Source organism: Cyprinus carpio, chromosome B3 (genome assembly GCF_018340385.1).
Source record: "Cyprinus carpio isolate SPL01 chromosome B3, ASM1834038v1, whole genome shotgun sequence".
Classification (NCBI taxonomy): domain Eukaryota; kingdom Metazoa; phylum Chordata; class Actinopteri; order Cypriniformes; family Cyprinidae; genus Cyprinus; species Cyprinus carpio.
Window position 1 is genome coordinate 24,578,887 of NC_056599.1, and position 144,179 is coordinate 24,723,065.

The 144,179-nt window shown below is 37.9% G+C and overlaps 2 protein-coding genes, 1 long non-coding RNA gene and 1 pseudogene across 4 annotated transcripts in view; 1 reads left to right on the forward strand and 3 right to left on the reverse strand.

Annotated features, from left to right (window-relative positions):
- Window positions 1-792: 792 nt before the first annotated feature.
- LOC109088271 lies at window positions 793-61,784 on the reverse strand (annotated as a pseudogene).
- On the reverse strand, window positions 23,342-30,495 carry LOC122136558. Its single transcript, XR_006154224.1, has 3 exons — window positions 28,555-30,495; window positions 26,527-26,700; window positions 23,342-26,322 (listed from the first exon to the last, which is right to left on the reverse strand). It is a non-coding gene; the product is annotated as an uncharacterized LOC122136558 (long non-coding RNA).
- A 30,466-nt stretch (window positions 61,785-92,250) lies between the features above and the next one.
- LOC109107485 lies at window positions 92,251-97,209 on the reverse strand. Its single transcript, XM_042720370.1, has one exon. The coding sequence runs from the start codon at window positions 95,112-95,114 to the stop codon at window positions 93,879-93,881; it is 1,236 nt and encodes a 411-aa protein (XP_042576304.1). The 5' UTR covers window positions 95,115-97,209; the 3' UTR covers window positions 92,251-93,878.
- A 9,199-nt stretch (window positions 97,210-106,408) lies between these two features.
- LOC109054554 (RNA binding protein fox-1 homolog 1-like) overlaps window positions 106,409-144,179 on the forward strand; it is a 257,712-nt gene continuing 219,941 nt past the window's right edge. Inside the window, exon 1 of one of the 2 annotated variants that reach the window (XM_042720376.1) lies at window positions 106,409-106,717. Coding sequence is in view for 1 of the 2 variants with exons in the window: in XM_042720372.1 (XP_042576306.1) it covers window positions 106,508-106,552 (45 nt within the window). In the remaining variant the exon portion in view is untranslated. The remainder of the gene's footprint in view (window positions 106,718-144,179) is intronic. The other variant, XM_042720372.1, reaches the window with a different exon arrangement.

The following is a 144,179-nucleotide window of genomic DNA, read 5'->3' on the forward strand; positions in this document are numbered from 1 at the left end:
CTTTCACAAATAATAAAAACCCAAAAAAGGACAAGAAGAAAACGGATCGGAGGTGAAACGACTGTTGAGGTATGATTAAGGTTTTAAATGCAGAAGGACACCTGTCTAACTGTCGGTCTTCAGTAAAGAGTTTAGGCCATTCTAAAATAATAAGAGATTCCATTTTTAAGTCACTGTACATATAAATATCACAAACATATTATGAACATACACTACTGTTCAGAAGTTTGGAGTCGGTAAGTTTTTGTTTTTTAAGAAGTTCATTTTATTCAGCAAGGATTCATTAAATTGTCCCACTGTGACAGTAAAGACATCTATAATGTCAACAGATTTAGTTTTCTTGAATTTTTTAGATTAAAGAGTTAAAAATAAAAACACTTCCGGACTTCATCAAGCAGCACACCCATTTCCAACTAATAATAAAACTAATAATAATGATAATAAAATAAAAATGTTTCATACCAAATCAGCATATTGGGAAGATTTCTGAAGGATAATATGACACTAAAAACTGGTGTTATGACTTTTGAAAAAAACTCAGCATTGCCATTACAGATTTTCTTTTCTTTTTTTCCTTTTTTTCGTAAATATATTAAAACAAAACATATATTTGATATTTTAATAAGTTTTCGATTGCATTTTGTACAAATTAATGCATCCTTGGTGAGACTAAGACACTTCTTATCATTCATCAAAAAAATGAAAATGTTCCTCCCCCCAAAATTTAGAACGGTAGTGTATAATATTACAGCAATCTCCAATGAAACTAATAGCAGTGGCTCCACATAAATATTGAACGGTGGCAATTTTTTTAATCATAAATCAATGGTGTTTACATGTATAGTAATATTAGTAACAAGGAAATGATGATGATGCCGCTAATACACATTGAGTAAAAAATGTGATGCTGTGATAGAAAATAAGAACACATTATGGATATGTACAATAGCTTTGATAAGCAACAGGGCAAGATGGACTCCTGACGTCCAGTGAAGAGCAGTAAACAGCACAATGTGTACCTTTAAACAGAAAGTTAACTAGGTTAGTGAAAGAAAAACATCCCTACATACAACCGTAAGCTTAACCTGTTACTGTTCAACAAACATCTGTAAGAATCAACTTTCTCTTGTTCCTTTATCCATCTCTGCATTAGAAATGATCAATAGTATTAAATTTCACACCACAACCTTTAAGGTCAAAGGTTATATTTGAAAAAATTCCCGTTATATCAACACACTGGCTATCATCACAGCAGCCATTTATGGATAGCAGTAAGAGACTCTTTAAGGATTTGTTAAGAAAATACCTTCAGCTTCGAAGCAGCTATGGTAACAAAAATATTTGTCTAAAGTTTCTTTTTAACCTCTTTTTTTTTTTTTTACAAAAGTACAGGGAAAGATCATATTTAGCGGTAAAAAAAGGAAGATAAAAGATCAAAAGGAGCACGTCACATTGCTGGTTCAGTGTAAATGTATAGGTGCAGTAACACAGATAGGGATTATGGGATTTTCTCATCCTGTGAGGTGTCAGGCGTGCAGGAACACACACATTTTCCAACATGCCAACCCTCTGTGCCATTCATTCGAAAAAAAAGAGAGAAGAGAGAAAAAAAATAGAGGGAAACCTTCTCTTAGCCAAAACCTGGTTCAATTCTACCCATAATTCATCCCAGATCCCTACCCACAATATAGATTTATTTCAAAAATAGACTCATATATGAAGTTTACACGCCTAAGCGGAAATGTCTTTAGTCAAACGTGTCGATTTTCCATCAATGGCAATCTAGAAGTGAAATGTTCATCTCTCCCATTCTGACTAGGGGTGAGGGACGGGCACACGCTCCATCCCTTTCAAAGGTGACTCTCCGCATCGCTCTTCTCTAGGGTACCGTTCTCCAGGGTCAAAGGTGAAAGTGCCAGTCCATTGGCATTGCTCTCGTTAAGTCTCTTCACCCTGTAGGTCTCATAGTGGATGTTGTGAGTGACGTCCTTTAAATCTTGGAGGTGGGATTGAAAGTAGAGCACAGTAGAGCATAATATCAGTTTTGATGCCACAATAACATCCCCTAAGGGAAATATGCACAGGGTAAAATAAAAGTCATTCTCTTATGTGGAATTGAATTGTTTTCTGACTACATCAGCTTCTTATGATCCCTTTGTGTGATTCGGTTGGTGTTTTCCTGGTGTAATTTGATCTCGGCTTCAGCAGGAGGCTGATCAAAAAGTGTGAAAGGCGATTCAAAAGTGTGGAGAGTTATAACGGTCATCCTTTGTTTCCCATTTCAGCAGGGAATCACTCTCGTACCATCTGTCAACGGGCCGCCATCCAAGAGTTATGGCGAGAGGGCTTTGTGACCTGGCCTCACCCATTCGGACTCTGTAATTAACCTGTCCTTTACTGAGCTCACAGGAAATGATGTACTCTTGCCTTTCCTGTCCTGTTCAGCCCCACTACTCAAAAATACACTTTAGAATGCTGATAACCATTTCAGCTGGTTAAATCTAAAAAGCAAAGGTTCATAAAAGTGATATCATGTGACCAGAACACATACTTTGGTCCCAAATTATAACTACTATGTACTTACATTTAAATTAATAATTTGGTACAATGCACTTATTGTGTACTTATACTGTACTTATATTTTAAAAAATACCTGCATGCAATTACATCTGTAATTACATTTATGATTACACTCTTGACCCTTCCCTTACACCTTAAACCACCCTTAAACCTACCTATACCACCAAACCTGTCCCTAACCTTACCTGCATCCCACCTCAATTGCAGCAAAAGTGTTTTGCAATACAATATGAACACAAGTACATTGTAATTATTTTTTATGTAAGTACATAGTAGTTGAGGCCACTTATAGTGGGACCGTTAGTTATAACTGCATGAAACTCTGACCAATCCGTTCTTTTAAAAAATCTAAAGGAATGCTAATGGTATTTTTTCCATAACTTGGAACCAACCATAAAAATAACCAAATAAAACTATGTAAAAATCAACTAAAGCTGTACAGGATACAATTAAATGAAATAAAGGATATTTCAGAATGCAATGAGAAAACATAAAAGAAAAGAAAAGAAAAGAAAAGAAAAGAAAAGAAAATAAAAGAAAAGAAAAGAAAAGAAAAGAAAAGAAAAGAAAGACAATAAAACAAAAATTAAATAAAATGTTAGCTTTTCCAGTATGTTCTTAATAGAAGATTTTAGTTTTTTCCCCCCAGGTAGGATTGGTTCTAAATTATGATTTGAAATCATTATATGATTATGATATAAATTCAGTTAGCATTCCTTTGGTACTTTTTGTTTATTTATTTATTTATTATTATTATTATTATTATTATTATTATTTATATTTTTATTTATTTTTTTAGTTAATATTGTTTTTATTATAAATATTTTTGTTGGGCAGTACCAATAGTTTTGTATTCTTGAGGAAGTCAGGTTTCTTGACCTCTGGTTGTCCACCTATAGCTGAATATTTGATTTTAAACTAGTATGGGATGCCTTTGATCTTGCAGTTTAAATCATATTCTAAAAACATAAAGTTTTAGAGGTTATCTTGTCAACCATAATGTAAGGGTTATAATCGCCTGTTCCCATTTTACCTCAATAGCAAAATCATATGCTATACAAGTATACTAATGTCATTCTGTTATGATATTTAAAGACTTGATAGTGAAAAAATATGACTTACCTGATAAGAAGATCTCTCAAGAGTGCAAACTCGCAATGCGCAACATTTTCAACTGAAATAAACAAAATACAAAGACATGTTCAAGAATTCATCCAAGGATTTTGTGTCACTGTACTTTCGACATACACCACTTGATGGCAGTGTTGAATAACCTAAATCACAGACTAGCTTGCTTTGTGAAGCCTGTCAGCCATCATTACACAATTAGATCTGAAGATTGTTACAGTTTCCCAGCTGAAAATGGGTTTCCATGGAGATCAACCAACAATCTTTCTGGTGAAACTAGTTAAGAAGCCTGGCGGACACACCAGCATCCAAAACACAAAAACATTACAGGTGACCAGCAATTCATAGTCTTCAGACTCTCACCTTCGATGATCCCCCACTTTGTTTTTCTTCCCAAGACTTTGTTCCCATTCACCTGGTGTTCCTTATCTGTTCCCACCACAGCAAAGGGGATGTTTTCCTGAAAGAAGAATTCACCACACCCTTAAAATTTCATTTAGTACAAAGTACGAATACACTTAAAGCAACTAAAGAAATTGTTCACATAAAAAAATTAATTTGCTAATAATGTACATACCCTCAGGCCATCCAAGATGTGAATTAGTTTGTTTCTTCATCAAAACCTATTTTGAGATACTGAGCATTACAATATTTGCTCACCAATGGACCCTCTGCAGTGAATGGGTGCCGTCAGAATGAGAGTCCAAACAGCTGATAAAAACATCACAATAATCCACAAGCAATGCACTTGTGACTCCAGTCCATCAATTAACATCTTGTGAAGTGATAAGCTGTGCGTTTGTAAGAAACAAATCCATCAAGACATTTTTAACTTAAAACCACTGCTTCCGGCACGAGTCCTCTATCAACAATATTTCTATTCCCAGTGACAACATCATCTTGTCTGAATCAGGAGCAAAATATGGATAGATCAAGCTCTGTTTACAAGCAAAAACAGTTCTAAATAAATATGTAAGTTTTGATGTGAGAGAACAGGGGATGGAGTTTTTCAAGGCTTAATGATGGATTTGTTTCTTCCAAACAGCTTTTTGCTTCACTAGACATCGAGTGATGGACTAGAGCTCAGTGTGGACTCTCATTCTGACGGCACCCATTCACTGCAGAAGATCCATTGCTGAGCAATTGATGTAATGCTAAATTTCTCCAAATCTGTTCAGATGAAGAGACAAATTTATCTACTACAGATGGCCTGAAGATGAGCACATTTTCAAAAAAAATTTCAACCCCAAAAATGATACCTCTGTCCTAATTTTCTAAATCCCTCAAAAGGAATGATCATTTTAGGGTGAACTAACCATCAACACAGCACAGCAATAAATTCTTAAAGTAGTGCCATCATACCCTAATCTTATCGTTGAGTATCCGGTCTTCAGCATCCTCATCATATTCTTTCTGTGGATACACTCTGATCCCATTGGCCTGCAGATCCTGTCTTATCTGCAGAGAGAAGTTTCCAGTTAGATGGATTTACACTGATTTTTACAACCTACCGCACACACACATATACACAAAACCCGCACACTCGCCCTGGGGGGTGAAATATGACAGCAGCTTCTCTCCCTCCAGCTCTTCCCGCTGTATTTTACTAGTCTCAATCTCAACCCTCATGCATTCTTGCACTCAGAGGCCGCAGTAAAGTTCACCAGGATATTCAGTTTTTTTTCTCCCCCTCACAGCCAGAATTTCGGGCCCGAGGTGCAAAGCATTAGACATTTATGCCTTTGCTGCCATGTGTTCGTGTGGGGGAGGATTTTGGAGTACTGCTGTTGTACATGGATATGATATCAGCGATTGATATCTTGAGCACAGTGTGACGTCCGCCCCCGCACGGCGCTCTGCTCGGGCTATTGAGCAGTGAGAGACAGCTCTGGATAATGGGCTGAAATGACAGAGTACATCATTAGGAGTGTTGTTTGGTGTATATTGATAGAAGACACACTGCGTGCGGGGGCCGTTCTGGCCCTGCGGTCCGTGCCGTCGGAGCTGTCCAAAAGCGCTCCGTGGGGAAAACTGATGGCAAGTGGCCCAGGCCCAAGTAGTAGCTATACATCAGTCAGAGGAGAGACCGTCTCCCGATGGAGACGTCGCAGACACTGCTCATAACCTTAGTGTGGCCTATTCATTTTTCCAACCCAGAGCGAGCGGCCGCATGCCAAGAGACCTTTGGATATTTGAATGTGATGATTCTCTCTCGCTCCATTCAGCCACGGTTTTTCAATCTATCTCACTTTTTTTTTTTATCCACACAGCTGAACTGTGAATTTTGAAAATTCCAGCATTTACAGCAGCAGGTCATCCATATTCATGACCTCAATTATGCGAAGGGCTGAATATTTACGTGCGGGTGAGAAATATAGAGGGGTGAATCCGATTTTGCCTGCATATCATAAAATGTGAGTGAAGTTCTGCGCACAGGTGTTGATGACGGACAGCTCACCCTCTGTTTGAACTCTAGCCGCTCCTCCAGAGTAAGTGTGTCTGCTTTGGCGATCACAGGGACGATGCTCACTATCTTCCCCAGTCTCCTCATGAACTCCACATCAATAGGGCGTAACCTGTAGAAGAGCCATTTTACACCGTTTACACATTTAACACCTTTTTGACTTCTGTATTCACTAAATACAAACCATATAGATAATTTACTATATGATAAAAGCATCTTCTACATGAATAAATGAAAATAGAAAATCTAGATCATGTGAAGTTAAAATAGCTGTTAAAATAACTTTTGAAGTAACAAAATAATGTTACACACACCATTTAAAAAGTCTGGGGTCAGTACTTTAAAAAAAAAATTAAAAAAAAATTTGCGAGGATACATTAAATTGATCAAAAAGTGACTGTAAAGACATTTATAAAGTTACAAAAAAATATATTTTTAACTTTCTATCCATCAAATAATCCTGAAAAAATTTATCATGGTTTCTCCAAAAATATTAAGCATCACAAGTTTTTTTGACATTGATGATAACAATAAATGTTTCTTGAGCAGCAAATCAATATATTAGAATGATTTCTGAAGGATCATGTGACACTGAAGTAATGGAGTAGTGACGCTGAAAATTCAGCTTTATCATCACAGGAATAAATTACATTTTAAAACATTAACATATAAAACAGTTATTTTAATTTGTAATAATATTACGTTTTTTACTGTATTTTTTGATCAAATAAATGCAACCTTGGTGATTATAAGAGACTTCTTCAAATACATGATTACTTGACAAAAAAAAATCTTACTGACCCAAACTTTTGACCAGTAGTTCATATTTTCCAAGATGAGATGCATTACAAACATTATATTTCAAAATGTTAAAATGATTTACAAATTATGTCTGTATGTTAAGGTCCACTGCATCAAAAAGACAGCAATTACCTCACAGCTGTCAGACAATTTTCAGTAAGATGCATATGTTTTTCTGCCAAAAGTATGAATTTTCACAAACTCTCACTATTGTAGGTTAATGGGTTAAAATCTCCAAACTAGGACCAGTGAGATTATGCAATGAAGCCATGTCATATTAATTGTGACAGATGCACGACAGCATTTTAACACATATGGCTAGGTGTGAACCACATGATGCGTGCAGGAAGTTGATACACACCAGTGTCCAGTGGCTGGCAGGAAGTAGACACAACAATGAACGCGGGTGTCTGGGATTCTTCTCTTCCTGTTGACATTCAGCTCCTCCTTCAGGTATTTTTCATACTGTTCATTGACATACTTTACAATGGGCTCCCAGCTGAGAAAAAAGACACAGGGAAGGATTATCATCACAATTAACAACATATGCTTATACTTAAAGTTAATGTAGCAGTCAGGCAAAGTCGAACCATAACTTTAGTTGAAAGCTTATGCCAAAATGCTCTCTAATTACTAAAGAATTGATCTCACACAGTTATAGAGCTATCTGAACAGCTACAGTGGAGTCCAAAAGCCTGAGCCTGATCTAGTGAAAATGATATTATCAACATAAATGAAATAAACAGTTGAATCCACAAGAATATCATGATGTCTTTTGGATTTGGTTCTGTGTAAAACCTGATAATCATGTTCTCCAGCATGATTTTATAATGACCCAAAGAGCATGTAATACTTCAGCAGAACATCTGACCTTCTGTACAAAGGTCATAAATGTCAGCCACATATATATATACTTCTAGGTTTTGAATAGTGACCTAGAAATAGTACAGTATCTTAATTTTGAAATGTTATTTTAAAATGATTCATAATTCTAAAACAGTGTTTGTTTTCGAGATTAAATTAGATTTTGAATACCATATTTTAAATGTGCTCTTAAACTTTCAGACTCTACTGCATTTTTAAATAGTTTGAATTCATCTGATAATGTTGCTCTCACCAGTTCTCATTATTGATTTGGTCTCCAAATCCAGGGGTGTCAATTACCGTAAGCTTCATCTTCACCCCTTTCTCCTCAATGACTAGAAAATAACAAGACAAAAGAGTAAGAGAGTGAAAGAGTGGATGCAAAAGGCAAAAACAAAAAACAAATCAAGATGGATCCACAGCAGACTGAATGAAGATTAAGTTGATAAGGATTTAACTTTCATTTTCCAGAAACATCCATTTTTAAGGACTATAATACATAATAATGCTGCAAGAATGCATTGTTTAATATGAAAATCAGCCTGTAAAAAGGTCTAATAAGCTGTCTGGCATTGGTTGATTGACATTTGCTGTTTACTCATCACGTTAATCCTTCTTGATGAGGCAATCACGGAAAATATGACGAGACTGTAACGAGGAAAAAAGAAACTGTCAATGAGTTTCAAAATGCTATAACCCTATCTGACGACGATCAATTTTCTGTTCACAGTGGGCCATTAGCAAAAGAGAGTGCCATTTTTTGGATTGGTGGGCCAATGATTGAAAACCCCCTCATGATCTGCTAATGGAAACACATATGCCTCTCTTGGCATGACTCAGCGACAAAGCAGGGCTTAGTTCTTCCTGTATTCACCCACGTGGAGGGAGCAGAGCTGAATGGTGGCATTGAGCGGCCCGCCACTTCATTTTCTGCTCTGTGTAGTCTTTGAGAGAAGGGGGGATTGTGTAACACTCATCTCCCCTGGCGGTCAGTCTACAGGCCAGCTTTTTTTTTCACGGGCTGTGAGGGCCAGTGGGCAGCTTTGTAGTGTGTGGAGGTGTCAGGCACCCTGAGACTTTGGTACTCTTTGTTTTCCACAGGCCTGTAGTTTAGAAAGACAAAACTGCTGGGGAAGCAAGGGACGGCAAGACATCTGCTAGACAGAATGTCTCAAAACGGAGACTGCAGAGGCAATTTAGTAGTTTAGCAGTAACACAAGGAGTAGTTTTGTCATTTGGATAGAGAATACCAGAACAGGTCTATTGTTCCAGCCTTTTTTAAAGTATTTGCAGAAGGTTATATTTACATTGATGAATACTGGAACAAACTTTAATGAAGAAGCAAAATCTTGCTAGGAAACAAAAAGGCACCATTAATTAGAATCTAGAAAGAAGGTTGTATACTTTTTCTTGTCTAAAAAAGAATATTTATTGCTGTGAGGACTGGAGTAATCACTTATGTTTCAGCTCAAATTTTTGGAGATGAGACAATCGTTACATATACATACACAGCCATTCATTCAGTTTGGGTGCTGTATTAAAGAAATAATAGTTTTAATCAACAAGGATGCATTAAATTGATCAAAAATGACTAAAAATAGTTTCAAACGAATGCTGCTCTTTCTTTCTACTTATTAAAGAATGCTTAAAATGCATCACAGTTTCCAAGTAAACAAACAAACAAACAAATAGAATAATTTCTGAATGATCATGTGACACTGAAAACTAGAGTAATTCAGCTTAGCAATTCAAATTATAATTCAAAATATATTCAAATAGAAAACAGTTATTTTAAATTGTAGTGCTATTTCTATCATGAAAACTCTTGGGGTGATTGGCGTGGTAATGTATGTGACAATGTTAATGTGTTTGGCGGAATAGTTCTGCTACTCTGCTGCTGCTGCAGAGACAGAGAAGTGCTACTTCCAGTACATCCACAACATGCTGCTGTGAGCATGTAAGAAATACTGCTGCTGCACATATAACATATATGAAATAACCCCTTAATATAACCCATGAAATCACCCCGTAGCAGATCAATACAGGTGGAGGGTTTCTGAAGCGCACTTCAACTGCTACAGCAAGCACTAGCCAAGTATTTAAATGTTGAGCAGCAAGCTCATTGGCTGCTGATACAAAAATAAACTAAAAAAAAAAAAAAAAAAAAATCAGCTGCATCATGTGATGATGTCAGTATGTCAGAGTTTGACCTATTGGACTGCACCATCTAGAGTTTCATGACAGAACTTTGGATTTAAGGATATTACTGTTTTTTTTTTACTGTATTTCTGATCATATATGCAGCCTTGGTGAGACTTCCTCCAAAAATGTAACAAAAATAAATAAATTCTTACCAACCCCAAAACTTTGAATGGGAGTGTATGTAACTAATGTAAATTAAAATATTTTAATGTAAGGAGTTCAATGGTATAGAACATTTTCCCCATCAGTAATTGTATAGATAGTGATAAATTCTCACATGAGGACTAATGCAATCGAAACATAAATATTTACATCATGTGTCAAGCTCTACGGACCTGCTTTTCTGAAGGCTAACGTAAAAAAAACGAAGAGGACCAGAACACTCTCATTCACTGTAATGTTTACGTTGTGCTACACTGAGAAGTCAGTGAGGGGTGTCTCCTGAAGCACAGGGATATCTCAAGAAGTCACAAGCTGAACCGACTTATCGTCAATCTTCTTTTGTTAAGAAACAGCACACCCAGTTTCTCCCATTCTTTTCTTCTCATCCACCCTCTCTCCCATTCTGCATGTCAAACATTTATAAACTATTGGGCCATAAGTTTTGAGAGGTCTGTGAGAAATGAGGTTTGGCTATGGCAGGACAGAGATACAACAGATGCTGGATAGAAACCTCTTTCCAGTTGCAATGATACAGATGGGCTAAAAACACTTGTACTTGATCTTATACAGAAAACTACCAAAAGCTTCTAAGATTTTCCACAAAAAGAAATATACTGAAACAGCAACTGTGAAGATTTTGATGCACAGAATTACAGGAAGTTACAGTTTCTAATCTAAAATCAGATTTCTACAATTTGAACTTTGGCTAACTGAAGTGAAAGCTGCAAGGAAGCAAATCTGTTGCAAAAGTGCGACACAGCCTAACGTTTACGTATCTAAAACCTGTCAAGGGGAAGTCAGAAACGGAAGAGAGACCAACAAGCAGATCTAGGTCTAAAACTTTACCTGAAAACAAAATCAAATGACTCATTTTAAAACCAGTAGGAAGCAAACTAAAGGAATAAGAAGACAGGTTTAGCATAGCGGCTACGAAACCTGCACATGGCTGTAGTAACAATTAACACCATAGCGTTGGTGCTAATTCTCCGTAGGGTTTTGTAATTGGATATTTCTGCGCCCATATCCAGACTAGTGTTAAAGTTCAGAAGTCTTCATACATTTCTGCTGTCAGGTAGGAACCATGGGAATTAACATAGCAGGCTACGCTAATGACCCAGCCCAGCAAAGACCTTTGCACAGCAATTGACTGACACTTAAAACTACAAGTGGAGGCATAAGATGCTAACTTGTAGGTCATTCTATTTAAGGGCAGATTTGTGGTTAAACTAGATAACATGGGTAACTCCAAAAACCCAGATGAAAATAGCAGGGCTAATTAGATAACAGTGCAATAGCGTATACATTTTATTAGTTGGTCTACAGTAGTCTAAAGTCCTACTGGCCTTTGCAACCCAGCCAAAGGGAACACAATTTCTTTACTTGTCCTACCGAGCTATTTCTGAATACAAGAGACAGAGGACCACTATCAAATTTTATGTTTGTTAGACCCTTGTCAGACAGTCTAAAATGAGAAATGAAGATGGATAGCTGGGTGCGACTACACTAACTACTGAGGGCAAGCAAACACACACACACACACACACACACACACACACACACACTCAAACAAAACATTCATTTAAAGGACTAGTGAACTTGGATACGGCATCTGCCTTTCACGCCTCTTTCCAATGAAGCATGGTGGCGATGCCAAAAGCAAAATGGAGATTCATTGCTTTCTCATTGCTGTATGTGGGATGTTTGAAAGTACGTGCATCTCTCTGCGTGATATACAGTTCAACTTCCTCTGCTCAGTACAAAATGGAGCAGCAGCACCCTTGCATAGCTGCTAACATGGTCTTGGATATGGTCTATGTAACTGATCTGTTTGTATTATACATGATCATTCCCCATCTTTTTACATTGTTTGCACATTCAATCAAATGGTGTATACTTCAAAAGGCTATGATGTATGCTTATCGTTCATGTCAAAACTCAAGTATACTTTGGGCTTAATGCTCATTCATAGTTTATCTTTAAAAATCACACACACAAAAAAATTAAAGCTGCGATGAAATTGATGGAACATCTGAGCTTTTCTTCTGTATTGTGATGTATTTTCTAGTGTGTATTGCATTCAAAATGCAGATGAACATGAGCATCCAGTTATGACATGTCCATGCTTACTTTAATAACAGTATTAAATGTAGCTAAATCTTTAGCAAATCTCAAAATGAAAATCCATTTCATCCAAATCATACTGTACATTATAATGTTATGATGCCTAAAAGCGCTGTATTTAAATTTAAAATGTAAACCATTCATTTAAATTTGAGAGGTTTTTTTTTATGTTGACCAAATAGTATTGAGATGAAACCACAAGATTAAAACAATTACCAGGTTATCATTACCAGTGCTAAAATGTATTGCCAATTTTATCATGACATTTTTCTCTTAGGAAAAAAATCAAGTATAGGATCCTCAAGTAGAGTCAAGAAAATCAGTAAAACAATTCATATTTTAAACCTTTGAAACAAGCGTTGCTTCATTGTCAAAACAAGCCTAAATGAAACTTAATTCTACACATCTCCACAAAAACACACTTTCCTGTTTGGATAGAAGAACCCAAGCCTCTGTTGATTGTTACTCTGGAGGAAGTATGCAAGACAGAGATGGCACATTGCTCAATCAACCAATTCACTCAGCTGAGCCAGACACCGTGTATAAGTGGTGGCCTCCATTAGAGCAGCAGTCATCTCCTGACCAGTGGGATAAAATACATCCCCTGCGCATTCTTCCTCTGTCATTCTCTCTGAAAGAGAGCTCATAATGACAGCCGTGGCCTGATCTCAACAGCTGAAGTTGTGTGATTGATCTCTCCTAATCCGTCCCCTTTGCAGGCTTTTTAATTTCTTTTTCCTTTCAGAGCACATGCTCCGATCACTCTGGCCCTTTTCCAAGTCAAACCCTACAAAACACTGAGCTGCCTCCAGTTTGTCCTGTCAAAATGTCATTCTTCTTTAATCCCTTCATCCTTTCAGAAATCACTCAGGCCAACACTCTGTAACACGTCATCTTATTGATGTGAAACACCATGTGTGTTTTGTACCAATACCATGAAATAGTGAGAGTCCAAAAAAACTAAACAAAACAAAAAATAAATGCAGTGAGGCATAGTGCACTAAGAGTACACTTCACATTCATACACTACATATCCTTTAAATTGAGGTGGCGGGGGGGGGAAGCAAATTCTAATAAAAACCTGTTCTACTTCTCTTCACATGGTGCATATATATATATATACACTCATTAACATGAACTTCACAGGACTTGAACATACCATGGAATGAATACACTAGACAGCACTGTGTATAGAGGACGTATATCATTTTGGACACATGGCTGTTCAGGACAAAAGCACAATTTTGAAAGACCATCAATGTTCAAAGACGTTTACTGGGTCCAAATGCTGTAGTTATGATATTACCAGCAGGGGCAAACAGGGCTGTGCAAACTAGCAAAACCTTGACCTCTTGGGTGTGACGGGTGTGTGATGTTGTAGCTGTGAAGAAAGAAGCGTTCAATACTCACTGTGGCTGACTGATTGCAGGTGGACAGTTTTCGAGATCTTCTCCTCATAATTAGGAGTGCAGGACTTCCTGCTGACCTTGGACTTGAAGAGTGTGTTTACGAGCGTTGACTTCCCCAGACCGCTCTGACCTGTCAATGAGAATGAGAACAGACTTAATGACTTTTGTTTGTAAACTGCAGTAAAGCACAATTAACTGCATATGTAGCAGACCCCGGGCACGTTTATTTGCAGGACGACCTTTGCTTAGCATTAGCAGGGGGGATAAAACTTTATTACTGCACACAGATAAGATGGCACACATAAAATTGAGGTCATAAAGTATCACATGACCAGGCAGCGTAGGCCTCCAGGGTTTACATAAGCCCTTGATACTGCAAATCATCGGTGATGTAATAGGACCAGGTCAAGCCAAGGCAAAGTGCTTTAGCGTCTTATCTGGTGGGTGTCCAAACACACTGACAACACCACGCCGCCGGGAGCTTTGGGGAGCTTTTCCACTTAATGACTCTTTCACACAAGTCCTCACGGAGATCAGATCAGAGGGAGGAAGCTATTACCAGAGAGGGAGCCTTATCAAGGCCATCTCAATTCACACAAATAAGGGTAAATCTATGGGGCCACCTTCATTGCTTCAAAGGACATGTGCTCTGTTAATGCGAGCCGCTTAGTATTGAGTGCTGATGATGGGCAGTGTGTGTTCGGTCTCGCTCAGAAGGCCCCTCGGGCCCACCAGTCAGCTTCCCATTCGCAGGGCAGGGGTGGGGAATGTGCTAAACGCTCTCGCCACTCCGTTTCTACCTGTTGAGAGTCCTGTCCGCCTCGGGAAGCTGTCAATGGATGAAACGATTTGACAGAGATAGACGACAGAGCCGGGGAGATCTGGCCCCTTCATCATTGCCCACCTCAACAGAGGCTTTGATGGATTTACGCCATGGCCTCTTACCATGGGAGGCAGTTGACATCAAATTTATGAGGAACTGACAACCCACGTTGTGTGTCCTCCTGGGCCTATTTGATTTACCAATTCAGACAATGCCTAAGCAAAACAGGGCTTCCTGAAGATTTCAGTGTAGTAACACAAACAATACCTGTTCTATGGGGATTGGAACAAGAGGTTTTGATTCCTCTACATGTTTCTTATTCTATACCATTTAGGAAAAAATATTTGGAAAAAGAAATGCAAATCCATTGCCAATTTATGATTACATTCTGAATTTTTTTTGTTGAACAACTAGTCAGCAACTACACTGATTTAGGCACTGATTAAGAGTCATATGTGTTTGGAAATCAGACTACGCTGATTGCGCTGCATATTTTTGATTCACGACAAGAACCGACTCATTCATTCATGATTCAGATTTCACCTGTCATGCTGTATATTTTTGATTTGCTAAAAAGATCTGGCTTATAAGACTATTTTATTTTGCAAAAGTACTGCTTTGATCGTGCTTTGCTGCAAGCTGTATATTCAGTAGTGACACTATTTAGAGTATTTTAGTACAGTGTTACATCTGCATCAGTGGAAGAATAATGTATGGGCGAGAGCCATTAACGCAACCGAACATCAAGTGATGACCTCATAAAGGACCCCGTGCCGAGATAATGTAAAAAGAATAAAGGCTAGACCCAGTCATGTGCTTGTTTGAGTCATGCATTGATACACTCGCCCAGAAACGCTGTGTTGTAACAGCTTGTCATTTACCACAACCACATGAAACTCCAACAAATGTAGGTTGCAATTTCACCAGTGTCATATGTGTTTAACTCCAGTTGATTTCTCAAAAGCATTTCAAATGGTGAAAACACATCTCCTCTGAGACACTTTGAAGCACAGTTTGCAAAGCTTTTCTTTGAACACATTATCTACAAAGCCCCCTTGACTTGAGGGCGACAACAAAGCTGAATGTATTGACTGTATTAAAAATGTCACAATATGCTAAGCTCGTATTTAGGAGAAGACTGCTACTTGACTTATGGGAAACTGGGAGACTCGCAGTAGTTTAAGTCCTCAGGCTACAAAAAGGTCCTGACCTTTACAACCGAGGACAAACTACACAGACCAACAGACTCCAAGTGCTTCCATATGTGTGTGCGACTCTCGGATAAGAGCACCCCAGGGCAGGAAAATGTGGACAAGCGAGCATAGCCCACCAAACTCATCCTGTAGAGTTTCCTCCGTTCCTGCAATTTCATCCTGTTGTGTATATCTTGCTTTCGCACAATTCTTCCTCTTCCTGTATCTTGTCAAGTTTGCATTCACTACCATGTCATGCTAGCTAATACATGCTAGCATTCCCAAACACACCCTTGTCAGAACCCCTGCCCTTGTGCTCTGCAATGCGCTGCCAAGGAAACAGCTAAATACAAAAACAGAAGACGTACATAAACCATAAACTGTTTTAAATTCAAACATTCCATGTTCAAAATTAAAATCCTTTGAAAGGGGGAAAACAAATGATCTGTCAATAGCTCTACAGTGCATCAAAAGTGAGCCAAACAGATCTTTCAAGCCCCCTTTTTTACTACTAGCCTTTCCACACCTGTCTCTGCCGGGAAAGGGAGAGAACGGTTCACCTTTGATGCATGTCCAGAGTAGCAGGCATGGAGTGCACCACCATACCTACTACAATACAAACGCTGTAACCTCCACTGTTCACTGAGGCAAGGAAGAAACTCACACAGGCCATATGTTACAGAGCCAGCTTTTTTGGGAGTTAGCACTGGACCAGAGCCGTTTTCGCTCTGCAAAATTCATCACAATACTGATCTGCTTTAACATGCCTTTGATCTGCTCCCTATTAAACAGGTTTCAAGCTGCTCTGGATAGAGAGGAAGAATCCAAATGGGCAAAATGAGAACAGGTGAAGACTGTTATTGTCATATCTCCTCCTAATATCATTCCCACACACTTTGAGTGGATCATATTTGAAGCTGAAGTGGATTTATTGAGTGTTTCAGTCAGTGTTTCTTCAACCTTGGCTACTTTTATCAGGGGTTTATTTAAAAAAAAAAAGAGAGAGAGAGAGAGAGAAGAGAATTTTTATTATTTTCCTTTTGTTAGATAAACATCACATTAAAACTGTTGTTTTGATTGTTTTGCTTGGCCCAAAGCTAGACTTTCAGTGTGTAAATATGAAAATTAATTACATTTGTTTTCATGTTTAAGACTGATTTAAAGGTGCTGTATGTAAGTTTTTGACTCTACTAAAGCATAAAAATACCATAATATGTTTGTAGATATTTAAGAAACATGCTAAGTTAACATATTTGTTTATCTGAAAATCAATCCTACAGTCAGTTATTCTTCTTTGAAAATGTGCTTTCCGGGCCAAATGTTGGTCTTTGTTTTGGTTTGTGAAACCCGCCCACTGCCAGTTTACCCAATTGTATTTCAGCACCCCAGGTTGCCAGTTGGCAGAAAACACAGCATATTTCATTTCATTCTTCGTCAAGTACGCTCGTTCCTGTTGGTGTCGTCAATCTGGCAACCTGCGTGTCCTTTAAGTCTGAGGAGGAGGGGCCGGGTGAAAAAAACCCTCCCCAATATTTTGAATTTGGACTGCAATACCTAGTTCAACCACTAGATCCTACATACAGCACCTTTAAATCATAATTCATAAAGCTGTTTGCACCGCACTCTTTTGTCATACAATATTTTATTTTGGTGCGTCAATCTATTACTTAGCATATGAAACCATGATCTTCACTCACAAAAATGTCTTTTAGTGTTTTATTTTACATTAATCACCAATAGGAAGGAATAAAAAGGCTTTGAGTGGAAATGTTTTGTCCTATTGGTGATTAATGTAAAATAAAACACTAAAATAAGTCTATTTTTGTGAGTGTGGATCATTGTTTCATATACTAAGTCATGATTCATAAGTCATAAGTGTAAAAACAAACAATCAAACAAACCAATGCAGTATTTATTGTGTGAATATGATATTGTTTTTTTAAGTATTTTTTTGGACAAATGTGTGATTTTTTAAATTTTTTATTATGTAGGTCATGTAAAATGAGAAATTAGCCTTAGAAAAGAAAAGAATCAGACATTTTATTAAAAAGTTAAGAATGTCTACAATAAAAACATGCGTTTAATAAAACTCAGCTGTCTATGCAGAGCAAAGGGGGAAAAAAGTGCTACATGAATCCAAAAAAAGGGATGTGGTGTTCTCTTTTGCCAAAAAGATTTGCAACAACCATTATGCTTTGGGCTCGATCCAATTGTCTGTGTGTGGGAATACAGAATTGCAGAAGTGTGATCGATAGTTTAACAGTTAAGCTGTCAAAAGTTCACCAGATACTGTGTTTTGCTGACAAAACAGGTGGCATAGGAAAAGAGTACACATATTTACATGTACTCCTGACATTGTAACAATACAAAGCTGGTTTAAAATCACCAAACTTGTCCTTTCAGATGGAAATGAGACTGCTGTGGGAATTTTCATCACTTAAAGAAGGCCAAATGCTCCTGGGCTGGGTCTACCCAAGTGTCCAAACAATGACAGATGGGAACGGGGTTGCAGGACTGTTTTGGAAGAACAGTTTGGAAAGCTAGTGGTGAACTCAGTGGTGCAGAAACTACACACTTCAGCTTTAATTTGTTTTGCTGACATCGCTGCGGAACAGTGGCTGATACTGGGTTTCTCTGTGAGACTCGCAGCCTTTGAAGGATTTGGCAAAATGTCCTTTCTATTACCACTATGGAGGAGCCACCAAGGGGAAAGAAAGCACAAGCAAGGGAGTGAGGAAAACCTGGCAGCTCTGTTTAAAAAACAGAGGAACGAAAAAAGTGGAAAAGAAGAATGTCTCTCACTGGAGAGCTGCATGGCCTTGAATTTGTGATGCTGCGGCCATCATGAATCCCCTTGGCTGGCCCAGTTGGGGAACACTTTGAGCCACATTCGGCTCCAGCCTGGCCCTGCCTCCCAGCACACAGACAACACAACAATAGCCCTTGCCATTTAATTAGGTAAGGCCCACACTCAGCCAACACCCCCCTCTCTTGCTAGATGCACAGGGGGGTTTGGGGGTTCCAGCGCTCTGATTGGTCAGGCTTGAATAAGGTGGCCAGTTTGAATCAGGCAGATGTCCAGAAACTGCCCAGGACAGTTAATACCAGCAAGCTCTACTGAGCCAGCAGAGTACAGCCCTAGCAGGTAACCTGGCATAAAATCTGTGACTTATAAAAAAGATTTATAATAAAATACAGTATTCTCATGAAATTCACACACACATATATACATATAAAATATAAACTATTTTCCTTTAATGACATTTTAAGATTTCTGTATATCAGTTTTTTTTTTTTGTGGAAATCATGATTGTTTTTTTCATGAATAAAAAGAACAGCTTTTGTTTGAAATAGAAATTGTTGTAACAATACAAGTATTTGTCAGTTTGCTCAATTTAATGCATTCATGCAAACATATCATGTAATGTGATTTTGTTGCTTAGAAATAAAATGATCTTTGGTTAAATGATGGTCTCATGTCAGAGACACCACATACATATTATATATATTGAAAAATATTGCAATATAATTTGACTATATCACCCATACTATTTATTACCTATGTAATGTTTGGTTGCAACAAGATCTTTCATGGCAGACAGAAGCCGCCTTCAACAAATACACTATTTTACCAAGTGAATAACAGTCTCTGAAAAGAGAAGAGTTTTAAACATTTCCCTTAACAGGCAATGGCACCATTTCCTCTTCACCTGTCTGCGTTTCCTGTTAGAGGCTGAACAGTCTTCCTGTCCCCTTCATAGTCAACCATACTCAACGTTTGATGCTTGTGACTTTTTACCTGATTTGACACCCCAAGTCTGTTCTATTTTCATCTCTGCAGACTTGGCTAAGTCGTCCCCATCTCAACTAAGCTCATGAGACAAAACGAGTTAAAGGTCACACTTTGAGCATAGAGAAAACAAGAGGTGTGAAGTCATTTAGACTCAGCCGTTATGCATGTCGTTTGAAATTCAAAGTTTCAATGTACTATTCTGAACCAGCTTTGAGGGCTTTGTATTTTTCCTTTTTTCTGTATAAGTACAAACTGCACATGCTTAAAAAAAACTGTTCACAATGCAATTTAAGTCAGAGCAATGCTCCACTTACCAACCACCATGATGTTAAATTCAAAGCCAGCCTTCATGGTTTTGCGTCTCATCTGGTCCAGCACTGCCTCAATGCCGACATATCCAAAAGATCTCTGCCCTTGATAATGCCTTGTGTGTCAGATTCACTGAGGCATGGCAGAGGATGTTCTATCTCCACCACTCTCTCCTCCATCACCTCCATCTCCTCCTCCATCCGGACAGGTGGCTCCAGATCCAGGCCCTGCTCCTGTGCTGTGTCTGCCGAGAGAGAGAAAGAGAGACCCATAAGTTAACATACAGAAACCTCTCAGGAAGCCCTTAAACAAATATTAGACTACACATGGAGTTTTTTTTTTTTTTAGAAAAATCTCTGTCCCAAATGAGTCCTTGCAGTTTGCATCAGAAAGGCTTTGGCAATATAATTCTTCATATCAAGGGGACCCTTCTGAAACCTAAAAATTACAAACAAGAACGGCATTAAATGAATCTAGTGTTAAAAATATATATAATAATTATAATAATAATAAATTAATAATATTATTAAATCATAATTTAATTGCTATAGTATTATTATGAGCTATTTAGTATATATATATTTAATATATATATAATAATTATATTTATATATATATTAGGGCTGTCAAATGATTAACTCACGATTAATCACATCCAAAATAAAAGTTTTGTTTACCATAATATATGTGTGTATACTGTGTATATTTATTATGTATATATAAATACACACACATGCATGTATATATTTAAGAAGAATATGTTATGTTTATATATTAAAATATATTTATATATAATATAAAATATAAGAATATAAATATATAAATGTATATACATGTAAATATTTTCTAAATATATAATTTATGTGTGTGTATTTATATTATACATAATAATATACCCTGTACACATACATATATTATGTAAACAAAACTTTTATTTTGGATGTGATTAATCGTGATTAATCATTTGACAGCCCTAATATATATATATATATATATATATTTGGGCTGTAAAATTATTTATCACGATTAATCACATCCAAAATAAAAGTTTTGTTTACATAATATATGTGTGTATACTGTGTATATTTATTATGTTTATATAAATACACACACATGCATGTATATATTTAAGAAGAATATGTTATGTTTATATATTAAATATATTTATATATATATAAAATATAAGAATATAAATATATAAATGTATATACATGTAATATTTTTCTAAATATATAATTAGGTGTGTGTATTATATATACATAATAAATATACCCTGTACACATACATATATTATGTAAACAAAACTTTTATTTGGATGTGATTAATCGTGATTAATCATTTGACAGCCCCCTAATATATATATATAATATATATATATATTTGACAGCCCTAATATATATATATAAATATTATTTATTCAATTTATTTGATATAATTAATTTTAGTTAAAATTGTAGTACTTTTGTTGTTGTATTTGCCATTTTTGTTGTTTCTATTTAGCATTATTTTTATTTCAGATTTGAGTTCTAATCTAATATTTACATTTTATTTTAAGAGAAAAATTATTGGATGGAGAAGCAGAAAAAAGCCCTGGACCTGGTAAGGTTAGTTTCCTTCAAGCATTTTTACATTGACATTCTATTTCACAGACATTTATCTAGCGCCCACGTTTCCTGACATGTTATGTGCTAGCATAATGCACAATTCACTGCTGCAATTAATTTGAGGAAAAGATGTTCATTTTTGCCGAGCTTGTTTATGAGCCAGAGAGCTGTGCCGCTGTGAGCATGCTCAGAGCATGCAGGTGGAGATTAATACACATTATGATGACTGACAGGAGGGAAGTGTAGGTGAGGCACAGATGGATTCAGATGGGGAATTGAAATAATGAGGACGAAGAATTGAGAACTGTCCATAATTGTGCTTCCATCCTAGGCTGAAATGAGACATTAGATTAATTTGTTAACGCTTGATATGTGGGTCAGGAAGAGGTTGATTTTATCTTAAGGTTTACTCTGCATTCACAAAATGGAAATGGATATGTAAAGTACCCCCAATGTGCATTGAACTTCATGCAACATAGTGTCAGCAGCGAAAAAACAGTAACCCAGAGCAGAAATGGGTTTGCTGCCGGAGCGTCAGTTTGTTCGGCTCAATTGAGTTCACTCGCGAGAGCGGCCAACACAGAGACAGCAGTTCACACGGCACTGGTTAACTACTGAGGCACGGACACCTGTCAGCTGGCTCGGCCGGAGGATGCCCCATCTGACTTAGTGAGCACAGCAGCAGCAGGGGGTGGATAGTGCTACTGGGCTAATGTTTTTTTTCTTCTTATCAATGTACTGTAGTTTGTACCATTACCATCTTGAGGCAGCTCTGTTTTATAAGAGGATTAACAACCCCCCTTATAAATAATGAATGAAGTTTTGTTGGTAGAGATTATACTGTAGTAACAAATATTCTTTAGTAATCATCCAAAGACACAAATACAAAGAAAAGCACTTGAATTATTCTGCATGCTTTTTATTCTTTCTACAGGTTATCTTAAGGGGTTTTCCCATTGTTTTCATTTTAGTTTTAGTATAACATTATAATAGCATGCATATTTGTACTTTTTTTATTTAAAGAAGAAACCAAACCAATACATTTGAGGCATAAGGCTATAAGCAATAAAAGATTTTCTGAATGTGTTTTTAGCTTGTTTATTTTCATATAAAATAGTTGCTTCAAACAATTGTATAAAACTATTTAAAACATCAGCAATGTTAGGGGCTATGCATTACAAGTAACACAAGTTACATAATCAGATTACTTTTTCAAGTAACTAGTAAAGTAACACATTACTTTTTAATTTACAAGAAAATATGTTACTTTTTCAAATAAGTAACTCCAGTTACGTTTTTCCCCACTTAATGATTGACAGCTCTCCTGTCCACATGTTGCGAGAAAATCAAGAGTAAGATGTTACTTCATCTTAGTTCTACAATGAATGTGAACATGCATTAATTCATCTCACTCACAAAAAACAGATTCAGTATTCCTCAAAATGAATAAAAACAGTGAAACGCAACTCAGAATATGACGCAAACCTCAATAATTAAATGTTAAATAACACAAATATCCTATATGTATTTAATCCCATTTTATTAACCAATGTTTTTTCTTCTGGCCTTCGATGATCCAGTTCAACCATACTAATAAGCAAAAATTACTCTACATACACATTTGTGCTTCTTTTTTTATTGCTTAAGTGTGTTGAACATTCTTTTTCTGTGTTCTACTTCTGTTCAACCTGAGGTTTATTCTTTTCACTTTGGTGTGAAAGGGCTTTTACATTTGCCAAAAATAAAACTTTTTATATTAAAAACAAACAAGCAAGCCCTGTCCAGATTTAAAAAGTAATGCAAAAGTAACGTAACACATTACTTTAGTAAAAAGTAACTAAGTAACGCAATACTGTAATGCATTAATTTTAAAAGTAACTTTCCCCAACACTGAACAGCACTGTAAATGGTAATAATCGCAATTAATCATTTCAAGGGAGTAAACGACATTTATGATCGACAATTATATAATTATGCACCCACAATACGAGAAGATCTAGAATATAACAAAGGAACTCAAATATGAGAAGACAAGCTGTATAACTCTGCCAACACCACAGCTGCTTTCACACAAAGTGTGCATTTGTGTGTGTTAAAATTAGCTGATTTGTGTATGAAAACATGGGACTGTAAAATGATCCCCAGGAAATGCCAAGTCTACTATCCTTTATTATGCATTGTTAATGGCAGTGACTGTGAGCTGCACCCAACATACACATGAGTGTGTCCCATTAACAGGTCAACTAAATGTCATTAACACAAGTATGCAAAGTACACCATAACAATAGAATTTATCTTCAAGGGATAGTTCACCCCCAAATGTTGTCAAATCACCTTCATGTTGCTCCAAGTTTGTATAACTTTCTTTTTTTCTGAGGAACACAAGAATAGGTAATAGGTAAAAAAAAGAATGTATCAACCGTTTTTGCCACAATGCTGGCAGAATTGTAATTTTTGGGCTGAACTATCCTTTCAAGACAAGCTACACCATGAGTTGTTTACAACTAATATAATTATATAATCGTCCACCTCAGGCACAAATCGATGCCTTCTTAAGTTTCTTGGTATTAGTATTTCTTAAAAGAAGAACATTAAGAAAGTGTTGATGTGTTTTTGCTAGAGGCTGCAAAGATGTTATTCACATCAATATGGTTTTCTCACGACTTCTAAAGACTTTCTCATGCTGTGACTTCGGCCTGGCCACAACCCTGAGTCTTGCTGAGTCACACTGTCCAATTATATTGGCTTAAGAATTGAAACATTGCAGGGCACATGCAGAAACTGATTAATGTTCATTTTAGGGAGTCAAGAACTACGTGTATGTAATCAGCATGCAGCCTGTGCTGCGTTTGATCAACTGAGACAACCTTTGTGAACTGAGGATCCCGTCTGCTGGTCCAGAAGACTTAATCAGCTATAAATATACCTAACATCCTCCATCCACCAAAACGGTACTAATCCTAGGCTTCTTATTCCCTAACTAACACTACATTCAAGCGATCCTTCCAGCACCCGAAGATCTACACAAGACTGCATTGACTTAAGGTGAAGCAAGTAAATTTCTGATTTTGAACTTTGTGTGATTTGAAAAGTACGTGTTGTTACTGTTGAATAGACAAAGTTTGAAGTAAGAAAGCAAAACTTATGCAAAAGGGAGAGGAGACAGCCAGACTGTGGATTGGCAGATTTATTTATTTGATGCTGTCTGAAACTGCCTGCACTCTAACAGAAGCTGACAAATAAAGCCATGCTTGGAGAAAGAGAGGGGAGACACAATGTCGTCCAAAGGCTTGAGAAAAGCAAACAGACTGAGAGAAAAGGGCTGGAAAGTAGGAAAGAAGTTGGAACTTTTTAATAAAAACCTTGCATATTGGGTTTAAATAAAAGCAGATCTGTCCGCAGGTTTGCTCAGTGTCTGTTCTTGCTCTTTAATAAAACTGTTCACAGATGTGGCCCATCTTCATTTGACACGACCAAGAAACACAGCAGCACACAGCGAGAAAACACAAATCACTCTTACTTAGTACAAAGCACCTCAGATATAAAAAAAGTTAGTTTCTCAAACCTTTTTGCACTTTTCTTTCTCCTCATAACCCCATCAGTAAGGCACAAGTATTCATTTATTGGCACCAAACCATAAATGAGTTTATTTGAACTCTCATACTTCATTGAAATAATAAAAATCTGTTCAATATTGGTTTGATTAGCTGAGTCAGAGACTTGGTCATGTACAACTAGATGTGTCACATTGAACTTACAAATTTTACAAACTACTAAAAGCAATTTTGAGATGTTGTTTAAGGCCTATATATGAAGCAAGAAAAAAAATGGTAAATGTCAAGATGATCTACAACTATATCTGTGGTGTAAACATACCAATGCCCAGTGTGGCCATGAACAGACCTATGACAGGAAATTGACACACAAAAACACATCTAATTTTAAAATAATGTCACATTTCCCCCTGAGAATTAAAAAGACCCAAAGAGCCATAAAAGTAATAATATAGAGCTAAACGATTACCTATTTTACACTTTAAAGATGTTCAGATCTGTTGTGCTAACTGCTAAATGCTAACATCTGATCTATAGCTCAAAATAACGGATGTTACATGCCATAGTTTTGTCTCATAACCTCTTCCCATATGGGAAATATCATCACAATATAAATCTGAATGGCTTTAAACCACAGCAATATCTCTAAAAATACAATGTAGGTCTATTTGGCAGATACTGAAAGAGAGAAAGAGAACTATCAATAGTGTGTTCTAATATAAAGCATTGATAATTGCTGTAAAAGTTTCCGAGGCCTGTGTTGTATTTTATGTGGTTCTATACAGATTTTGCTTAATTTTGCCACAGCTTTCTCTAGCTAGCAATAGAGAACACCGTTTACTCCCATACACAAGCTGATAGCTAATTTCATGCCAATTACAATGTTACTCAACAGCAATCTAGTTAAAATGCAGGAAAACCTCAAGAAAAAATGCTAAAAGATTGACAAAATGCTAAAACTAATCAGTCCCAGGACCACGTAAAACACATTTTATCCATGCTAGTCAACAATACCACAAAAATACCTTACATCTGAACCTCATCATGGCACCATTTTGGACTCTTAGGCTCTCTGTGTCAACTTCCTGTTTATTTTCATCACAAATTAGTAAAACTTCAAAATTATACCTCTAAAATGTTGCAGCACACAAGAGGAAATGACTCAAAGGGTTTCATATGAGAGTGAGCATTTGATTATACTTGCTGCAAATGGCAAACACGCCTGTTGCATCTTGAAATGGGGTAACCAATAACCATAACCAAGCTTCAAACATCAAAGCGTGGCAACCCTCAATTCCTTCCTGCCTGAATATGTCTGAAATGACAAAAATAGAGCAAAACAAGCCAACTTTGAAGACATCATTTTAGAAAAAAGTGTCCTCTCGGGCAGCCATGAGACTCTCCCTTCCCCCTTTTGGCACTGTTGAAGTGCTCCATTGCTCTTGGTTCCATTGTTATCAGAGGGGCAGTGAAGCTGAGACACACGCAAAGCCCATGGGATAAAAAAAGAGATTCTTACCTTCTCTCATTCACAAAGCTCTGTCCACTCCGCTCTGTCCACTAAAGATCCAGCGGCCCACACCAGACAGTCCGCAACTGTGATGTACCTCAAGACTCGTCCCTAAACTTCTGCTTTGTGCTCTGTGTAACTGCCCATGCACTTCTCCCCCTCTCTCAGTGTCTCTCTCCCTCACTATGGAGAAAGAGTGCAGGGGTAACGGCTAAAGCTGCTCACACTCATTCACATGCAGATCGCCAAGAAGCTTCCACTAATCCAAAAGAGGACTTCTCCCATCCACCCCTCCTCCTCCTCCTCCCCTGTATCTCTCTACTGCCTCTCTCAAACTCATTTGCACACGAGTGAGGCTGCTGTCAGTCAGCCGGCCCAGGCTCCCCTGCTGACCACACAATGAGGGAAATACGTAATTGACCCATAAAATTAATTAGGGGAAATTTTATTGCTTCTTTGAATACTTGGCATCCACAGATTCGCTCATCTGAGAGAAAAAGAAAAGCAAATCGCAGTTACTAGTTCAGTGCTGGTAATAATAAGTGGCGCCTGTGCTGTCACGCTGGGCTGTGGATTGCTGTTAAAAGACGTGGTAATGGTCAATCAGACGGGAGTGGTTTTTATACTGACAAAGAGCTTGTAGTTCACCATTTACAGAAAAGCAGCACTAGAGTTTAAGTGCATGGATACGTATTATTAGTGCACAGCAAGCCAGATATCACTGGATAAAAACATTGGTATGTTTTCATGCGAACAGTTATAATTTTAGCTGTTCTTCAAAACTATACACAGGTTTAATAAAATGGATTTAATTGAAATCTAAGTGTGAATTTAAAGGGACAGTTCACTCAAAAATAAAGATTCTGTCATAATACTAACCTTTATGTTATTTCAAAAGCGTACAATTTCTTTCATCAATCATAAAAGTAGTCTATATGAGCCTTGCGGTATATTCAAGTCTTCTTCAAGTCTTCACTTCAACCTGATCGTTGCATCAGTGGGAAGGATTTGAGAAGTTTGAAAATTATGCAATAAATGAATAATTTAGGCCAAATGGCAACTGAAGCAAATGATTCACTGAAAAGATGACTCAAAAGAATGATTCGTTTATCCCAACTTCTCGGTTCTAGGGCATATGGGAAGATTTTCAGTTAATGACTAAAATTCTAGTCTTTTGCCTCACACCAAACTATCTTATAGCTTGGAATGTAGTGCTTACTTTTATGGTGCTTTTTTTTTTTTTAGCTTGACAGCCTTAGTCCCCATTCACTATACTGAAAAGAGTGGCCAGGATATTCTTAAAAAAAATAATCTTCACATTTGAATGAAGAAAGTGTCACACAGGTTTGAAACGACATGAGCAAATAATGACAGAATTGACTTTTTTGGGTGAACTATCTCTTTAAAGACTCCCCTCAGGATCTGTTTAAACATGAGAAGGTGAAGCATCTCTGCACAGTTTCACGGAGGAAGTGTGTTTTTCTCACTCTCAAACTGTCATTCTGACTTATCACACAATCTAAGTGTTTAGTCTTTATGCTCTCCATAAAATGAAGTCCACCTCATATAAATTAAAGTCAAGGAGACCGCTGAATACATCCATGTAAGGATGGGCCTTTTATAAAAACAGCTAGCCATGGTAGAGTGTGAAAATGCCTGTGAGTGAAAGAGAGTATGTGTGCGTGTGTGTGTGCGTGTGTGTGTGTGTGCGTGCGTGCAGGTCAAGCCCATGCTGAGACGCTGTAAGGATGGTTTCATGTTTGAATCACAATGATGTTCCTTTGTTTGAAACTCAATAGATGGCCGATGTATCATAGTGAGGCCCCAAAACAACACACTCACACTTCCACTCATAACACACCAGCCGACGACAAAACCACAACATGTTTCTACAGCTCAATACAACAGACAAATAGGCATATTGCAAACCACAACCAGTTGCGCTCAAATGACAGCCAGTTGGCAGATTACGCAAACTAGAAACATTCCAGCAGAGACATTGGTATAGTAAAATATTAACAGAAATCAGTCCTTTACCTTAGCAGATAAGTGGGATCCTGGAGCAGCTGCCAGGCCCCATGTGCTGTCAGAGAGTGAATTGCGAACTGTTCAGGATGTCAGTTACGAGAATGTGTGACTCTAATGCGCCTGTGTGTGTGTGTGAGGGTGTGTCGTAGCCTAACCACAGACAGCACTCCGAGGGTGATGCATTTCCTTGCCTTTGGGCCTCTCTCTTCCTGGTTGTATTTTAACTAGTTTTATGCCACACAAAAGAAAAGCAGTTCCTTCAGCTCTGTTATCGCCATGGTTACCTAACTAAGAGTGTTTCTCAAGAGTGGGATGGATGTTTATCCTTTTTCCTTATGTCATCAGCGCAAGTCTCTGTTAAAATCCCACCCTTGAGATACGAGGAAATGTCTTTCACAATCCCAGACAGGTAAAATAGAAAAATGGAAATGCAATCCTTGTGAATATAATACAATCTGCTGGGATGCGTGAATGGAAATCCGGTACAAAATGAACTAAGAGAAGCCATGGAAGCTTCCAGAAAGAGCAAATTCCCATCCTACAGTGTCTAACCTCACACACACATATATACACTTGTGCCTGCAGCATATCACCACACGGCGCATCTCTGCTGTTTGGGGAATTCTCTCTTCACCACTGACAGGAAAAAGCATTTTGATTAATGTGGCAATCGGAAAATGACCTTTGCATGCGGCGAGAGCTGTCTATTTTACATTCAATATTTAATCATTTGATAAAGTATAGAACAAGCCCAATGACAGCAATTCATCACTTTCATCTAAAAGCCTTTCGCAAAGCTCCGAGCCACATGCAGGGTCTGTATGCTCTGCTGCGTCTACAGCTAATTAACTGACTGAGGTTTGTTAATGGAGTTTCCTACAAAGTGCTCTTCACTGCAACATTGTTCTGGTCATTCCAGGTCATTTTCTGATGACTAATGCATCTTCTCCTCTTCGAATCCACACACTCTGGAAATCTATGCATGATAAGATACACTTACAATAATTCTTGGCCACTGCATGACGAGGATTGCTTACTGGGATAGTTCACCCAAAACTATTTACTCACCCTCGTATCATTCCAAACCTGTATGATTTCCATTCCTCTGAGCTTTTTTGAAGATATTTTGAAAACTGTTTTTGACTATAGGATATACTGAAAGTTGATAGGGTCCAAAACAACACTGTATGGACAAGGTACAGGTTTGTAACAACATGAGAGTGAGTATTTAATAACAAATTTTATTTTCGACTGAACTATTCCTTTAATTTCATAAACCATTGGTGGGACAAACATAGAGGTTACCTAAACATAGCCGCTGATTTCTACGGATGTTGATATGGTTGAGTAAAAAGGCAAGATAGGAAGAGGAAGAGAGGGGGAGGAAGTATGCGTTTGCTGTGCCACAAGGGACAGTGAATTGCCACTAAATGTCTCTATTACCGCTCCTCTTTAATTAAAAGCACATGTACGCACAGACGCTGTCAGTTCATTCATACTGTTGCCAGGGTAACCTCCCCAAAGAGACTGGAAGTATCGGGTTACTACGAAGATCTGCCACCACACACCGTGAGAAAGCTGCTGGTCTTTACTCCAGCTTTGCTTGTGTGGGATTCAAGGGGTTAATTCAATTAAAGCATCTTAACCTCATCCTAATCCAAGCATACTTGAAAGGACATGGCAGACGGAACAGAAGGATTCCTGAAGTTTGACCCCATCCTCTGGTGCGTCCTCAGTGTCTTCCACACATGGTGGGAGGGACAGGTGAGGACAGAGCGGGAGGACAGTGGCAAACTGCCGGACATCTGTTAGAGCGCCTTCTAAACTGAGCTGATGCACAGCTGGAGTTTCTGCTGAGAATTACCAGAAGAGAAAAGTATTACAGAACAACAAGTTTCTACCAAATGTGAACTAGGTAGAGCATTGGGTTAGCAGTGCAAAAGGTTGTGGGTTCAATTCCCAGGGAACACACATAAAAAAAAAAAAAAAAAAAGAATTCTATATATAATATATATATATATATATATATATATATATATATATATATATATATATATATATATAGCCTTTATGCACTGTTAGTCGCATTGGATAAAAGCATCTGCTAAGTGCATAAATGTAGGGATGTCATGATTAGATTTTTTTTTTTTTTTGTTAGTTGATATTTAAGACAAATTATCAGTTAAATGTGTCCTTTTATTATTGCTTGGGCAAAATGCTGTACATTTCTTTGTGAAATTGAAATATAACTATAATAATATAGTAATATAGCACTTGCATATTTTTGCTCTTTTGTTGGTTTTGATTGCTTCTATTGTCCTCATTTGTAAGTCGCTTTGGATAAAAGTGTCTGCTAAATGACTAAATTTAAATAGAATGTAAATGTAAATACCAAAACTAAATTGAAATTTTAAAACAAGCCCCAAATCAAATGAATAAGTAACACAAATAAAATAAAACTCTTCATATAAACAAAATAAGGCTTTGTCTGTGTTCTTTCCATTTAAAATTAGAGGCAACCACTGCATTTAAATCATGATCCAAACAAAGATGCTGCATACATGAAACATGAGCAGTTTTTAATTTAAATTAGATTGTATAATTTAGAAATTTTGAAGCAAAAACAGAATGGTTTTACTTCAGTTTTGTGAAACTATACATAAAAATATCTGCATGAAACAGCAGACAAGCTGAATGAGACGCAGATTCACTCTCTGCCAGCAGGTTAAAGCATTTCCTTGCTTTCTGCTGTAAACGAAGCAGCGCTGCACTTATGAACTTTAATATGCATTATACAGAGGCAAGATGAAAAGCAAAATACCATCTAAACTTTTCTAAAGACAGTAAGTTCTCCTCAGACATGCATTTATTTAAACTCCTACCCCTACATCAATCGTGATTTGTTTAGCGTCTCAACCAATTTGAATCGCCACATATTTGAATCGATTTTCAACAGGCTCGCGGTTAATCGTTACATCCCTACGTAAATGTAATTAGATGCTTTCCTTGATACTACAAATATATAGTGTAAATTCACTGCAATGTTACATTTAATATAAACTAAACTAAACCTAAATCTAAGCTAGCTCATTGACAAACCAACTAAATACAAACCAACTAACTAAACATCAAACTGACTAGACAACAAACTAAACAACTAACTAACTAACCAGCTACCTAAAAAAACAACTAAGCACAAACCAACTGACTAATTATACAGCCATGGCCAAAAGTTTTGAGAATGACACAAATATTAATTTTCAAAGTCTGCTGCCTCAGTTTTTATGAAGGCAATTTGCATATACTCCAGAATGTTATGAAGAGTGATCAGATGAATTGCAAAGTCCCTTTTTACCCTGAAAATGAACTTAATCCCAAAAACTTTTCCACTGCATTTAAGCCCTGCCACAAAAAGACCAGCTGACATCATGTCAGTGATTCTCTCATTAACACAGGTGAGAGTGTTGACGAGGACAATGCTGGAGATTACTCTGTCATGTTGATTGAGTTAGAATAGCAGACTGGAAGCTTTAAAAGGAGGGTGGTGCTTGAAATCATTGTTCTTCCTCTGTTAACCATGGTTACCTGCAAGGAAACATGTGCAGTCATCATTGCTTTGCACAAAAAGGGATTCACAGGCAAGGATAATGCTGCTAGTAAGATACACCTAAATCAACAATTAATCGTATCATCAAGAACTTCAAAGTGAGAGGTTCAATTGCTGTGAAGAAGGCTTCAGGGCACCCAACAAAGTCCAGCAAGCCCCAGGACCGTATCCTAAAGTTGATTAAGCTGCGGGATCGGGGAACCACCAGTGCAGAGCTTGCTCAGGAATGGCAGCAGGCAGGTATGAGTGCATCTGCACACACAGTAAGGCAAAAACTTTTGGAGGATTGCCTGGTGTCAAGCAGGGCAGCAAATAAGTCACTTCTCTCAGGGACATGAGGGACAGACTGATAATCTGCAAAAGGTACAGGGACTGGGGTAAAGTCTTTTTTCTCTGATGAATCCCCTTTCCGACTGTTTGGTGCATCTGGGAAAAAAGCTACAAAAAGAGATAACTAAGTTCACACTACAAGATTTTAAGCCAGATTTAAGCCCAATTTGCAAGTTGATGAGCTCGCCAACGTGTCGCGCTGTGATTGGGGGAAATCAGCGTGTGATTAGCACTCGCCAATCTTTACATATGAACTACTCAACAACGCATTAAAGAGGCCCGCTGACGTGTCGCCGACAGGTAGTCTTTGTGTCGCGCTGTGGGGGAAATCAAGCATGCTTAATATCTGACAAACCAGCAGCATCGGCCTGCTTTGAGAAGACGTTGGAGACAACTTCTCGCAAATTTTTTTCAGAAACAGATGATCACGCAAACAAACGTGTCCATTTTGGGGGACTTCTTGTTCGTGTCCCAGTTTGTTGGGGGACAAGACGTGGATTGTGTAGAGTTGTTGGGGGACACACCCCCTGCTGTGGATCATTTACGTAGTGTCGCGTAGTGTGAACTCCACAATGACTTCAAGACAGACAATCAAGTTATGTAGTCTGAACAGCACTAAAGCAGCAGACTTTGTGAAAATTAATATTTGTGTCATTCTCAGAACTTTTGGCCACGGCTGTACATCAAACTGACTAACCAACAAACAAAACTACTAAACTAAACTAACAAACTAACTAGCTAACTACCAAAACAAACTAAGTACAAACCAACTGACGAACTAAACATCAAACTGGCTAAACAACAAACTAAACTAACTAGTGCACTTACAAACCAACTAAATATAAACCAACTTAGCATCAAACTGACTAACCAACAAACTAAACAGCTTAACTAACAAACTAACTAGCTAACTAACAAATCAACTAAGTACAAACTAACTGACTAACTAAACATCAAACAGACTAACCAGAATACTAAACTAAACTAACTAGCTCGCTAACCTTCCAACTAACTAAACATCAAACTGACTAACCAACAAACTAAGTAACTCAACTAACAAACTTACTAGCTAGCTAACAAATCAACTAAGTACAAATTAACTGACTAACTAAACATCAAACAGACTAACCAAAATACTAAACTAAACTAAACTAACTAGCTCGCTAACCTACCAACTAACTAAACATCAAACTGACTAACCAACAAACTAAACAAACAACTAAACTAACAAACTAACTAGGCATTTAATATACCAACTGACCAACTTAACATCAAACTGTTTAACCAACTAAACTAAACAAAACAACCTTACTAACTGGTTTAAATCAATAATCAATAAAGGGACTGGACAGACCCCATAATGATCTGTTTTGGACTACTAACTAACTTATTAGAACTAAACTAAACTTAGCTAAGCACATTTGTTTGAATCATGGTTTGGTCATGCATTTTAATAATTTAGCTTGGATTACTAAATACCTAAATACCAACAAACCAACCCACTAACTAAACATCAGACTAACCAACTAATTTAAACTACACAATAAACAAAGCAACTACCTAACTAAATGCTACCTACCAGCCCACTTACATACCAATCATCTATCAGTCTACAGTAAGTAATTTTCTATAAAATAAAGTAAGTAAAATAGTTGTCACAGTGATCAGAATAGAGGCTGTCACTGTCTGTCAGTCTCCTGTTAATCTGAGGTGGTAAATATACACTCTACACCTCCACATCGTACCACTTTGAGGTAAACAAATGCTTCCAAGGAACAGCCGGCGATTAAGCTTAATTAGGATGACAAAGTCAACTTACCATCAACAGTGTCCAAAGAGCTGAGTCGTGTCCTGCCCTGACAGCTGCTGCTCCTGATAGAATACCGTTTTCAAAAAAAACGATTGCATACAGTACAAGCACACCGACGCACACAACCGCCCTCACACACTTCTCTTTTTTTTACTTTCTATTTTGCTTTCTTTGCATTAACTGTTCACTCATGGATTCTTGCCAAGAGGATGTATTTAGGAGAAACACACACACACACTCACACGATCAGCAATCACTTTCATATTCTCTCCCTCTGTATTTGTGTTTGTGTCATGGCCTATAATAGTATTAGTTGTGCTATCATCCTTCAGTCATTATAGCATACCCAATGACATTCAGAAAACCATCAATAAACACAAGGTGTCTCTATAATTATTACCGTCTGCTCCCTTGAGTAACTTAATCACTATGATAATATAATAGCTGCCTCTTTAGCACTGGTTCAAGATGGCACACCATGCTGGTATCACAAGGGCTGAGCATGTTTTCACAACATATGTGGCTCTACTGAGCCTCGTTTCATTTTCAGGGCAGGATGCAGTTGTTCTTAGGGAGGGATGACTCTTCCAGGAAGCCCTGTCATGCGGTCCAAGAGGAAATCACCTTTCCCCTCTCCCCCTCATCCGGGCAGGGGAAAAACTGGGACCAGAAGGCTTAGAACTTTGACCTTCTACACTAGATCTACAACACAATGTTTTAGGCTTCACAGATGAAACATTTGCTGTGTAATTTCGGGTTTTTTAATTATTTAAGGTGATTTTTTGTAACACATAAAGCAACTTAACAGGAAAAATATGTGCCAATCAGTAACCTAATAAAGGCAGTTTTATTTTACACGGAGCAAGCTGCATCATGGGGGTGGCAATGTTGAAATCACATAACCAAATCCTACTCCTTGTGTCTGATTATTTGCTGAGTTATTGGACACTTAACCCTTGTTGAATGAATCACTACCAAATGCAAAAAGTGTTGAAAAAAAAAGCACATTTAATATTTCCATCTACAAATAAGTGTTATTTTATATAAATATCTAGAAACTCTACAAACATGGAAGTGGTTTGAAAAGGGGAAGTGTCACAGACATCCTATTTTTACTAAAGGCTTCATGAGAAATCTGAAATGGAGTGTATTTATCAGTGCTGTTATCGTTAACTATTACAAAAATTCAGTAATTGAAATAAAGCTGATAAAAATATTATACATATACACAAACACACACACACTATAAACAATTAAGTATAAAAAATTAAGCAATAAGATTAAAAATAAAATAAATTCACACATGCACACACATCCTGCCATGTGAACTCTTTTCAAAACCTTGGCTTTTCTTTACTTTTTTTCTGAAGAACAACTAAAACTCTTCATTGGAATCCATGCCAATATAAACCTCAGAGTAATCCAGTTGTGTGTTGAGTTGTCTCGCAAACTGCCTTGGTGTCAAATAGTGTTTTCTTAACATGGCAACTCCAAGAAGGCCTCTGCCAGGAATGCGGAGTCCCATCGTAGCGAGTGTCAACACGTAAACACCCAACAGGTCGGGGCGAGAGATTCAGCACGTCGCTTAGAGCTGAAGGAAAACACTCAGATGGAGACTGCAGCACCACCCCTGCCCAGAGCAAAGGCTGGTTATATAGACATCACAGTAGCAACTAGTAATGCTTTTCCCAATTGGGCCGTACTTCCAGTTGCTTCTGGAATATGTCAACTGGAATATACTTATACAATAACTGTGATTTGTCTAACTGCAACTTGAACATGACCTGAAATCCTGACTGGAAAAACATTTTTCTAAAAACCACAAATGCCACATACTGCATTACATGTATTTTATATATCTGTCACACTGTTGGACCATTTAAATCAACAGATAAATTTTTTTTAATTACAATTAAAATAAATAAAAAAACAATAATAATAATAATAATAATAATAACAAATGAATTATTATTAAGCACCTTAAAATTATAAAAAGAAAACATACGTTCAAAATATGTTATACCTTAATACATGATTTAAATATATAATATAATATAATAACAATATCATATCATATAAATTCAGTGTAGTATAATTACACAAACACAAGCACACATTCCACCCCATCACATCGGAGATAGTAAGTCAAATAAGCAATCGATCATATGCAAGAACCAAAATGTACCCAGATAATCTGAAGAAGAACAGAGCTAGAGTTCCCTAGTACCCTGAGGTGTTCGGCCTTTCCTTTCCACCCTTATCCCCTCTTTTGACCCCCATTAGTGACACAAGGTCTCATTTGTACCCTTAATCTGTGCTTATGTGTAAATTAACCCACTCATTTGCAGGGAGACATAGATGAAGGGAACAGCATTCCAGAAGAGCTGCTTTGCCAGATCAGCATTTCACTATCCCATGATGTGGAGTGGGGTTTGCGTAGGGGTCACTAGAGATCGGGCATCTATAAGGGATCAAAGGAGATTTGACCAACATGGTGCTTAACACCAATGAGAATGAGAACTCCTGTTCATTTCAACCCAGACTCAGTTAGTATGTAGAGAATACACTCATGGCCTGATAAAAATCACACTCTCTCTCTTTTTGCTCCAGGCACTCTGGAATAATTGACTCTTAATTATTGTTTTTATGTGATTAGAGGCTTGTTTAAAGTGAAATAAGAACAAATCAGCATTATACAACCGTATAAATTCCTGCAAAAAAAGAGTGCGCTCTCAAAGCGGTGTGCGTGAAGAGCTGATTACAGCTTTTTGAAAACGTATTAGCATCACTCTTAAAGAATCTGAGAACGCATGTTTTTACTGCAGTGAGTAAATGAATCTTTCAGAATAAAGGATTTCAATCAGCTGGGCTAATCTGACATGAGAACATTGCTACCCCCTAGTGGTTGATCTGATAACTGCTAGATCAAACAAAGGCACTTGAAGTTTCATGGACGGAAGACCGGTATGCCAGAGTGAAAAAAAAGGGAGTGGATGAAAAGGAGAAATTAGAATCCATCCATCAAACTACCAATCTTCTCTTTAAAGCTGCAGTTATTATCCAGAGTGATGTAGGTCAATCTCAATGAGTCTATAGTAAGAGAATGTGATTGTTGCTGTTGTAAAGGACAGGAAGAGCATGACTGGAATTAGAGCGAGAGAGAGAGAGACACGAGAGAGAGAGTTTCACAGACTTTTCAGTTGTATGTCATACTCATACATTAACGTGATGCTTTTTTTCTTTAATTTCTCTCTCCTGTGGCACACCTTCACATTAAAATAAATACTTGCAAGCTGTCAATTTTGCTCATTTTTAGAGAAATTTAAAACTACTGCTAAAATGCAGTACTTATAGAAAATAACTTGAGATTTTTTTGTTTGTTTGTTTGCTTTTTTGTGGAGCTTAAAGATAAAATAGCCAACACAACTTTAGATGATATGAAAAATAAAAAGTTTCAAAGAAAATATAAATCACAGTAAGATTTATTCAGCAAGGACACATTAAATTGATCAAAAGAGACATTTCTGTTATTACATTTTTAATGCTACTAAATGCAAAAAAAAATTATATGATTTTTATTATTTTTTGTGCTGCTGTTTTGAACTTTCTATTTATCAAAGAATGCAGCAAAAGGTCACATTTGCCTCAAAAATATTATGCAGCACAACCACTTTCACCACTGACAATTAAGCAATGTTTCTTGAGCAAATCGGAATATTACAATGATTTCTGAAGCATTATGTGACACTGAAGACTGGAGTAATGACTGTTGAAAATCCAGCTTTGCCATCACAGGAATAAAGTGCATTTTAAAATGTATAAAAATGTCTTGTTGATCAAATAAACAGCCTTGGAGAGAAAACCATTTTAACAATCATACCGCCCCCAAACATTTGAATGGTAGTGTATAATAAAGACTATTATTTCATGCTGTGCATGACTGAAAAATATTTTTTTCATTCAAATCCATTTTTGACAGTAATAATTATGTTTTAGGATCCAAAGAAAAGATTTCATTAATTTTTACATGATGAGTGCTCAACTTGACCCTTCAAGCACTTGTAGAAAATTGCATAAATTAACACAAAGATAACATTTAATCAAAAGATGTCTCCTTTTCATCATCCCAGACATCCTTATTCATCACTGATGCTATATATACACAAATCCCCAAACATGTACACGCAAGCTCACTCACGTACATTTCTACAAACACGTACACGCCGGACCCCACAAATACACCACCATGGAGCACAGCGGTATCCGTTTCCCACTTTTCCTCTCCTCTAGAAAGGTTGGAGACATTTAGAAAGCAGAATTTTGGCACCCCTGGCTACACTGTTTGATCCTGACACGTTGAAAGGAGGGTGTGATTTGTCCTGTAGTCGAGAGCACATCTGCTGTCTGACCCATATTTCCTGTGCTTTACGCAACTGATTGGAAAGACCACAGGGAAACGTGATGAGCAGGCAGCATCATGTTCTCACACAGTCATAGTCAACATATCAGTGAGTCTGTCTGTCTGTGTGTGTGTGTGTGTGTGTGTGGCGGAACGGGGGAGTTCATGTATGTTAATGCGTGTTTGAGCACAAACGCCTGCCTTTCCTTCCAGGTCGGCCAGAAAAGTCATTACATAAAGCCGCTGTCTTTCCACAAGCCATAACTCTGGGTCTTTTGTATCAGCCTTGCCACTATTACAAGTTCAGCCTTGCACTGTTTCCCCAGGGTTTGTTTGTTGGTGGAGCTGAGACAAATTGCCATGCCTACAGGCGCTAAACCGTACTGTGGGAATACTGATGGTCCTGGCCTTTACACAGAGTACTGATTCCAGATCAGACACCGTATCAGGTATCCTGCAGGAAAATCTTATCCAAACTCTGCTTCTAAAAACCTGTCTGCTGCACACGGTTAATTACTCCATCACAGCTGAACACTACAGCACTGAGTCAAGAAGGCAGGCAGAAAAATGGCTGAAATTCTCCCAGGATCAGAGTCCAGCTACTGAAGCTAGGTGCTACCGTGTTTGCATAAGGCGGTGATCTGTTGTATAAGGTCAGACTGGTGGAAAGGGTTGGTGTGAAGCAGTGGTGTGCATACACGCAAACTGTCAAGACCAAAAAGCCTTTAAAAGTTGTAAAAAAAAAATTGTAAAAAACTGCAAAGTTTGAAAGTTATTCACTGCTGTTCAAAAGTGTGATGTTGCTAAGTTTTTTTTAGAATGTTTTGAAAGTGGTATCTTATGCTCTTATGCATTTATTTGACCAAAAATACAGTAAAAGAATAATACTGTGAAAAATTCTTATAATTTAAAAATAACTTTTATATTTGATTATGCTTTAAAATGTCATTTATTCCTGTGATGGCAAAGCTGGATTTCCAGCATCATTACTCCAGTCTTCAGTGTCACATGATCCTACAGAAATACAGAAATCATTGTAATATGCTGATTTGCTGATCAACAAACGTTTATTATTATCATCAATGTTGAAACATCTGTTACTTAAAGGGATACTTCATCCCAAAATTAAAATTTTGTCATTAATCACTTACCCTAATGTCGTTCCAAACCCGTAAAAGCTCCGTTCGTCTCGGAACACAATTTAAGATATTTTGGATGAAAACAGGGAGGCTTGAGACTGTCCCATAGACTGCCAAATAAATAACAGTGTCAAGGTCCAGGAAAGTATGAAATGCATGATTTGGAGAGACACCGAGGAGAGGTATTGTTGAATAAAGTTGTTATTTTTGTTTTCTTCGTGTACAAAAAGTATTCTCGTTGCTTCATAACATTACGGTTGAATCACTGATGGCAGATGGACTATTCTGACGATGCTTTTCATGCTTTCTTGGATCTTGACACCTGTTATTTACTTTGGCAGTCTATGGGACAGTCTCAAGCCTCCCCGTTTTCATCCAAAATATCTTAAATTGTGTCCCAAAGACGAACAAAGCTTTTACGGGTTTGGAACGACATGAGGGTAAGTGATTAATGACAAAATGTTCATTTTGCGGTGGAGTAACCCTTTAATGTTTTTGTGGAAACCATGCTATTTTGTATATAAAGTCAATAAATCTGAACCCAGACTTTTGAACGGCAATGCATGTCTAGAATGAATTGTAGAAGAACACTTAATTTAGTTAATTTCCCATAAGGCTTTCTAAATTCCTCTTCCCTGCCATTCCAAGGAATATTCCAAATCAACTTAGTGTTTGAGCTCATTTTTGTTCAGTTCAATTTTATTTATATAGCACATTTAAAAACAACCATGGTTGACCAAAGTGCGTAACAATGTCCGAGAAAAAACAAACCAAAAAAAAAAAAAAAAAAACACACAAACAAGACAAATCCAGTAAAAACGTCACAATGTCTCAGCTCAGCTCAAAATAAAGGCCAAGGAATACAGGTGTGTCTTAAGTAACAACTTAAAAATTCCAACAGTCTGAGCAGTTCTTATGTGTACAGGTAAAATATTCCACAAATTAGGTCTCACCACTGAAAAAGCTTGGTCACCTTTATTTTTTAACCTGGCTCTTGGAACATCGAGGAGCACCTGATTGGACGACCACAGTGCTTTAACAGGAGTGTGGACATGTAAAAGCTCTGATAAATAAGCAGGCGCCAACCCATTTATAATCTTAAAAGCAAACAATAAAATCTTGAAATCAATCCTGAAGCGGACAGGAAGCCAGTGTAGTGAAGCTAAGACTTTGTAATGTTTGTTTTAATTTATTTTTGTACTGCCAATTGTTTTCCCATCAGATTACATTTTATAGGCACTGGTTCATTTAAAAAAAAATAAAAACAACACTGAAATTTTAATAAACAATTTGAGGGTGTGTGATTATGCTAATAATGACTGACATTTATAATACATCAGAGGGCATCAATCCTATTGTAACAGTTTCCTGCTTGGAGTCGATTTGTCCCCCCAAAGAGCTCAAAACAGCCTCATCCTTATTCCGTTTCCATTCTGCTGGCTATGGAGAGTAACTGGTCAAGGACCTCTGAAGCTGGGGCTTTCCTTTGCAACAATAACAGGATCTCACCACCAGATGCTCTGTGTCTATCTCTCCCTTTCTCGGTAAAGATATCCACTACACTCTCCCAACTTTTCCCCGGTCTCATCACTTTCAGTCCACAAAACAAAAGAGAACAACACCCAAGTCCGGACCATCAACAAGGGCTCCATTCATATCTTATCAAACAAGCCTGAACTCAAAAGACTCAAGGAACCTTTTTCTTTGTGGCGCCCATCCCCCATTTTTCCATGTCCTCCTGGCTTCAGCAGGGTGTCTGTGGCCCTTATCTCCAGACAGAAGGGTGAAGACTCTGTGTAGCCTCAATTAATCTCCCTGTGAAATGAGCATTAGCCTCATCAATTTGCTTAACTTACTTTGAGAGAGCAATCGCTGTAATTGAGTGCTCATCTAATTAGAAATCATTCACACCCACAAAACACGTTTAGCATGTCGGGTTCAGTCCCTTTCAATAAAGCCGTCTTAAATGATTGGAGCTTGTCTGGTCCAGGGTCAGGGATGATCACATGGGTGTGAATGATTTTTATCGGAGATGGCAAACACAGCTTGTAACATTTACTATTCAAATAGATATAAAAGTTGGACTAATCGTAAGGTGTGAGACTAGCCAGTTACCGGTTCTCAGCCAAATGGTTTCTTTGAGTCAGTTCTTGATTGGTTGTTGATATGACAACCCAAGTGAAAAATAAATATACTAAATATACTTATTTCATGCTAAGTATACTACAAATACATTTACATATTTATATGCTTAATAAAAATACTCTGCAATTATACTTTTGGTATGCTAAACTGGTGTACTTAAAGTCTGCTAAATTGGAACAACATTGCTTAAATGGCCTATGTTGCCTAAAATTAAAGTTTTGTTATTTATAAATTGCTAATATGTCATTCCAAACCCGTAAAAGTTCAGTTCGTCTTCGGAACACAGTTTAAGATATTTTGGATGAAAACCGGGAGGCCTGTGACTGTTCCATAGACTTCCAAGTAAATAACAGTGTCAAGGTCCATAAAAGTCGTCGTCAGAATACTCCATCTGCCATCAGACGTGCAATCTGGGTTATAAAAGAACACTTTTTGTAAGCAAAGAAAACTAAAATAACTTTATTCAACAATTCCTTTGTCAACAGTCTCCTCTTTGTCTCTCCATATCACCGTATGCTGTGTATGATCTTCTGTATCATCCGCGCCACAAGGATGCAGTTTCTACGTGTATTTAGCTTTGATTTGAAATAAAACAGCGCATCCTTGTGGCGCAGATGATACAGAAGGGCATACGAAGCATAAGGTGATATGGAATATGGATGTGCGGAAATAGTGGTGAAGTCCAACTAAAGATATACTGAAGTATATTTGATTGTGCAAAAGTGGAACTATTGCAAGTATACTTCTGGTACACTTTAAATATCTTATATTATTCAAGATCATAAAGTCTTCATCCACAGTGACATTAAAAACACATTTTGGCTTAATATTAAGAAATGTGCATTGTGCACATTTAGTACTAAAAGAAAGTTTAAATATAATTTTTATATCAGTAGGTCTCGAGCGATATGTCATTAAATGTTAATTGACGTGAACTGCACTTATAAAAAAAAAAAAAAAAAATTAGATTAATTGTAGACATCAGGCTGTTTGTAAGCCTCACTGTTGCAGGCAGAGGAACGCAAGCCAAAGTTGGCGCACATCTAACTTTTTATAGTAACTGGACGTATTTCAAAGGCGAGCATAAGTATCTTATCTTTCATGTTTACACACTTGGGTGAGTTTATTATGGCTTTCAAATGAGGGAAATGCACAAGTTTAGTTCAGCGCACGGATCTGGCATTTCCTTCCTCGTGAGTAGTTCCCCGTCCTGTCAGAAAAGATAAACACAAAAACAAGCAGCCTCCCATTATGCACAGCTGATGCTGCTCTCCTCCCCAAAACAATATCATCCTTTCAAAGAGAGGACAACAGATGCTTGGAATTAATACGATTAGTTCTGCAGCTTCCCTGCCCAACTACACCAAACTCTCTATGTTTATCTATGAACTGTGGTAGATGGTTATGAATGACAGTACTGTCCTTCTACAGATTCCAAATATTAGCATTATCATCTGGCACTTACAGGCATATCAGGTGCTGGGGAAGTATCTGCTTCAAACAAACGGAGGGTCATTTGGACAAAGAGACAGTTGTTTACCACAAAAGGCATATAAAACCTCCTCTGTGATGTGACTTGAGATTCCTGTTGCCCCCGGGAAATCTTTTTCAATTCGGCACAATAAGATTGTGTGTATTGCGACAGCTGGAGCTATGTGGGAACTGGTGAAATATGTGTTAAAGCTTTCCTGTAATGTGATATAACAGCTTGAATTCACTGAAAGCTCCCGCTTACTCGCTGAAAAAAGGGGAATTTGCTAAGAATGCAGATAGTGACTTTTATCTGTGTTTCAGATTAAAGATTCACTACAGAAATCATGCTAGTCAGATAACACCACAGAAGATTTGTGGATGAGGCACAATCTATAATGAGCCTAATTAATATGCAAATTTCAAACATTTCAATGCATGCATTTGTATGCTAACTTGGAGCTATCAAAACATTGATGGATGTAGCTATAGAATAATTGTTGGATATGACATGACACAATGTTATTAATGTGATGTTACTTTTATTTGTCAAGGATGCTTTTTATTGGTTATATTTCATGTAATTAAAGTGTTCTTTTTTTTTGTCAGTGTTATGTAAAACTATTAATCACAATTAAGCATTGCAACTGCTTCAATATTGATAATCAAAAAAAATGTTTCTCAAGCACAAAGTCAGCATTATGATGTCTGAAGGATCATGTAACACTGAAGACTGGAATCACAGGAATAGAATACACTGTGAAATACATTCAGATAGAAAAGTTATTTTAAATTGTAATAATATTTCACATTATTACTGTTCACTGTTATTTAAAAAAAAGGAATGGTACACCAAGATGAAAAAAAATGTAAATGCTTATTTGAAGTGGAAACATTTTTTATTTAGTAAGAAAACACCTGAAACATTTACCTACAGATGCACACCAAAAAAGTCATGTGACCACATAATTCGCTCATCTGATTGGCTAAAATATTACAGAAACCGAATAATATGCAAAAGTGGCACAACCGTTTAGTGAATTTGCCCCCAAGGCTTTTATAAGTGAGTGTCTCTTTCCCACCTTTTTTAAGACCTATTATTATCAGTTCATTCTTCAGGCAAAGTGATATGTAATGTTTAGAACTGTTTTTGTACATCGGGGCATATATTTAGGGGAGAGACTCACTGTTGCAACTGTCACAAAGAGCACATAACACCCCTCATTACCCATGAGTCACTGTAAAGAATTAGTGAGAAAGAGCACTTCAGAGTTTACCGTTTCCTGTTTATTAAGATATGGTGCCTTGAAGGCTGATACAAACCCTGAGAGAATGTCAAACAGCTTAAAAGATAACAGTTTAAAAAAAAAAAAAAAATCAAGCCTTTCATTTCAGATCAGCAGAATAAACAGTCTGCTCTCAGACTCTAACCCTCGGTCTGTGACTGCCATTTGTTTAGACTTTTACACTAACAGAAATAATTGGCTCTCGGCTTCATCTATCAACTGAAAACCTGACTTTCTTTCCGCAATTGTCAAGATAACCTTCTTCACAAAGGGTATGGAAATGATGCAAAACACCAGCCTGCCAATCACCCAAAAGCCCCCCTGTTGAATGCACCAATCTGAGGTCCTTTAGTATAAAAGGGGGGCTTGGGACTCAACGTGAATAAAGAATGGGATTTTTCTCTCACTTGAAACCAGAGTACCTGCAGGTCTGTTGTTTGACCCATCTATTTCCCACAGCTCTGTAAGAGAAATGGAAACTCAGGCCCAAGAGAAAGATCAATCAATAGCACATGCGAATGGCCTTTTCAGATCAAAGTCGGCCAAATGTGGGCAGAGAAGCTGTCAAAACAATGGACTCCCTCCATAACAAAGTCAGATCAGTCCCTCCAAAAGCACATATTTCACAGATTAAATATAGAAGGCTTCATCAAGCATAACAAACAGTAGATTATTGAAGGTATGAGTGAGTACCGGTGAGTCACGTCTGTAGAATGAAGGTTCGACATGTTACGGCGCGGTGGAGCGGTTGCTGTAAAACTCCAGCAACACTCTGATTACAGTCCCAGGTCTGTGATTATATCCTTGACACCCTACATGACCGACAGTGAAGCCCTAAACCTCTATTTCCGCTCGTGCCAGCGTGATCACCCCCCTATCGGACCTCTGGAGGTACTGTATCAGTCACCCCGCGGAGCAACGGCTCTGATGTTCAGACTTGGATAATCAACAAAGAAATGTTTGGAATGAAGCAACATCTTGGTCTAACAAATACGGGGATTAAGTTGCACTTCTGTTGACAGACTGAATCAATGAACCTTTGAGCCCATGGCTTGATTAAAGAATTCCATATTTCTAAAAAAATAAATATGTTGAGAATTTTTAATTACAGTAAGATGATATCGTTCTGGCTAAAGTTTGTCAAAAGCATCCATTGTTAAGATTCTGCTGGATAACATGCTATGACTGGCCCATAATTGGGCCTTAAATGTACAAAGTTACATTTATTTACATAAAGCTGGTGTGGCTTAAAGGGACAGTTCAGCCAGTAATGTTACATTTATTTACATAATGTTGTTCTACACCTGTAATGACTTACTAATTAAAATAATTTTGAAGAATGTTGGTAACCTAAACAGTTTTGGTTACCATTATTTTCTATTGTATAAAAAAAAACTTCTAATAAAAATAATAAAAAAAAATAAACAAAATATCTTCTTTTTCTTTTGCCTTTTCAGAAACATTTCGAATGACATGATGGTGAAAAAAATGATAGATTTTTTTAATTATTATTTTTGGCTTGGCTGAGCACTCCACTTTTTTTTGAAAATAGGCTTATTTTCCAACTCTCCTAGAGTTCAATAGTTGAGTATTACCGTTTTCGAATTCATTCAGCCGATCTCCGGGTCTGGCGGTACCACTTTTAGCTTTGCTTCGCATAGATCATTGAATCTGATTATGCGCAATGATATTACACTTGAAAATAGTCCCCAGCTAGTTAACTTCCGATAAGCCTATTTTCAGGCGCTGTGTAATATCATGACACCTGCTGCACCCATGGTACAGAAGCAAAGTTCCTTGATTATTACGCCAGAATGAGAGTATAGTTCCTAGCCATATCGGCCTAGAAAATCGCAACTTTTCATTTTCCGTCAATCTCAGTACACGATGTAACTTCAGAAGAGTCAAATTTTAAATAGGAAAAATATTGAAACTCTTTGGTCATTTTTGAGCAAGATGCTAACGGTGTTTGAATTAATCAGATTCAATGATCTATGCTAAGATATTTTTCCTATTTTCAAAAAAAGTAGAGTGTTCCATTAACTATTCCTTTAAGAATACGCTTAAAATTAATGTACTGCACATTGTTTCAAAATTTGTATTATTTTAAAATACTAAGTTTCCAAGGGTTTAAGTAGATCGGCACAAAAATAATAAAAGATAAAGGATTTTGCAATCGAGTAACTGGCTGAAAAATGCATCATTATCTTTCCAGTGAGTTTTTAAACTCTGACCAGTGTCAGAATCACAGAGAGAATTATCTATTTTGGGTGAACTATTACTCTAAGTCTGGCTCAATTATACAGTCTTATGCAACACTATTAAGTCGTGCAGCCTCTCATAAATGAAATCCTTTTAATACAATTAGAATATATATACATAACACAGAAAAATATATTGGACATGGGCCGTCAGATTGTTGATATTGCTTGACTAATTCTAAATCTTTGTCGGTAGAAAGACCTAGGAAGTCTCTGAAGAAAATTCTCAGCAGAAACAGGTTTTTCCCTCATGTAAAATCATAAACTCCAAGCTGATCCCCACTCCTCGCACTCCAGCACCGTGCCTGCTCGCCAGAGGAAAAAAAATTTGATCGAAAACGCCCCAAACAGCTGCCATGCATTACTGCTGGCACTTTCTAAATCAGCAATTCTGTCCAAGGACCTGAATGATGTGCTCACTCCCTGTCACATGTTTGGAATGAGCTGTGTGCACACCCCATTAGTAGATTGGCTGTTTGAGACAATATACCACTCGTTATTAATGGACAACATATATGATATCATATGCAAACAGATATCAAGTTATCAGCTGCTTCAAATGTTGGCTCAAACTGTCAAAAAGAAAGTAAAAAAAAAGAAAACTTCAGTACAAAAGCTGGATTATCCACATAAACTACATGAAACATGTTAGTTTCTGCTCCACTGAGACCTCATTCAAATTATTCATGAATACTGAAACCGCAATTCTATACAGCTGAACAATAATGTCAGTTTAACCGATGCTACTCTTAAGCGCTTGTGGCATTATTTGTTTAGGAAGCAGGCCAGATTTAACAAAGATTTCCCTGTCTAAAGTGTAAAAAACCCTCCCAGAGAACCTTTGCATCCACAATATCAGGTTAATAAAACCCGTCCTGTGTTGTTATCGGCGTATTGTGTTAAACTCAATAAGGCTAGCTCCCCACACAGACTGTCAACACAACTGAATACTGAACTCATGATGTGTGCATACTTCCCTCAGGCTGGAAATATTTTTCCACTAAGAATTAATTAATCCCATCCAATTATCTTTTTTTTTTCCAAAACCTCCTCTTTTCTCTGATCAGCTACAAAGCCCCCTAAGTAGGTGATCTGAACTAATTCACATCAAGACTATCAAGCCATACTCTAAAACAAAAAAAGTCATTTATTTTTGATATCTGAATATCCATCAAAACCCAAACAGGATTCCTGAATTCAAATAATAACAATAATAATAATAATAATAATAATAATAATAATAATAAATCAATTAAATTATAAATTTCAATTAAAGTTAATATTTGTAGGGATAAAAAATTTTTATATTTGTTTGGTGATAAAACTTTGTAGTGAGACATTTATAAAGTATGTCACGGAAATGAAAATGTTGTTTCCTATCAAAATAACAATATATAAAACTGGAAGATATATATATATATATATATATATATATATATATATATATATATATATATATATATATATATATATACACACACACACATATATACACAAAATGAGGGTATTACACTATTAATGGTACAGTAGCTCAAAGCATTATGAAATTAGCCCAAATATTTCATGTAAGGGACACAGGGTGTGTAGAAATTTGTGAATGATGTGCATGTGTATTCTGTGGAGCTTTGTGTGGAATTCTCTGGCAGCACATTCCGTGCAGGTACTCCTGATTTATTCTGTAAAGAATGTCGATCACGCCTGAGTTTAATCTTCATGCCTTGAACAGGAAGACCTGATATCTGAAGCAATTTCTCCTTAAAATAAGGATTTTCCTTCATCTTTGTCCTTTTTTAAATGTAGCTGATGAATGTGAGGCCAAATACTAGATTTAAAAGCTTGTCCTTCAGTTATCAGCATTGACATTGCAGGCTCGGAGGATTAGATGAGGTCAAATGTGACCCAGAGGGGCATATTTTCCTCTCATGGAAATGAGTGCTATCATGTTTAACTCTACTCACAGGCAATACCTTTACACATCAACATTACAGAGCACCTGAAGGTTGCTATGGTAATTTGTAAAAGCTCCACTAGACTTAATACTGAGTTGTTGTGGAATAGCAACACACACAATGCGGCTCAAACCCATAAACGCCTCAGACAGCATGCGCAGGTAATAAATCATCGACGACAGCAAGCTAAATTATGCTAAATAGGGAGAAGACATATCCAAATCTTTCTCAGAAGAGAGCACCAGGTTCACACGTGGATAAATGTCCTGGTAACAGGCAAGTCTATCCCATTACTGACCCACCTCTATGGGCCTAAGATAAGAATACTGCTGCTTGGTAATGTTGTCTTATCTGCTAAGGAAACACATTTCCTTCTCAATACAAAAGAAGCTGTGAAATGACTGGAAATTGCACCAAACATGAGCTTAAAAAAAGCTTAAAAAAAGAAAAGAAAAACACTATATAGAAATATTTTTCTGGATTTAAAAAAAAGACCATACAAAAATTATCTTTTGTCCTCTGAACTGCCTGTATATTTAGAAACACAGAAATCAATGAAGTAACTAAACTGTTAAACTCAAAGAAAGGCGATCAACTTCTTCTACAAAGCAGAGAACTCTCTTGTTCTCTCCCTAAGCTGGAGGGGATAATGGGAGGGTGGCCTTAAACATCTGCTTGCGAAGAATTTATTCCCTAAATCGGTGTCATTAGATCCAGAATAAATTGTGCTGTAAAAGGGAGCAAAAAGCTTTCAGCCTTCATCAGACAAGTGGAGACATGAAGCCAAGACCTAGGAGATGGGGGAAGCAAGGAGAGAGACTTATATGGCAAAAAATCTTTTTCATTTTGACTGGATTTCAATACTGTAAAAATGCAGAAAGCAGCACTTTGAATGATATGAAGAAATAGCAAAGTTAATGGAATTTTACACTCCGGATATGTGAGGAACTTCTAAGGTCATCGTGATGAAAAGAAACGCATCTCATCAGCAGACTCATGCTTTATTTTACCACATAAGTAGCTGAGGCGGTTTCAGAAGAGAAACCGTCATCTGTTCTGGAGGTCTTACTGTATTTATGAGCAGCTTCAAAGATGATTTCACTCTCTCTCTCTGTAAGAGGAAGAGAGCGGAAGAAGACCCTTTGGCTGTTTTTGTTGTCATGTTTTTTTACTAGAAAAACATCTTGGAGCAGAAGGGAGTGATAGCAAAACAATAATTTAAGCAGCTAACATGCATTAGCAGAACATTTTTCATTTTTACAGCCAGTTGTAACACGATGGCTGATTTTACAAGACTTACTTACTATATGTCTACATCAGTATTAGACTTCAAGAAGCATAGAACATGAGTCAATCTGCCTCATCAAGTACTGTACAACTTTTAAAATGGTTTTCAGTCATAAGTAGCCTACTACAAAAAAGCCCTTGAAAAAAAAATGAAAGAGCCCCCTCTCCCCCCTTTTTTTAACACAAAAAAGTGTAAAAACTGTTTCTCTGTGCTGCTTAAACATTGCCCTGTTTGTTTGAGAATTCCGACCAGCCCAGCATAGCAACACTGGCTCAACCAATGATGTGAGTTTGGGTGCAGGGCTATCTTTTTGGTTAGCCAATAGAAGACAGTAGGAATGTTCATTAAAACCAATCATTAGTTTTTTTCAGTTCTTTTTGGTCCTGTGCTATCAAAACACTACTGTTTGTTTAAGAATTTCAACCATACCAGCATAGTAACACCAGCTCAACCAATGATGCGAGTTTGAGGGCGGGTCTATCTGCTTGGGTGGCCAATGGAAGATGACAAGAATGTTCGTTAAAACCATTATTTATGCAATTCAGTTTGGCAATGCTGTAGTGATGCAAAAATTACACACTTCACCTTTAGGCAACTATTAAGAAATCTTTAGCATCTATATTTCACAGATACAAACAGGGTAGAAATATGAATTTGGAATGGCACACTATTACCTACTACCTCCTCTGAAGTGTCCATCTGATGGACACATAACCATCCTGTAATACTGTAGTATCTGGTATGTAAGGATAGTATTCATACTAGACTTTACATAAAAGTCAAAAAAAAACAAAAAACAGAAAATCTCAAAATGTGTTTCAAATCATAAGGATAACCCTACATGATAGCTTACAGTGTTAACATTATAGTCTTTACTGACAGCATAAATGAACTGGGAAGCCCTGTTGTCCCAGGACAGCTATAAACACAGATGGGAGCGTGTCGTGTGTTTGGCCTGCACAGTGAATGATCTTTTCCCTTGTTATCACAGGAAACTGTGCAAAGGGCCTACATATAGTTCAATGATGGGTGGATGACGTAAGGCCTAAATATAATCCCATTTCAAAAAATAAAACAAGTCATAATGCACATGGAACATGATGAAAACATGGGCGGGCATTTCCTATTGGCTTTGTAAAAGGGCTACATCCGTATGCACTGCACCCAGATATTTTGAGGGAAAAATGAAAAGAAAACAAGACACCACAGAACCACTGAAAATACTGCCTGAAGCAGATAGCATGACATAAACAGCACCCACATCCTAGACTTCCACTGATGCAACTACTGCGAAGTCGGTTTCATCCGAACCCATCAGTGCAGCCTTTACAGCTCAACCATCTGACAAACAGCACAGCTCAGCCTGAGGTACAAGCCTGAGGCGGCACCTATTTTGCCGCGCTTACTAACACTGGAAATTATAAATCACTGTGTAAATGAAGTCATGTTTATGTTTCAGAGATGTTTCAGCGTGGGGGCTGGCTGCCTGGGATCAACGCAGATGTCAAGACGCCCACCCTGATGTTAGCTTACTTGTGAGACACACAACCAACACTGCTAGAAAGCTATACAAGAAGGATCTATGTGTCCAAACATAGTTGCAGGCGCCCACTGATTCCCTCCAGTTCAATGCTCTCTCTCTGTTTTCTCAGGTCAGGAAACGCACCCCTCTCCCCTCTGCAACATGACCCCAGGAAGTGAAGATGGAGGGAAAAACACAACAGAATGAGGCAAATATACAACATGTGGAGCTGAAAATTCCCCAACTCATTTCTGGTCAGACAGTATCAAACCCACAGCTTTCCCAACATGTATTTTTGTCTAAAATACGTCAAAATATATTACGGTTTGTGGTACACCACTGTAATATCAAACATATTGCCATTTATGTGGATCCAACATGCACACATGTCACCATTTTAAGGCTTTACCATAGTTTCACAGAGGTGTAGCACACCATAATTATGTCATTAATGTTAGCAACCAACATTTATAGAAACCTAACCCCATCCTCATCATTACTATAACTCATTCAAGATTTTGGATTATTATGTTTTCTGAACTTATCTTTCAAAAGTCTTATCTCTTTCTGTTGTCTCACAGTGTCTCAAAAACATGTTTTTTTTTTTTTTTTTCAGACAAATGCTGAAGTTGGAATGCATTCTACTCTTACTATTTCTGCCATACAAATATATAGAAGAAATAGTCAGAACAGTATGGTAGTACTCTATTTCCAATTCAGTCATGTTCTATTCTTTTCTAATGCAAGTATATGGAAGAGTGTTTGCCAATTTCCAATTTTATTGAAAGGAAAACAAACACAGTAAATAGTTGTTGTGGGGTCTAGTGGTAGTGTTGCAAAAATAACTAAATGTACCAGTTATCGAGTGTAATTACTTTCAAATGTGGCTTTGTTTTTCAGATGACTATAAGAAGCATTTGGAGTAATTCTGATCAACAGTCTTCAGCATTTTCAATCATGTTATATCAAAAAACTAAAATAAAGGCAGATTAAATTTATTTCCAGTTCATTTATTCTATTGTACAAGTACATTTTACAGGAAACCTTGCAGTTCATGGAAATTTACAGTTTATTTTTATGGGATATTCTGTAAATTTTAGTTAGCCCCAGTAACCAACGAGGGTAGAGCTTAGTGTCACACTTATGATGATGTCACGTTGGATCTGCTAAATGAATATATGTAAAAGTAAATGTACTTCAAAGATTAATGTCTTCACTCAAAAGATATTTGACACCAGAGTGTGACAATACTTGATGACCATGGTGCTGACAATGAACTTCCCCCCTATATATCCTTTCCGTCCTGATGCCTTTGATATCACTAAGCTTCAGTTTTGAATTCATTATAGTCAATCGTTATGTAAAGTCATACATTAGAACATAATTATGGTGCCAAGAGTCCAAACCCTGTTTGGATTGCATTAATCCCAATGGTAAGTAAGTTAGGCGTCTCTGGATAGGATGAGATCATGGTAGCAGAGATTTACACACCTGAGAAATTTAACTGTATAAGGGGCTGATTCTGTTGCCTCTGGCAGTGTTTGACTCAGCTATGTCTGCCAGGGATCACTTTACTGGGTAGGCAGTGATGACAGGCTCCCCTGAACTGTTATCACTGTTTGCACTCAGCTATTTGTTGATATGCCAGGAATTCCTATTTTTTGTGTCTTTTTTTTTTCTTTCCCATCACCCTTTTTTTCTACAGTACGTCAGTAAGGTGCAAAAAGACAGCTGTGATGACAGCAGCACTTCAAATAAAATGCTGCCTTTAGACCCACACAGTTCTGTTTACTCAACTAATTGTATTCATTGCAAAGGGCATACCTCCCATTTTAAGTGCACGCTCAATAGAAAATCTTTTTCAGACATGAAGCGTAACCACCGGTGGCATTGACCCAGTTCTTCTGCTTAACTTTAATAACCCATGTTATTAGCTATTAAGACTCTGAAACTGGAATATTAAGGACACTACATCTTACCTTCTGATCTCTTGAGCTCCTTATGTTGCATTGCTGGTGAGTCTTTTTTTATGCCATTACTTAGGGGGATGACCAGACTTGGCTCAGACACTGGCACCTTAGTCTCCACTTTGGAGAAAGAGGCGATTCGCTGTAATATGGAACCCACACTCTCTTTGGCATGGATATCGTCCTGATCGATTTCATTGCTGATCTCCATCCGTCCTGACAGGGAAGGAGAGGCAGGGGCCACCTGGACCACTTGTGGCTTAGAGACCATGTTGAACTGTGGAGTCTGGGCTGGAGACAGAGGCACTGGAGATTCGCTGATGTTGGGTACTGGGATAGCTCCAGGAGGAGTGATGGGCTCTTTCTTTTCAATGATGTCGTTGTTGTTGTTGTGGGCCATGGGTAGGTCAGTGCTGTCCAGGCTGCTGATGGATGCAGAAGGACTTGCTGAGACAGTGGGACTGTTGGATAGCGTGTGGAATCTTGGAGGTGGTTTAGGTGCTCCTGAGGATTCCGTCTGAGACTTGAAAACCAAGTTATCAAGGTCAAGAGGGAACTTGTTGAGGCGCACCGGATCTTTAGGTCTAGGTGACTGGCTGTTGATAGAGGAGTCTCTTGCAAAGGTACTGCTGTTGTGGATGTTATGGGGACTCCACTGCGGACCTGTATTGGTAAATCGTGATCCAGGAGAAATCACTCGTCTCATTCCTGCAGTCTCCATCTGGAGGTCCAAAGAAGGCATGGAGCCATGGCTAATGCTCATGGGTTCATTTGGGATGACCAGAGGACCCTCCAGCTCTGAATGGAACATGTTTCCATGTGAGGAGAACTTCTTCAGGGCAGGGCTGCCTAAACGTTGGGCTTTGAATTCCCCAACACCGACAGGACTCTGGGGAGGACTTGTGTAGGAGCAGAGTTTTAAAGAGGCCTGGTACTCCAGGCTGGAAGAGGAGCTATGGAGACTGTCGTTGTCACTTCCTGGCCTGGAAGACGAAGTAAAGCCGTTGGGGTTGAATTTGTTTTGAAAAGAGGCAGCTCGGTTGATCCCAGTATTGGCATTGATAGTGGGCTTTCCCATTGTCCCTCGGTTGAAGGAGAGACTGGAAACCATCCTATTTCTCATAACGGGGCTCTGGACAGGACTGCAGCTGATACTAATCCTGGACACTTGGTTTCCTGGACTCCTCACATCATTTGTCTTGTTGAGGATAGCACTCGGGCTGATGGGAGATGTGACAGAAGATGTAGTGGAGAATGTGGGAATCTCGTTCACATCATCAATATCAAAGGACCTCTTCAGAGCTGTATAAAGAAACAAGACACAAACTTGATTCATTTTCAATGTCAGAAGACACTCTTGAAGGCTTTATGAATAATAAAAGACATATCCTAAAATGAGGTCGGTTAAATTGTACTTAATTCCAGAAACACTAGGATATAATTTTTCAGGTAATACATTTCTAAATTAGTGATAATACTGATAATACATCAAAGATTTAGACTTCTTTCATGATATAAATCATAAATCAGCTAAAACAGTCATTTCCTGTTTTTGATTTAAAGAGGCACTAAAACCTTAAAAGGATACACTTCACGGTAAGGGGAGCCCGGAGCCCTCTCTGAATGGACGCCTGTCAGACAGATTTTGAAGGGCCAAGCCATAATTACAATGGTGTCTGAGCAATCTTGCTTTGAGGGTGATATAACAACTGTGAACAGATATGCTTTATTCAAGCCCCCAGGTTATGTTTCGTAAGTCTTTACGAGATTAGGACTAAGGAAGATGAAAATATCTGCACATAGTACAAACACCAGTTAATGATCTTTCATACAAAAGAGTTTCAGCAGTTTTGAGATAACTATAAATATACGGAGACTAGATAAATGAACAAACAAACAAAAGCATTATATAGTTCATTCGAGATGTGATCTTTAAAAATACATTTGCATTGGTTTTGCTCTTCATGTAAATGTTTTTCTTTAAGTTATATTTAGATTTTTTTTTTAAACAGAAAACAAGACAAAGCACACTGATTATAAAGTATGAAAGCAGAGAATTTAAAATACCAGCCGGATCAAAATCCACACGGACTGTGAAGTAAAAATTGTCCATGTCACCCCTACATCAACTTTAAAAGCATAATGACATTTGTTGTCAATTAAAAACATATGCTAAGGAAATGTACAATAAGACAGTGGAAACTTATATACAATAAGACAGTCTCTCGTGGGGCTGAATGGTAGTCTACACCTGGAGCATGGAAATTGTGGTGACACTGAATAATCCCCTCATTCTCAGAAGCAGCAACACAAAGCCGAAGGCAAACAGTGCTTTCCGACCTTTTTCCTTTGTGAGAGGCAGTGGCTTTTCCTCCAGCACAAAGGACCAATTCAAAGACACAGTGTCAGGGTCTGAAGGCTTGGATTACAACAGCCCTTCACCGTGACTGAGAATTCCAGTGGCGGACTGTAAATGTCCTAACAGCTCTGTGGCAGACCCAATTAGAAGTGGCAGCTTGAGCATTTCACGTAGACACCATTGCACCTTGTGATGACAATTGGATCTGTCTAGGGTGTGATGCCATGAGGTGCTTGTGGTTGCAAACTACCACAGCTCACGTGCCATCTTTGGCATATCACACACTCAGGCACCATGACAGAATGTCAGAGGTTTTCAAACCTCTTCAGGTGCTGCCTTGTGTAAACAAGCAGATATCAGTGTGAAGTTATCATAGCATCTCGCCCAGCAGCCATGATTTTATCTTTGCCCGGCAGGGGGCAGGGCCGGAGCCAGGGCCGCCTGTCTTCCCGTAGGGTATGCTACCAATTAGAGTCACGAAGACTACAGGCACTAAATAAAATCAGATTTCATGCAGGAACAGCCCCCTCTTTTACAGTGAGGAGACCACAGACCCTTTGTTTCAGCTCGTCCGACATCATCCGCACAGCTGTGAAAGTTTAGGCCTAAACGAATTCCAGCAGCAAGGTCCATGCATCGCGCTACAAGCAATGTCATTCTCTTCAGAGTCCCAGAAGGCATTAAATATGAAAGAACACCATTAGGGTGCCATTGGATTCAATGGAGGAGAGGTTAAAGTTGGCATGTGTACTCTCACAATGGCACTCAAAGTGATGGAGAAGTGCACTTTTGCAAAGAAGTACGCACCACTTTATCTGACTACAGTTTCGGAAAGCGAAAAAAAAAAAGGCACGAAGCGAGGGAGGGACAGCAAACCAAGTGGCAAAGTCTAACAGCTTTTTTTACGGTGCAGCACATGCAAGTGTAAACTTGTACTCCCCTTTGACTGAGATAAAAAGGGGCCGGTATCAGGTAATTACTGGCACCCTGTCAAATGTTCAGGAAATAATTACGCTGGCAGCCGAGCGCACCATCTCTGTGCTGTTCAATATTCTTTCTCACAGCTTTGCTGCAGTTTAATCCTCTCTGTTAACACATGGAGCAGCACAATGCCTGCACAATCTGATAAAAGAGAGGAACCTGAGAAGCTCCTTCTTCACCCTGCTCTCTTTTTCCTCACGACTGAGTCTCGAGACTGTTTGCAGCATGCTATGGTTCTTTGGGAAATAGGATAAAAGGCAATGCCTCCTGTGATGATTATATGCTTCCTGTCAAATGCTTTGTTGACATTCTTTCATTAAGGACATTTTGGGTCCTTTTGTAATTTCCTGTTAATAACCAGGTTTAATGCAGCTTGAGACTGTTTGACCCTTGGAGAAAAAGTTGATGCACTCATGGGCTACATAAACACAGATTCTCACTGGTTTCTGAAATAAGATCAAAAGGAATAGTTCAACCAAAAATTAAAGTTCTCTTTCCAAACTTTTTCCGAACAGTTTTTGTCCATTCAATAAAAGTCAATAAGGTTCAAAACATGTCGCCAGCCACAAATAACCAAAATGCCTTGCACAGTGAATATATTTGTGACCCGTTCTAAAAGGAGCCAAATGCAGAAGAATAAAAGATACATTTTCTCTGTACATTCACATAGATTCAGGATCATGGAGTTCATGGTTTTACTACACTAGCTGCTATGTTACTTTGGACCTTAGGTTTATGATGAGGGGCTGCAAGGCAAACAGGGAAAGGCCTGGGGATGATTGCAGAAGGGGTCGTCAAAGAGACAGTTGGGGGAGGTCAAGAGGGCGCCATACAGTCACTGATGGATGTATATTACCTATCCATGACATTTCTGTTAAACACATACAGATCATATGCTCAAAATCAAAACATTTCCAGTGTAAATGTGGCTCCTCTCCTTATCTGATAGTCCTGAGAGGGAAAGTTTTAGAGATGCACCTATAGGGAGAGTGGATCATTGGCCAGGGTGATGGGGGGTGGGGGGGGCAAGTTTGGGCCTGTTGTGGTTTTCCATCCCCCACCATCACATTCCTCACAGGTATTCCCAAACGACCCCTTGAAACACCACCCAAAGCACATATCTCAAACGTTGCTCAGACCACCTCTGCTAAGGCACATCTGGAAGCTGAATTCCGAGCTGCCATTTTTAGCATTGCAGTGATGCGAATAGGGCGCTGCATTCACACCCCCTGGGGGCAATGAAAAACTTTCACAGTTACAGATACTCTCTATTACACCTTTTTAGCCTTTTGAGTTGAATTTAGCTCCTCCATCATCGTGATCCAGTATAACTGCATGCACTATTCAACACCAGTGTGCTTTCATTACCATTTCAGATTTGGCATCTAATGTTCCAAATGGGAATGAAGATTAAAACAAGCGTGAAAAAAAGCAACTCATGGCTGATAATGGCATTTGATGGGCTTCAGTCCACATATACTCAGTATTTGGTATCAACTGTCAGGCAATTACATAAAAACATGCCTGAGCCACTTTGTGTTCTCCAGGATTCCTATGTCTTTCTAATTGTAACTTGGCAGCTTTTTGTAGAATCTGATATTAGAGAAACATTTTAGAACAAAGGGAAAACAAAGGTTGAATAAAACTAGACCATCATGTATAGACACAGTTTCGGGTGGACCTGTTTTTAGGAATGATAATCAAACTGAGGTTGAGCTGAGATAGAAATAGTCCATAAACTTACTATTTAATACTAACCTTCCCTTGCCTCCATAAACTACCATTTATGCTTTAGAAAGATTAAGTTATAATTAGTGTTTTGTGAGACTGCCACATGGCAAATTTGGAAGGTATAAATATTTGAGATAGAGCCAAGAAAAGTGAGGCAATTTAGTGCAATTGCCCCCAATCTAGCTCAACCATAAATTCAATATCTGTGATTGACATAACAAAAGCTGTGCTACTATCTACAAGCAAAATAAATAAATAAATAAAAATTATTTAAATAAATTTAAAAAATACAATAAAAATACACAAAATACCATACAAAATATATCCACACTATGATTTCTGTATATTAAATATAAAATAAATACAAAATACTGTATATAAATTAACAAAACAAAAATAAAATGAAACTAATATAAAATTAATTAGGTATTATTTACCCCCAAAAAAAATTTTAATAACTGGGTAACGTTACGACACTAAATAGTGTGAGTTTATACAACCACAAATTGGACAATTTTGTGAAACAGTATTTGCTGAAACAGAAAAAAAAAGAAAAAAAAAAAAAAGAAAGAAACGGTTACCATCTGTGATTGACATCAGATGGTCAAGAGATGAGTCTTTCATTAAATGGCACATTTCTAAAGTTCAAGGTCTAAAGTTTCTAAAGTTCAAGGTCAATTGCTTTGTCATGTTAGTGACAAAAATTCATAACTTAACTTGGCAGTCTAATTTTTTTCCTTCCCAGTAGACAAAGTACATAGATATTTCATACAGACCTTCAAGCTTAGCCTCCCTTATCCCACAAGGCTTTACCAGGGCCCCTATATCTCCTCAATCTTTATTCTAAGACTCCCATAATGCTGTGAGGAATGCACTGTATAGGCTGAAAAAGCAATGAAAACCATCATCCCTTGTTTTAATATAGATTTTAGTGGATCAGTACCACGAATCAAGAACATATAGACCCTGGATCTGCTTGAGCAAAAATGTAGCCTCAAGATATACCATATGCCATCTCTAATGGGCCAGTCTCAAATTACACAACAGGAAGGTTGAGGCTGATTCTTTTGAACATATTTTGCCTTTCCCACATTTCCACACATTCACATTAACAGGAAATGCATCCGTCGTCACCCTCTGAACAGCCATCTCCATGCATCACAAAAGTTCATCCCTACAATTAAACTTCTACTGATAAGACATGGATAACTGCTTTTCACAGTCACTCAACCACAAACGGCCATATAAAAGAACCAAGAATCTCACTATACGTCCCACAACATTCCAAGAGGCGTTTTCTTCAGAATGAACAGCGGTCTGTCTATCTTCACTCAAGCACATGGAGGCACACTGATCTCTTGTTCGGAAATGACCTTATTGGCTGGTCTGAGGTGAAGCTGAAAGAATTTAATGTCTCTCTTGTGGTATCTTCAACTAGGAATCACATGGCCTGAGTATGAATCTGAGAAAACTGTAGTGGCCAACACTAAGAACACTACGTCTTTCAACACTTACATACTCAAAGTGATATGGCCGGCGATGATCCCATCTTCCATTTAAATTCAATTTTGCCTTGTCTCAAGTCATAATACTTTTTAAGAGCTTAATAAAAGTTACGGGTAACTGACAGAAATCAAGGCATGTCAAGTGATTTTGTTTAACCAATTGGCAAAATGTTGAGCACTGTAGTGCTGTTTCAGCTCTAGAAGGAACACACCCAGCGAACATGTTTGTTTACTGCTTAGCAAAAGACATCTCACTCTTCCTTGTCATCAGTCTTCTTAAGAATGAGTTTATGCTGAAGCATCTACCAGACAAACCGCTCCACAACATTATCAGAGCAGCAAAAGCGCTTCCTCAGACAGTATTTAGCTGACAACTGTTTCCACGTAGCACGCAAATATAATAATAGATGGTGCTTTATTCTGAGTGCTTGAACTAATTTGTTTTCCTCTTCACATCAGCACCTGTCTAAACACTGAGAAACTATTGTTCTCCTGTCCCTGCTGTGTCCGTCCATGACGGATCTATTGGAAAGGGTGCCTCTCTTCCTCAGAAATGTGTGTCAGATTCAGTAGTGGACACGGCTGTGGTGAGGGTTGTGAAGATGGTTCTTGATGCTCTGCAGTGTAAAGAAACGAAGGTTTGGGAGCATGCTAAGATAATTACAGCAGCACACCAGAGGAACTTTCACAACATAAACTTGTACAACTTTTGGAAGTTCTTCAGAACAGACAGACAGACAGACAGACAGACTGATAGATAGATAGATAGATAGATAGATAGATAGATAGATAGATAGATAGATAGATAGATAGATAGATGCATGTTTGCACTATTAAATGTTGTTTTATGAAAATAGATTTTGCATACATAAATTATACAATTAATAGGATAACTTAAACATGCCCTATGACCTAACACTTAAGACTAACCAACCCAGTCAAATCAGTCTTGCCTCGAGTCATCCATGTGCTTAGGGTCTGAATGGACAATGGATGTCTACACAAAGTGCTTTACAATAAAGCATCAAACAAACTTTCATAAGACGTCCATAACCAAAAAATGCATGTCAAAACAGACAAAAAAATAGACTTTTATTTTGTAAAGTTTTTAAAAAAGGGGAAAAAAAATTTTAATTCCTTATTTGTTTTTAGTTTTTTTTAATTTTTTTTATTCTTAATAATTGGCGTTGGGTGTTAGTGTTAGGTTTTAGTTTTTCAAGTTTTTAAACACTTAATCTGTAAATAATTATTCTTGCAACGTTACTCTTAGCTCCAAAAAAAAAAAAAAAAAAAAAAAAAAAATCACTTATTAAAATGAATGAACGCGCGCACTTACCCTCAAAATCAGACAATATCCCCTCCAGATGGTCATTGACTGAGATATCTGACATCCTGACTTCAGTCTAGGGAAAACTTCCAGCCTCAGTGGCACGCAATCACAAGAAATAAACTTTGCAAAAACAGCACAAAACCTCTTATATTATTTTATTTTTTATTTTATGAGATTTTTTTTTTTTTGTTGTGCAACAAAAAAAGTTGCGATTTTGGTGGGAGTCGTTTCTCATCCGAGAGCGCAGAGCAGAGCTTCAGATTCAATAGAGACCCAAAAGCAGACAAACCATCTGATAAACCTCCTCCTCCCTGTGAGTCCTGCCCCCTCACGAACAGAGTAGTGGCTAAAGTGACTCCCCACCCTGCGGCTACACTTGGAAAAGGCAAGGCTGTCCCCCTTCGTTTGCTAGTTCTGTTTGTTTGTCTCTTTGTCCTTATCTCATGAGAGGTGAGGGGAGTTTGCGTCTAAGTGGATTTCTTGAGAAGCCGATTATTTATCAATGAAACACTTTGTATGCGGAGCAGTAGGGCTTTAGGTTTGTAATTGACTCATGCGGTCCGAATGCCACCGATCAGCGCCATATTTAGGGGACACCACGACTTGTTGTTGCACTGTTTACTAAAGTAAATTGAGAAAGTTAGATTGCCTTTGGCCAACTGCGGTGCAAATTGATTAAAGTCACAACTTGCAATCACAAAAGCAGATAAATAAATACATATTACAAATTATTGATTTCTTTTTAAAATACATATATAATTTTTTATTTTATTTTTAAAGTAATTAATACTTTTTACTATTTATTTATTTATCTTTCTATTTGCTTTTGTGATTGCAAGTTGTGACTGGTCAAGGTACTTTGAAAGGCTGAGTTATGGACTTAGATTAACTCATGAATAAGTCCAGAGGGCCATGTTCATGTCAGTGTAGTGAAGAGCAAGTGAAATGTTTTGTTCTTATTAGATGCATATTTGCTGCACTGTATGCTTATTGTGCATAGATACGGTTGAGAAAATTAAAAGGAAACCTCATATAATATTGTGTGTCGGCCTGAATAAAAAAAAGTGATTTCTAGCAATGTAATTACTCTCAACTGTAGCAATATAACAATAACAAGTCTTAGATCAGGAAACCGCTTCAGAAGGTTTAATCCATTGTGGAGCTGAGGGATAACAGAGAGTTCCTTTCATCTGTCATGGCCTACTTTGATTCTGGTGCTTACTTTCAAGAGATAAAGGGGTTTTATTTATATCAGAAACAGGAAATGTGGGAATTAAAAGTGGAAGGAGACTAAGAGTGGCCATGCGACGGTTCCCAGACTCCACATTTGAGCGTCCATGCGGAGGAGCCAGACAGTGATCCTCAGTGGCCCTCATTAGCCATATGAGTGTAGTGTGCTAGGGATTAATGTCACGTAGCCTTTAATACTCAGTCAGACAGGTTCTGACTGTAGGCGAAGAGTTTCAGTTCTCCTTGACCCCGCCGCTAACCACCTCTGTCAAATTACATGGGTGTCCGAGGAACAACAATTTCTGGAAGTTGAAAAGTGCAATTCTGTGTATTTGTGAGCTGAGCAGAAATGAAAGGAAGGGAAAGGATTAGATTGTGTGATGTTTGTACTGTCAGCTATTCTCCAACATGTCTAAAGAGCACTGAATGGTAACGGATTTGTGGGGGTAAAAATAGATTCGGTTTTTGTCAGATATCCATTCTTCCATAGTAAAAACTTGATTTCAAGCGTAATTATTGTGCTCTCTGAACTAGGGCCTGATGTCAAAGTATTTTTTCCTGCTGCTTTTTTGTTCCATGCAAAATGTGACAATTTCCGAAAAAGTTTCATGGGGTTCCCAGAATTTAAACAAAAGACCTTTGCAACTTTTAAACAAATGACCATTAATGGGATATGTGTTTATGCAATATATTAGACCTTTTAAAACAGCCTTTTTTGCATACATCCGAGGTAAACAGTAAATGTCTAGCAGAACTAGCAAACACAGCTGCCGCAGCAGAAAATTACTCATAAACTCTCTCAATTTCCTGCACGCTGTAATTGACTGAAATGCTTCTCAAAACATTTGGGGAGCATTTAATCCTAGCTCAGAGTTACTTTCCCACACCAAATAAATAAGCTGGAGGTTCTCAAGCATAGTTTCTAAGGTCATGACAAAGGTTTTATCATATTATGCATATTATTGTTAATCCACATGATTTATCTATACTTAAAAAATTATTAGAGCAGATTTTGGTAGGATATGTGACCAACAGCTAAAAAAATCTATATTAAACTCTACATACACTACTGTTTTTTATGTTCACCAAGACTGCATTTATTTGACCAAAAATATAGTAAAAAACAGTAATATTGTGAAATGTGTTTAAAAATTAAAACAACAATTTTCTTTTTTGATGTATTTTAAAATGTAATTTATGCTTGTGGTGGCAAAGCTGAATTTTCAGCAGCTTCAGTGTCACATGATCCTTCATTCTAGAAATCATTCTAATATGCTGATTCGGTGCTCAAAAAATGACACATTATTATAAATGTTGAGTGCAATTCTGCTTAATATTTTTGTGAAAACTGTGATACGTGTTTCAGGAATCTTTAAGAAATGTAAAGTAGAAAGTACCAGCATTGATTTGAAATATTTCAGGAATCTTTAAGAAATGTAAAGTAGAAAGTACCAGCATTGATTTGAAATAGAAACCATTGATAACTTATTTGCTGTCATCTTTTTTTTTTTATAGTAGTTTTATTTTGGCTTCATGATTTAGTTTTTTACTTTCTTTTATGTAAAGCACTTTGAACATACCATTGTGTACAAATATTTTTGCTATATAAATAAACTTGCTGCCCTGCCTTGAAAAAATGCATTAACTAAGCTCTGAAAGCTATTTGAGGTCTTTTTTTGCAGATACCTATTGGTCTTTATGAAGTAGCTTTAGCACTTTAATGGAAAACTTTTAACTTTATTTCGGAGTCTGGATGCAGTGACATTGTATTTAAATGTTAGTTATTTTCATTAAATAAAAAAGTTATGCAGATGATTAAACTGTATTGTGTAGCTCTTTTTTGAAACAAAATTTCAATACCGTTTGTATGTGAACCGTTTACGGCAGTATTTTTAATCGCAACAGGAAAATTGGATTTATTTTTATAATTTTGTATGTGAATTTACGGCAGTTTTTTTTTTTAACAAAATGGTCAATGTAGAATATCAGAAGTAATTTTATTTTCTGTTTGTTGTCTTTAGGCTATTGCTTATCCCATACATTTTTATCAGGTTTTTATCATATTTGCAAGGCGGGTATACACTGACAAACTCCTGGCAGTATCAAAACCCAGAAGTGTCATGGTTTTCATCTTCCAGCTGCTACTTTGCGTACAGACTGGCGCATATCAACGAGCAGAATATCTTCTGTAGCAGAAGCCCAAGTCTATTGAACTTTTCCTTTGGGCAGACATCCACCGAAGTGGGCAATTACGTGAAGGGCTGTGCAGGTTAAGTCAGGCTCATCGGCTGGACGGTGGTTGACCTTTGACCTCACCCGCCTCGGGTCACAGATAAGGTGCTGTCACCGAGGTATGTACTCTTCAGAAGCCAGTGTTAACATTGTGTCCGTAATCTGCTCTTAAAGAGGTGAAAAAAAGACTTTTCAACCCGGCGAGCCAATCATCTTGAAATCAGCACTGGCTCCTGTGGCTGCAGGGCATGCATACCTGTGAGCATGTTGTCACTGCGGCTGACAGCGCCGCGCGGTGAAATATTTTTTCCGATTTCCTCAGCCATCAACAACATCAGCCCCTCGCTTCCATTTTTCAGTTACCGACTTGGCTTTGTCGCTGTTGAATTATTCAAGGGTGTGATGGGAGCGCCGCTCTGACAGGAACAGGAGATTAATATTTGTCATGCTCTCTGATACGGTGCAACTGACCAGAACAGCAAATGGAATCTGATCAAGGAGCGCAGAGCAGTGTATGAGAGCTTTCCCGCTGTGCACTCCCTCTTCCCATCATACTCTTCCTCACAGCTGCCTCCAGCCAATACAGATTGAGGTGAGGTGCAGCACAAATCACTGGAGTTTTCCCCCAGTATCCAATTATATCCTCTGCAGAGATAGAGCGCTGTCTCGTCGCAGGAAGCTGGAGCGAACTGAACGTGTTGCAGGCATTTTCTTGTTTTATTGTGTGCGCCTGGCTCCCTTCTCAGGGCGTAAATCAGCATCGCAGAGGTTAATATCTGTGTTGACACTGCTAATTGATTGATCCCTTTGGGAGCTGCACCTGAAGCAAAAGGGTGATGGGCCGGCTGTCATCTAACCCTATCCTGAAATCAACTGGCTGAGAGGCAGGAGAAATCTGGCCTCTGGCCTCTTAGTTCCCATCATTCCTGTGACCTCCTAATCATTATCACCATCTACCACATTGAGCTGACACAGTCAAGCATGACAGAGCTGCTAGGGGTAGAGGATTGTGAGCTTTAAAGACATAAGAGCCGTAAGTGGGGTCATATGTGTTACGTAAGGACATGTTCAGAACCTGGTGCCCAGGTGCAAGCAAGTCAGCCGTTCCATTCGGCTTGGATAAACGTGGGATTGTTTGGAAGAATAGTTTGCCACCTGGTACAATGATTTGAAATAATAATATGATTTAAAGGGATAGTTCACCCAAAAATGAAAATTCTGCCATTACTTACTCACCCTCACGCCGTTCCAAACCTGTAAGACCTCCGTTTATCTTAGGAACACAAAGTAAGATATTTTTGATGAAATCTGAAAGCTTTCTGACCCTGCATGCATGTGATGCTGCTGTCGCAGGAGTAGTCTTGTCAAATGATTAATCACGTTTAATCGCATCCAAATTAACGTTTTTGTTTACATACAGTAATATATGTATTGTGTACTGTGAATATTTATGTATATATAAATACACACACATACAATGTTTTGAAAAATATCTTCATGTTTTTAGTTGTGCTGTCAAACGATTAATCGCGATTAATCACATCCAAAAAGTGTTTGTTTACATAATATGTGTGTGTGAATATTTATTTTGTATATTTTTTTTTTTATTTGTATATTTATGTATATGTATGTATATTTTTAAGAATGATTTGTTATGTTTATGTATTAAATATATTTATATATGATATAAATTTATATGAATATAAATATATACATGTAAATACATTTAAATATTTTCAAAATATATGTTGTTTGTGTGTATTTATATATACATAATATATATACACAATACACACACATTATCTAAACAAAAACTTATTTTGGATGCGATTAATCATGATTAATTGTTTGACAGCACTAGTTTTTACATGCATAAATTTATATTATATATAAATATATTTAATATATAAACTTAACACATTTGTCTTAAATATATACAGGTGCATCTCAATAAATTAGAATGTTGTGGAAAAGTTAATTTATTTCAGTAATTCAACTCAAATTGTGAATCTCGTGTATTAAATAAATTCAGTGCACACAGACTGAAGTAGTTTAAGTCTTTGGTTCTTTTAATTGTGATGATTTTGGCTCACATTTGACAAAAACCCACCAATCTCAACAAATTAGAATAAGGTGACATGTCAATCAGCTAATCAACTCAAAACACCTGCAAAGGTTTCCTGAACCTTCAAAATGGTGTCTCAGTTTGGTTCACTAGGCTACACAATCATGGGGAAGACTGCTGGTCTGACAGTTGTCCACAAGACAATCATTGACACACTTCACAAGGAGGGTAAGCCACAAACATTCATTGCCAAAGAAGCGGTCTGTTTACAGAGTGCTGTATCCAAGCATGTTAACAGAAAGTTGAGTGGAAGGAAAAAAGTGTGGAAGAAAAAGATGCACAACCAACCGAGAGAACCGCAGCCTTATGAGGATTGTCGAGCAAAATCGATTCAAGAATTTAAGTGAACTTCACAAGGAATGGACTGAGGCTGGGGTCAAGGCATCAAGAGCCACCACACACAGATGTGTCAAGGAGTTTGGCTATAGTTGTCGTATTCCTCTTGTTAAGCCACTCCTGAACCACAGACAACGTCAGAGGCGTCTTACCTGGGCTAAGGAGAAGAAGAACTCTGGGACTGTTGCCCAGTGGTCCAAAGTCCTCTTTTCAGATGAGAGCAAGTTTTGTATTTCATTTGGAAACCAAAGTCCTAGAGTCTGGAGGAAGGGTGGAGAAGCTCATAGCCCAAGTTGCTTGAAGTCCAGTGTTAAGTTTCAACAGTCTGTGATGATTTGGGGTGCAATGTCATCTGCTGCTGTTGGTCCATTGTGTTTTTTAGGAAACCAAAGTCACTGCACCTGTTTACCAAGAAATTTTGGAGCACTTCATGCTTCCTTCTGCTGACCAGCTTTTTGAAGATGCTGATTTCATTTTCCAGCAGGATTTGGCACCTGCCCACACTGTCAAAAGCACCAAAAGTTGGTTAAATGACCATGGTGTTGGTGTGCTTGACTGGCCAGCAAACTCACCAGACCTGAACCCCAGAGAGAATTTGTGGAGTATTGTAAAGAGGAAAATGAGAAACAAGAGACCAAAAAATGCAGATGAGCTGAAGGCCACTGTCAAAGAAACCCCAGAGAGAATTTTTGGAGTTTTGTAAAGATGATAATGTGAATGAAGAGCCGAATTTTGGCAGTAATTAAAGCAAAAGGAGCCCCTACCAAGTATTGAGAACATGTACAGTAAATGAACATACTTTCCAGAAGGCCAACAATTCACTTAAAACGTTTTTTTTTTTTTTTATTAGTCTTATTATTATTATTAGTATTATTATTTCTAATTTGTTGAGATTGGTGGGTTTTTGCTAAATGTGAGCCAAAATCATCACAATTAAAAGAACCAAAGACTTAAACTACTTCATTCTGTGTGCACTGAATTTATTAAATACACAAGTTTCACAATTTGAGTTGAATTACTGAAATAAATTAACTTTTCCACAACATTCTAATTTATTGAGATGCACCTGTACATGTATATATACAAACAAACACACAAAATACATTCAGTGAATGTTTTTCAAATTGCATGAATTCTTTTCTCTCCCAGACAACCACCACCAAAAGTTTATGTACCCACAGACCAATTTGCACATTTATGAACTCTTTTCAAATTTGTTAAAAATAGATTCAAAACATAATATAAAAATGCATAAGATGGCAATTTGCTATTTTTTTCTACAATTATAATGTATAATGTATTGTTTTTAAAAACAAAAACGAATACTTTCAAAACAGTTAGATTTAGCTGAACCTACAGTAGGTGTTAGTCTTTCGATTTCAGTACCATCCTTATAAAAAATGGACATCTTAGGAATTATTTTGTACTGTTAAGTAAAAATGGACCATTGAATACTAAACCGTATACAGCTGTCATTCTTGTTTTGTAAAGAAATGAAACAAAATAAATATCAGTTGTTAGTGGTTATGGTCATTGTTTTATGAGTGACAATTTGTTTTTTTGTTTGTTGAAATGTTTTTTTGTTTTTTGAAGGTGTTTTGTTGTTTTTTGTATGAAATTTTTTTTTTTTTTTTTTTTTTTTTTTTTTGTGGAATTTACTGCTGGGCCTTTGACTCTTAAAATTGGTAAGGGGAACTGTGTGAAGAAAATTTGATCTATTATTGAAATGTGTCCTAGTGATACAAAAAATTGAGTTCTCAACATGGCCGTCCCATGAGGTGTAAAATAAAACTGCTTTTATTAGATTACTGATATGTGTGGTTTCTTGCATTTGACTGTATACTATTTTTAAACCTTAATAAAAAAAAAAAAAAAAAAAAAATTGTAAAACTATTTTGAACACTTTTAAATTTGCAGTTGATTTTTTTTTTTTTTTTGCAATTGATTCAATGCATTCTAAATAATCATCTCTGCAATTTCTACAGCAATATCATGAACTCTTAAGGCCAATTGGGCATGTGATGTCCTCTTCACAGAATTAAACATGATGCAATGTAACCTGTGCAGGGGTAACTGGATAACTTACAATGACTGGATTCCAGTTCTTACTGTGGGCTCCAAACCAAAGCATGCATGACAGATGTTCAACGTCATGTCACTGTCAGACAAAATAACAAGAATTTTGTCAGCCACACAGACAGTTTTGTAATAGCTTAGCTGTGAGGGCATGTTGTTCTCTTAGAAAACCACACTTTTAAATGTATTGGTATAATATGCTACAGATGATTACATAATGCCTATTGTAATAATACATCTTTATATTTAGTATATTGTATATTTACAATGTGTTATATATTATAAGAGTATGCTGTATTTAAATACATATAATACATGCATACATTTAAATGAATATTTGTATACATGCAAATGTGGTTGTATGTAGTACATGTGTGTATGATACAGTGTTAGAAAAGATTTCTGTCTTAAATGTGACCCTGGAACACAAATCCAGTCATAAGGGTAAGTTTTTTTTATTTTTATTTTTTTTTATTTTTTATATTTATACATCAACAGAAAAGCTGAATAAATAAGCTTTACATTAATGTATGGTTTGTTAGGATGGGAAAATATTTGGCAAAGAGACAACTATTTGAAAATTTGAGAAAAAAAGAAAAAAAATCCAAATATTGAGAAAATCGCCTTTAAAGTTGTTCAAATGAAGCCCTGGCAATGCATATTAATAATCAAAAATTAAGTTTTTATATATTTACGGTAGTGAATTTACAAAATATCTTCATGGAACATGATCTTTACTTAATATCCTAATGATTTTTGGCATAAAAGGAAAATTCATAATTCTGACCCATTCAATGTATTGTTGGCTATTGCTACAAATATAACTGTGCTACTTATGGTTTGTGCTCCAGGGTCTCATGATGCTTAAATGTTAAATGTGCCTTAAATGTTATTTAGTAAAATATTCTGATGTAGATTAGAAAATATGGAAAAATTAAGATAAAAAATTATGTTTAGACATTAAAGGGACTTTTACTACATTAATTTGGCTGAATGAAGATTGTCATGATTCAGTAATTAAGTGATTCAAGATTCATGATTCAGTATGGTCTATAAATTTGTCTCTGATTATTTTCAAATTAGGTATGATAGTTTTTTTTTAAACTAATCTTCATTTTTCAACTAGTCATTGTCTCAACAATCCTTTTTGAAATTATGTATGATTGTTTTTTTTTTAGGTATGATAGTTTTTTTTTAATATACATTTTCAGTTTACACGTGAAGGAGTGAGAGCAGTTACACAAAATATTAAGCAGCACAATTGTTTTCATCATTTATAATACTAAGAATAACAAAGCAGCATGTTAGAACGATTATGTGACACTGAAGACTGGAGTAATGGCTGCTGAAAAGCTAGCTATGCCATCACAGAAATAAAATAAATTTTAAAATATATTAAAATAGAAAACCGATGTTTTAAATTGTAATAATTTTTCACAATTTTACTGTTTTTACTACATTTTTAAATCAAATAAATGCAGCCTTGGTAAGCATAAGATGCTTCTTCATTTATTTATTTTTTTTAAATAAATCTTACAAACCCCAAACTTTTTGAATATTATAGAGTGTTTGCAACTGTGTATCATATCAGACAAACATCAAAACATTATATGTTTGTGCATGTGTTTGTGTTCTTCTGATGCTTATTTGATATGCATTCTAAATTACCAAAATAAATCAAAGCTGCATAAAATTACAAAAAAAAAACAGACGAAATACTGAACAACCACAACCAAGTAAATAATAAAATTTAATTTCAAAGGAGGATTATATTTTAAACAAGGATTATTTCTCCAAGTCACTTGATCATTTAAAACAAAAATCTTAACTAGAGATTGTTCAGTGACTTTTTTTTTTCCCTAATCTTTTCACTTGGTTAAAAAGCTCCTTACTGCCATCTGCTGGTGAAAGGAGTAGTGTTGTGCGTTGCATTGTACATTTAATACTTGATGACCACCTGATTGGTATTAAACAGTATTGAATATAGCGTTATTGATGAATTGTTTGATAAATGCATATGCAGAGTCTACCGCATCTTGTGACGCAGTGGGGACAATCTGATAACAGAGTCGTATACTGATTTGTTTACGCTGTATACGTAAATATCATGCTCATAATAAATGGAATTCAAATATCAAAGCCACCCTAAAACTCTAAAATTATGCATGCATTACAGCAGATCTTACCATAAAGGAACAGCACCCTGTGTAGAGAAGGAAGGAAAGAGAAGGAGGGGGTTTAGTGTGGGCAAAGAATTTGACTTTAACTGGATCCACAGCACAGTCAGACAGGTTGATAGATGAGCAGGTAGCCAGGCTTGGTGTAGAGCACAGAGGGCATCTCTTCAGAGATGTGGGGGTAGGTAAGACCTAGTCGAGGTGTGTGCCATGAGCCTGAAAGCATAAATGATTTGTTGTGTTAGGAAACAAAATGCATTTTTGATAAGCAAAGTTAAAGGAACGCAGCACCTGTCACAACCTCAAAAAACACCTTCATTCTCACCAGAAGAAGAATAGCGTGCATTCAGTCTTTCAGCCTCCATTTGAAACTAAAATCACGCATTGTGAAAGTCTTTGTGGTAAGGATTTTTTTTGTCTGTATCTATCCAGTAAAAATTATTTTGCATAGATTTTTTATGTATATATATATTCTTATATTTTATTTTATATATATATAGGATAATCTTAATTAATATATATATATATATATATATATATATATATTAATTAAGATTTTGCATATAAATTGTTTTGTATATAAAATAAAAAATATATGGACGAAGAAAAAAAATTCAAGATAATATTTTGAAAACAAATCTTATTTTAAACAAATTATTTTTTTAGTTGGTAGACATAAAGTAAATTGCAGCATTTTACAAACAAGTTTAGTTAAAGTTAGTTAATGAATGCAAATGAAAGCAATACATTTGTTACAGTATTCATTCATCTTTGTTAATGTTAGTAAATAAAAATACAAATGTTCATTATTAGATCATGTTAGCTCAGGTCCATTAGATAATACTAGCATATAACCTTTTTTTTAAAAAAAAAACTGTATTAATAAATGGTCAAATTAACACGTACTAAAATATATGCTCTACAAGTATTTTCTATTGTTAGTTTATGTCAACCAATGCAGTTAACACATGGAACCTTATTGTAAAGTGTTACCAAATAATCTTCTTAATTTTTCTTCTCAGTATTCCAGCGATATTTGCATCAACGGGAACACAAAACGTGTAAATATGAAACATAATGGCCTGAACATGAGACAGTGGTATCACATTCACACTGTGATATGTGATATTGACGTCCTTCTCTTGTATGATTACCTGCAGACTGATGTGACAGCGACAATGACAGCGCAGCAGAAGCTGAGAGGCAATCACCATGCCAAAGGTAACATCCATTCACCCGCTCTAATTAAATGCCATTGTCATGTCAGCAGGGATCCAATCTGCAACATGCACACGACATGTCCACCTCTCACTGTGAAAGACTGCAGAAAATGAAACCAACTTCACCTGCATCATCTGCATTATGCTTCAAATAGGCTGTCTGTGGTATAATTGATGATCAGCCATCAGAGTACATTTTTTCCTTAAAGAATGATATTTTTCATGAAGACAGAGACAAAATGTTTGACATTTTTGCTCCGCTGCATGGCTACACTAAATAACAGTCTTATTTTTCTTCTCAGTTCCAGGTTTTGCAGTTGTCAGCGTTTAAACAACACTACAAAACCGTTTTCCGTGCAACACCACAGACAATTCTACTGCTACATATTGACAAAACACAGTTCTTTTATGCTAAGTATTACATAAAGTACAAACCACAGAAGATGCTGGTAAAATATGAGTTTTTTAGATCTTTTATCCCCCAGTAGGTTTCGAGGCGATTGGAGAACTTTAACAAAAGGAGGAAGTTAACTAAGTGGGAGCAGTCGGCGGAAAGCGGTTCTTTCTCATGAATTTCTGAACACTTTTGACGAGTGTGGGCGTTATACTCCTGAAGGAGTATCGCATATGCATGCCTCTAACGGCGGAGGAGGTAAGGTCTCGACCTTTATTTGAAGAGAAAGCGAAAACTGTCGTGCTGCAATTAAGTTCTCAACAGGCTGTTGCTTCCCCTCCTAAATGTCAATTAACCAAAGTTCAGAGGAAATCAAAGAACGCAGTGAATTTTATAGTTGAGGGTCATACATTTTTACTGAGTAGAGCTAACCTATCCGTGCAGTCTTGGTAGGTTGTTTTTTCTTAGATTCGAAGGTCCTTAATAGGAGGTCATAGATCATATTTGAGCTGTGGAAGATTTCTCAACAATCATAACCTTCCCAAGGTCTGAAAACCTCAGGAATGCTATACTTTTAAAGGTCATCTTCTGAAGCAGCAACAAAATATATGCATTACTGTAAAATTATATAGGGTATAAAATTGGTATAGGGCATGTCAGCAATATACAATCTATAAACACCATCAGGAAATGGACATTGAGAAGATTGAGGAGGTCTTGCAGAATGAGTCCCATGTTGACCCTTAACATTGACTGTCGGACACTTTTTTTCTGAAAAAAAAAAAAAAAACATGTATCTCAGTTTTTGGAAACAAATAAGGCTGTTTTCAACATGACATAACATAAAATAAATATAACATGTTAATAAGAAGACGTATGTCTTGATCACTAAATCAACATATTAAAATGATTTCTGAAGAATTATGTGACGATGACTGTAGTAAAATTGCAGAGCTTTGCCATCACACTTTTTAAATATATTAAAATCGAAAACCATTATTTGAAATTGTAATCATGTTTGACAATATAACTGTTTTTACTGTATTTTTGACCAAATAAATATATAAGCAATTTTTGGAATAACAGTTTAGATATTAGCACTAGCAGATGTTTGCAAGGCCATAATAGCAGGTGTTATTGTAACAAAGCAGCTCGGTTTCTAGTGTACCTCAGTTGTCATGGTAAAATCTTTCTCTGCAACAAGATAAGGGCACAATTACACGTCTCCATGAGTGATGGTGCTTCCATCTTAAGTGTTTGGTTAACATGTGAGCGGTCGCAAGTTCAATCCACAATGGGGTCAAGCCCTGTTATGCTAGAAAATATGATGCGTTCCGATAACAGGTCCCCAGTTTACTCGTCCGCCGGAGCAAAATATAGAATGGGAGCAAAAGACTGTCTGTTTTCACCTGCCACCAGACTCTTAAATCCATTTACTCCTATAACTGCTGTAATTAGACCTCTTATCAGGATTATAGCCATTACCCTTTGACAAGGAGGGCTTTAACGGCAATTAACTTGGAAATAATTGACCATACTATAATTGGCTTCATTTTCACAAAGAAGAGATGAAGTCCCCAGACAATGTTTTGCCATCAATGCTTTTAAGATTGCGAGCAAAAATGACGATTTGCATGCATCTGCTCCGCACCGCCGTCGACTTAAACCGTTTCCTTGGGCTGATTCTGCGCCACCTACTCAACTAAGTAGAAACATTTTGAGTCGAGCTGCCTTTGTTGCCAGGCAACCTCCTTGGACATTTTGTTTTAGTTATGTTCATGAGCTATTAAAGCATACGAACCAAATCTCAAAGCATGCTATTTTTAACCTGCCTTTCCACTTGAGCGTATGGGGCGTGTAATGAAGTGTATTGTTAATAACCAGCTACGGCCAAGCTCTCTATCGTACGTCGCGAAGGACTCGGGAGCGAGGGCTGTGATTAGGCCAGGGGTTATTTAAATCTCACAATCCCTGGATTAAAATGCAAAAAAACGTGCCGTGGAGATAGCGTCAAAGGCGGAGAAGAAACACATGCGTTCCTTGTTTACTTTAAATATAGATTCAGTGCTGCCGTCTGCATTTTTAAGGTCAGTGGGAAATAAGCATTCAATAGCATTCCTCTGTTGCTGTTTCATTACAGCTGGAACAAGCTCTGTGTGAGCGAGGCAGTGCTGCAATACCTGAACTGACTCTCTGAAGCTGTGAAATAAACAAAAGCCTATACGGACTGAATATTGGAAGGCCTTTACACCGCAATCGGTAACCCTGTGTGCGTTAGACGTCTTTGTTAATCGCAATTCCCCAGATAAGCGGTGTGTGAAGAGGCATGAGGTATTAAGAGGGAGAGAAATTGAATAACAGCCTCTGCATTTCAAAACAAATTTGAGACGCAGGTCTGTGTTGAAAGTGCCCTCAAGCACCTGCCATCCAGCACTAATTGGCAACACGTTCAAGGGACCCCGGAGAGGGATTTACCTTGCTGTTAATTGGAGAGAAGTTGGATCGATCGCTAGTTCTTCTTCTGTATAAAGGCTCTCCCATGTTGCTGTCATTCCTTATCATGAAGCAGACTGGGCAGGAGGGGATGAGCTGGGCAACGGTGGGAATGTAATTGGGTTTCTTCTGTGGCACTGCAGAAGTTTTGCTACTGACAGGGAATCCTTTGTCTGTGGCCTGCAGCTATGGTGTCAGAATCTTGAGTCTTCCGAGGTGGACATTGCTCGGCGTCCAGGCCTGAGCGCTTTGATACTCAGACTCCTCTGGAACTTTCTCACAGTAAAAGTTAAATGTAAATGTACCGACCCTTCCATGGGATTCGAATGCTGTGTTCAGAGTGCCAAGGACATGCTGGGATGTCACTGTCTGGGCTTACTGTTCTGACGTTATTGCTGTGAAGTAATGAATACATTCCAGCCGAGTATGCTCATGCTTCATATGTGCTGCATACTAGGCTGGAAATGTCTTAATAAATCACTGTTACATTGATGTTGAGTGTCATTGTTTGTTTGTAGGTTTTTTTAATTAAGCACAAACATGCATGCAAATGTACATCACCCTTTTGCCACCTCTGGTTTCTTTCTGTATCGTGAATGCATAATATATGAGTATAATATGGGAATATGAGTATATTTTATTTTCTTACTATTAGTGAGATCAAAAGCTTTATGAAAGGGTCATATCAAATCCTTTTTTAAAAGCTCTTATTTATTTGATAAAAAATACAGTAAAAATGATTAAAATTTTAAATATAAAGTATATGAAATTATTATTTTTTCCTGTGGTGGCAAATCTGATTGTCAACAGCCAGGACTCCAGCTTTAAGTGTCACATGATCCTTCACAAATAAAACTTTAGTGAATAGAAAATTAAAAAGAACAGCATTTATTCATTTATGCATTTACTCGTTGGCTGTATATGCAGCATGAACCAATCAGCTAGTGCCAAGTCCTTTAACTCTCTGAATATCATCAGTTATGTTAACAACACATCAGCCAGCACCATCTAGAGTTTCATGACTGAACTATATATTTATTTTTCACTAGGGTATGAAGACTTCAGATGCAAAAATCTTTAAGTCCGATTTTTCTTTTAAATGAGCAGGTTCCTATGAAAATAACACTGGTAATTTTAGAAAATAAGGCATTCAGTAACTGACTAATAACGTTCTCTTTGCAATCAAAGTGAAATTACTTAACCTAAACACAGTAGCCTGATAAAAATGCCCATTTAAGAGATAAAATCTCAGACGGACTTTGCATCTGAAGTCTTCATATGTAAATGTATTCCTTTACAATTCAAAAATAACAAATAATGCTTGTTTTTGTTGTTCAAATTAATTAAATATTATTAGTAAAATAAAAGTATCAAGCAATATTATCCATAATTAGTGTTTTTTGTGAACTGTACTGCTTAAAATAAAAATATAACAGTAGGGAGCAATATGTATGTATTCATAGACCTACAGTATATGAAGACACAATAAGGATAAATGTAGTCCTTTAAATGCCTCATATACTGAATTAAAAAAGAAAACTATACATTGTGGGTGATTATCATGGTTGATTCCTGTTGCAGCATACATCTTAAGTTAAAAGTTGTTAATATTAGTGTATTATTTTGAGCTGTATGCAATGCGTAATTGCTATTTTATTAGCCATAGTCAGACCAAAACATATTCTCTTTTGATCCCTCAGTGAACAAAAGTTTTCTATGTGTGTAAGTGATCAGATACACAGATCATCCACGTTTTAGGTTTCAAAATTTCAAAAAGTCAAATCACATGTGACATGATAACATGTCAGCGGTGCCCCACAGATCTCAGTAGAAGAAAAAGTTAAATATGACATAGCTGTGGACTTCAGAAGCATTCTGTAGGTTGGGATCCCACAGAGGCACTGTAAAATTTCAGAGCTGCTGCCCAGAAATCCAGACTTGTTAGCAGTAGCCTTGCTTGGTTGATTCATATAAAAAGCCTGAGGCCTTATATCAGAGAGATGCTGTTTTGTTCAAGATCTCTATTTTCCCCCAGCTCCCTCCTTCCACCTCAGACTTTCTGAAGTGTATCACGATACACTGATCCCACTAGTCATGAGAGACGGTACTTAATTTATTGCGGATTCAATATTCACTGAGTAATTTACTGATATGTTTCATTTTTTCAAATGTCAAGACAAGATAAGCCTTTCTAGGGTGAAAACAAATTTGGATGTGGATTGACTCTCAGTGTCTCAGACAATAGGTTCTTACGCCAATAGACAGGAAAAACAATTAATATCACTAGCTCAGTTTGACACCTCCTGTGTTAAATCTGGTAGGAAAAGGCTGTTTATTTCTGATAGACATGACTTCAGTTAGGGTTTGGTTTGTACTTTAAAAAGCTCTTCTGTATAATTGCTCTATAAGTGTAAAACAAATGCTGCAGTTATTGCAGTTGTAAAAAATCATTAATTCTTTCTGTAACCATAAGGTTTTACTTATACACCGGTTCTAAAGGACTGAATCAAGACCAGCCAATCATGTGCTTAAATACCCTTGTGGAAGAAAAGTACACTTAAGCGTACAGAGTACTTATTATAAACATAATATACTTTCAGAGCTCCTACCTAATACAAAAGTGTGTATTCAATGTATTATTTTGGAACAACATATTGCAACTTCATTTTACTTAAAAATGTTAAATTCAGCATTAAGTTTAACTTCTGAGTCCATTTCTCAGCCTACATTAGTAACACTTGGTTACATATGTAATTTTATAACAGCTTTTATAATGCGCTTGAAATCTATCCAAAGTATAATGTTGCATATACTGACAAACACATCTTTGGTGCAGTTTAATGTCATTTGTACTTTGCATTTTACTGTAACTAAATACTGTATGCTAAAACTTAATCCGCTGTACACTTTATTATGATCTTGAATGTGCTTACAGATGCTTAAGCAGTTTACTTATGCAATTTAGTTCAAAGTACTTTTTAAGTACCTTTGACAGTTTTTTTTATGATATTAGACTCACTTAATCCTCCTTTAAAGTATACTTCCTGAAGCATTTTAGAAAGGTAGTCAATTCAGTTGTACTTTTACTTAAAATAGAACTCCTAATTTGACATTAACTTAAAGTGTGCTTAAGTACTAAGACACATTCATGAAGACACATACGTTAAGACCCTTTTTCTTTGTTTTGTCTAGCTGTGTAGCACTGATTCTAATGCCAACTTTTATTAAAAGCCCATCTTGCCAGTGGTGAATTACCCTTTTAAGTTTCATTTAAAAGATATTACTTTTAGGATTTCAAGTACACTTTAAGTATACTGCAACACTACACTTTAAGTATTTTTTTCTTTCCAATACAAATATCTAAACTTTCTAAATGTATCTTTAATCAAGATACATTCACGCAAGAAGCATTATGACAAGATATTACATCTTGTTTTCTGAAAATGTATCAAAATGAAGTGATTTTAAGCTTAAAACGAAAAAAAAATCTGCCATTGGTCTCAGAGGAATAAATTTGCTTTCTCTTTGAATGAAGTTTGTTTTTCTTACATCATTGGCAGATATTTTTCCTGTTTTAAGCTTAATCTCGATTTTGATCATTTTTAAGAAGACAAGGCTTAATATCGTATGTCATTTTGCTTGTATCTTTGTACTGGAAACCAAGACAAAAACACTTAGTAAGAAACCAGTGTACACTTAAGTATACTTCTTTTTTACAAGGGTAACTCATACTCATTTGGACTCATAATGTGTGTTTTGAATGTATCAGTTTTAGCTCTCAGTCATGATAAAGACAAGCTAATGGACTGATGGTTGAACACAGTTGTGTTGTTGAAGCTGTGTGGTGTTGAAGGTGGTTTGATTGCGTGGTTCCCCTCAGCCATTGAGCTGCTCCGGGGGACTGTCTCTGCAATTGTCCTTCTATAAATCACTTTGGATAAAAGTGTCAGCTAAATGACAGATTTCACAAATGCATACTTATCATCTGAGAACAACCTTACCTACCAAGATCCCATATTTAACACTCCATTTAAAATGTTACTGCATATTACAGCTGCGATTTGGAGGTGTGATGAGTTTAACGACACACCGTCTCACTATTGGCAGGCACATAAAAAGACAGCTTTCTAATCTCTGTATACTCGCGGGCTCGGTTAGCACACTAAATGTGTCCCCGGGGCCCATCGCTTTTCAGTTCAGGATTTGAGAGCTTATTTATGAGAGCCAGTGTGTCCAAACATAATCACTGCTGGGCCGCCCCACTTTTGGATGACAGGGGGTAAAGAAGCCATTCCAATGCAAGCTCTTGAGCATCTCAACAGCCTTCTGATCGATGACTATAGATCTAATTTTCCTCACCGGATGCATCTTGAGCATTTGAATTCGGTGTGAAACTGCCAGAGAGCTCCTAAATTTGAAGCCGATACCGATGTAGAGGAGAGATTGCCTTTTGGTCAGCTCTTTAAAGTCAACGAGAACAGCTGAAGCACAAGCAGTCTGAATGTTTTGTCCCGACAGCTAGTTGATAGAGTCTAGTGGATGAAAAGAACAAGGTTGTCGATAACTCATAAACAGGTCTAAAGAGAGCTTTCGAGTCGAGTGGCCATAAAATGAACACATGTGGTGGCATCATTTGAGCTGATTTTCATTGTTTAAATGCTTTAATGCATTTAAATGAGTGGACTCTTTACACATATAACAGTAGGATAGTTATCTCATTCACCCTGTTTTATTTGATCACATCTATTTCTTTTTATCTTCATTCACAGGTAAATAAGAATTTGGACACTTGCAACCCTTGTGTGAGTGGTGATAAAAGAGTACATTATAATACATTATAAGGTTACAATAACAGTTAATGGAATACATTTAATTTAACGTGTTAGCATTTAATGTTATATACCATTGTTGTTTTAGTATCATTGATTATTAACATTTTGAATATGCTTAATGTTTCACTTAATCTTATTGTTTTATTTATATAGTTTTTATTAATGTATTTATTTCTTCCAGTTTTAGTTATTTTTATATTTTTGATTTTTCTTTTTGTTTTATTTTTTTTTTTTTTTAGTTTTTATTAATGTGGTTGCCTTGGCGAATTGCACTCACGTAGCCTGTAAATACAATCGTTGAAATTAAATATTTTTTCATAATGTAACATACGCCATATTTGTTTTACATGTCTACAGTGTGTGTATGTGTGTATATATATAGTATGATCAGATGTAAAGTATATCGCTGTCAAAGTATATATATAACGCAATAGTTCTGCCCTACAAGATATATATAATATATATATATAATATATATATATATATATGGACCCCAACGTGGGACAAGTGAAGATGATATAAATACATATATATCTATATATATATACTTCACACATAAACACACACACACACACACACACACACACACACACACACACACACACACACACACACACACACATATAGCTATATGTATATATATAACGACTGCAGTGGAAAATAAACTAATTTCAGTATTAATATTACTGTAATACTTCCAGTGTTCATCGTTTTGCTGGGCCAATTGCTTTGTATGTTATAATAAGTATAATAATGTTATAATTAAAAAAGTATATACAGGTAAAGTTATAAAATAACTTAAATGTTCATGTCCACATAAACAATGAACAATATATAACTAAGCATCAATAAATACTGTAAAAAAAAAAAAAAAAAATGTTGCTGTTCAGTTTCAGTTCATGCATTAACTAATGTTAATGAAATGTTAACCTTATTGTAAAGTGTTATTTGAATTATTATATTTTTGTTTTGCTTTATTCGTTTTAAAATCATTGTATTATTCATTTAGATTTTTGTATGTTCTACGTGAGTGCATGCAGTATGTTTCAATTAGGCGACAGTCTTGTGGATTAGTCAGATGATTCTGCTGTTTTCCCTGGTTTTGGAATAAGCTTTTCATCCTTGTGTGACTTCAAATTGGTTGGAGATTAGAAATATGCATATGCTGTACATAAAAACAAGATTCTGCTTATTTTTCTGCCCGTTACGGCACAGGGTTTCAAGTTGTCTAACCATGTTTCCATAGTGCTTTGTTCAAACCCGACTAACTCTGTTGTGTTGTGTTATCCAGTGCTTGGCCCTCTCATTCTACAGAAACTGTTGCCATTTCTCTGTTTGGTTCTCTTTGCAGCCTGCCGTTTGGAGTGCACACTGGCTGTGTCTGGGCAGGAGTCAAGCAGAATGATGCAAAGGCTTTTTGGAGATTTATTCCAGAAACACCACTGCTGAGTCAAGAGGGTCTCCCTGAGTTCTGACACATGTCTCCTGGCTTTCGCATCCATTGGTTTTGGAACCTTCATATTTAAAGCTGAAGTATGTCATTTCTGTGCCATTAGAAGTTCACGAAAGGTAAAAGCAAAAATAAAGCGCCTCCTTCCATAATAATTCAGTAATTTTTTATGCCCCGTAAAAGTTCACACGCTCAAAATTTCTGCTGGAAAAAACATAGATTTGTACTTACCCTCATTCTAATGATTATTTTAAATAAGGTATTTTTTTAATTATTATTTTATTTATCATAAATTAATACTTTTTCACAGTCTGATTTCTAATGATACTTATCATAAATTTTACTGTTAATATATTCATACAATTTCCACCTAAAATGTTTTTACACACACATTTTATGCATGAACACATGCGTATGCAATTGGCCAGACAAACATATAGCCCCGCCCCCAAACTTACGCCATTGGTTGCAACAGTGTTGCTATGTAGGTCTGGTCAGGAGGATTCTACAAACAAAGCAATGTTTTGAAAACACCACAGATTTTCTTTGTTAATGTTTTGTGTGAAGGCAATCTACGAATGACCTTCTTAAGTCTCAAAATTTAGCTTGGATAGAAGAAAGTATTTTAGCATTAAAAAATGACTCACTTCACCTTTAAGTGGAAAGGTTTCTGTCCAGAGAGGACTGGATAATCTCGCTTTGAAATGTGAGGTTAAGGCTTCATCATTTTGGGTGAATGGCTTTATTCTTTGGAGACTCCTGATTACACAGTTGGGCTTAAGTCAGGCTAAAAGGTGCAGTGATTTAAAGTAACTGTGTGTGTGTGCACATACAGTACGTGCTACCATATAATCAGAAAAAGATAAGAGTATTTAATGCGCCTCGCAGAGTACCCATAATGCTCAGCAAGGACATGAGCTATGGGAAAGTAAAGGATGTTTCGCTCGTGTCAACAGATATTTACGAGCGAAAAGCAGTGTGACTGCTTGGCCCAGAGATGGCCTCATGTCAGGCAAAGGTCTGCTGCCGGCTGCCGACAAGATGTAGGTCAGGCCAGTTCAGAATAGCTGCAAGGCCAGAACCAGGGGAACGGCAGTGACCTCATAAATGGTAACTCTGTGTGGCAGCCTACCTCTTCTTGTTTTTCCTCTCTCTGATCCTCCTTTAACGTCTCACTGGGCTCGGACAACTCCGTCCAGGTCTTTTCGTCATGATCCCGGTCCCTAATGGGATTCCTTTTGACACTCTTACAAGATGTGGCACTAGAACACAGAACTGTGTGTGTGTTGAGGGGAATCAGGGAATGGATCCCATTTCATGTGAATTCCCAAGGCAAGGCACCAAAGGGATGCCTCGTCACATGTTGTGTTTGTAATGCCACACAGATGGACTTTTAGGCAAGTCAAAAGTTCAGCAAGACACTTCAATAAGCAGATGGATTGATTGAGCATCTTGTTAAGCTTGTAGTTATTCTGTTTGTCGTAGGAGGGAATGTGTGAGCTGGATATTTTTGATTAGTTGCCAAAGCAGAATAGTTCAGCATTGGACTTTAGCACAGTGGTAAATTTATTAGGTATTGAGGAATCCGTGGAAAAGATTGTAAATCATTGATTGGTCACTTAACATTGCCATGTTCTGCATAGCAATATCTACTTGAATTTGAATTTAGAATAAATTAGCAAGGGCACTGGTACAGAGTCCAGGCTGTTGCTTTCCATTTGCATCTGAAATGCAAACCTGTCTGTGTTGTGCAGACAGTCTTTGCAATCTACATAATGGGTGGTTAACTGAATCCTGAAGGGGTTGTTTTTTTTTTTTTGGACAGTCATTGAAGGACCATATAAAAGAAACACATTTTCTATGCGCATCTTTTGTCATAAGAAGATGCCCTCTTTTGAGATATGAGCTGGAATACATGCGAGTCAGATGCCTTTAGTCACAAACCGGATGCCATTTGGAAATTTGGAGACATATGCAGTGACCTGATCAGTGTGTGATACTATTATGGGTAGTTCTGCTTAGCAGATTGAACCATGCAGCAGTCAAGTAGCATGTTATATTTCCTGCACAAATGAAATTAGGTTATATTAAGTGCTGCATTAAGTCAAAATTGAATGTAGAACCATCCATTTGCCTTTCATTGAACAGATACTGCCATCCAGTGGAAACCGGTTGAATTCGGGCTTTGATATTGTCTCGTAATGTACATATTAATTCAGTTTGAGGAAAAAACTCTGACCCTCCATCCTAAAACATATAGGATCATGGGCTCCACAACTCACTTCTGACTGCACATGACTCCAGTGACTGGGCCTAAGTGGATGGAATTGATGAAAATACCTCAGGTTTCACGGAAATTCTAGCATGCTCACAATTTCCACCAGATTCATTTTACATTGCTTTTCTTTGTCCACCACATTCACATCAGACCTTGAGATATTAGACTAAGAAGCAATTAATACTTTTATTCAGCAAGGATGCCTTAAATTCACCAAAAGTGATAGTTAGGATGTTCATAATATTTTACAAGATTTCTGTTTTAAATAAGTGCTGTATATTTCAACAAAAATAATAAGCTGCACAAGTGGTTTTAACATTCATAATAATAAGAAATGTTTATCAGCATATTAGAATGATCTCTGAAGGATAATTTTTTTTTCTGTCCTGTAGAAAAAGTCTATATATAAATCATTACTTTTTTGCACTTAAACTTGAATTATATAAATAACCTTGCAAAGCATTTTCACTAGTGGTCGACTTTTCAGATCCCACTGTACATATTGTTCATGAGAAATTTTATAGACATAAAACATTGATTTGTTAAAGCACTCTCGCTTTATTGTCTCCAGGGCAAGACACGTTGGCGTTGTTGTCACAAGGGGACAATGGATAGGTTTTGTTCCGTGGGGTCAGATATGAAATCTAGCGATATTACTTTGTTTACGAGCGCCGAAGTAATTGCATATTTGGGGTGGAAATGCACAAACAAATTCTGCAATAATGTGGCCTTGCTAGGGTCATTAAGACGGCAGCATTGTTAGCTTTTACTGTGAAATATAACTGTCTAGCGGAGCGCCTGGGGCGGGGAGGAAGCAGAGGATCTAGAGAAACACATTTCCCCTTTGCCTGCTGCTTTGAATGCTATTAATTTCATGCCTTGGATGAGTGAGCCGGGGCCCTTTTCTGGTGGACAAAAAATAAATCTAATTCATGTTTTGATTGGCTTTTCTTCATCTTTGATATGGTTAAAATGTCATGATCTGCTTTTTCCTTCCTTTTTTTGTCTGAATGTCACATTTGGATACTCGTATGTGATTGTTACAGAGAGTTTGTTTTCTTTGGTATGTAAATAGGGCTTTGAAATTATGCAGCGTTCATGTGTTTCCCATACTGTGATGTTATTAGGTATAATCTGTAGCAGATTGGGATTTCCTCGCTTGTTTTTGTGCTCGCAAAGCTGCTAAACAGCCTCTTTTACAGTTGCGTTCTCTGCCATCAGCGGATGTCGCTGCGACAAAAGGAACCTCCGGAGATTTTGTTGACTCCAGTTCAGATGGTTTGTGCAGTGTGAGAGGTGAGCAGCAGGAGACTGTCTGAGCCAGAAGGCTAGCGTACCAGCTCAATCACGCTCTCATCAGTATTCTACCCGTAAGAGGATTTCTCCCTCTCTTTTCTTTTCTCTCACGACAAAGATCCATCGCCCACTCGTGCCACCTAAACACTCAACCCCTTCGACTCGCTCCGATCTGACTGCCGTTTATTATTGACAGAGGATGAGGGAGAGCACACGATAAAGGCTTGTTCTGAGGATGAATGGAGTGTTCCTCCACTGTGCCCCAACCAGACTTCATTGGTCTTATCAGGGTCCCGCAGGTACACCTGATAACTCTGAAGGGCAGAGGGATCTTTTGGGGCTCACTAGCTGGAACTCTGTGCTTAATTGTGTCCAGTGAGGACCGATGTCCAATCTGTCTGTTGCAATTTAAGTATTTACGGAGGCCGAGTCACTGAGGCAATTTGGTTTCTTGCCACAGTTGTATTGGCCACGGTAGTCGGGTCATTGTGCATCAGTCCGGATTCGGATGGAGGGAAGGGGTTTTGTGGCGACGGCTTGGTAATGCAGAATAAATAGAGGAGAGTGACCTTGATCATGGTGAATAAGAGCATGCTGACTGGTGGAGAAAGCAACAAATAAACAAGCCGGTGTAAACGCCTTTTGACAAAAGGGGTCACTCAACTAATTGATTTTGCTCTTGGAGGAGCAAATGTATGCAAGCTGTTTTTGTAGGGTCAGTGCATTTGGGGAAATTTCAAATGGCAAAACACTGCACTGTATATTCCACACTCACAGGAAAAGTGGACGTGATGTGGGTTAAATATACCCTGCTGGAAACTTGGAGTGGGTTGACATTCATTGATTAGAGGTGTCTTTGATTAAAATGCATTTTGCATTATGATTATATTTATTATCCTGCGCATACAGAGGTACAACACACCACGAAATAAGAAATAAGACTCAATCATGTCGCATCTCTTACTTGGTGCAATTTTCCTCTATTACGGTCATCTTTAAGGACAAGAGTATGATAATATACACTTTTTTTTTGAACAGCTAAAGCGAGAACCTATCGCATACAAAATGTGTATTGCATTTATGTCACTTTGTCTTCCAGCTCCTTGGGACGCATCTTGCTCAATGGCCAATCAAGAGCAGTTGTCTGTCATCTTGGCTGGAGAGAAAAGCTGATCCCCCGCTCGTGGAATTGTTCTGTCACTGGATGGATTGATTCATTCTTCAGTGTTCAGGGACCACTAACAACTACTTGTCTCTCTCTGATTATATCTTAGCCTACAGATTATTGAGTTACAGACTTCAGGTACTGACCTTGGCCAAGTATTAATGTTTCTCAGTGCTGTATACCTGCTTTCTGTAAACCGAGGGTTTGGTGTTCTAAGATAGCAATTCTTAACTGGTCACCTAAAAATGGTGGCAGGTGTGGTTTGATAGTGGACATCTGGGGAAAAAAGCTAAATAAATACAGCTGAATATATTAATCATGCATAGGTAGCGGGGATGCATGATATTTCAGCCATTTTTTTTTTTTTTTTTTTTCGCATTTTCTCTATTTTTCACAATGATGTCAAAACTAAAGTTAATGCTCTTACATGTAATATTTAGCAAATCCCTTGAATATCCATTATTCATCTCATACATTTATAATGTTGTGATGCCTAAATTTACTTGTTGCATTTGAAATGATTTAGACAGATTCAGACATAATTTAGACAAAATTGTATGAAATAAAATTATTTTTAAAATATTTTATGTATATAAATATTTTAATTTTTTGTCATTTAATTTTTCAACATTCTTTGTCCTGAAATTATATTATATTATATTATATTATATTATATTATATTATATTATATATTTCTTTCTTTCTCTCTTTTTTTTTCATTAGTGCATCACTAAAACTATGCTTTAATTCTGCACTACAGGTGTGTTCACTAGAGTGGACTGGAATGCAAGTTAGTAGTTATATACATATGAAAAAGAAATGGTGATTTTCCTCAATAATAGTCCAACAAGGACACAAAAGGCATGTTTACTGCATTCCAGTGTTATGTTGTTTGACAGAATTTCGTTTTGAGTTTTCTTCATTTACATTCTTGCATGAAACCCTCCATTCCGGCATTAGTCACTCGTCTTGCAGATTGCCGCAAACTAACTGGCAGATGGCAGCTTTGTGACGGGGGTATTGTCTCTGACATTATGTTAAGACGATACGAAGGCTCGTAGAGGAGCTCAGCTGCATTTTGTCTGGCTGAAAAAACAGAGTTTATTTCTTATTCTTTGGTCAGCATATCTAGGCCCCATCCAGTGGCACTGTGCTTGTCACATGACTGACATACACAGTGTGACAGCCCCGAGCTAGGTGAAGGCAAGCTATTTCTACTCTGAATTCATACGGGCATTCTCCATTTTCTCAGCATAAAAGCCAGACAATGCTGGTGGATATTCATTTGATGTATCCCTGGTGGACAAAAAAAAGATGCACTCTTGTGTGTGAACGTCTCATGCTCTCACGGTGCTAGGGGAGGAGTAAAATGGGTTTCGAGTAGTTCACGGTGATTGGAAATGTACAGTACTGCAGCGGGGTTGCATCTTCCCTGCTTTGGAATTGCATCAGTTAAGTCTGAACTCTTGAGCGGCGTGGAATGAATGTGCTCAGGTCATGCTCTCGGCCGTATTCTTCACATGTAAATGTGTCCGAGCGTGCCCGTGTGACTGCCTCTTGTCTAAAATGACCTTCACCTGCTGCACTCTCTGAATGAGAAATCCGTTACAAAAGAAAAAATATGTTTGCAAAACACCAGAGGCTACATGACTAAAAATATAGCTAGTCTCCTAGGTGACTAAGCAAAGTTTTCACCGTCTCTAAGACATAAGCCTTTGACTTTGATATTCAAAGGACTCCCTTTTCAATAGCATGATGTCAAAATAAATATTGAGCTTATATATTTTGTAGCGTCTTCGCCCCGGCCTTATTTTGGCTGAGCGATTCGGATGATAACATTTTTAGTTTGTTTTGTTGTTATTGTTGTTTATTGTCTTTTTTTCCCCCAAGTATGGCAGTAACCATGGAAACGTGCAATTAAATGAGGGTAGGAAACAGCAGCCAGGCCTGTATATGCTCTGAGCCAGTGTAGCCTGCATTTGTGTTCACTGGATAGAATCCTTTCACGCTCCATCTCACCCAGTAATGCGCTTTATGAATTTTGAAGCAAACATTTAGCACCACATTTTTTCCCCTTCCTATTTTCCCTTCTTTTCTGCGGCGAACGCACAGCGCAGCATGTTTCCGACGACAAAGGTTATTATGTGGCTGCCGCCGCACTATTAAAGAGGAAAGTCATATGAATGGAGAGAATGAGAGAGGATCGGAGGGGAGCCAGTTAAATATTTCATGAAGGTTGTTTATCACGGTGTATGTATTACAGACTATACATAATTTAAGAATGTAATATCGTGTCCCCCTACTTTACTATTACTAACTCTCGTATTTTAATGGCATGGAGGAGGAGGGGGGCTGTGTGTTAAATTATCAAGTGCTGCATTGTGGCATCCTAAAGTTCCCACTTCTCTCTTCCTGCCTCTCCAAAGCACAGCTCACAGTTTCAATTGACTTACCTTCCCAATACAAGTTATCAGAGCAGGGCCAGGCCATTCTATTAAACGTAATAAACTCTGTAGAAGATAATGAGAGCTCTGCGTGGGTGCAACAAAATCAGGGATTGATCAGGATAATGTGGCGAGGGTGGCTTTGGTGCAGCGGCTTGCTGTTGTTTGGCTGGTTAGCATGCACCCTTATAGCGACTGCTGGTAGATGATGTTGCTGTGCAAAATCTTATCTGCACAATCCTATCTATTGTTCCACTTCACTGGTGGAGTGAATGTTTTATTTATGTATACACTATTCAATGCCTGACTGGAAAATTGTCTTGCAGTGTTCTTAATCATAAAACATGTCTTTTGAATTATATGTTATATTAAACGAATTAAACATTTCCCTTTCTTCGTGTTTTCAGTTAGCCTTTGTTCACTAGCATAGTGCCAAAAGTTTAAAAAAAGAAGCTCTTGATTAGCAAGACATCACAATAACATTGTTTGTACTTATTAGATATTTTATTTTGTGAAGAATCGAATCTAAAGATTCGAATTGCTTTAATTGAACTGATTCCAAATTTAATTAGTTTATACTTCATCAACGGTTCGTCCAGCGAACGTAAAATTCAGTATATCCTTTCCATTCTGTTTATATTACTTCATGGCTTAATGAGAATACAAACAGAATGATAATTTATAAACTACTAGCTAGGTAGCATAGGATCTGGGCAAAGTTTAATCTTAAAATACACCACACAAGAAAATACTTCTTTATAAATGAAAACAAGAATTTATTGAGCTACTCTATTACATGGATCTAAAACCTAATGGACATACACATTCATACACACACACGTACATACACACACACACAGTTACTGAAGAGGATGATAACGGAATTTGAATGAAGTCCCAGGAGTAAGTTATTCGTTAGATCGCACCAAGAAAATCACAAAAGCAGAGATGTGTCTTATCTTTACTGCTTAAGATCAATCTGCACTTATTTCAGCAAGGAATGAAGTTTGTTTGTTTTACTTGCATTTGCGCTGAAAAGCGGAGTTGGAGATTCGCTTGTTGCCTCGTCTCAGGGAATCCCCACGCCTCGGGTTGGTTGCGGATCTGTCGTTTGGATGACGTCTTTTGGGAAAACCCTCCTGGTGATTGGTTGGTTGCCTGGTTACGTAGAACTTCGGAATTCCTTCGGATAGTTTCGCGGTTTGCAAGACTTCGAAGATTCTTGGCAGTCACGAAGTTTCAACGGAGTGTATTGAGTTCTTGATGACAAGAACGCTAGCAGCGTTGGAGTAGGTAGTTCAAGCCATGGCGAAGAAGGAAGCGTGCACTGAATTAGTTCAGGCATTGAGGTTTTATTCATGAGGATTTGGTCCATCCCACGACGCGATCTTCCAATGGGATGCTGTTGCAGCACTTAGACATGCCCCGTACTGTTTCTCTTTGTGCATTGATTAAGCATCCTGTGGCATCGTCATGTGAGATGAACTCCATTGTGGAACTTTGGTGAATACCTTATAAAGTGTCATAATATGCACCCAATACAGAATTTGGACATTTCATTAGCTCCAAGTTTAAGCAAATAACGTGAGCTTTCGTTCAACACTAACACTTTCCATATTTTTACACACATTTAATAGCACTATCTGCTAAAACCAGTAAAACATTGATTAAAGTTGCACCGATTACATTTGAACACATCAAACATATATAAGACATAAAACATTATTATTTGTGAATATAATTAAACCTTCAGATTTCTCAATGGTTGTCCTTTTGAGATCATTTATTGAAAAGTTCAGTTTGTAGAAAACTTCCCAACCAAAGCAGGAAGCAGAGTCATGGGATGGATCCTATATGGATCCTTTGTGTTGAGGTCCATTAATTATTAATGATTCCTGTGGGGCCGCGGGGGGTTCCCATACGTTGTGATCATGAGATGCTTCTTGATACACAGGGTCCTTGTATCTTGTGAAAAGAGTTAATGTTGTCAACTCTTTTAATCGGAAAACAACAAGGCTGACAGGAAGCTTACACATGATGTTGACGTCACATAATCAGCTCCTGATTAGTTTTCTGATTTGCGGGGGTATTTTCCAACAAAAGTCCTCTGTTGCGGAATCACGTTGTCACTTCTATTAAATGCAGACATACAACTGAGCATTGTTACTCTTTAGTTAATAATTAATGGAGTTCAGAATGTGCAGATGGGAGGAAATAGGCTCTTTTAATTCCTTTGGGGAGAAGTAGCCGATTCTGCAGTTATTGGTGTGACAGTTCACCGAGGTCCTACAGTCCCCCTTTTGCGCGGTGATGTTCCTGGTGCGAACATCGACGGGCACTGGAACAAGAGACAGAGAGAACAGGCACACACAAGACACAAACAACATCTCCATGACTTGCTGAATTCTGGTGCAGGACTTGGGTAACTTGGGATAGATGGGTTAGGATCACTTCAACTGACCTAGGGGTGCGTTGTTTAGGATTAGTTGCAATTGGGTTTGCTATCGATCTAATCGTCAGTGGTTCGACGAAGCGTTATGGGTGTAATCTCACTCAAGTTGATTGGATTCTCCAATTCGGGTTCTTGGTCAGTTTTATCACGTCGGTAAATGCGCAGGACGCCAGACGTGCATTTACTGAAAGACTCTTGTATGGCGTTCACTCGCTTGTGCAGGAGTAAGGCTAGTATCAAAGTCACAATATATCCTACGATAGTAAAGATGTGGAGCGCTGTGTCAGCGACAGACCAAGACCGAATGATTGGCTCACCAGTGGGCAGAAGGCGAGCTATAGCTTCTAAGGCTGTATTCACAGGAGTCAAATCAATAAGTTGCGTTCCTTCCTCCCTGATCCTTTCTTCCAATTCTGGACTCAAGGACGAAGGAATGCTGTTTGAAGAACGGTGAGATTTCGAGTTCAGCCTGATACTCATCGTCGGTGAGGTGATACAACGCTAGATCGGCAGTCTGGAGGATCGAGCCCTTAGGGACATTAATCCATAAAGTTTGGCTAGGCAGGATAATGTGCATGACCTTGTCGTGTTGATCATAGATGGCGGTAGCTGTATGCATTGAGGTGTTGACTAGCCATCGTTTTCCGACAATGTTGGCTTGGATTGCCTTAATTTAGATGATGATGGCTTTTGATGACAATGATTTACAAAAAAAAAAATTTTGGGTAACAGGAGTCAATCCTAATTTCTAGACCTGGATTTAGAGTTGAGTTAGGGGAGTTTCCTGATGAGGACTAGAAGGGAAAGGAAATTATAGTCAGGGAAGAAAAGGAAAAACACAAAGAGAAAGAGAAAAGATAAACACAAAGAGACACAAGGACACTGACTGAGGTTAAGAATGTAAACCGAGTGTCACATGTGTGTAGAACTCCTCTCCACTAGGGGTTGGTCCTAGCAGTGCTGTGGAGGAGCGTGTAGGTGTTGTGTAAAACCAAACTATATGTTGACTTAAAAGGATAGTTATCATTAGTGTGGTGTATAGCATGGGATTGTTGGTTTGTGTCAGTCAGTTTGATCCACCCCCTTTTTCTGTCGTTTGGAGCCCTGGTGCCTCTTTATCTGGGTTTTATGGACCCATCGAAGGACTGGCTCGCTGCGCCCTTGTCTGATTTTGATCCGATAGGCAACAGGTGAGAATTTGTCCACAATCTCGTTGGGGCCTGTCCAGTGAGGAAGGAATTTCTTTGACAGGCGATGGGGAGCATTCTGCCTTTGTTGGGCGAAGCTGTAGGACCACACTTGGTCTCTGACACTGAGTTCCTGGTGAGAGGCCTTTTGGTCGTAGTAGGCCTTTTGACCTTCCGCGCTTCTTTGGAGGTTTTGTTGCGCGAAGGCGAAAGTCGCTCTTAGGTGCTGATGCAACTCTTCCAGGTGCTGGTGAATGGTGTAGGCGATGATGAGGTTCAGGTCACCAGGTTGGTACAGCAGGTGTAACGTAGTGTCATTTGCCGTCCTGTCATCATTTCGAACAGGGCTACTCTGGTAGACCGGTGAGGGGTGGCCCTGATGGCCATCAGTACCAGAGGAAGCTTAACATCCAAATCCTTTTGATTGGAAAATACATAAATCTTCAACATGCTTGCCACTGTCCTGTTGAGTCGTTTGACCTGACCTGAGGAAATTGGGTGATGGCATAAATGAAGCTTGGCCTGTATGCCCAGCAGTTTCCATACTTTCTGCATGACTTCGGCAGTGAAGTGGGTTCCTCGGTCAGAGTTGACTCTTAAAGGCAGTCCAAATCTTGAGAAGATGTGGTTCATTAACAGGCAGGCTGTCATTTCTGCTGTATTGTTTGGAGCTGGGAGACACTCTTCCCACTTAGTGAATTCGCAAACCACGGCGAGGAAGTATTTGTTTCCCCGTGTCGACCGTGGCAGGGGTCCTACCCAATCTTTTTGGAGGTCCGACCATGGGAAGGTCATTCCTTTCCGTTGTAGTGGTGCTCGGTGGTTTTGGGTTTGCCGGTTGGAACTGGCAAAACATCAGGCATCCATTTACGTATTCCGCCATGTCTGTTCGTTGTGAGTCCCGAAGTACGCTTGTCTGAGTCGGCTGTAGAACAATTGGGAAGATTCCTGACCACCTTGTTTCATCTCCAGGGCAGCCACTAGTTCTTGTTCCGACTCAGGGTCAGCAAACTCTTTGATGAGGGCTTCTCTGAGCAGGTTGTAATCAGTCTTTGTGTGGGCCGGCTGTCGGTCCAGGAAACTGCGAACCTCTGAGCTGGATGTTGCTCGGATCAAATAAAGTCTATCTTTGTCGGTGGTACTGGGTCTCATTTCCAGATGAAAGTCGACATCTTGCAGATATCCTTTGATCTCTTGACTGCCTGGCACATTTGGGGTAAATTTGCCAATGTTCCTAGCGAGCTTGTTTAGGTCCTTGAGGTCCAAGCCACGCGATGATCTGTGGCTGGCTGGAGCAGTTTCTTTTAGCTTCGTCGTGATGTAAAATTCTTCGAGGGGATCAGGTGGGTGTTTCAGCACTGCCCCCTCCCCCTTTTGATCATGTGTCAGTCCAGGAACAGGGGACCCGGGCCTGCTTGGCAGGGGTGAGACTGGTGTCCGTCGTGTCCTTGGAGGCTCAGAGCGCAGCTCGTAGGCATGTGTGAGTTCCTCTCTGAAGCTGTCTGACTCCTCTTTGATGTAGTCCAGCTGTCGTGTTAGGCGGCTGATCTCGTTTCTTGACTCATCCAGGTGAGTTTCAAGGGCTTTAATTCTGCCATTCTTGTCTCTGAAGTCTGCCTTGGCCTTTTCAAGGAGCTGTTCCGCATACTGTAGCTTGTTGGAGAGATCAGCGTAGTCTGTCTTGACTTGTTCCATTTCTTGTGTAGTAGGTACTAGTGTCTCTCTTAGCCTGGTGATCTCCTCCTCTGCGCCTTGTTCCACTTCATCAGGTCCTTCCCGTCGTTCCTGAGCCTCCAGTTCTAGCTGTTCGACGCATCGTTGTGCGTGTGTTAGCTCCTGCTGGAGATGGGCGGCGTGCCTGTCGCTCAGCTTAAGGGTGGCCATGAGTGTGTGGCTTAAGGAGCTGGTGATCTTGGCAAGTTCTTTGTGTTTGTAGCTCTGACTTGGGTCTTGTCTCATGAGGCTTGTTATGTTGTTATCCAGCTGGTCCTGTGTCTGATGCTTCAGTGTTTCAGCAGCCTTAGGTAGGAGGCTGTCTGTTGCAACACTTAGCCATGTCTCCAGGTCCTCCCAGTGGCCAACTGGGTCTGTTGTGCGAGACATGTTTGGACGTGGTGAGGGAGATCTAGAACCTAGACTGACACAGACCTTGAAGAGGAGAAAACAAAACAAAACCAGAACAAGGCAAAACAGAGGTGTAAATGTGCAATGTGGGTTGATGTTGAGTGCGTAATGGGCAGGTGAGTGTAGTTCTCATCGACTGTGAATCTCTGGTGGGCGTGCTTCTAATTTGTAGTCTCTGTGGAGAAAATTAATAAGCACACACAGGTAGCACAGCTAGAGAACAGAGGGAGAAAAGAAGAGTAACAAACAGAACAAGGAACAGAATAATATTTGGCTGCTTCCACTTTTCCTATAAAAGAAAGGGTTTTCTTTTTTTGTAAGGAAAGATTAGAGCTACTGGTAAGATGAGAGAGAAAGACAACACAAAATAACCTTTTCTGGTTACAGAATGAGTACAATTAAAAATGTTACGTTTGATTTAGAAGGATGCTTCTAGACAGGGCTTTGGAAATTGGGATTTCTAAATACCAGGACTGTGATTGCTATTAAAATTTCTCCGGGGCGGAAGAAAAATGATAGCAATGACAGTATTGGTTTCTCAGCTAGTAGGATTGACAACCAAACACCAACCAGAGCGTTTCTAGCTGCGTGTTCAATATATGGCGGACGCCTATCAGTTCCTTTGTTGATCTACTTTAGCCTTAGCTGGGTAGGATTCCAGCGTGAGAAGGGAAGGTAGGGTGAGAGTCAGACAATTTTGAAACGAAGTGTTCAAGTTTCACAAACTTTGTTAAATGTTTCTAAAGTTCTCTGCTTTTATGATTCTCACAGATACAAACCCAAAACGGCAACAGTAGTCAAAGAGAGCTGAGAGAGAGAAGAAGAAAAGTTTTGCTCCCAATGTTAGGAAAAATGACAGGGTGGTGGCGCTGTTGAGTCGATACACTTAGGGGGTTGGTGTTGCTGCGTTAGCAGGGTAACACTAACTAACCTAAGTATTGAGGAAAACCCTAAATTTTCTTTTGGGGGTTTGCCACTAACAGGCTTAAGCCAAATGGGAAAACCTAGGAAAATTTGGGTTGAGTTAATTAAATAACTGACGGAGAGAGAAAAGAAGGCCTAACGGGTAGAACCAAAACTTAATTGCAAATGAAGTTCAAATTTCAACTTAGAAAAAGTATTTCCTGTTTAAAATGTAATTGTTATCCTTAAAATTGCTAAGAGCAATTCAGATTAATCAAAAAGTATCTTGAAACACGGTAGTCAAAAGCCTACTTAACTGCAGAAGAAATTAAAATTTCAGAGCAATATTGACAGTTCAAGGATTAACATCTCTAATGTTGTTGTCATTAGATTATAAGAGCAATTATAAGTGAATTAATCGCGTGTCATTAAAGTAATGAGGATGAGAACCATCATTAATTATTAACAAAACAACAGCGTTTCAACTGATAGGAGTAAACAAGCTAACGTTTATCAAGTTTGCATTTGTCAACGTTCTTTTCAATGGGAGGAGAAGAGAGAGATTAATAAATGTAAAAGAGAGAAAGAATAAGGTGAGGGTGAGTTAAAGTTCAGATGTAACAGATGTAAAGTCACTTCAACACTTCAACCACTGCAAAACACACTGTATTTAAGCCCACAAAAATGCTCTGTGCTAACTGCTAGCCTTCAAGGCTACTAGCTTTGCATATGCTTCAATGTCAAGGTGTTAGCTTCAGTTAGCTTAGGTCATGCTAGGCTATTTGCGTACAAATGTCTCAAATTACCCTGGAAAAGGTCTCTTGGAACTTCCGGGTTATGGCTGTTACTATGGCGATGTATACTGCCCTAAGCTGGCATGTTTTATGCACGGCTTATGTGCTTTATGTGAAATGACGGCGCATCTCACACTTAACAACCACAAAGCACTATTTGGATTTTATCTTTTAGCGCTGAACCATCTCAGCTCGTTAGAGTGAGGTAGATTAATCTACAGATTTACTGTAATTAATAAAATACGTTATTGAGATCTCGGCGGATCTCAGCACTTGTTTTAGTCTACAGACAAAAACACACATGGATTTAACCACAATTCTACTTGATCAAGATTTCACAATTCTCCCTTAACATAATGTTCGGACACTCTCTCTGAGCACCGCCGTTCCAAAGTTCACTAGTTTTAGTGAATTAACTGGCAAAAGAACATTAATTAGCTAGGTTAATGTCTCAAACCGTGGAGATACATAGACGAATTTGATGTGGAACTCGCACAAACAAATCGAACTATGAAGGCCTTTATTTTAAAAGAAAGGAAACGAGGAACACGCTCGCTTCTTTCTTGTGCGCTTTAGGCGACTTATTTTGTCTCTGCGGACAATCAAATGCTTTACTGCAGTTCAAACAACAAACAACAACTCGAGTTCGCTTCATTCATTCACACACTGGCATGCCATTATAAAAGTACCCAGTAGCACAACAAACTGTTTCTCTGTCTTTGATCTATTCTTCCGGATAAAATAGAACAAATACAACACAAAATGTCTTGGTATTATGTATTTTTAGGTCAAATTTGCCCGCTTTAATTCTCCACCATTTATGTAAGGAAATATTAGCTCATTTATTTTGAGAAGAATCGAATCTAAAGATTCGAATTGCTTTAATTGAACTGATTCCAAATTTAATTAGTTTATACTTCATCAACGGTTCATCCAGCGAACGTAAAATTCAGTATATCCTTTCCATTCTGTTTATATTACTTCATGGCTTAATGAGAATACAAACAGATTGATAATTTATAAACTACTAGCTAGGTAGCATAGGATCTGGGCAAAGTTTAATCTTAAAATACACCACACAAGACAATACTTCTTTATAAATGAAACAAGAATTTATTGAGCTACTCTATTACATGGATCTTAAAACCTAATGGACATACACATACATACACACACACGTACATACACACACACACAGTTACTGAAGAGGATGATAACGGAATTTGAATGAAGTCCCAGGAGTAAGGTATTCGTTAGATCGCACCAAGAAAATCACAAAAGCAGAGATGTGTCTTATCGTTACTGCTTAAGATCAATCTGCACTTATTTCAGCAAGGAATGAAGTTTGTTTGTTTTACTTGCATTTGCTCTGAAAAGCGGAGTTGGAGATTCGCTTGTTGCCTCGTCTCAGGGAATCCCCACGCCTCGGGTTGGTTGCAGATCTGTCGTTTGGATGACGTCTTTTGGGAAAACCCTCCTGGTGATTGGTTGGTTGCCTGGTTACGTAGAGCTTCGGAATTCCTTCGGATAGTTTCGCGGTTTGCAAGACTTCGAAGATTCTTGGCAGTCACGAAGTTTCAACGGAGTGTATTGAGTTCTGGATGACAAGAACGCTAGCAGCGTTGGAGTAGGTAGTTCAAGCCATGGCGAAGAAGGAAGCGTGCACTGAATTAGTTCAGGCATTGAGGTTTTATCCATGAGGATTTGGTCCATCCCACGACGCGATCTTCCAATGGGATGCTGTTGCAGCACTTAGACATGCCCCCGTACTGTTTCTCTTTGTGCATTGATTAAGCATCCTGTGGCATCGTCATGTGAGATGAACTCCATTGTGGAACTTTGGTGAATACCTTATAAAGTGTCATAATAGGCACCCAATACAGAATTTGGACATTTCATTAGCTCCAAGTTTAAGCAAATAACGTGAGCTTTCGTTCAACACTAAACTTTCCATATCTTACACACATTTAATAGCACTATCTGCTAAAACCAGTAAAACATTGATTAAAGTTGCACCGATTACATTTGAACACATCAAACATATATAAGACATAAAACATATTATTTGTGAATATAATTAAACCTTCAGATTTCTCAATGGTTGTCCTTTTGAGATCATTTATTGAAAAGTTCAGTTTGTAGAAAACTTCCCACCCAAACAGGAAGCAGAGTCATGGGATGGATCCTATATGGATCCTTTGTGTTGAGGTCCATTAATTATTAATGATTCCTGTGGGGCTGCGGGGGTTTCCATACGTTGTGATCATGAGATGCTTCTTGATACACAGGGTCCTTGTATCTTGTGAAAAGAGTTAATGTCATCAACTCTTTTAATTGGAGAACACCAAGGCTGACAGGAAGCTTACACATGATGTCGACGTCACATAATCAGCTCCTGATTAGTTTTCTGATTTGCGGGGGTATTTTCCAACAAAAGTCCTCTGTTGCGGAATCACGTTGTCACTTCTATTAAATGCAGACATACAACTGAGCATTGTTACTCTTTAGTTAATAATTAATGGAGTTCAGAATGTGCAGATGGGAGGAAATAGGCTCTTTTAATTCCTTTGGCAGAAGTAGCCGATTCTGCAGTTATTGGTGTGACAGTTCACCGAGGTCCTATAACACCTTATGTTTTTTATCAGTAGCCTGATCAGTAGCTTAGCATAGCGCTAACTGCTATCACGATAATGCCCTGATAGCAAACATAGATTACGGAGACATCTATTTAATATATGCATTTTCACCAGTAAGATGTATTCTTTAAGCCATTGGTAATACTGTACATCAACTTCAATACATCTGCTAAAAAGTTTTTGAGGGATTAGCTTTTCATTGCTTTCTTACATGTGACTGTTTAGGGGTGCTTATTATAGTATGATGCAGAAATAAATTAGATCATGACTGTTTGCCGAACCCATAGTCATTTTTTCACACATGCATCTTTCAAACCTCATTGGTTCAAAAATATAAATCTGTTGTTAATGATGTCATGCTGGTGGAGAAGTAAAAACTTCTGTTAAGTAATAACTTAATGTAAGATTATTGTTTAAAATTTTTGTTTATGTTGTTATTGTTGTGGTGATGTTGGAGATTTTGTTAAGTAATAACTGGGACTTTAAATTTAAATAAACAAAAAAGTTGGATCTATACAGTCGAATGGAATGCAAAAACTTTGAAGCTCAAAATCTCAAAACTACTCAGAATGCAGATAGAACATTATAATTCCAAGGGGACATTTTACTATTTTGTTCTTCATTGTTTTGCTTTACGTATAGATTTTTGATTCAATCCTTGATCCACTCTTCAAATATGGCACTTTCATTTTCTCAACAAACTGAAAGATATTGAAATTTGTATAAATATGGAATGAAAGATATAAATTGTGCTGCAAAAAACATGTTACTATGGTAGACATTGTAAACAGACTGTGTGGTCGCAATTATGAATATTCCTGTAGGACTACTGATATAAACTTCTTGCATTTTATATGTACAATAAGCAGAATAATTGTAACATAAGATTAAAAAAGTGGAGATATGGTTAGAAAGCATGAACCTGTGGTGTCACTATGCCATGTCTTGTCAGTCAAATCCAAAGCAAGACACAATTCATACCAACACATTATAACAACGACGTCTCAGATGGTCTGGTGGCAGATACAAGTAAATGATAAAAAACTGAGTGACTGTTACAAAAGTGTGTAATCAAACGTGTGATGTGCTAGAACAGATCTCACTGGTTCTCATGCGTCTCACACGCACATTCTTCTTCTTATGCTATTAACGGTGGCTGAACATGCACATTTCAGTATCTTCTTTGCCTTTTAAAGGTGTACTAAGCAATTTTTGAAAAACGCTTTTGAGTGCAGTGTCGGACCATGTCCCAAAACACACTTGCAGCGAATCAGCAGTAAGGGGGCGTGTCTTGTAATGATAGCGAGAAGAGAGTACTCAATTTGAGTGTACAGGATGAATATTAGCAGATTGACTATAGATAGAGAGAACTGGAAGATAAAAAGAGGAAAATATCGGAGGAACAAAACATTGAAAAGATGGGTTACGATCAAGCAAGAGGTAGGACCCGCGTAAATATCGGCGCAGCTTTTCAGCGGTGGAGAGAACTCAAGGAGTGGGAAGGGCTTTACGATCAAGCAAGAGGTAGGACCCGCGTAAATATCGGGGTTGCGTTGTTTCTTTTTGATAGGTGAGTAACGTTGATTTTGCATTGTTTCACACATCTGTGTTGTCTTTTTTTTTTGTTTGCTTGTTTACGTGATAGTTGTTATGCCATGCTTGTGTACATATGTGTGGGGCAGAGATATCAAAATAGGGGCGAGGTCCTGCTGGGTATGCGCATGTTTGTTTTGGTACTTCAAATATCAACATTGTTTGGCAAAAATCGCTTAGTGCACCTTTAATGGTGGCTGGCAAATCAACTAGAAGATGCATACTGCCACCTACTGCACGACACCGGCATGACAGCAGATGTAAAATAAGGATTGGGCTTGAGATGGCCGATACCAATCAGTTAAAAAAAAAATGGTTGATTTGCCTCGATCCCGATGCAATTCCAACTATTTAACATTTAACATACCATGCAACACCAAATAACACTGCAATGCTGTTTAAGAAAGTTCGTTAGAACTATAGGTTTGGGGAAACACAAAATCGTTGAACTAATGATGAAACTTGCAACCATAGTTGTATAATGGTACTTTTGGGAAATAAGCTCCAGGTTAGTGGGTAGTGAAGGGTTTGGGACTGTGTGTGTCATTGTTCACATGGCGTGTACGGTTCTGTGTTCCCAACCTGGCGCATTTCAGATTGCGTACTTCCATTGAGATTATTAGGAATGCTAACGGATTGCAGGAGCCTTAAGCACTAACTGATCTGCTGCCTGGCCCACATCCGCCCACTGCCAACACATTCTCTTTTTCCTTTTCTCTTTTTCTTTTTCTCCTTCTCTCATTTTCTGTGCCATTGCCTGTTGAGACCTCAAGACAGTCATTCGCTCGCATTGAAGACAGACACAAAAGCCCACTCTCTTCATCAGTCTCCATTCCTGTATTGCAGGAGATTTCTTCAGCGAGCTCTAACGAGCCCTCAGCACCCACAACATGGTGGAATAGAGGTCAGTGACTCTTGCATCCATCAATATTATGTTCAACATTCCGTCCTGATGCCCAAGGCATTTTATACACAAATGGAAGAAATATGAATGCTGCTCGAGATAATCACTGTGAAACTCAGGAGTGTGAAGGAGATGGCTGGAATTGTTTTATTGATTTGGCTGTAAAGGTATGAGCAGTGCTGCACCATGTGTTGCCACGTTGATGGATGAGGCTCTGTATAGCCCCACTCCAGAATAAAGAACATATCCCTGTTTTAGGTACAGGTGGTGGAAGGCAGGACGAAACCGAGATGGCAGCTCTAAACGTGCCTGACAGCGTTCATCACGCTGCCTTTGTCTTACAAAGACAGGCCACCGATCGGTATACCCATAAACAGGCCACCCAGCGCACAGAGGAAAGCCCCGCTTGCATTTCAATCATACCGACAGCGGTTACAGCGTGATCCCAAAGGTATTCACAGTTTTGGTATCGGCAATCTGCGTATTAACAAAATTACATGGCTGCGAACGTAGAGGCTACAAAGCAACAACGTCACGCTTCTGTCACGCCGCCTCTCGCCTCATTAATTTAAATCATAAAGTATCAGTTCAATTAGATAAGCATTCATCTGCCATAGATTGTCATCTTAATTCTTGCCGGGGCTCCGCCGGTGAGTCACACGATTTTGAACTTGAGAGTCTGTCGTGGATTAGTGGCGAGATGGAATTTTCTCTCTCACAAGGCAGAGGAGTCACTTCCATTACTCATCTCCCTCAATTAGGCTCTGAGGTAGGGCGCAGCTCCGGGCGTCAAGGCCCTGACTGGTTCTCCTGAGGAAAGCAACTGTTAAGTGCTTCAAAGTTGTTCTAAGTAAATAAGATGATGAAACAGCCCAAGCTGAATCGGGGAGGACGGCAGAGTAATAAATGAAAGCAATAAACAGAATCTGATGAGATTATCCTAAGATAATAGTCTAGAAGGCTAACTCCGAATTGCATTGCTGTTCATATTTGAATATATATTGAGTTTCTCAGTGCACACTAATCTCTCTATTGACTTCTTTTTTTCATTCCACAATGGAAAGCCACAGTCCCTGAACTTTTCCGACAAATACGAGTTATTGTCACCATCAGGCAATTTGGCGATCAAGCGGTGTCTCTTATTTAAAGAGGGAGGAGGTAATTACGGGAATGGCGGATAAATAATTTGTGCAGATTTAAACAGCCGCGCAGACAATGAAGAGATGAGGCAGGCCCCCGCCAGGAGCTACAGAGTGAGAGAGAAATCCTCTTAGCTTATTCCTGGATATACTATACGTGACCAATGATCTCCTCGACCGCTTTGCCTTGTCATCGTTCAACGTGTCGACGTTACAATTATTACTTAAGCAATTCGGAGGCCCGAGCTCAAAGGTAAAGCTGTTATGTGTAATAGGAACAAATTAAACAGATGAAAATGAAATCGAAATGTCTCCTTTCAGTTCTCCTCGGCATTGTGCAGCCCTCTCATTTAATGCACTCTTATCGCACAGGCATGAGGAACAGCATATTCAATAATGGCAATTTATAGAGACTGCGGCTGCCTCTGCTACCTACGGCCCAGATTCTATCAGCTTATCGTAAGAGTTGTCCTTGACGCGCTACAGTATATGTGCAGCTAACTCGCCTGCATGTCTTCCGTGAAATACTAAGACTGTGATAACTGTGTACCGGCATCTGTCAATCACAGCACGGAACAAATCAGTCAGAAATTAAATTAAATACAAGGAGAAAGCGGAAATAAGGGAACGAATTTACACCACGCAGATGTCTCCAACACTGTTTGTGCTCATAAGAACGAGAACTGAATAATCCCATTAGTGACCTGGTTGGAAGCAAGAGGCGCTGTGGAAACAAATGGCATGTTGCCAATTTTAATTTGTGTAAACGTATAGGGGTGCGCCTGAGGAGACCTGGATGAACGGTAACCCATTACTGATATTGTGTTGGAGGCTCATAAATAACCATAAATGTTGCCAAGGAGGAATCTCTAATCCACTGTACGGAACTGTCCATCTTTAGCCTCTGTCCTCCTCCTGTCCCCTTGCTCTCATTTGCACCTAAAGTGGGATGCTGTGTGTTAACAAGCAGGGCCCTACAAGGTGGCCTATTTTGTAATGTGTTGGGTATTTAATGCATGAGGGAATAGCGTCACGGCTTGAGGAATAGCACCGAAAGAAAAAAAATGAAGTAAAAATGTGGGGCTCTATGGTGTCTCTTAGATGAAAAAGATTCAAGTCTGCTGTTACATTTCATTTCAGTCAAGTGCCATTTCACTGGAGGTCTAAAAAGCTATTTGAAAAAATTCAAATGCTATACTCCCCAAACATGATGTGTTTTGCTTGAAGGATGGCTGTTAGCTAATAAACATCCCAGGGCTATTAGTTCATAATTTTGGCACTTATGGTGGAGGAGAAATGTTCAGATGACACTGCTGATGATGAAATGATAAAAAGGCCGCATGCATAAAAACACCCTAATAAACATTGCAAGGCGCTAAGAAATTGGAATGTCAGGGCAGGATGGAATACATATTAAACATCATGTCTCACGGCACTTCAAAGCAGCAGGGATGTAGTTACACAGAGGTCACCTATGACAAGTCCTTTAGTCTCCCTGCCTGATGCAGCTCTGTGGGGGCTGCTGCTAACCCAATTTATGTAGACTGTCACCAGGATTTTGCAGCGGTGACTGCTATCACACTGATCTACACTAGCCTCCTGCTGCTCACCAGGAAAAAAAAAAGGGAGATATTTTCTTGTCATAGGGTTGTCAGATGTCACAGTTGCCAAGGACCTTGCAGTCGACTAATGCCTTTCAAGTTCTCGACCTCATGCCGGGGATGGGGTAAGTCCGGGAGAGGCCTCATGCTAAACTTATCAGCATTGACTGCTAAGAGGCATGAGATTGACTACTGTGATTGCATTTCATATCAAAGGCAGGGCGCCGTTAGAGCGGACTACTTAATACAATGGGGTTAATGACAGGGGTATTCACATGCTATCCGATGGCAGTGTATATCTGTCAGATCTGTAAGAGGATAAAGAAGATGGCTGAGGAGATAATGGCACAGATATGGATGCAGGAGTGGGTTTATTGTTTTAGCTTAAAATAAAGGAGATGATGTGGATTGTTTTAACTCAAAGTATTTTGATGAAGATGATTGAATTTTTGGTGAGATGCTTAAAAATCCCTTACTTGCTTACTATATAGTAGGCGAAAAACAGTATGGTCAAAGAATGGTATGTCCGAATTCATAGTATTCAGAAAATAGTAGGCAAAAAGTCCACAGATAAAGTATACTGTTTCTGGCGAAATTTTGATGTGTGCATCTGATGGACACTTTACTATCCCATGAGGCCACGGAGAAAGGATTTGTGAAAGACAGTGAAGTGACACAATTGATGCTGGTAGGTCACAAAATAATGACAACATGACAAATGTTGAATGTCCGGATTTATTCATACTACACACACTTGTGCTATATAGAAAATATCTTTATTTCAATATTTTTAATCTGTAGAACACAAATACTGTCTTTTATATCAGTGAGTTTAAGTAGTTTATAAATTCACAAAGGTCCATGACTGTATAAATTACAAATTATAAATTAAAGTAAAATACAAACAGTGTGGTTGTTAAAACCCACTTTCAGGTTTGTAACCGTAATTAGGCATTTTAAATTGTATGCATGCATGTATAATATCATAATTTATACAGTAATTTATTAAAATAATCGATGAAAACAATTTAAATGGATATAAAATGATTTAAGAACTATAAATTATTAAAATAATTGTTAATCTTTTATATATTTTTTGATAACATTCTTTTCTTACATTTTTTATTTAAATTGGTAAATATAATCACTCTCACAGTTGTGGCAAATAAGCCCCTCTGTCAGATGTATAATATGAATGCTTAATTTTAGCTTTTTTATGTAAATGCGTATTATTTTTACAGCCTCTGCTGTCATCTCAAGAGGGTGGTGGTCATGTTTGACAGCTATTTCACCTCTTTAGCTCGTTTTTAATTGACTGATGGCGTTGCAACAATCATTGATCTATATTGCATGACATATTATTAATACAGTGTGGATCTTATTTAAGATGAACAGAATACATTAAAATATTTATACTGTAAAAGAAACAGGTGACTCTACAGAACATAACTTTCAGGCCGAATGCATAGCTCAACATTTGCCACTTAACTAGATCGACTTGTGGTGCAGAAAAGCTGTAGGATTTTGTGCATCACTTTCGAGTTGTTTACACTAAACCCCTGAGCCAAAGTCAGGCTCAATGGTGTGAACTTGAGAAGGATCACAAGGATGACTGTGGCACAGGCGCGTGGAGTGACAGATGCAGTCATTTACATGGCACCACGTGGATACGGTCCACTGACTACCACTCGCGCGCTCTCCGTTGCCCGTTCTGCCTCTCTCCGCGCGCAATCGGTTTACCTCCACTGAGAAAACAGGAGGCACTTTTCCTTTGCGTTTTCGGTTTTCGCTGCCCGACCACAATGAAATCTTGGCAGCTAATTGCAGTCGTGGGAGATGCCCTTCAGGTAAGACACATGAGCAGTGGGGAGAAAGGAAAATGAGCGCGTTGGTTAGAGGAGGAATTTGAACGCGAAATCGTGGGATGTTTTCAGTGCGCCGCCGTTAAATCTTCAGCCGACACGTTTTTCTTCTCTTTCGACTCTCGCTTGAGCCTTATTGCAACACCAAAGGTTAGTGGTGACATCTCAATAGCTTGGCTTGTATTCTTGCATCTTGATGCACGCCTGAGGTTTGTGGCGTTGAGGGACATTTCTCAGGGACTTGAGAGAGACAGGTGCTTTCTGCATGGCATGTGTGTTTGGGGACAGGCATGCTCCGAGATCTCCCGAGTTAAGGAATGGTCATATCTCATGCTTTCTCTTGCAAGTACACTGATACCATTTCTAAAAGACTTTGCGAGCAACATGAACCAGATCTTAACGATCGCAAAGTTATGCTTGCACCAGTTTACCCGCTTGAGAGCAATAGGATTTAAATGTTCCAGCGTTATTTCCAATGACTTCGCTGGTTCACCTGCGACTGGAAAGTTCAGGTTATTATAGTGCACCTTCACACACTGGGATCAATAAATGCATCTGTGCTTGGTAGTGGGAGTCAGATTGGAAAGAAGGTGGCTGTGCATTGCAAACGTACCTGACGTTGAAATATGAAATAGGGTTACAAAGAAGATGACACAATAACAACACCTTTCAGGCTGTCACTTGGAGACTGACTGATGACTGCCTTCTCACTACCTTATGCTGTGGGAATAGAGTAGTCTTTCGTGGACGTGGGAGAAGTCACTTAGTCACTGTTTTGAGCACCGAAATTCTCACATGTAGACCTCATTTCATACTGAGACCAAAAAGCTTTAGAAATGTACCTTTCATATACAAGGTCCGATACTATGTTAGTGTAGTAGGCATGTGTGGTCCTTTTGTAGTGTGTTCTGTTGTTTTCAAATTTGAAATTATTATTTTTGTTGTTTATATTTTGACTGGTAAAGACTGATATTCTGCGTATAATTTTTTTCTTCAGATTATCATTATACTTATGATGACAGGTGTGATTCACACAGGTATTTATAGACACAGAGACCCTGGGTTCTGTTTTACGAGAGCGATTGTAACTTCCAGTTTAATCAAGCTCTGGTTTATTTGAAGCATCCTGCAGAAGAGGTCTTAACCTTTCCTAGGTTAACAGCAGAGACACTTGTAATAGTTCGCTCGAGTGGTTTAGCCTGACAATTTCCACTGTCACCAATGCATGGTCAGAGAGCTGTCACATTTAAAACCTTTAAAACATACTATTAGATGTTGTTTTGTCTCTAAAATAGTGCGTTATCTTGCACCATGTCTGAGTTGTACAGTGTCAGTAGAATGCAGTAGAAAGCCGCTCTTGATCTGTGTTTATGTCATGCATTTGCTTAAAAAAGCCACGTCTGACTGTTAAAACAAAGATATATTGTATATACGATAGTTAAAATGTCTTGAATAACCTGAAACCAGCTTTTTTTTTGCTCCGTACACAGCAGTTCATTGTGACAGAGGGGGCATTTTGTGTTTAACTAACACTAATAGTGTAATAAGGTAATTAAGAATCTGCTATTTTCGTTTTGTTAGCCATATAGGCACAAGAGCACTTGAACCTACAATTTTGACTCGTAATTATAATGCTTAATGGCCAGCTTCAATAAAGGAGTGCTCTCTGCACCCTGCTTAGTATATGGCAAAAGACCAATTTTCATTCTGGAGTCAATGGTTAAAATTATGGTTTCCCACAGAGGAATATTGTGCAGAAAAAACAACAGCTGAGCCCGTAGATGGTCCTACACAATGCCGATGGGGTTTTTTTTAACAACAAATGGAGACTGAATCACTATGGCTATGACACAGTGCCAACAAATGGAAGAAAATGTGCCAAGATCCATGGCACAACAATATGTCAAAACGCTCTGTATGGTTCCTCCATGCCTCAGATGATTTATGGTGTTATTTTCCACACCAAATGAATTTGGCACTAATAGATGAACTTTTAAATGCTTTTCTGAGAAATTCTGAAGCTATAACACTCTCAGTGTTTTGAACGAGCAAAAAAAAAGGTCCTGATTGGCAGCATTCCTTTTGTGTGATTTTTCCATTTATTTTCTACATTTATATGCCATGAAGCAATAACTGTATGCCCACTGCATAACATATAGGAACAACCTTTGTGACAGTCTGGTGAAGGAATTTAGTCACTGAATAAAACAGACATACCAGAAAGACGAGATCAAATATCAAGATCCATTTCCTTCAAATATGGTCGATTTTGACTTGTAATGTCAGACGGTTTTCAGGCAGCTACTTAAAGGAAGGACATTACGGAGCAGTGCAAATTATAAGCCGTGATTAAATGCTGTCAGTCAAATTCTTAACTGGCCAGTCAGTGCGCTTGGCTCTTGTTGAGCAGACAGTATTGAAATAATGATAAAGCTCCTAACTACTGTCAAGGAAACTCTATGATTTTGTCTTGTCTTGCTTTCTGAACTGCTTCCTTTACCTGCCAGTTTTTCTTCACAATTCCAAATCCAATTTTTCTTTTACTACTTTTTTCCCCCACACTAGGCTGTGATATCATAATAAAGTATTTGTTTTTAAGTTAAAAAGCTCCTGAAGAAGCTAGAGCAATATTTTGGGTGGCAAATGCTTTGTTTGGTGGTGTTATGAATGTAGGCTCATTTTTTCGTTGTAGAATAAGACCTTGAAGTAGTTCCTTCCAAATTGTAATTGGTTTATTGTGACTTTTATTAAATCATTTTTTTGGTTTCTGTAATGTCACATTTCAGTAACATAATTTTGCAACTGGCTTGTCCGTTTAATTTATTCAATCAATTCGGTACCAGTCATTTGAGCTTGTAGGCTGTTTCACAATGCTAAATTTTATATGGAAGATTATATGAAACAATAGCATGTTATGAGGAGAAAAGACATGGGTTAATCCTGCAAAGGGGGAAGCTCATACATGAAAGATGATTAATTGAGCTTTTAATTTTGATACATTTGTCACATTTTTATTCTCAATGCTCACATTAATTTCCAGAGAGAACATAATAGATAAGTTTTACATTGGCAGTGATGGTTGTGCACAATACTGTTTAACGTTCTCTATTAAAGCGTAAAGCTTTTTAAAGCAGTCTGTTCCAGAATGCAGTCTAGACAGCATTCGTCGAACCTGGTCTTTTTTAGCAGTGGATGATGGAGATTTAAAAGCACAGACATGTGATGAATCTCATTAATGTGATGTACCAACCAAGAAGCCTAGTGCTGGGTGATAAGCAAGTGATTTATTGTGTAATCCCAGAGGGCGAACTGTAACTGCAGTTTCAAGAAGAAAGTATCCATGTTGGTTGTTTGTTGTCCTGGGTTATTAAGGGTTTCCAGTGCAATCGATACTGCTGCTTCTAGATGGTCTGTGAATGAAGAAGACTAGCAGAATAGCTGGTTAATAGCCTCAGGGAGAGAGATGCTGATTGGCCAGGAGTAGAAACCAGTTTATTGGAATGTAATGGAGTATGTTGGCCCTCATGGCAATGGATTTCAGGATAATCTGTTTTTAATCCTGACTCTGTTTGCATTGATAAACACGCGTTCGTAAATCTTAATTGGCCGTGGATTGTAGCGCTCAAAACCATTAGCGTTCAGCACCTGCATCATCCGCTTAAGACAGAACCCCCAGCACACAGTATCTCAGCTGTAGATCTCATGCTGGCTCAGTTATTTGTGTTGACATTTTTAATGTAATTGAAATTACATTCACGGTGGGCAGAGCAATGCTGCATCTCTGTATTGCTAAACCATTAAGAGAGGATAAAGGGATGAAGATGTGGTGACACCTTTCAAAGGTGCTTGTTTTAATCAGTGTTAAGCGAAATCATAGATGGCCAAACAAAACAGTCATTTAATTAGACCTAAGTGGAATTTGTCCTGTGTTGTGGAAGATTATATCTCCTCTGCAGAATCCTATCCCCTTTGGACCATTTGTAATGCCGGTTTAAAAAATGTATCACATTATCTCTGTCTCTTCTTCTAGATAATTAAAATAGCCTTTCTGCTTATCATTTGGTAGCACTGGTGGCTACAGAAGGTACAAATAAATAGCAGCAATGTAATGTTTGCATGTTAATCGGTTGTTATATACCAAGTTAGCTGTGAAGCATATTAATCTGGTTTTGTGATATATCGTAATAAGTTATAATTATAAACTATAACTGAACATTATTGCAATGTTCTTTTAGTAACTGAAATATTTGAACATTTTACACTTTTTAACTTTATTTCAATTTAAATTTAGTTATGTAATACCATTAAATATTGTTGTGGATTACATGTAAGGCACAGTAAGTCGCTTAAAAAAAATTAACCATGGTTTTATTGTAGTAAAAGTGTAATAACCATGTTTTTTTTGTTTGTTTGTTTTTTTGGTGTATTGATTTCCATTTTTATAACAACAGTTTTCTACCAACACCATGGTTAATCTATAGTTAGTGTAGAAAAACCAAATTTAATTTGTGGTTACCATGGTTTCACTATAGTATCCATGTTTTTTTTTTTTTTTAATTTGTGGTAAAACCATGGATTATTTCCATAAGGGGTTTTAATGCGTAGCTAAGCTATCATGCTAATTGGGTATCTGTATGCCATGCTAATATGTAAACTAAAACAACACAGAGACATTAATGGCCATAACTGTTCAAACAACATATTTTATAATGTTATTTTAAGATAAAATTATAACTTTTAACTTATAATCTGCTAGTATAGCAGCTTAATTGACTAGTGGTGTGCTGAGCTAGTAGGCTAGCTGGCTAATTTGTGAGCTAAAAACAATGAGAAATGTTTAATAATAGCTTATGTGACATTTCGCATGATATTAATTGTCAAATTGTATATGTAGTTAACATACCTGATTGTTTTTATTGTCAAAAATTTTTACCTATATTACACTGTATCACATACTGTAGCTCTATATCTAATGTTGTATTTAGAAGATCTAACTTTACCCACATACATACATACAGTACTCATGTAAAGCAATAAATACAATATAGTAAATCTCAACTAATTCTTTGTATTGTTGCAAAATGTAAACAACATTATCGGCTAGCTCTAATCTGCTAAATGCGACTGTAAAGCATTATAAATATTACCATCATGATTTACTGTGAAGCTGCTTTGAAACAATATGTATTGGGAAAGCGCTATACAAATAAAACTGACATGAATTGACTTGATGCAACGTGATTCTGTAGTATTTTCAGGCACCAGATGGAGTTCCCAATAAATATTTTTTCAGCCCTAAGATCCTGTGGCGTGACCAAATCTTGCCTGACTCCAGAATGAGTCACTGATAAATGCTTTCATCACTGGTAATATTTGTAAATATGTTTGACATGCTACAATGTACAGATTAGAAATGTGGCTTTACAGGTCAATAGCTCGAGAGCAGTTAAGTGAAGAAAAACACGCCGCCACAATGACCTTCAGTCTCCACGTACAGTACGTGACATTCGCTGATGGGCATTAGCGGCACGCTTAACATCTCCTTTAATTTGTGTTTGTTTTGTATATGATTTAATTGGCTCCGTGCATCCGTCTAGGCTTTGTATTTGAAGAAGCATTACTAGCCACGTCAGTCTTCATGGACATCAAGAGCTCATAGCCGAATGCTGGGCGTTTTGTCCTTAGGTGCTCTGAGGCTGGGGCCTGCTGGTGATGATAACAGTGATAATTCAAAGTGATTTCGCACAGCATGGTTTTGTCAGACCAGTCACCAACACCCTGTGGCACGGCTACACGCTCGTGTGTCTTAAATCCGCCAGAGGCTTTACCGTGGTGTGGTACACCAAGCCTTACTCATAGGTCAGATGAGTCATTGTTTTACTTTTACTTTTTCGTTTACACTGCAACACAATCTGAAGGCTTTTTTGGGAAGCATGATAATGGATTGAGGCTACTCTACTTATTTTAGATGTGAGGCCGATCGCATGAGGGGCTCTTGAGCTTTGTATTCAGTGGAAGTACAGTGCAATACGTCAGGCTAACTCTGGGCATAGTGCTGAGGCATGCTTTTTTACAGTTTTTTACATAATTAGTTCAGACTCCACTTATTCAACACAGAGGACTGCTCAAATTGTGAAATCACCCTGAGCCGTAGCGAACCATCTCTGAACTCTAGAATCAGCACTCCCTCGGTTCTCATCTACCTGGAGATGTTTTTTTTTTCTGCTTCTTTTTATTATTTCCTTATTTCCACCCCCTCTCCTTTTTAAATGCTGACTTTTCACATGCAGCGTGCCAATTATTTCATGCTGTCTACGCGGCCTCGCATTCTCTCCTTATCGCGAATGGAAGAAAAGTCTTCAGCCGGTTATCAAAATGCTAATGCGCTTGAAAGGAAACATTAGTCTTCCCCAGTAAAATGTTATTAAATGTGGTCTATTTAATCTTGTAAAACTGCCTCTATCTCTTCAGGATTTCCAGATGTTTGTGTTTTGCCCATACCGTCCATCTTCATTCCGATGCAGGGGGTGGTGGCTGGAGATGCCGGAGTGAAAATTGCCTGTTGTCCTCAATCGTTTTAAGCGAAAGCTCTAAAACAGATGAATCTTTATGTTGAGCAGTTATTCTGAATGTGAGGAAAACCAGTTCAGGGGTTCAGTTCAGGACTGAAAAGGAGGGGGAAGGCTTTGTGTAGACCGTCTAGCGCAAGCAATAAGTAAAGTTTATTTTATAATATGCGGTCAGTGTAAAGCTGTATTTTCCCGTGTGCAAAACAAACACTCCATCTGTCTGTCATCAGTATTGCTATGACAGCCTGAATATATAGTTCTCCTGTGAAGGCAAATCAAGCTTTTCCCTCCATTGGCAGAAGTACAAATGGTCATAAACCATTGACGTGCCTTTGTTTGTTGTGTCAAAACAGAGATGAAAATGTTCCTGCCCATTAAAAATGCATTGAACAATTGCTTTCACATATTCTCTTAATGACATTAGTTTCTCATCAGCATGCACTGTACAGTAAGTCATTTGAAATCACATTTCCCCTTGGAGTTGGGATTTGGCGCCGCACCAAATGAGGGATTGGGCCGTGCTGGTAAACGGTGTTAAGATTCTGTCCTGACCTTTGATTAAACCTCTCCTGCGGGCTCTGCCTATGTTGCTGTCAGACAGACGTTTGCAGGATTCACAGGATTATGAGGTATTATGCAGATGGCATTCCTTAAGACAACATACATTTTTTGTTTAAAAAGCACCAGCGAGGCCGGAATCGCTTGGCATTTTTGCCGCTGTGATTGACATTGGGGTGAGAGACGTGTCTTGAAGGGTTCAGGCTGTTGTTGTGTGCTGTGATTGGCTCATCAAAGAGCCTCACGGGCGTTTGTATGTCTGCAAACGCTTTGAGGACCGGATGTTGGCGTTATCCGTCACATTAGAGCTTTTCAGCTGGTACTTGGAGATCACAGATGATATCAGGTGGATATTAACTCTAATGTGCTCAGCCATTTCTCCATGAAGCCTTACATTTCAGGTCCCACTAGACATCATCCCATCTGTTGAAATTGTGCTGTGTGGATTATTATCCAGCAGTTTGACATGAATCAGGTTTTCCTCTAGTGCTCCTGGTCACGTGTTCCAAGTTATTTTTAATCATGCTTTTTTCACAATATTTTCTTCTTAGTTTTATTTTTTGGTGACTGAAGCACAACGTGCTCCTCCAACCCCTGTGTGGACAGCTGGTAAACCCTTTGAGATGAGATTCTTTTTTATCAGAGGTTTTGTGATGTATTCTAAATCTGCTTCTTTGGCTTCATCCTCATCCACGTTGAGCCGCGCAGGTCGCTCCCGAATCTCTTTGGGTTTGGCGTGCATGGTGAGGTTTTGATGTTTATTTTGCCATGGGCGACGGGAGCCTGTGCCAGAACAGAATTGGCAGTGTATCTGCCAGAATGAATGTTATGCAACCTGTGACAACTCAGAGGACTGTGTTGGTGTGAAATATCAATATGCACAATACAACAGCACATAAAACGCCACATGGCAGTGTAAACAGAAACAAACTGTGTCAGGGAGATAGTGAAGATAATCCCGACATCTATGGATGAAAATGGGACTCACAAAGAGATGCAAGGCTAGAACTCTCGCTTGTGGTGCAGGCTGTTCCTTTGGCATCGACGTGGCTGTATTTCAGGTTTTATGGTATATTTGTTGCGCTTGTCATCATTTTATGCTGCCTGGTCTTCTCTGTGAGGGGGAAAATTTTTCAGAAAAACCATTGATGTGGATTATAATTTTAATGCCCCACAGATTTCATTTGTTTGTTTTAATGAGTTAATGAATATCATAACAAGGGATTTCTAATCCTCATGGCGACCGTTCCTGCCTTTTAGGAGAGAATTTCTGATGAACCTTTTTATCTCTAATACACAGCACGTGGGGCTTCATAACAGCCCGCCGAGACACCGGCACTCATTTTCTCTCAGGTGAGCTTTTAATTGCATCTTCCTTACTCAGTGACATCTTTCCCATCATGGCGGGCTGCTGTCCTATGCGACTAGGCTCGCACTTACTCAATAAGTGGAACGGTGGCAGCTGTCATTGCATGCCTTATTATTACTGAAAAAGAATTATTACTTTCTAGTCCTTAAAGATCTGCCGACTATTGGCCTTGCTTCGATTTAGGGAACATCGCAGCTGCTAGACATCCATTACATCCTTACAGCCATTTTGGCAGACTGTTGGCCCCAGCGTAAGGAATCCACTTCCAGTGGAGGAAAACGGCTCTTAATTGCCCTCCATAAACTGCCTGGCTGCTGCAAAACAAAAATCAATGTTTTGCTCCAGGATGATTTTGGGGTGTAATGGCAAGCATCTGACAGCCAACTTTTGGCTATCTGTATGAAAGGTCACTGTCGATGGACTCCTGTCACGTTGATGCGTCGCGGGGGACTCGCAGGCTATATGTACTCTAATCTGGGAATACCCCACTGGGAGGAGCTCTGCTACTGTATCGCTTCCTCTGGTCGCAGCTCAATGCGCATTCACAGAGTTCCTAAATTGAGATTAATAATGTCATCTACGGCTGGAGTTTACAGACAGCGATTTCCGCCACCCCTCCTCTCCCCACCTTCAAAGTCCAGCAGACTCCCATTTGAAGAGATATAAAATGGGTACAGGGAATATTAATATTCTTTACAGACCACATGCATAGACAAGCATCATCAATTTTCCAGACTTGTTTGTATACATTGACTCTTTGACATTCAAACCAGAGGTATCCTCCCCCACCAGCGCGGAATGAGCGGACAGCATGTGTGCGAGAGAGTGCGTGGGCAAAGTGTCATGGCTGCGCAGTGCCAAGAACAGCTCTCCACATTGTTAACTGTGTTCTGTCTGCAGACGTCTGCCTGGCTGCAGAGCTCATGAAGCTTAGGACACTGTCGTGAAGGACGAGTATTTGAAGCACAAAGCCACTTTTCCTTTCATGTCTTTTCTTCATTCATTGTAAAGCAGGGTTGTGCAGTAAAATAACTGTTTTCTGTTGAAGTATATTATAAATGCTAGAGGTCGACCGATGTATCGGTTTTACTGATTAATCGGCTCCGATAGTTGATTGCTGGAACAAACGTTATCGGCAAAAATCCATGCCGATCGTTTTCCAGGTTGCGTCCATTGCTGGAGTGGCTGAGAATGGTCTGTTTTCATTATACAGTGCAAGAGCGGCCTGAAATCACTGACAGCATGTGCTATTTGTTTAGACACGTGGCGCTGAACGCTGAACAGAGCGAGAAACTTCAGACCCGGATTTAAATGCAGCTGACAGAAAATCGTGCCGCGCCACATAGTGCCATTCACATAGTTTTCCATTAAATAACATTATATTCACAAATTCACAGTTTAACACAGAATGTCACAGAATTGGTCAAATTTTGAATGAATTAATCAAAAGTAGGTCATTACACAAATCAAATCGCAATATGGACTATTATCTGTAACTATTAAGCCACAAAAGTCGATTTAAATATGAATCCTGCATGTTCTGCGTGACTCTAATGAATTGCGCAGACGCGAGGTTTCATTTATACTGAAGCGTGTGACGCTCGCTGTGATTTCAGCTTCTGTTGTCTCTCTAAATGAGGAGGTAAACACATCAACATCTACAGAACTGCTCTGAGAGAGCTTTCATGAGCTTCTGAATGATTTGAGTAAAACTAGCCTCATATCACATACACAGAACTGTAAAGGTAATCACGGCAACCCATTAAAATAAAAGTCCGGTCTGTTTTTCAGTAGAATGTACATAGCCTACTACTACTACTACTATTACTACTATTACTATTACTACTACTACTACTACTAAAATGAAACAAACTTTTTTTTTTGTTTTTATTAATCTCACAACATTTCTTCCATGTTTTAATTTTAATAGTAAATCCCCTTTGTTTGCCAAAAAAAGTTTGCTTAATTTTCAGTAATTAAAAGATAAATGGAATTAATGTTTCATGCCTTCATTTGATAACCAGAAAAATTTTAATACACAGCACAGAATTTTTGAGGGGAAAAAATCATAAGGCTTCTTTAAGAAAATGAATAAATTAAGTTGTTTTATGGATTCAAATAATTAGACATGCCAAAACACAGAATTTGGTAACAATAAAAAATATGGTGAGGAAAAATAAAACATTTCATAGGGCCCTAAACATGTAATTTTTGTTAAACTTTTATTAAATTGATGTGAAAAATGTATGTTTTAATTAATTAGACTTGCTTTTTGATTTATAAACTTTAACTATTAAAACAGAGTGGAGTAAAATGAAAAAAAAAAAAAAAAACAGAATCCAGAAAAATTTAAATGGAAATAACGGAATTTGGAAAAAAATAAAATGGAATTTAGGAAAAAATTAAATGGATTTTGTGGTAATTTCAACATTTACTATTACTATTATTATTACTTTTATTATTATTACTACTACTAGTGTGATTCAGTACTTTTTTTAAATAAAGTACTATTTTAGTTTTTGTTCAGTATCCATTTTAAAAGCTATCGGTTAATTAATCAGTATCGGCCAGTGTGGTCCAAGATAGCTATCGGTATCGGCAAAATCCACTATCGGTCGACCTCTAATAAATGCCATTTATTCCTGTGATGGCATTGTTGTTGTGATGGAAGGATTAAGTTTATTGTGATGTTTATGTATTAATTTTATTATTTTTTTTGGTGGAATTTTTTTATTGGTGGGATTATGTACAGTATGTACACCAGAAAATAATTACATTGTACTTATTGTGTTCATATTGCTTTGCAAAACACTTCTGCTGCTATTGAGGTGGGATGCATGTAAGGTTAGAGGCAGGCTTGGTGGAATGGGTAGGTTTAAGGGTGGGTTAAAGTGTAAGTGATGGGTCAACTGAGTCAAATGTACCATATCATAAATGTAAATACAGAAATTAATTACAGATGTTATTACATGCAGGTATTTTTTAAAATGTAAGTACAATGTAAAAACATGTATGTACACAGTAAGTGCATTGTATCAAATGATTAATTTACATGGAAGTATGTACTGTAGTGGTTAAGGCCACCTAATATAAAGTGGGACCATTATTATTATTATCAATGTTGAATACAGACGTGCTGCTTTTATGATTCTATTATGAATAGTCAAAATAATCAATAATAGTCAAAGATTCAAAATAAAAGCATTTATTTAAAAATGTTTTTATTTGTATTACAATGTACATCTTTACTATTAATTTAGATAAATTTAATACTCATTAAAATGTACTTTAATACTTAAAATCTATCTATCTATTGATCTATCTATCTATCTATCTATCTATCTATCTATCTATCTATCTATCAGAATTCAAATAGCAGTTTTGCATTCTGTGTGCTACATTAATGTGAATCAGAGGCATTTGAAAAACAAACAAAAAAACATTCATTCTTAGACTTTTTCAGTGCTTTTTTGTAGTGATCATAGACCAGATGCAGAACTGCAACTCTCTGTGCGCGTGCTTCTTAAAAACTTTTTTTTTTTTTCACATCCACTCATTTAAAATATCAACACAATTCTCACAGGCTTTCATAGTCACGTTCATTAACGTGGCATTTAACCATGGAAGTCAAATCACCTTCATAGACTGAAAAATCCTTGAAACTCTTGGAACATGAGAAACAATGAAATCTTGAGATTTGTGGAGAATAAAAGCTTCCCTCAACACCGCATCAGTGACTTGGCTTATTTCTTCCGTGCCTCATTCTCTCCCACTATTTCATTTGTTTCACTTCCATGGACTTTTGAAATAACATTGCCAATTTGTGGAGCACGTTTTTTCCGGATAATTATAATCCAAATTAGCCTCCACATGATGTGTCAGTGTTTTCCTGAAATTTGGTGGCTATGCTTAAATCTGGTTTGCAGTGGTTAAATAAAAAAGAATTCCAGGCATTAATGAATATTTTAACCTTCTCTGTTCTAGTGACTTATTTCATTGATTCTTTAAGTAATTCGGCACACTTTTGGAAGAGTAAGCCAGTAGTGATCAGAAGCACAACAAGCCACAGACGCTTGTATGTTGCTGGTATGTTTCCATTCAAGCTTCTATGTATTCAATTAAATCCCAACTCTCTGTATGTGACAACAGCAAAGTTTTAAAAGGAAACCATTTGCTGCTGACTGGCTCGCTGATGGCGATAGCAGCAGTGGTGTATCAGTTGACTAATTGGAGAGGCTGTCCTCGCAGTGTTCTCTGCAGAGCCTGTTGTTTTGCTCATTTGGTGTGACAAATAGCAAGCCTGTGGAGGATGCAAGGCCTGGGTGCTGTTCTGACCTATGACATCTCATTTGTTTCTGATAAATGGCCATTTTCTGGAGGTGCATGGTTCACTTGAAAGGCAATTGCCAGGTATGAGTCGCCTTCTTCGGTGACATCAGAAAAAGCCATGGCCTTCCAAGACTTGGCCAGAAATGGTTGCTTTACTGGTTGCTCTTGCAACACTATGTCGAGCAGCTTCTGGTGTAATAAATAGGCATGATCATTATGGCAGCTGTATTTATATTCTTTGTGGGCATTTACTTAAAAAAAAAAAAAAAAACATGTAAAATGTGTATTTAGATTGGCTTCTGCATGTGTTTTACCATCATTAGCTTTGGGTAGTTGCAGGCAGTGTTTTTCAAGCTTTCTTGTCTTCTGTTCATTGCCATCGTGCCAGAAGTGTGAAGGTTTTTGTTCAAAAAGTTTGTAAAGCGATTGTGTTCCATGAAAGAGGCCCAATATCTTTTCTTACAAAGGAACTGAAGAAAATGATGACATTAGTCATGATTATCTATTTTTATCTACTGGCAGCTCTGATATTTTTAGTTCTAATTTGTGTTTTGTAGGTTTAACAAAGCAAAATCTGAAAATTCTGTCATCATTTACTCACACTCATATTGTTCCACACCTGTATGGCTTTCACAAAAGAAGAACATTTGGATTATGTACTGGTCACTGTTTTTCATGAAGTAACAATAATTGTATACAACAGCACCAAAAATGATTGCAAAAGTTTCCATATTACATTAAATGCTTTCCAAAAAAAATGTGACAGTTTATGTGTGTATTTTAAGTAAAAATTAAGGTCTGAACATCCACTAAGGTTGTCTTTGGCATGTGAGAAGAAACTATGTCCAGAATATGAAAAAAATAAAAAAGCAAAGAAAAGAAAAATAAGTTCTGAAATTAATTAAAGTGGTCATGGCATGGATTTTTTTGTTTTAGTATTTTAATATGTTCATTGTGTTTTACTAATAATGTTAATAATAAATACAGGTATGTGGAAAAAGGTTTATTTTCAACCCTCATTCTGACCCTCTCTGAATCGTCCTGTTTTTAAGGGGCGTGTCCTTTAAGGCCTGTCAGGAATCAGCCACTGTTATGATTAGCTTACATCATTGCATAGGAAACAGTATCAACGGCCCCTCCTATAGCATGTTTTGAGTGTTTTCCAGTCATTTCCTGACAAAGCATTATGAAATAATTTACTTATGTGATGCAGGTGCAGTCAGATCTAGTACCATTTAATCTTTCAACAAATGTTTCTTTGTAAACTCTCTGTGACACTGTGCCTCTTTTAGAAAACAAAATACTCTGATCAATCCTCTGACATGATCCAGGGTGCCATTAAAAATAAAATATCCACTTTTTCCTTATGCTGGGATCCTTCTGATATCCTTACAAAGACCAAATGAGCTGTTTAGACCAACATTCTTTTACTCCATTTGTCCAATTGACGACAGACAGAAAGTGAACGCAGATCTGTATACTGTATCCAGTGTAGACAAGATAGAGGCAGTAATTGTAATTTCTATTTGCTTTTGACGCAACACAATCATGTCAGCCGTTAGCAGATGAACGCCGGTGGGTGGGTCTTATGTCAGTGTGTCACTCTGGAGGCGGTGTTTATGCAAACAGCGATGCCCAGTTGACGTCACCTTGTCCCATAGGATCTAAAACAAGCTGTTTTCTGAGGGTTATTAATCTAAATGCTTTTTTATTGATGATGAGTAAATTTTAAGTTATGAAACTTGCACACAAGCACACAAAGACCTCTTCTGTATCAAAAGATCAAGGGAAATTTGATTTCTCATTTCATGACCCCTTTAATTCTGATTAATTCATTCACAAATTGAACTGATCAGGGACTGGATTCATTTAAAATAAGAAGAAGAAGAAGAAAGAAGTTGAGAATGTTTCTTAGTGGAATTGTTGAAAAGTTGATATCTGAAAATGTCAGATATTTTTAAGACCTTTTTTTGATCATTAATCTTAAGAAAGAAGATATGAACATTTTTAAGAAATGTTTTTGGGAATACAAAAATATTTGTAAGTTAGAAAATAAGAAGAAATTGGCTAGAAAAATTTCATTCTTAACAATATTTTATGAATCTGGCCCCAGGTTCTCAAACTTACTTGAAATGGTTAACAGCTCATTTGAGGATAAAATCAGTTTATAAATTACATTTCCTAAATTAAAAAAGTGTTCTTTTAGAGACTTGAAAGCTCCAGTACCTTTTATTGCAATGGAAAAATCAACCTGCACATCAATTCAGAATTTCTTCTCACACTTACAGTAGGACCAACATGAAAGTAGATGTGCGTAAATAAAGGCAGCATTTTTGGGATATTGTATTCCTTGTAATACTCCTAGGATACACAGACCAGTGGTTTAAGGCATAGTAAACAGTTGTCTTTTGCGCGACTATTGTGTCCTCTGACTTGCGAATGTCTCATGGTACAGAGCAGGCAAATGACTCCAGGGTCATGAATGAAGAAGACACCGGTATTAAACCTTACACTTGCTTCTTTAAACCTGCCAGGGGCAGCGCTGGCTGTTTATGTAAATGTTTTCCTCATATAAAGGAGGCCATCCGTTGTCTGCTGTCTGGGGCTGAGCATGTATGTGTGAAGATAAGGATGCTTTGGGTGGACTCGTCTGAGCCAGAGAGAGAGGGAGAGAGAAACTGCTTATTGGAAGATAAACAGGACTAATTAGAATATGCATTTGTTCAGTAATTCTGTCCATAATTGAGATATTTTAATCTTTGAACATGCCAGCTATTTAGAAAATCAGCCGTGGCTTCCCGCGTCAATCTGAAACATACTGTGTGAAACGCGGTTTTTTAGACACACTGGCAAAGTACCAACAGGACAAGGAAAACACTTTTTTGGATTAGCACCCCTCTCCACTAACAACACGACTACACAGTGTTTGCAGCAAATTATTTAGACACAAGAACCCTTTGTCCAAAAAGTGGAGGCAATCCACTTTTTTCCCTTTTTTTGATGGGCCTTGTTCCCTGTATGTTTGGATATGATTGCATGGCAATACATTTGAACAGGCCGTGGTTTTACAGGGATACAGCAGCTCCCTGGTGTAATCACCCCCCTAATCTACAGAACAAACTCCAGCGCAGCTCTATAAGTCGATAGCACTTCAGGCAGGGGAACAGGAAGTCTCCTGCCGCTCCGTTGAGAGATAAAGGCACCGATAGGAGACATGCGGTACAGTGCAGCCATTGTGTTAGATCAAGATGTGCCTCCTGAACTGATGGGTGCTGTGAATTCTGATTCCACCTCTCTGCCGTCTCATGACGAGATATGTAGATGGCCTATAGAGAGACGCTGGTGACTAAATGAATATGAAAATGAGCTCAGGGAATGGATTGCTATTCAGCTGTCTTTCAAATCTCTGGTGGATGTTTTTGAATAACGAGAATAAAGGTGAAAATGACATTGTGTGTGTATGTATACATGATACGAAGCCATTTGTATGTACTTATGGCTCTTTTTATATTTATGTATTTATGTATTCTAGATATGCTTTAAAATGTCACTGCGTTTTTATGGTGACTTTCTGGCAACAGCTTAAAAAATGAAAAAATCTTCAAATATATTTTTATGTGGAGAGTAACTATAAATATTTAATATTTTATTTGTAAAAAAACAAAAACAAACAAACACTGTTAAATATTGTGGATTTAGTGTAGGGACACTAGAGTAAACAATATCAAAACAAATTTAATATTTTATTTGTAATGTAAAAAGATACATAACTATTTAAATAAACAATCCACTGAAATTATATATATATATATATATATAATATTGTATATATATATATATGTTATGATAAATTATATATGCACACATATATACATATATATTCTTGGTGAACTTCAGAAATCAAAGAGCCTTGTTTCTGTGTATTCTGACATTAAAAGCATGTAATGTAATTATAAAGGGATGCTTAATATGAATAGGAACATCAGGGCCTGTATTCACAAAAAATCTTAAGGCTAAAAGTAGCTCGTAACTCGCTGATTTAGGCGACAATCTTAAAAATAATGGGTGTGTCAGTCCTAAATTTTGGACTCCATAATTTTTGATCTAAAAGTATTTCACAAAGCATTTTAGCTCTAAAACTAGCTCCTAAATCTGTGAAAGGTTAGAAGTAGTGAAGAGGACTCCTCTGTTGCTAAGACCAAACCACAAACTGTCCTAAAATGGCTGTTGCTGGCAATCTGCCTCAGAACGTAAACATTTGAGAAATATTTGACGATAATGAGCTTTTATAAAGGTATCACCTTCAGTTTTGAAGGTTATCCCAACTCTGAATTTTCCTTTGATTATGTCCTTGTTTTTATCAACCAATTGGGCAAGAAGTAACAGCTGTGCTTGTGTCCAGTTTGGTTTTCTTTTACGTTTGCATGTCTTACTATCAGCCATGATTATTCTACTCAGTTTATTAAAAGGCTGTTTATATGCATATTCACTAATTATGAGAAGCACACATGTAATAGGCTGGCATTTATCTGAACACATTCTTGTTTCATTAGTGACACTTAGCCTGCATTTTAAAATCTTTATTTAAATGTGGCACATCTTTATTTTTAAACCTTTATCTTTACTCTTATAAATATATCTATGAATAAATCTCTGACAGAGACTATCAGGCAATCATTGTGAGAATAGTTAATAAGTATACTGACATCATACATAGCAATGAGGTCAGCCCCGCCCTTTCTCTTTGCTTAAGACTTCTCTCTATTCCTTGAATAGGCTTTAAGAGAAAACTCTTTGCTAAAAACTTTTACTGCTATTTAGGAGAACTCTTGGTGGTAAGATAAAATGTTTTGTGAATACGGGCCCTGGAATGTAACATGAAGTCTATTTTTAGGTATTGTTTCATACCCAGCATGTACCTTTTAACATATGCCTGTCGCCCTGAAGGAGACATTAGAGAACGGCTCCCTCCTTTCCATTTGCTCTCCTTAATGCAATACGTGTTAGGCATCAGTATTCAGTTTTTGGGATGTACAGCTTGCTCTCGTGAGCCGCTGTAATAGAGGGGGTTTGTGGCAGTGCTAAGCACGCTGGATGCGGCAGTTTTCATAAATAAGCTGTATGCTGTTTAAAGAGCAGCTCTAGGTTGCTTTGCCTCTCATTACCGCTCACGTTTTAAATGGGATTTAGGATGAAATTCTGTCTGCTTAACCCCAACGAAATTACGAACACTTTACTAGAAAGACGTCAGGGAGATAAAACGGTCCTTGGGAAATGGCAAGCAATTAAAAGTATATTAGCTGTTCAAGGCAAAAAATAATTAAAGCTCTCAGACCATTGTGTTTTAGAAAATAGCTGCAGGCAGCAATCATAAGAGGTGCACACTGAGTCAAAAGTCACCGCATACATGAAATGTTCAGCCGTGGTCCGGCTACAGTACAGCCAAAAATAAGCAGCCATCAAAGCTTCCCTTTTGATTTGGGGCTTCTCATTTTCTGCGTAATGCCATTTTTTCCACTGTGCTTCACGCAAGCGTATCACATTACAGCATTTAGAAATGAGATTGGATCTGCGTATTTAATCACACCAATGCAATTAGTTGATAGGAACAGAACGAACAGAATTGGAACGAGCCAACCCCCATGCCCTCCCCCATTGCTGGATATATGGATCCGGGTGAGCAGAGACCCCCAGACAACATCATATTGCAGGCAGCAGGACTTCCGTCCAAAGGACAAAAACTGATATTGTAGTGAAATTAAAGGATCTTTCCTGGGTATTGCGCGGTCCAATAAACATGACCTCTGAGATGACAGTTTGAACGCGGGGATGTGCTGCAGTGCAGCGGTTTAAACTCATAACATACGTTCACGCGGTGGCCTTGTGTCAGCCGTTGACTGTGGTCCATCACGCTTCTAGAGAAATCTCTGTGGGCTCGATGTGCTCAAAGGCAGTTCTTTCCACTTTAACAGGATTTGCACAGATGAGACGAGTGCTCACCAAGCACCACAGAAACATTATATGGCCCCTCCGGGATACCGGATAGATGCAACTTTTATCTCTTTTCTAATCATATCCTCGCCGTTGTTTATTTGTCATTGCCGTGTAGTGTCATTGATGGTGGTTAATATTAAATTAAAAAATAGCTCTTAAAGATACTGTCATGGAGATTCACCTTAATGTCACATTTAAAACAGATTTGACATGCAGTTGTCTAAGGCAGCGCCTGATGATAAACATGTATTTATTTGTTCATTAAGAGGGGTGAGAAGCTTCTGAAGGTTTCAGTAACAAAATACTGAAAATAGTGACAGATGTTTTCTTCTGTTTATCTGAGTGTGACGGATTATCGAAAACATTGTATGATGCTGATGAGGTTGAATCCATTGATTTTTGATTGAATGGAGGCGGATCTCAATTCGAGTTTGCATTTGATTGTAAGAAAGGGGTGGGGTTTAAGCAGATGAAATGATTGGAGAAATCCAGCAAACGTCACCAGAGAAGTAATTTCACTTTTTTCAAATAAAAAATTATGAGCTGAACAAAACTATATTTGTTTGGGTGATCCAGCAAACGTCACCAGAGAAGTCCTTTCACTTTTTTCAAATAAAAAATTATAATGACATTAACAATACTAGCAACATAATATTTTTTTTGTTTTTTGTTTTAATAGTATATTTCAGGTCAGTGAACTTTTTTTTTCTGGTGCAATTAATTATGCATGTACATAAAAAAAATAAAATAAATAAAGGTGGGATTTCCAGTACTCTAGCCACCGTACTGAGCATTGATTCATGTTTCTGCGCCTCCACCTTACACTGTCTCTGATATATCTTATCGATTAGTGATGACATAATGTGCTAGACTTGCATGAGGGTCTCTTGACTCAGTGATGAGTTCATTACAGGTTAGGCTCTGTACTGCTCATGTGGAATTTAAATGGTGGCTCTCTGTGTTTGCCTTTTCCGATGATTTACATCTTGTGAGTTTCATCTTGGTTCATAAATGACAGTGTTTTTCAAAAAGCATCATATCATCATGCAAATGGACTTGACAGCCAGTGATGAGCATTCATTTTCTTTTTATGTAAAAAGAGCGGCTTTGAAATTTCGGTAACTTCACAGAAAAATAAAACGTCATAGGAGCTTAGAAAGGACGAGGATAGATGATGACAGACTTTTCTGTCTAAAGCAAGATGCAACTATATATGTAGCATTTAAAACTTTGGGGACAGTTTGAAAGAAATTAAGACTTTTATTCAGCAAGGATGCAATAAATTGATCAAAAGTGACATTGAAGACATTTATAATGTTACACAGAAGTTATGTTTCAAATAAATGCTGTTCCTTTGAACTCTCTATTCATCAAAGAATCCTAAATAAAACAAGTTTTCATGTCAATTTCAGCATATTAGAATGATTTCAGAAGGATGTGACAATGAAGACTGGAGTAATGATGCTGAAAATTCAGCTTTGCCATCACATAACGATTTCAGAAGGATGTGACAATGAAGATTGTGTTATTTTTTGTTATGTTTTGTTTTTTTCATTGTTTTGCTTGTTATTTTTCTGATTGTCACATGTGAACATGTTGGTTCTGCTAGTCTTGTGCAAACACAAAACATGGACAACTTTGGATGATTTTTTATTTTATTTTTATTTTTTTGGCCAAGATACTAAAATTAGATCCTTTCTCGTCCGATTTTCTTTCTCTTATTCTCCCTGTAATTATCAAAGTTTTAATGCTTGCAGAGTATAAAAGAATCAAGGCTTCTTTGGTAACATACTGATGTGGCCTTTTGCTGAAGCTTGAAGACGATTTGAATATTTGAGTATTTTTCAGTGTTCAGAGGAGTAGAATTGATTCATTAATGAGGTATTATTTGAGTGTTCCTATTTTCAGCAACACAGGCGAGTGTTTAGTATTCAGACAATCAGGGACATTCTTATGGGCTTGAGGTGCTCCCTTCCTCCTCGGTGAAGGATCAGATAATTGAATAGTGCAGAAAATGTAAATATATGCATCTCGAATAGAAAACCTTGAGGAATATGAGCGCAGCGGTCATCACACCATGCTTTTCCCTGCTAACTTTACAGCTGCAGACTCGACTTAAACAACCCCGAATTAAAGGACACGAGAGCATGCTTTTGCCCCAGGGCAGAACGCTTCACGTGGATGGGGTGTCTCGCTTGGCTCGAGAACACTGAAATTACAGCGGCTGCAATTTCAGCAACCCTGGGTGAAAAAACAATCGTCGCATGTCTATAGCCAAAATACCGAGTGAGAAATCTGAGCGGCTGATAAAAGGAACAATTTGCTCTGTCATTTTGAAATCCCAAGGAGGGAAGGCTTTTGTGACAAAGTGTATAGGCAGTGTGTGAGAATACCAGTCCATCTCTGAGTCTGTCAGCCGCACTGTCTCCACGGGAGTGTGATGACTATGCTAGGGGAAGGCTAACCTTTGCGAGTTCGGTGCTGTTCTGGAAAGAAGTCAAAGAACTGACACCTTCCGGAGGGGGAGGGTGTGTGTCAATGTGTGCGTGAGTGTGTGTGTGTTTTCGGAAGGGGCGTTTTTGCATTTTCTTGAATCTAATAGGTTCAGGCACACTTTGACAGCAAGTTAATTCCAACCAATACATTATTAAATGAAGCTACACATGGTAAAGTAGGTCAAAGGGGGGAAATAAACAGCTAAAAATCAAAGCTATAATTTGAGATATACTTGTTTAATGCAACCAGGATCACAATGCACTTTTAAAAATAAAGATGCCAAAAGGGGGGTTCTGCTGTGATGCCATAAAAAGAACATTTTTATTTTTTTGTGTGTGTTCTTTTGTGCAATGGAAAGTTTCCATGGATGTTAAGGTTCTTATCATAGATGTCTATAAAGAGTGTGGGTCTCATTAATCAATAATTGCTCTAAGTCTTTTTGTTTTGTGCCCAGACAAATTTCTTACCCCAGATCATTGCTGGATTCATAAATCATATGCACACCCAAACTAGCTCTATAATGGGCTAATTCTTTTTAGCGTTTTTCAGTCTTCAAATAATTCCAAGTTTGCTGTTCTTGTTACCAAATGAAACACAATAAACAGTTTTGATAGATGCCAATATTATGCAGATTGGCAGAATTTTATGCAGAACTTATCCCAGATTGAGCATCATCATCAACCATTTTAAATTAGTCAGATTGTAAGATGTCAGATGTATGTATAAATATATTTGGTTTTATAAATATATTTATACTATATTTATATAATTTAGACTTCTAAAATGTATTTGTTAAGTTAATTATTGCATGTATCTTTTGTTTCTTTATCTTCTTTGCATACAGGTAACATGTACAATAGTTACATGTAATTGTTTGTTCATCCTCTTTTGTATTTCTATTTTTTTTTGTATTCCTGTATTTTTATAAAATGTATCCCATTATATTATTTGTTTATTCATTTTAGCATATTTTATCCTAAATAAATTGGTATATATAAATAACATATATCAGTATCATTCTGTGACAACAACTGCACACAGACTGTGTGCTTAAATACAAGCACACAAAGTGAACGAGACCCAATGCATCTACAGTAACTTTCATGCATTAATGAACCTTTTATGTCTTTTTACATGACCGTTTAACCATGACGGACTCAGCTTTTCCAGAAAATGAGACATTAGCCATCGACAGACCATGTATTAGTGTGACACTGTGGGGTCTTTCAGAGGACCCGGTGTTCGTCATGGTCATTCACTGCTTCTGAGGAAGCCTTTTGTGTGCCAGTGTGAAGAGCTGGGCATCGGCAGACACTGTGCTCTCCATGCCTGCTGCACGACTGCGGGCCGCTTCTTTGTGCCTGGAAACATGGTGCTGGGGTGGGTACCTGAACCACTGCCAGCTTCGACTCCTCTGCTGGCTCCTCAGACATCTCCACCATCTACTGGAGGGGATGTACAAATTGGACATTGGCAGAAATATCAAGGGGGTACCAACCTGACCCAAAGACACATCCAAAATGACATGCTTTTTGTCCTATGCAGCACCATGACTTGATATCACCACAAAAAAAGCAAATTCAGTAATATTTTCCTTTTATCACTCTGACTAATCTTCAAACATGAAGCATTGTCTTCATTGCAGTTCACTTGACAGTTGATGATATAGGCCAAGGTCTGTGTAAATGTTCTTTAAAAATGTCTACTTTTGTGAAGAAAAATAAAAGCTTAGAGGTTTGGAATGACATGAGTCTGAGTAAATGATGACAGAATGTTATTTTTTGAGTGAACTGTTCCGTTACACTGTTGCTATGACAGTTGCTTCCACCTTTTCATGGTTGTTTCATGGCCATTACTTTCTCTGCTTGTCCTGTTTCTGTGACTTTTATTTGTTCTGCCTTGGTTATCTTTTTTTAATCTCCCCTGTCACTTTTATCCCTGTGGAGAAGTGAGCAGGTTTCTAGATAAAGGGAATGCTTTGTTTTTCAGATGAGGAGGGCGAAAAGAACCCCTCAGCATTGTGATGCATATCACAGATGCGTTCATGCCGTGATTTGTGTTCAGATGCCGTCGTGCGCTTATTGCTTGTGGCTCAAAATGCATTATTTAGTTCTTCAAAACTCATGCCGCCTGGGCGTTCGTGTTCAAATTGACATTTAAACCTTTGGCAGACTCTATAGCCATTGGTTGCGTTATATAGCAGACTTATAAAAAGGATATTTCAACTAAAAATGAAATTTGTCTTTATTTAATAACCCTCATGTCATTACAAACAGGTATGATATAAGATATTTTGTAGAATGCTCAAGCTGTCCATACAGTTAGAGTGGATTAGGACCAGATATGCTAATTTTTGTTGTTGTTTTTGTATGAAAAAAGGAGCTTGGACATTCTGTTAAATATCTGCTTTTGTTTTCCATGCAAGGACAGAGTCATACAAGTATGGAATAATATGAAGGTGAGTAAATGATGACAGAATTGTCATTTATGGGTGAACTATCCTATTTTTTGTTGTTTTTTAGGTTTTTGTATGCAGAATATTATGAGGTTTTTTTGTGGTATGTTTTGTTTTTTTTTATTGGTGTGTTTTTTTGGATGTTGTGGGATGTTTAGTTCAGATATGTAGCAAAATTATTCCCTAAACTGGTTTCCCTGTCTTTTGGACAAAGAATGTTCTGTGAGTCTCGACTAAAACATGACATTCTTGAAAACAATAACCGTAAGCTTGCTTCTCATTCGTCCTGTCCTTCTCCCTGATGATCCGCAGTCTGCTTGGTTAATGACTGCAGTGCACTCTGGATTTGAGACTTTAATGTGTCATTTTGATGATAAAGGTGGTTAAACAATAATCAGTTATTTCATTTGAAGCAAAGCCGATGAGCAAACACAGGGCGTTTTCTCATTATGTGATAGGAATTGACTGAGAGCTGAGAGGAGGTGTGGAGCAGCCCAGGGTAGTGCTTTCTTTGTTATCACTGCCATCTCCTGGTCCGTAGTGATCACTTTTGGGGCTGAGCGTCTCTCCTTTGTCCTTCCTAAGACTAAGCTGAAAGGAAAAACACTGCAGGAAGAGTGGGATTCCAGATGTAGCACTGACAAATGTACAGTTTGAGCAATTTGGCTGAATTGTCTGGGTTGCCGAAGAGTATGGCTGCGCTAACATAAAAGTACCATTTGGCACCATGATAATATTAGGGCTTTCATGATTATTCTCATTTCGCTAGTTGACATGAAACACTTTTGCAAAATCCACAAGTCCTGCGGTATTTTCAACAGCATTTAGCTAATTAGTTTGTAATTATGCATGCAGTTTTAATGACCTTATATTAATTGAGAGACTGCATGGAATATTTGTAGTTTTAAACATTCGTTTGTCACACTGCAGGGCCATTTGAATTGAACTACAGAAGGCAAAATGTGATTAAAAATAATGAGAAACCTAAAAGAAACAGTGACCAGTTACTGGACCTACAATAGCCTCTTTCTCTTGTCCTTTCATGTAAATTTTAACCTAAAAATGTGACATTGAGTCATACTGCTTGAATTCCCTTTAAAATGCAAGCAGAAACAGTCACGTCACACTCGTTTATAGTTTCTGCCAGTCTGTGGGCGGAGAATCAGTTTCAGGGTGTTTTGCAAAAATTTTGGCTGGTACATGAACACCTCAAATGAACTCAGACCATCTGAGATGTCCGCAGTGCCAGCATGGTTTGTTTATAATGTGCTGTGAACGCAAAGTACTCCAGGTTCACTTTATTTTTACTTTTGAAATATTCTAAATATGTTACATGAAGCTCATGAAACAGCTTGTGCCTAGAGAAATGTAAATCAAATGCGACTGAAGTCATGCGATCTATGACTAGTTGACACGAAGCCGATGTGGGGCCAACAACATGACTAATGGCAGAAGAAATCATCTAGTCCACTAGTCAGTGCAAGCTCTGTTAATGTTAATGTAAATATCACAGTTGAGGAATGGTAGTCCTTAAGTCACTTACAAAAGTGTAATATGGTTACTACAACTGTTTTCAGACTGTGAACATTTGGAACATGTTATAAATTCATCAAATTTACCATACCAAAAATACCAAATTTATAAATGGAACCACAATAGCAATTAGTATATTGATGTTAGTCATTCAGTCAGTGTACCATGTTATTACCTTCAACAATATTATGTATGTAAATTTTATAATTTACCATAACACTACCATGATACATGAATATGTTTGTTGTTAGGTAAAAAATAAAGCAAGGTGCTACCACATTTACTGTAAATACCATGCTGCATGATACAGTGGTCATTCAAACAATTACATAAATGTAACATGGTTAATGCCACTGTTTTTGCACTATGCACATTTTTGAACGTTATAAATTCCCCAAATTTACCATACCAAAGTGAAAAAAACAAACAAAAAACTATAAATGGAACCTCCACGGCTCTTCGTCTAATGATGATAGTCATTCAGTCAAAATATCATGTCACAGTTTTTTTACTTCAACAATAGTATTTATATAAATGTTGTAAATAGTATTAAATTACCATTGAATACCATGAATATTTTAGTCATTTAGTGGCTTAAAAATATAGCAAGGCACTACCAAGGTTTTTGGACTTTTACAGTAGTAATGTTGTACATTGACCATCCAAGTACCATGTTACATGAATATGGTTGTTATTCAGTCACTTACAAAAAGTACCCAATGTACCATATTACTATTATGGTTTTTGGACACTAACAATAGTAAAATGTTGTAAATTTACCATATAAATACCATGTTACATAAATATGGAAGTCATTCACACAAAAAAGTACCATTGTACTACCATACTTTTTGTACATTTACCATGGTATTATTGAAAGTGTCTCGAACCATGGACTATACTCTTAAAAATAAAGGTGCTTCACAATGCCAAAGAAGAACCTTTTTTGTCTAAATGGTTCCATGAAGAACCTTTAACATCTGAAGAACCTTTTTGTTAAAGTTCCCTTTCAAGGGAACTTTGAACTGCATCCTCTAGCGACCCCTAGAGGACGCAGTGTCTCGTTCCCTACTCAGGGAACCATGGTTACATTCGTAACCTGAAACGTTCCCTTTCAAGGGAACTTCGAACTGCGTTCTCTAGGGGATGCTAGAGGACGCAGTATCTCCTTCCCTACTCAGGGAACCATGGTTACATTCGTAACCTGAGACGTTCTTTATGGTGAAAGAAAGTTCTTCAGATTATAAAAAGGTAAGAAAGAGATGGTTCTTTAAAGAAACCTATGAATGAATGGTTCTTTCTGGAACCAAAAATGGTTCTTCTATGCTATGGCATCACTGTGAAGAACCTTTTAAGCGCCTTTATTTTTATGAGTGTAAATAACATTGTTATGTATTTCACAGTGCACTAATAATTCATGTATTTCTGTATTATTTGTAATTTTCTGAGTGTCATGAACTAATGGGCCTTGATTAATGATGCTATATTAATTTCTGACAATCAGTTATGAACCCGACCAGGTTCATATTCAAACATGAATCTGTATATATGGAGGAAGTCCCTTGGCCACACAGAGTTATTATCGACTTAGCCTATTTGGGCTGGAATTGTGTGGAATGTTTTGTGATCCAGTGAGTCTTAATAGCTGCAAGCAAACAAAGCAGCTCTGTTGTAGTCATCAGCGCTGCATCTTCAAAACACTCCACTCCATCTGTTGTCAACAAGTTGATTAATTAAAAGGAAAACATTCTGTTTTATGCAAATCAGTCAACAAATCAGTCACATGTCATCCATATGCATTTCAGCCTCCAAGTCTGTGCATCCCCTCCTGCCGTTGCTGGAGGAGTTATTGACACTAACCCTTCGGGCACACAATGTCAGCTCTCCCCCAACCACGTGTTTGATTCCAACATTGGAATTGTGGGCACGGAGAGCATCAAAGCTGCCCTCTCCTGTATTTGCATAGTGTTTAAGCTGATTCGAATCGCAAGGACAGAGCGGTAAAATGCGGTGAAATTACTGCTTGCTTACTTGAAGTGGAAAGAATGTCAGAATGTTAATGGCGTGGTGTGTAATGCAGCGACAATTGATATTCCAGCACGCTCAGGCAGGTTAAATGTGTTAACAGCCGAGCTCCTGCTGCCTGAGCTGTTTGCAATAACATCGCTTACAAACATGTGTTCATTAGTAGCACCAGGGTCAGAAAGGTCCTCGTTGGATTTCAGCAGTGGAATAAAAGTCGCAGGAATGCAGCTATGCTATTATAAATCGCTCCTGTGTTGTCTTAATTTATCTATTTATTCGTTTGCTTAGTAATGCCACCAAAAACTAATTTAAACACACACACACAGCAGCCTTTTGCTAGTGTGAGAAAGATATTCCGGCTGACTAATGCCCACCTGCCTCTTTCAGGAACCCAAAGCTGAGAGTAGCAGCTGCTTAAATAAGGACGTCAGCACTGCGAGTAAAAGATGGATGCTGTACCTTTGTGTGTTCATTTCCTTTAATCTCCACGGCTTGCCGCTGTGGATTAAAAACCAGGAGGACTGGAAGTGCTTGATAGACTGTAGACCTCCCAAAGCCTGACAGGGAAGAGTGTTTGGCAGAAATTTGTGGAAATCTTGCCCAAAGCGCAACCGTAGCCTGGGAAATAGAATAGCAAATCAGAAGCCATAAAGATTGTTGATGTTTTTTGTGTGTAGTAATGGAAATAATGTGTGTAAGACTTTACATCTGATGTATCGAAAACACAGCAGTCACACAGATCCAGATTGAATTCCACATCCTGTATGTGTGTGTGTGTGTGTGTGTGTGTGTGTGTGGTAGCAACCTCTGCTGTGGATTTTATTATTTTCATTTTCCATGGTGGTGGTAGTGGTGGTGTTAAATTGCGTTACTATCTCCAAGGCAATAAAGGAGCGAGCGCTCTTGAATCCTGACAGGATTTACTTGGAAGGGACGAGGGGATGTAAATTGAGAGATAGTTATTGGCGCAGAAAATCTTCTGCTCAGCCAAGATGGCGTAAATGTGAAGGAGAGCTGCGAGTCTCAGAGCTCAGCTCGGGATCAGAAGTGATGTGAAGACATGCCAATATTGACAATGTTGACTGGTTAACATTTTAGCCCACAGAGATTTAATTCGTCTTTATACTGACAAGAGAGATTGAGTGGAAAGCGAGCTGTGTCGTAATGCCACCTTCTTTTTACTAGAAGTCAACTCTTGGTGACTGACTTTGGTTTGGTAAACACTATCAAGGGCGGAAAACCCAGGGACTCTGCATATTGTCTGTACTTAAAAGGACAGTACATCTGAAAATTAAAATTCTGTCATGAATTTCCCTCGTTGTTCCAAACCTGTTTGAGTTTGTCCTGTTGAACACAACATATATTTAGCTCTTTTTCCATACATTGAAAGCATATTTTGCAGCATTTCCATTAAATAATACATACATTTAATCTGTTTCTCACATGAAGCTATTGAAGTGCTTTAGAAGACTTATATAAGAATATATTCCTATACAGGCTAGTTTTATGATACCTTAATAGCCTTTTTTTGTCCTTAACTTTTCTAGTGTCTATTCACTTCCATGTGTATGGAAAAGTGCAGTTTTATCATTCTACATCCTTTGTGTTTCACTAAAAGCCAAGTGGGTTTGGAACGACATGAGAGTGGGTTTTGTGTGAATGTCCTTGTTTGTGTCAAGAAAAACAGTTTCCTTCTCAAAGCGACATGCATGTCGGCCGCTGTATTAAAGGCACTGTCAGATACAGTCATTGTTTTCAAGGTCATGTACAAGCATGTTCGCCCTATCCAACACTGTATTAGAAATGTTAAGACAATTAGATGGAGCCTGTGTAATTAATTAATTATCAAATTAATGTTGTTACAAAGGTAATTAAATGATAAAGGCCCATTTTTGACACTCAGGTTATCCTTTGTCACTGTAGATAAGCTGTTCCATTGTTATTGTCTGTAGTGAGGTGATGCCAGCAATGCTATTTAGTTTATCTTAACAGACGTGCATAACAGACATGAAATGATATGGAAGCACCGTATGTACAAAATATTAAATGGCAAATTCCATAGCACAGAGTTTTAAAGACCTGGGGCATGTGGGCATTATGGGAGCACACTGCACCTCTGACAGATTCATCTTAGTGCTGTTTGAGAGGCACTGGGGGAACTGCATGAAAAGTGATTATGCTGATGTAGCTTGGAGCTCCATATTTCATATCCTGCAGATCAATAAGACACAAGGCAATATGTTTCTCTGAAAATGTGGCCTTGGAGCCTGCACGGGGTCCACTGACCATACTGACCTGCAAACATGACTAGATGAGAACACAAGGACCCGAGTGAGTGAGATATGCCTGATAACATGGAGCAATTTGTTGCATTTTTTAGCTTCAAACGTGCTTTTATTTTCATTTTCTGTGTTTGAACACCATTTAAAAACACTTTCATAGTAGTTCATGTTTAAAAGGATTTAGCTGTTGACCTCTGACACCGGCATCCATTACATTAATCAATAGCGAGTGGATAAGCCAGTCGCTTTCACTTGGTGTTGAATGCTCTCAGAATATCAGTTACAGGGTTTAGGGTTTCAAAACACTGCAGTCTACTCTCTTGCTGTTTGTGATCTCTACATAGTGTGGGTTGCACTGAAGGGTAACACTGCTGCTGTGATCTGTACTTGACCTGCACGGTTTGTTCTGGAAAAAAAAAATATTTGAGATCACTGTAAATAACCAGTGCTGGTAGTTTTTATAGAGGAAAAAGAAATGTTATTGTATCCAAAGCGTATCTCCTTATTTATCGGATGGATGGATTTGATCAACCCATTAATTTATAGTATGTGAACCATATGATTAGTCTTGAATTTTTATTGGTCATTATATTGGATATTTATTCAGATCAATTAGATATATTTGATATTTTTTGTTAGTTACAACAATAGACAGTTATTTTTTTAAATTTCATAAATTCCTTGTTTAAATTCTGATGTTCTACTGAAAAAATTATATATGGATGGATAAATGGAATGGATAGATGGATAGTTTAGTAGATAAGTGAATGGATGGATAGTTTTATTCAGTTCTTTCATTTTATATGGTTAATCATATGGTTAGTCATAAATTTTGATAAATTGTTCACTTAATTTGATCTAGTGTTCACTAAGTTACAAGGATAGATAGATAGATAGATAGATAGATAGATAGATAGATAGATAGATAGATAGATAGATAGATAGATTGATTGATTGATTTGGTCTAATAGATGAAACAGGACAGACACAATTCTGAAGTATATATATATATATATATATATATATATATATATATATATATATATATATATATATATATATATAATATATATATATATATTTAATTCCTCAGTCCTCAGGTGTGGGGATGCATGCAGTTCTTAAACAACCATTAGCATCACATTTAGGGTTGGGAACCTAGAACCGGTTCTTATTCAGAACCGGTTCTGTTTTTTGAAAAGAAACCGGAACTGTAAGCAATTTCTAAGTTTCGGTTCCGAAAACGGTTCTGGTGCGACACGTGACCAAGCGCTGTGAGCAGCCTTGCGCTGGTGTTCTAATGATTCATGTCACAAACCAAATAACAGAAATGCCACCCTGCCTCTTTTAATTACTGAGCACACTTTTTCTAATAATGCACACTCCACAGACATGCGCACTGCGTCATGTCTTTAACTGCCGAACACATGTTTCTAACGACTGTACTGCACTCGCGCCTTTGATAACTGTGGATGTCGTTTTGTCTGACTGTACATGTACCGGCAGCACGCAGCACCTGCCGCCACTAAAATACATTATATTTGTCCCATATTGTCATTAATATACATACCGACTTCCACTTGGACCACTAAATAAATAGACTGCTATTGTTATTTAAGTGTGAGGGTTAGATTATTTAGTGTACAGGTCATTTCAAGAGTGATAAACAACGTGATAGAAAATATTTTAAATGTTAAAAATGTGGAAACCACTCATTGCATCACACCATCTCCTGACTGCATTATTATTTGTAAAATAGGGGCTTTATGGAGAGTGTGTATACATGGTTATAAGTATAACAGTTTATATTTCATTAATTTAGGGAAATGAAGAAGTGTCTTAGTCCTCAAGGGACTATTTGGCTGACCAGCTTATTCCTGCTTGAAAAGCAAAATGTTACTGATAGTGTAAAAAAAACATCAACTTTCAAGCACATGCTGATTGATGGACGCATTACTCAACATTACTTACTACCTTCCAGCAACACTACATTAAATTAAGGTAAAAAAGTAAAAAACATAATAATAGTTAAACAACTATGGAAAATTTGTATACTGTAATATATATGTTGAATTTTGACATTGCCAACCTTTAAATTAAGTTGACAGTAAGTAATAAACAATATTGAGCATTGAGTATTGTGCATTTTTCCTTACCACTATTTTTTTAATAGTTGTTTAATGATTTTAATGGAACCGGAATTGGAACCCGAACCGTTAGGCGGAACCGGAAAATTTCTAATGATTCCCAACCCTAATCACATTCACTCGCCGCCTGTGATAAGATGTCGCAGAACACCAGCAGATAAGCAAAATGATGTGAGGAAGTTCTTCACAACAGGTGGATTAAGTGGAGAGAGGGGATGAAGAAGGGATGATGCAGGATAAGTACTGCAGAAGAAGATGAAAGAGGCCCATTTGAAGTGTCAGCGAGACATCAGAGCAGACCTTGGAGAAACGTTAAACTGCCTTTATTTTACCAAGAGAGCCCCCCCCACCTCTGTGGGGGGAAGAGAGAGAAAGAGAATCTACCAGGAGCACTGCTTGATGAGCAGAGAGTGTTTGAGAGGAAGGAAGTGCTGAAGAAAGAGAGGGAGCGAGTCGAGCGACACTGTTGTCTTTGAAGTCGAGAGCTCGACTTCAAGGTGGTACGGAGTGAATCCTGATGGTGTCAGTGCCACTCTGGGTAAAGGAAAAGAGGGCAGCCCAGTTATTTATTTACAGTCTTTTTTGCATTTCTATAGCTGCTTCTCTACAGATGCCGAAAGGGATTATGTTAATGGAGCACAGTCCATTAGAATAGAGGAAGTCTTGGTAGTTAGCCGAGAAAAAGAATGCGTGAGAGAGGCTGTTTTTAGCAGTCTGCTCAGCGGCAGAGAGCTTCACCATCAGCATGACTCTCCGTAGCTCTATACACCATCAGATGGCACTATAGGATAAATTTGAGAGCGGCTCCTGCAGCTCTCTGCATGAGGACAGAGAGGGAGCCAGCACTGTGGAGAAACCGACAAGAACAGATGAATGATAAACCCATAAGCTCTCTGCAGCAAAAAAAATCTTGTCAGAAGAAGGCGTTCGCTCTGTTCGTGCGCTTTTGATCCGACGAGGTCTTGCCTCATGGATTACACTCTCTCTTTAGGGAAAGCCTGTATTTACGTCATGCGGTGCAGACGTTTCATAAAGCGAGGAAATGTAGCAGTCTGAAATTGTTGTGTAAGATGTTGCAAAACTCAGTTATGAAATTCTCAGGCCGTTCTTTGGTCGGACTCGTGCATGTAGCTGGTTTAATGTCACTGTGCTTATTTAAACAATGACTAGTGTGTTTGATTTTTTTATCTTGTTAGTTTAATTTATAGTTTATTATTAAATTTAATGTCTTTTATTAAGATATTTATTGAATTAAAGACTTATTTGTGCTATATTTGTCTAAGAGTATTTGCTCTGTTCTAAACCATAGTGAGCTGCTCATTTAAAAGCATCATCTGCACGTTTCCAACATGAATTTCCTAATGTTATTTTAATTATTGTAAAAGGTAGCTATTTTTTTATTATTCTGCCTTCACAGATACCTTATTTTTTGTCCAACTTATTAGACAGAATCACATTTGTTATTTGTTGTGAAGACCATCCCAGAATCCACTGCGATCAGCTTAGTAAAAAAAAAGATGGACTAAAAATAAATGACAAATAAACATGTATTTCATAATAAAAAACAAAATATGGATTAAAAATTAAAAAGTGATTGTTTTACCTAATATTTGTGTGTGGTATTTATGTATTTTTGTATATAGACAAATTGCACCATTAGCTTAGCAGCATGCTAACACCAAACTATTGAAATTAATTGTGAGCTGATTTGTAAGTTGCTATGTACTGTAAATTGTCATAAATCAGTAACTTATGAGGTTCAGTGACCATTAGTATGCTATCTTCATAGGCAGCAATGCCAATCACTAGGATTTGAACAGATAATATCAGTAATTAGATTTGTAGATATGATTTACTTGTGACCGTGTCAGTGTGAACTTGCACTCGCTCGAATAAAATGCGCTCTCGATGTGTTCTGCTCTTTGGCTGCTTTTAGCCTGCACTATCCTTGTTTTACACCCACAAATGCACATTTAGGCCATAAATCCACTCCATCTATACATAATGCAGGAGTTGCAACTCTGCGCAAGAGGCCTGTGAGAGGAGCTCTCGTCTGAGGCAGGTCCTCAGCTCCAACCTGAGCAGCAGGCACACACTCTTTTCAGCTCACGCCCTTCTGAAAGTGAGACATGAGGTACAGACAAATTCACATCACATACTAGCCTTTGGAATGATCATACCTTTCACACCAGTTATTTTCAGCAGCAGACTGTGTCTGTGCTGGTTTTGACCTTACCTTCCCGGAGTATCAGTACTAGTAGCTTTACTTGAAATCAGGATTGTAGCCAACCGTTAAAACCACTTTTAGATTTTTTCCCGCCTACTATTTGGACTGTAATTGTTACTTGACTAAGCTTAATTTTACTTGACTTCAAATGTTATGGAAGAAACTGTAGCTGACTGTGGAAAAATTAACAAGCAGAAGCCTTTGCAAATTGTTGCATTGGTTGTTGTAAACAAACACACACATCTACCAACGGCAATCCTAATAAACAATGGTTTAAGAATGCATTGTTGCATCAAAATAAGAATTCACTTAATTGATTATGGAATTTAATAACATGCATGTTTAAGAACAGACATTGAGCATGCAAGATTTCTGCATCATGCATTTTTTCATTATTTCATTCATTATTTCTTTCTTTTTTTATATACAGTAATCTGGGATAACTAAGAAGATATGTCTATGTATACAGTTAATATATAACTGATAATTCTATGATGCTGCTTGGTTTGAAAATGGCCATTATTCCCCTATACATGCCAAGGCAGTTTTCAGTTTATTATTTTAGTAAATGTTCTGATTAAATGGTGATCTATTACGCATATTGAACAGTCTAATGTCTATGTGTGTTAGTTTACCAACATATTATCCTTTATTTTTAATATTAAATCAGTTATAAATGTGCATTAATTTCTTATACAAATTTTACATTTTGAATAGTGATGGGCTGAAGTATTGTTTTGTCAAAAGTCGAGTGTAGTGCAAATTGTCTCAAGAGTTTTTATTAATGTATTCAGCATATTTTTGGAAGTAATTATGATTTGCTCTAAAAAAAATTGAATTGGACTGGATTGGATTGGATGAAATCATTATCAGAACAAATGTTCCCACCCCTGCTAATAAGACTAGTGCCCACTTACTGTATCTGTTACTGTAGTAAATGATTAGTGAATGATCACATGTGCATTTCGACTATGAGTAAATGAAATATCACCTAATTAAAATTCATGGGCCAGGCTGATTAGTTTTTTTTTTTTAAATGTATTTAATAATGTCATGCTATATTAAGTCAACTTTCTGAAGAAAGCCAATGAAATTTAAACCGAGAATATTGATGCCACCGTTCATAATACGTAAATTGGTCTGCTAATATTTTCATTACATTGCAGCATGAGATCCCCTGCGAAATTAGAACCCCTGATACTGCCAAGCTGTTTAGTTGCTGTTTTGCTCTTCACAATGCATATTTTATTCAGGACCTCTTCTGTGAATTTGCACGTCTTGCCACGAATGCTTCAGATGAATATTGCATGGTGAGCTGTACAGTCATCTCTGCAGCATTCATTATGAACCACACCAAAATGTTTCACTCAACCCCAAATTACTCATTACAAAGATAATAAACCTAATCTCTTTGCATTCTGTCTGTGAAATTATGTATTGATTTACTCTAAACGCCCGCATTCAGCCCTAGTCAGTAAAATTCGCTCATTCTCCATGCATGTTGACTGGGTCATGTGGGCCAGCGCCGGCTGATCTGAGCCATACCCAGTGCTAATAGAGGAATCAAACAGAAGACAGTCGTATTTGATAAGGTTTTATGCAAACACAGGTCCAAGTTGTACTTGTGCAAAGCAGAGGAAAAAGGAAGAACCTAATAACCCCTACCTCATTTTTTTTTTCTCTCTTCCATTTTCCTTTGGGTAATAAGAGAAGAGAAATGGTGGTAAAATGTCAGAAATATCATGAGGAATAGAAGATCTGAAGCATTGCTTAATGAAAACCTCTGGCCAGTGGCACTGTGAAGCAGAAAGAGCTGCCGGTGTGGTCGGTCTCAGAGCGGTAATTTCTCACCAGGAGCGCAACGCATTCCATTACGCCCGGCCACTGCACACACACACACACACACACACACACACACACAGTAATACTGAAGGAGAGTGAAAATAAAGCTAGTGAAGCACCCATAACAGCACTTTTCTCACACTCTATTGTTGTCTGGAGGCAAAAAGAACACAAAGATTAATGTGCGGGATCTATGTGGCTGAGATTGTTGCGAACAAAAGGCCCCTTTGAGCCAAGCGCGAACCATCAATAGAGATCAGGATCATTGGAATGACCACTCGGAACAGAGAGACAATTAACCCGGGCCTCGAAACTACCCCACAGAGCTCTGATCGTTCCTGGTCTCCATATAGCCACCATAAAACGCTGTTTCGTATCGTCTAATTCCATTAAAGGGACAGTTGACCCAAAAATCTTGTCATTACTACTTCTATGAAACAGGAAAGACGATGTTTCAACATTTTTTTGCTCAAACAAACCCCTCAAAGTCAGTGGGTCCAAAACATTTGACATTTTGACTTTTATTGTATTTACAAAAAAGGTTTTTTTTTTTTTTTACATGGTCTTTTATGTTCCACTGCACAAAAAAGTCAAGTTTTTTTATTATTATAATATTGGGGTGAACTATCCCTCAAATACTTGGAAATAATTTATTTACCACAGGCCTCCAATTTGATTAACACAACACAATGCCTAAATTTCTTGTCTTGGCAGTGTACAATCTTCTTAGTGCTTTGCTTGTTATCTAGCGTAATGCTCAGGGTCAAGGTTCACAGGCGGCCAGCAATCGCTCCGGCTCCGGTAGCCCTGCTCTCGTTTAAGTGCCGGCACATGTCTCTCCTCGAAAGAAACCACTTTTTCAATTACTCTGCCATCAGCTAGCAGTGTTGCAGATAATGGCAGGGTCTATAGCCTAGGCTAGCAACTAAATGTCAACTAAACAGAGCTGGTGTGCTATCTGCAGTTAAACAACTCTGCCAAAAACCAGACACTTGTGTGATACAATATAGCTTGAGACGATAGTGGAGATTTTTCTTCTTCCCCAAGGTTTTGCCACTCTGCAAATGCGAAGCACTAGTGATTATGGTCATTTATGTAACACGTAGTCGCTGTTTTCATTTTCCACGCATGCAGAGCACTGCCTTTCGAGGCAGCCCCTCAAAAGGGCACATGTTGCAATCCATTTAGCTTCTCTTCAGGTGGAAAAATCCCTGAGGATGAGACTGCCAAACAGAGCGTTCATCCTCACTCCGAGAACTTGTTTTGTTGGGTGAACAGAAGTAAATGCATCTTCAACAACAAAAAACGTTTATTGTCTTACACTATTCAGCAGCGCTAGCCTCGGGAAAAGGTCTTTTTGTGTGTTTCTTTCGCTTGCTGATTATCAACGCCGCCCTCGGGATGTTAGTGAACTTCACGTAATTACATCTCGCAAGCTAGTCGCTCGATGCGCCGAATCAAAATTTGCACGGCTTCGGTCTCGAACCTTTACAAATAGGTGGTCTCCAAACAATGTCAGGCAAAAGTCCGTTTTTAAAATGATATGCAACATCACTCTCGGTTGCATCAGCAGGTATGGAGTGTTGTGATGAACAGCTTAATCCATGCTGCTGTGGCCTGTTCCTCCACACCCATTATTTTATTCCTCTGCAAATGAGCATGGACAGGAGGGTAATGAATTCTACCCTCCAGTGAAATGGGAGGATTTTCTATTTGCCAGACACTTCCTTCCCCTTTAACTCTTTCATCTGATGGAGAGTGGACTTTCAGCGGTGGGTGGAGGGGG

Bases quoted from the DNA above. Each gene is read 5' to 3' on its own strand.
- LOC109107485 (XM_042720370.1), bottom strand. From the start codon at position 95,114: ATGTCTCGCACAACAGACCCAGTTGGCCACTGGGAGGACCTGGAGACA.